At 43.8% G+C, this 109241-nt stretch overlaps 3 protein-coding genes across 4 annotated transcripts; 2 read left to right on the plus strand and 1 right to left on the minus strand.

The window, feature by feature from the left end:
• Window positions 1-9144: 9144 nt before the first annotated feature.
• LOC134489915 (uncharacterized) lies at window positions 9145-17637 on the plus strand. Its single transcript, XM_063292787.1, has 5 exons — window positions 9145-9388; window positions 10067-10378; window positions 14208-14492; window positions 16885-17089; window positions 17610-17637. The coding sequence occupies exons 1-5, from the start codon at window positions 9331-9333 to the stop codon at window positions 17635-17637; spliced, it is 888 nt and encodes a 295-aa protein (XP_063148857.1). The 5' UTR covers window positions 9145-9330.
• A 38847-nt stretch (window positions 17638-56484) lies between these two features.
• LOC134488932 (TNF receptor-associated factor 1-like) lies at window positions 56485-62871 on the plus strand. The gene is made up of 5 exons (XM_063291286.1): window positions 56485-56583; window positions 57414-57692; window positions 58931-59108; window positions 59854-60002; window positions 62257-62871. Exons 2-5 carry the CDS (start codon window positions 57414-57416, stop codon window positions 62473-62475), a joined length of 825 nt encoding a protein of 274 aa, XP_063147356.1. The 5' UTR covers window positions 56485-56583; the 3' UTR covers window positions 62476-62871.
• Window positions 62872-65439: 2568 nt separating this feature from the next.
• On the minus strand, window positions 65440-95508 carry DDAH2 (DDAH family member 2, ADMA-independent). 2 transcript variants are annotated; one of them, XM_063291287.1, is made up of 7 exons: window positions 95197-95508; window positions 81515-81823; window positions 72528-72627; window positions 71180-71253; window positions 70103-70222; window positions 68423-68566; window positions 65440-67201 (listed from the first exon to the last, which is right to left on the minus strand). In XM_063291287.1, the coding sequence occupies exons 2-7, from the start codon at window positions 81818-81820 to the stop codon at window positions 67085-67087; spliced, it is 861 nt and encodes a 286-aa protein (XP_063147357.1). In that variant the 5' UTR covers window positions 81821-81823; window positions 95197-95508; the 3' UTR covers window positions 65440-67084. The 2 variants fall into 2 exon arrangements, with proteins under 2 accessions (XP_063147357.1, XP_063147358.1); XM_063291288.1 differs by lacking the exon at window positions 95197-95508 and adding an exon at window positions 95011-95032.
• Window positions 95509-109241: the final 13733 nt, after the last annotated feature.

Here is a 109241-nt window from a genome sequence, read left to right on the forward strand (position 1 = left end):
ACAGTTGAGGAACAATGCCATGAACTAACAATGGCTCTCCTCTATGACATCTTTGCATAAGTAAAGTGATCCTTCAGGAAGGAATGCATCCATCTTCCTCCTTGACTTGAGGGGCCTGGTCTAGATGTTCTCTGGGGACGTCCTGACATGCTCCATGATGCTCTGGAGGATTTCTTTCTACTCCAGTTCCCACATCTGACAACCCTGCCTTGTATTTATTGCCCCCCCCCATATTTACTTCCTTCATACTGGGTTGTAGTGCTGGCATCTCATCTTTCTTTCCTTCAGCTGTAAAAAGAGTGAGGCCCTTTCAGAGGGCTGTCCTGTCATACCAAAATCTTGTTTCCCCTGAGCACCTTCTCTAGAGGAAGCAAAAGAGATTGCAAACAGAGTTTTGGGGGGGGGGGGGGTTAAGACATGATCTGCAAGGAGTTAGCTGCAGCGCTTTCATTTGTAATGCATGTATCTGTAAATACTTGAATATTTCACATTGCCAGCAAACAGGCTTATTCAAAGGAAATGAAACCTAAAGGTGTTTCTTTTTAAAGGCATTTTTATAACATTTTTCAACTCTTGAGAGGGACCTGCCTAAAACAAGGAAGCCTGAAAATGAGCAAGTAACATAAGTTCAAACATAAAAGCAAGTTGAGTGAAAATCTTCAGCTTCTGTGTTAAGAATCCTTCAAAGAATTTTTCAATGTATTTAACTAAGAAATCTAAACAAGCAAATGAAAACTTGTTTGTAGTCTTAGAATCAAATGAAAGCTATTTTTTCATCCCCACTTCAGGGGATGCAGATCTGGCACACAATTCCTAGTGCAAACACAGATCTTGGCCCTGAGAAATTGCTACCAAGATTTTAACGAAGAGATTGGATTGAGAAGATCCTTGAAGGGAAACAGGTGAAATAGGCAAAATCTTTTAAAAAACTGAACAGATCATTGTTTATAAAATGGTCTGAGACTTTCAGTAAAACAATAATTTAGCACCTTCAGAATGGCATATTTATATAAATACCCGCTGGACTTTAAGATGTCTTTCCTAAGTAGTAAGTAGAAAGCTTCACTGGTTTCTAGCTACCTCCATCTTCTGGTCTTTCTGAGTTCTTGTATCAGGATTTTGCTCTTCTGCTACTCACTGGCCAGGGACATCTTTTGGGAGTGAAGACATTTGGGGACATTGAAGAGGTAGCAGAGAAAATTTGTGGATGGGAAAATGTTGATTCAGGAAAGACCAGGGGAAAATATCAAGTCAAACTGTTCATTTGCACTTATGAATCAAGAAATAGTTTGAGAGGTTTTCTCAACTGGGCACAGGTAGAAGGAAAATGACCAAGCTATTTGGTTATTGTGATACACCAAGACTGGGCAAAATGCAGATTAGAACCTATTGGTAGATCTCTGGAGATTTATACTATTTGAGCAGATTTCTAATTTCTAATTAGCTAACAATACTACTACTTTAGAAATTCCTGCCAACTTATAATCCCCCCACCCCCACAAATGCTGCTGAAAACAATTTGAAGAAAATCAGATGTAAAATTTGAATATTTGTTTTTTTTTCTAGGGAAAACACCTTCCTGGGTTGAACATGTACTAAAATAATGCGATTCATACTTGCTTAATGATCCAAGAAGTCTCACAGGCTACATTTAAAGGCAGTGCCAAGTCAGACTATTACTAGAAGTCAGCATGGATCTATCAAGACTAAAACATGCTAGATTAATCTCATTTCTGATCAGATAACTTCTTTAATAAATTGTGGGTACACTGTAGACATAACATATCTTGATTTCAATAAAGCATTTGACAGAGTACCTCATGGATGCTGATTAGCAAGCTAGTTAATTGTAGATTGGGTAGCGTGACCAATGTAACAGATACATAGCTGAAGAATGTGCTTTTTCTCTTTAAATTAGAAAGCAGTATCAAGTAGGATGTCACAAGGACCAGTCCTGGGTTACCTGTTCTTTAATATCTTCACTAATGATTTTTATCATTGGTGGTAGGAATGCTTTTTAAATTTGCTGATGATAAACATTGCATCAAGCAAGTACCTCAGGAAATGGTAATACAATTCAAAATGATCTTGGTAAGTTAGCAAAATGGGCTAAAAATAACCAAACAGCATTTACCAGAGGCAAGTCTTCACTTAGGAAACAAAAATTAACTGCAAGGGTATAGGATGGGAATGAAACTTGCAAAAAAGATTGTTGATGAATTTTTGTTGTTTATTCATTTAGTCGCTTCCGACTCTTCGTGACTTCATGGACCAGCCCACACCAGAGCTTCCTGTCGGTCGTCAACACCCCCAGCTCCCCCAGGGACGAGTCCATCACCTCTAGAATATCATCCATCCATCTTGCCCTTGGTCGGCCCCTCTTCCTTTTGCCCTCCGCTCTCCCTAGCATCAGCATCTTCTCCAGGGTGTCCTGTCTTCTCATTATGTGGCCAAAGTACTTCGGTTTTGCCTTTAATATCATTCCCTCAAGTGAGCGGTCTGGCTTTATTTCCTGGAGGATGGACTGGTTTGATCTTCTGGCAGTCCAAGGCACTCTCAGAATTTTCCTCCAATACCACAGTTCAAAAGCATCGATCTTCCTTCTCTCAGCCTTCCTTATGGTCCAGCTCTCGCAGCCACATGTTACTACGGGGAACACCATTGCTTTAACTATGCGGACCTTTGTTGTCACTGTGATGTCTCTGCTCTTAACTATTTTATCGAGATTTGTCATTGCTCTTCTCCCAAGGATTAAGCGTCTTCTGATTTCCTGACTGCAGTCAGCATCTGCAGTAATCTTCGCACCTAGAAATACAAAGTCTTTCACTGCTTCTACATTTTCTCCCTCTATTTGCCAGTTATCAATCAAGCTGGTTGCCATAATCTTGGTTTTTTTGAGGTTTAGCTGCAAACCAGCTTTTGCACTTTCTTCTTTCACCTTCATCATCAGGCTCCTCAGTTCCTCCTCGCTTTCAGCCATCGAAGTGGTATCATCTGCATATCTGAGATTGTTAATGTTTCTTCCAGAGATTTTAACTCCAGCCTTGGATTCCTCAAGCCCAGCATGTCGCATGATGTGTTCTGCGTACAAGTTGAATAGGTAGGGTGAGAGTATACAGCCCTGCCGTACTCCTTTCCCAATCTTAAACCAGTCCGTTGTTCCGTGGTCTGTTCTTATTGTTGCTACTTGGTCGTTATACAGATTCCTCAGGAGACAGACAAGATGACTTGGTATCCCCACACCGCTAAGAACTTGCCACAATTTGTTATGGTCCACACAGTCAAAGGCTTTAGAATAGTCAATAAAACAGAAATAGATGTTTTTCTGAAACTCCCTGGCTTTTTCCATTATCCAGCGGATATTGGCAATTTGGTCCCTAGTTCCTCTGCCTTTTCTAAACCCAGCTTGTACATCTGGCAATTCTCGCTCCATGAATTGCTGAAGTCTACCTTGCAGGATCTTGAGCATTACCTTACTGGCATGTGAAATGAGTGCCACTGTTCAATAGTTTGAACATTCTTTAGTGTTTCCCTTTTTTGGTATGGGGATATAAGTTGATTTTTTCCAATCGGATGGCCATTCTTGTGTTTTCCAAATTTGCTGGCATATAGCATGCATTACCTTGACAGCATCATCTTGCAAGATTTTGAACAGTTCAGCTGGGATGCCGTCGTCTCCTGCTGCCTTGTTATTAGCAATGCTTCTTAAGGCCCATTCAACCTCACTCTTCAGGATGTCTGGCTCTAGCTCACTGACCACACCGTCAAAGCTATCCCCGATATTGTTATCCTTCCTATACAGGTCATCCGTATATTCTTGCCACCTTTTCTTGATCTCTTCTTCTTCTGTTAGGTCCTTGCCATCTTTGTTTTTGATCATACCCATTTTTGCCTGGAATTTACCTCCAATGTTTCTAATTTTCTGGAAGAGGTCTCTTGTCCTTCCTATTCTATTGTCTTCTTCCACTTCCATGCATTGCTTGTTTAAAAATAATTCCTTATCTCTTCTGGCTAACCTCTGGAATTTTGCATTTAATTGAGCACCTCAATGATGCCATGAGCTAAACCGTGAAGGGCCACCCAAGACGGGAAGGTCATGACAGAGAGGTCAGACTAAATGCGATCCCTGGGGAAGGTAATGGCAACCCACCCCAGTATTCTTGCCGTGAAAACTAAATGGATCAGTACAACCAGAGATATGTCGGTATACCATCGGAAGGTGAGACCCCCAGGTCGGAAGATGGTCAAAATGCTACTGGGGAGGAACAGAGGATGAGCTCAACTAGCCCCAGACGTGAAGACGCAGCTAGCTCAAAGCCGAAAGGACGGCTAGCGGCCGACGGTGCTGGTGGTGAATGGCGAATCCGATGTTCTAAGGATCAACACACCATTGGAACCTGGAATGTAAGATCTATGAGCCAGGGCAAATTGGATGTGGTTATTGGTGAGATGTCAAGATTAAAGATAGACATTCTGGGCGTCAGTGAACTGAAATGGACTGGAATGGGCCACTTCACATCAAATGACCACCAGATCTACTACTGTGGACAAGAGGACCACAGAAGAAATGGAGTAGCCTTCATAATTAATAGTAAAGTGGCTAAAGCAGTGCTTGGATACAACCCAAAAAACGACAGAATGATCTCAATTCGAATTCAGGGCAAGCCATCTACCATCACAGTGATCCAAATACACGCCCCAACCACAAATGCTGAAGAAGCTGAAGTAGAGCAGTTCTATGAGGATCTGCAGCACCTACTGGACAACACGCCTAAAAGAGATGTTATTTTCATCACAGGAGACTGGAATGCTAAGGTGGGCAGTCAAATGACACCTGGAATTACAGGTAAGTATGGCCTGGGAGAACAAAATGAAGCAGGACATAGGCTGATAGAATTTTGCCAAGACAACTCACTCTGCATAACAAACACTCTCTTCCAACAACCTAAGAGACGGCTTTATACATGGACTTCACCAAATGGACAACACCGAAATCAGATTGATTACATCCTTTGCAGCCAAAGGTGGCAGACATCTGTACAGTCGGTAAAAACAAGGCCTGGAGCTGACTGTAGTTCAGATCATGAACTTCTTCTTGCACAATTTAGGATCAGACTAAAGAGATTAGGGAAGACCCACAGATCAGCTAGATATGAGCTCACTAATATTCCTAAGGAATATGCAGTGGAGGTGAAGAATAGATTTAAGGGACTGGACTTAGTAGATAGGGTCCCGGAAGAACTCTGGACAGAAGTTGGCAGCATTGTTCAGGAGGCAGCAACAAAATACATCCCAAAGAAAGAGAAAACCAAGAAGGCAAAATGGCTGTCTGCTGAGACACTAGAAGTAGCCCAAGAAAGAAGGAAAGCAAAAGGCAACAGTGATAGGGGGAGATATGCCCAATTAAATGCAAAATTCCAGAGGTTAGCCAGAAGAGATAAGGAATTATTTTTAAACAAGCAATGCGCGGAAGTGGAAGAAGACAATAGAATAGGAAGGACAAGAGACCTCTTCCAGAAAATTAGAAACATTGGAGGTAAATTCCAAGCAAAAATGGGTATGATCAAAAACAAAGATGGCAAGGACCTAACAGAAGAAGAAGAGATCAAGAAAAGGTGGCAAGAATATACAGAAGACCTGTATAGGAAGGATAACAATATCGGGGATAGCTTTGACGGTGTGGTCAGTGAGCTAGAGCCAGACATCCTGAAGAGTGAGGTTGAGTGGGCCTTAAGAAGCATTGCTAATAACAAGGCAGCAGGAGACGACGGCATCCCAGCTGAACTGTTCAAAATCTTGCAAGATGATGCTGTCAAGGTAATGCATGCTATATGCCAGCAAATTTGGAAAACACAAGAATGGCCATCAGACTGGAAAAAATCAACTTATATCCCCATACCAAAAAAGGGAAACACTAAAGAATGTTCAAACTATCGAACAGTGGCACTCATTTCACATGCCAGTAAGGTAATGCTCAAGATCCTGCAAGGTAGACTTCAGCAGTTCATGGAGCGAGAATTGCCAGATGTACAAGCTGGGTTTAGAAAAGGCAGAGGAACTAGAGACCAAATTGCCAATATCCGCTGGATAATGGAAAAAGCCAGGGAGTTTCAGAAAAACATCTATTTCTGTTTTATTGACTATTCTAAAGCCTTCGACTGTGTGGACCATAACAAATTGTGGCAAGTTCTTAGTGGTATGGGGATACCAAGTCATCTTGTCTGCCTCCTGAAGAATCTGTATAACGACCAAGTAGCAACAGTAAGAACAGATCACGGAACAACAGACTGGTTTACGATTGGGAAAGGAGTACGGCAGGGCTGTATCCTCTCACCCTACCTATTCAACTTGTATGCAGAACACATCATGCGACAAGCTGGGCTTGAGGAATCCAAGGCTGGAGTTAAAATCTCTGGAAGAAACATTAACAATCTCAGATATGCAGATGATACCACTTTGATGGCTGAAAGCGAAGAGGAACTGAGGAGCCTTATGATGAAGGTGAAAGAAGAAAGTGCAAAAGCTGGTTTGCAGCTAAACCTCAAAAAAACCAAGATTATGGCAACCAGCTTGATTGATAACTGGCAAATAGAGGGAGAAAATGTAGAAGCAGTGAAAGACTTTGTATTCCTAGGTGCGAAGATTACTGCAGATGCTGACTGCAGTCAGGAAATCAGAAGACGCTTAATCCTTGGAAGAAGAGCAATGACAAATCTCGATAAAATAGTTAAGAGCAGAGACATCACACTGACAACAAAGGCCCGCATAGTTAAAGCAATGGTGTTCCCCGTAGTAACATATGGCTGCGAGAGCTGGACCATAAGGAAGGCTGAGCGAAGGGAGATCGATGCTTTTGAACTGTGGTGTTGGAGGAAAATTCTGAGAGTGCCTTGGACTGCCAGAAGATCAAACCAGTCCATCCTCCAGGGAATCAAGCCAGACTGCTCACTTGAGGGAATGATATTAAAGGCAAAACTGAAGTACTTTGGCCACATCATGAGAAGACAGGACACCCTGGAGAAGATGCTGATGCTCGGGAGAGTGGAGGGCAAAAGGAAGAGGGGCCGACCAAGGGCAAGATGGATGGATGATATTCTAGAGGTGACAGACTCGTCCCTGGGGGAGCTGGGGGTGTTGACGACCGACAGGAAGCTCTGGCGTGGGCTGGTCCATGAAGTCACGAAGAGTCGGAAGCGACTAAACGAATAAACAACAACACATGTATTGAGGGACTGTAGAAACAGTGCTATGCAGAGACAGAAGGAGTTGGAATAATTTAGTCATAGAAAAGACAGCTAAATTGGGATATGATAACACTCTTCAAGAACCTGGAAGAACGTTACAGAGAATGTCTGGACTCAGATTTCTCTTATCTGACTTTTGTCTTGGTTGCAGCAGTTCCTCCTGTTCCTCAAGGTTATTCTTACAGCCCATTACATCAAGCAGGAGATTGGATTTGATGGGCTAAAACACAAAATGATGCCTGGCTTCTATGATTCTCTGAAATGTGTTCTTTTTAAAGGATATTCAATTATTAACTTTTTTAAAGGGCACGATTCACCAATTATGTCATATTGAATAAGGGAATATGGGGGAAATAAGGTGGGTACAATCCAATTTTTAACTTATTTTGGGAAAGGGGAAGGAGGAGGAGGAGCAGGAGCAGGAGGGGGAGGAACTAACTTTAAAAGTAAGGGCTATTGATGGAATCTTCTAGCCAGGTCACACAAATTTCTGAAGGCAAGATGATTCTAGAACAGAAGACAGAAGCTAGGGTTAAGGAAACGTATATCTGCATATCCATGCAGTTTTAGAACGAACTGCTAACTGTTGAACAAGAATACAGATGCATCCCACTGCTAAGAATGAGCAGCTAGTGGTGGTGAAGGAGATAATGTCATTGCCAGCATTCATTCCCTTCCTCCCTCATCACCCCCCCTCTTTTTTCCTGATTTGTTGTAGGGGTACTTCAGTGGGATTTCTTTATTAGAGTTTTCACATTTTTCTGGCCTCAAAACGGAGGAAAATGGCTGTCAACTTTAAACTCTGGAGAAGCTGAAGATGCTTGGGGGCTGGAGAAGGCTCCATCAGTGGCCATTGGGTGTCTTGGGCGTGGCATCTGGCGATGCACTCTCAGGTCCCCCACCCTGAGTAAAGTTTCCCTGCCCTCATTTCTTGATCTTTGACTGGGCTTGGAATAGACAGGCCTTCAGATAAAGGCCTATTTCTGATAGGTCAGAATTGTTCTGAATTGAATTGAATTGACTTGACTTGACTTGAATTGAATTGAATTGAATTGAATTGAATTGAATTGAATTGAATTGAATTGAATTGAATTGAATTGAATTGCCTGCCTCCTGGAACGGTGGGTTCTCCATCACTGGAAGTTTTCAGCAAAGGATGGTTTGAGGATTCCTGCCTTGGGCAGAGGGTCAGATTAGAAGACCTCCAAGCTTCCTCCAACTTCATGATTCCATGATTCTAAGTAGCTCTCCACAGGTAGTCCTCACTTAACCATTTCTTTAGTGATGGTTCAGACTTACAATGGTGCTGAAAAAAACGACTTATGGCCAGTCCTCACACTTACAACCCTTGCAGCATCCCCCGCAGTCACGTGATTGCAATTTGGGCACTTGGCAACTGGTTCATATTTATGACCATTGCAACATTATGTGGTCACATGATTGCCATTTTCAACCGCCCCCCCAGCTTCTGGCAAGCAAAATCAATGGGGAACCACACGATTCACTTAACAACCACATGGTTTGCTTAATACCCAGGGTGATTCACTTAATGACCACTGCAAAAAAGTCATAAAAGCGGGTCGGATTCACTTAATGCCCACTTTGCTTAGCAACTGAAATTCCAGTCCCAATTGTGGTTGTTAAGTGATGACTACGTGTAGTGAATTTGCAATCATGTAATGGGTATTGTTAATTCCTGAGCTGATACCTGTTTCTTCAGTTTTTCAGTTTTTTTTTTTTTTAGAAATAGCAGTATTTTAAGGTGATGGATATGTTATGGGTGTCTGGAAAGATTCCTCCTTGGTTTCCATCAGCCTTTGCGTGGGGTGAACGTGAAAAAAAACAATTTGGCTGCCCAAGAGATGGCCTTGCCTTCCCCGCCCAAGGGTGAAACCACACTGGCTGGCTGGAGATGATAAAATTGTGATCCTCCTTTGACTCATAGAGGAAAACCAAACAACCACAAAGAAGTGATAACCTTTTCAGCAGGATAATTTTGGCCTCTCGTTCAAAAACGTTTCCCTCTTGCACAAGTGGAATTAATGATGGTAAAAGTCATTGGAAAACACCCAAACAGGGAGTAAATATGAAGTTTTGTCTCCTGAATGTGTTGGTGGAACTCATCATCCTGAGGAAAGGGCAAGGTAACAAAGCCATGGGGAGCCATCTTGGAGTTGGGAGATGAAGAAGCGGGGTGACTGGGTGAAAGATGAGAGATTTGACTTATTTGCAGCGACCCCTCTTTGGCTGGGGGGTCTAAATGGGAGGACAAATTTTCTTTGTGTGTGTTTAGGATTTCTGTAAGTGAAAGATCAGCCTGTTTGCTCAAGGGCAGGAGAGTCAGGGGCCTCAAAAAAAAAGAGTGAGAATTATAACTCTAAACGTGCCTCCTTAACTCAGCATCTCCTGTATTAGGGAAAAATTGTATTTTGCATGCATGCATGCATACATACCTACCGGTAGTTACCTGCAGGATGGTGTGATGGCACTCCATGCCAAAACAGCACCCTGTCTAAGGACAAAAAAAAAAAGATCTAGTCTTGCTTAGGGAGTTAGGGAGTTAATTTTTGACATTAGCTGACACACTGGGGAAGCCTTTTGAACAAATGTCTCAAAGACAAATGACAATGCCCATTATCCCCAGCTAACACGGGGGTGATGGGAGTTGTGTGGCCCACTACATCTGGACACCATGAGGTTGGGCAAAACCGCTTGAAAGCAGAATCAAGACAATGGTTCACAGCGAGTGGGACTCATAAAGGTAGGACAGGAAGTAATGTTTGGCTGGGAGGCTGTTAACATCCACTTCTCTTCTCGATCAGCCATCGTTGTGGAAAGGCTTGTCCATGAATCTGGGGAGGAGGCCTCCCTTCCCTGCGAAGCTGTGGGCCCACAAACACTTTGGTTCTGGCTCCCTCTGGATCCCAAATGTGCGGGCACCAGCACAGAGAGAGTGGAAATAAACTGGCATCCTACCAGGAATGAAGTAATTCCTTTTCGGTTCAACCAACGCCTGATATACCAGACTCCACAATCACTACTTCTTAAGAACCTCATCATGAGTGATTCAGGGACTTACATCTGTCGCTTATCCAATGGTTCAGAAACTCACACCATCCTGCAGGTAACTACAGGTATGTATGCATGCATGCATGCAAAATATAATTTTTCCCTAATACAGGTAGTCCTCGACTTATGACCACAATTGGGACCAGAATTTCTGTCACTGAGGAGGTTGTTAAGTGAGTTGCGCCTGATTTTACATCCTTTTTCCCACAGCAGTTAAGTGCATCACATGGTCGTTAAGTGAATCTGGCTTCCCCCATTGACTTTGCTTGTTGGAAGCCAACTGGGAAGGTCACAAATGGTGATCACATGACCCTGGGATGCTGCAACTGTTGTAAATTCATGCTGGTTACTGGTCCCTGATTTTTTTTTTTTTTGATTTTTTATCCTGCCTTCATTATTTTTATAAATAACTCAAGGCAGGGAACATACCTAATACTCCTTCCTCCTCCTGTTTTCCCCACAACAACAACCCTGTGAGAGAGAGAGGGACTGGCCCAAGGTGACCCGGCTGGCTTTCATGCCTAAAGCGGGACTAGAACTCACTGTCTCCTGGTTTCTAGCGGTCGTAAGTGCGAGGACCGGTCATAAGTCACTTTTTCCAGCACCAGTGTAACTTGCACTGTCACTAAACAAATGCTCATAAGTTGAGGACTACCTGTAGTCAATATATAATCTTTCAGGCATGCATCCTTATCATTCCATTCCCTGTAGTGAGAAGATAAGATTTAATTGAAGAGGTACTTGTTTATTTGATGGTACTCCATGCTAAAACAGTATCCTGTCTAAGAAGAAAAAAAAGATTTAGTCTTGCTCAGAGAGTTAATTTTTGACATTAAACGGCACACTGGGGAAGCCCTTTGAACAAATGTCTCAAAGTGGTTCAATTTCTGTATAAAGGCTGTGTACTCCACAATGAAGCTTGCTGAAACCTATCCCAGGTTGGGATATCTAGAACCACAGAGTCATAGAATCATAGATTCGTCAAGGTTGGTCTTCCAGTCCAGCTCTCTGTCTAGGACAGGAATCGTCAGTCCATCCCAGGCTAATGGCTCTCCAGCCTTGGTTTGAAAACCTCCAGTAACTGGGCACCTAAATCAGGTATACTTAAAAGAGAATTCTCAGGGTAAAACTACTTATTACATTTAAAGTTTAGGGTGTAACCACATCTTTGGTGCTTCTCTAATTATTATTGTATCAGGAAACAGAGAGAAGATTCATGCCTTCTCTCCCCAGCTGTGATCCAGACCAAAAAACCCTATGTGTTGCTAAGAGGCTTATAAAAAAAGTTTCCCTTGGAGCCAGTGGGAACTTTAAAAAACATGTGCAGCTGGTTTAGGTATTTTTATACAGTTCATGGCTGCAGGAGGAGGCTTTCCAGCACAGTGATCCTGGTAAAATTAAGACATCCTGTTCACAGAGACCTGTAATTAACAAAAGAAGAACTAAAGATATAGCTGCGTTGACTCATTTAACGTCATGGGCAGTGTGTTTTCCAGAGTTTGTCTCCAAACTCTGGAACTCCTTTCTTTGGAGGGATTGAGAATCACTAAGGCTTTTCCAGGTAGACAATCTAATATGTAACGTGGGTAGATTTGTTGTCAAGAGTATTAGACTGCTGCAAATGTGAGGGGAAATAGACCACACAGTTGAATTGATAGGTGCACGTTGCAAGCTATCAGTTATGAGGGAAGACAACCTCACACTTGCCTGAAGGAGGTCCCAGAAATGTTTTCTTTCATTGCCAATTTAAAGCCCACTGCAGCAGTGCCTCATGCCCTCATCACTTCATGACTGGATTACTGTAACCCAATCTACATGGTGTTGCCTTTGAAGATAACTCAGAAGCCTCAGCTGGTCCAAAATGCAGTGGGATAACTGAAGAAGCAGATTATCAAAGTTGAAGCTAGGATGGATGGATGGATGGATGGATGGATGGATGGATGGATGGATTATGGCCATCAAGTCATTTTCGACTCCAAGCAACCACATAGACTTTTTCCATGATGATTGCACCTATGATACAGTCACTGAATTGGCTGCTTCTGGGTCCAAATCTATGCACTGGCAATTACCCTTAAAGTCCTACATAGTTTAGTGCCTACAGTATTTTCTTTCTGGCCAACACTGGCCTGCCTCATGGAATAGTCCCTGATGGGAGATAGGCTGAGCAGTCCACAAAGTGAAGGGGGTAGGAGCCTGACAATGTGTCAACACAGTGACTGTCCAGATTCTTAGAAGCATCTTGCCTCCTGAGATAAGGAGCATCTTCAACCTCAAGGTGGCCCTTAACCCCCAAACACAACCCAAAAGCATTCCCTAGCCTGCCTAAGTTTGCTATCCCTAGGCCATGAGAGGCCACACCCCGTATGTGCTACACACACCCTGCCCTACACTAAAATCAAGGGAAGGATCTGAAGCTGAGCACTGCAGCCCTCTCCTCCTTCTCCTTCTCCTTCTCCTTCTTCTCAAGAAGAGGATTTGGGGTTTAGTTTTGTTTTGTGGTTTGGTCTCCAAAGCTGCAGGGAGGATGGAAATGAGATGGTGACATCACCAGAGGAAGAGGGTTTGGAAGCTGGGGCTATTTTTTAGAGAGAAGTCTTCTTTTATTTTTAGTAAAATAGATTAAATATACCAGAGTTTCAACATAGATATTTTAGTTGTTCGGAAGAGAAGGGAAGAAAAGGGAAGGGAAAAAGAGGGAGGGAGGGAGGATGGATCAGTGATTTGCCCCCAAATTTGGTGGACGCAGGAGGTCACAAGCTCAGTAATCTCCTCTTGTCTTATTTGGACTTCATAGGAGCCATCTTCTACCTCCCCACAACTTCGCTTTTTCATCCAGGAAAATGAATTGTGCGTCCATCAACCAAGTTCTGCCTGGAGATTCTTTGTATTTCTAGCTCAGTCTCACAGTTTCTTTTCCCCAGATGGATCAGCAGCAGCAGCAGCAGAAGGAAGGAAGAGGCTTCAGCAAGGGGGAGAGTGTTAAAAGTCACCGCCTCCACAAATATTTACAGATATGTTTATCTGACAGTTCATTTCTTGAAGACAGGCTGGCAATACACAACACCGTGCATGAGCCCCCTTACAGATAAGATTAGGTCTGCCTTTCCACCACCACCACCCCAGGCTTGAATTAAAAGATCTAAAAATGGTGCAATAAATTACCTCCATTTTTCATCTAATGTGGCTGTCTCAGATCCTTTGATCAAAGATCTAATAGCTTTGAGAAGACGAAAAGATCTGAGAATATATCCACCTTGCTCATACCATGCTGTCCCCAGCTTCAGTAATTTAATCAGTTTCTGTTGTGCGTACTTTGCTACAAAACTTTCTAATTTCATAAAAGGTGCCTATTAACACTCATCCGAGCCCCGCTCCAGGCTCTCTTCCCCATCTAATTCTGTTTAATTAAAAAAAAAATCAAGCTGACATGCCACAAAGCCTTATCCTTTAGGACCACCTTCATTTCCCCTTCAGCCCCAAACCCATTCTTTGAAAATAAAATTGGCCAGGGGGTATGGATTCTAGTCCTTTGCTTGGAAATGTGCTCACCCACTTCTCAAAGGTTAAGTTGGGATGGTAGGAAATAGAAATGTGCAAAACATTCCATTCCGGGTCAAAATTTGGCCACATTCCATCCCTAGGACAGCACATTTTTCATGTAGTAGAAGCATCTGAGAAACTTCTGGTAAAGAAGGGCAACCATTTTGGAACAATGCTTCTAACCGGCTCTCAAAACACCAAACATGCCCAACGGCCCAGAAAGAGGATCTAGTTCCATGTTAGGGAGATTGTGGGAGACAGAAGGCATTCCTGGTTGCCTAGCAACCCTCAGGATTCCTTAAAATCCAGAGTTAATCCTGCTGTTTACCCTACTTCCTTCTCTTTCTACAGGCTGCCACAACAATCTCTTTGTCTCCTTCCGCTGGCTCAGTCTGTCCTCTTTGCAGCTCAACTGCCGGCCCTGTTATACCCAGAAGACCGATGCTTTCCGATGGCTGCTGAATTCAAAGCGACTAGGCAACCCAGGCTGGGCTAAGAAAAGCAACATGGGCTCTTCTGTATTATTACGTCCCATCCAGGATAAGGCCTGGGGACGCTGGGAGTGCCAGTCTATTTCCAATCCTGAGTCAATTTCTGAAATTTGCTTGAGTTCACCCATTGGAGACGAGGATGAAGGTAAATGGGGAATAAATGGTTTGCTTTTACCTGTGGCTTATGTGCATTAAAGTGTTGCACAGAAAGGGGAAAAGTTCAGCAGGCATGGCATTCCTCACATCGGTGACTGAGCTTGATGCCCTAGATGTCCAAAAGTTATCTGATTCTTCATCAGATATTGAAGGAGGCAATCAGCACCTTCAGACTCATTCTAGAGAGCCATCACTGTCCCTTTCTCTATCTGGTTTCTATAGGCAGAACATTGTTTTTGCTTGTTTTGATGCCTTTGAGTCAGTCTTGACTCCTGGTGACTGCCTGGACAAGTGCCTGCAGTTTTCTTGGCGAGATTTTCAGAAGTGGTTTGCCCTTGCCTGCTTCTCCCTAGGGCCAAGAGAGAGGAACTGGCCCAAGGTCACCCAGCTGGCTTTGTGCCCAAGGCAGGACTAGAACTCACCATCTCCTGGTTTCCAGCCTGGTGCCTTAAGCACTACACCAAACTGGTTCTCATAGATTGAAACTACAGTAGAAGCACCATATTAGCACATTTATTTTTTTGTTTATTTATCGTATTTCTTCACTGCCCATCTCATATAGCAACAACTCCTTTGTAGGCATGGAGAACACAAAAGGGCTCCTTCCCAGTCATTCTGTGCCCTTGAGAGAACATTGCTTCATGTTTATTGAGCTCCTTAAATAATATTTTAAAAAGGTTGGACATCAGATTTTTGGGCTAGCAGAGTAAGGAATTTAAAAGAGAGCCAGTCTGGTCTAGTGGTCAAGGTGCTGGGCTAGAAACCAGGAGACTGAGAGTTCTAGTCCCGCCTTAGGCATGAAAGCCAGCTGGGTGACCTTGGGCCAGTCACTCCCTCTCAGCCCAACTCACCACACAGGGTTGTTGCTGTGGGGAAAATACGTAGGAGGAGGAAGGAGTATTAGGTATGTTCCCCACCTTGAGTTAGTTATAAAAATAATAAAGGCAGGATAGAAAATAAATACATACATACATACATAAATAAATAAATAGAGGGCTGCTTGACTCATAATAGTTGGCCATGTCCAGTCATGGCTGCCTTTGGTTTCAACTTAGAATATATGTTTTGTTTTGTTTTTTTAATCAGTTCAATCATGTCTGATTCTCAGAGACAGCCTGGACAAGTCCCTGCAGTTTTCTTGGCAAGGTTTTTCAGAAGTGGTTTGCCATTGCCTCTTTCCTAGGGCTGAGAGAGGGTGGCTGGCCCAAGGTCACCCAGCTGTCTTTGTGCCCAAGGTGGGACTAGAATTCTTGGTCTCCAGTTTCTAGCCTGGCGCCTGAACCACTACAGCAAACTGGTTCTCATATGTTAATATAGTCTTGGGGAAAACATAGTAAAGAGTAGATATGACACTGTGTGATACTCCTATGGAATTTGACATTTGATGAAAAATTCTGCCCATATCAAACCTGGAGCTTAACAAAGAGAATTGTTTTAAGTAGATGAAAAGATATTTATACTCCTGATGTTAAGTGTGTATTATGTTTTTGAGTTTTTGAAATGACTTTATATACTAAATGGGAGAAGATAGATCAATATGTGTCTGTATGGTCTAGGTCTAATAATAAATTTAAGGATTGGATTAATTTTATATTAATATCATATGGATCCTTTTTTCCTTCCTTAGTTTCTTTTCTCCCTTTTTAAGTGCAGTTTATTTTTAATCATTGCAATGCATGTATTTTCTTTATTGTATTGCCACTAATGCATTCTTTTGTTTGCTTTTTAATCTGTTTGTTACACTTAACTAATTTAAAAAATAAAATGTAAAAAGTCAGGCCTTGAGAGGCCTCTAATCCAGTCTCCAGAGCAAAAACAATCGTTTAGCCAAAGGTCTTACTTAACCAAGCTGGATTAACAAAGTTTGATCAATTTTCATCACGTCAGGCACCATGTGGCCTGTTTTTTCTTTTTCTTTCTTTCTTTCTTTCTTTCTTTCTTTCTTTCTTTCTTTCTTTCTTTCTTTCTTTCTTTCTTTCTTTCTTTCTTTCTTTCTTTCTTTCATGGGATACACAGGGATAGCTGCAGCAAAATGGGATGGGGTATGGCAAGCCCCACCCAGCAGTGATGTCACTGCAGAAGCCCCTCCTTTACTTGTTTGTGTCATGATGCTGCTGCAGGGCAGGGCTTGTGTAGTTGCCACAAAAGCGCATCTTCATCCTTGCTTGCTGTCAAAAACCAGACCCACCAGGCCAGCCAACTTGTTTTCTAATAGCAATGGGCAATTAGTAGTTGAAAGCAGACTGGCCTTTCTCTGGCAAGGAATAATTAAAATCTGAAATGCTTTCAGAAGATGGAAATAGGCCACAGTGCTTGAGTGGGGGGGGGGGGGAAATCATCTATTTCTCATCTCATTGTCGGCCTCCTAACCGTTCCTGAAGATATTGACTCTACTCAGACCACCTTGTCAGCGTCATCCCATGGGTCAAGTCCTGCTGTCACTGGGACTTCTGAAGTTACCCAGACATATCGAGACGTGGATGGAATTGCAACCTGGATATGGGTACTGCTGTTAATTGGGCTGGCTCTGGTCACAGCTGCTCTGGGCGTGACCTTGTGTTTTTGGAAAAAGGAGTTTTCCAGCAGGTGAGTCGAGATGCTTCCATAAAGAACCTTGATGGGAGGGAAGCAGGGCCGCAACTAGGGGGGGCAACAGGGGCATGTGCCCCGGGTGCCGCACTGGTGGGGTGCCAAAATGAGCACGGGGGGGTGGTGGTGCCAAAAAGCGCAGGGGGGTGCCAAAATGGGCGCGAAATCCATGTTTGCCCCAGGTGACACAGACCTTAGCTGCGGCCCTGGAGGGAAGTGGGGCTTTTCAACCAGGTATGCCCCCCGCAACTAGTTTGGCTACTGTACCTTCATTTCCTTCCCAGATGCTGCTAAGCCAATTGCCACTGGTCATTAAAACGGGGGCTTAAACTTAGAAAACTGTAGCTCTCCTGGTAGATCATGGGAAGGGTTAAGCCCAAAAGCTATTAGGAGGACATCCCTAAAAAAATTTCTCCCAGGCTACCATCACATTGGGATCCTTATTACTGGCTGCCATTAGTGGGGTTTGGAATGAATGGTTTCATTTGTTACATTCGAATCCCTCCTTTTTTTCCAGGTATCCTGATAACAACACTGCAAGGTGAGCTGAACACAGTGATTGCGTAACATCATGAAATAACCATGGATAAATAGGACTCATTTATACAAAATACAGTAGTTTAGGGCAGCCTTTCTCAACCTTTTGACCCTGGAGGAACCCTTGAAATATTTTTCAGGTCTTGGGAAACCCTACCACATTCAGGCTCAAATACAGGCCAGAAGTTGCAAAATTATTATATGTTTCATGGGTGGGCCTGTCTATATACATCAACAGTGCTCTTAAACTAAAAACAAAGAATGAAACTTACCTCTTTAATGTGAAGCTGCCCAAATTTGAAATAATTTTTTAAATAATCATGATCTCCCAGGGAACCCCTAGCGACCTCTCACGGAACCCGAGGGCGCCACGGAACCCTGGTTGAGAAACTCCAGTTTAGGGAAAGCATGATGGTTATTTACTTGTATCAGAAATAAATATAGATCTATATTTGCATCATATTTGCATTAGATAAATACATAGGGAATTGTAGCTATTGTTGTAACGGTATATTATATTTCATAGTTTTATTTTACTTTTTTATTATACTTTTTCTCACTTTTTAAGCACCTGTTAGGTTTTTTATGATGTATCTTCGTGTGTTTTTTTTCTTTTTCTGTTATTATCTAAAATAGCAATAAAAATTAATTTTTTAAAAAAATATGTATTTATTTATTTATCAAACAGATTTATAATAACCTTCATGTCATATAGGGGATGTTAATGGAGGTCCTGGTCCAATGCTTTAACCATTAAACTATCCTTGGCCTTACACTTATCTTTATTGTAAACCGCCCGGAGTTGCTTTTTGAGGGAGATAGGCGGTGACTATATTTGAAATATAAACAAAGAAGAAAGAAATGAAAAATCTTCAAGGATTCTAGTCATGCAATTACAGTCCAATGGGAATCAGGTTGCAGTCATTCCCGGCATCATCCATCCAGATCTAGAGTAGAGAGTCTGCTGCATGCATTTAAATCCCCTACACTATTTAGAACGCCCTCCCCCCCCCCCGCCTTGATCTAAATTTTATGGGAAACCCACGAACATGTAGAAGTGTCTCTTCTTCATAGTCTTTCCTCCACAAAATGCATGAAATCCCATCCATTATGTAATTGTAAGCATAGAAGAGTTGAACATGCCATTTGCCTACAACCCGTCCCCAAATCAAACCTGTTGTCTTCCGGAAGTTTAAGTCTACTACTCTTTGTAGTCCCTGCCAAGGCAGGAAAGGTTGCCAGATCTGCTCATCAAGAAAGGGGTTTATAAGGAAGAGGATGCTATTTTAGCTGGTCTTGTCATATTGATTATAATTTAGTGATATAATATAGTGTATTGTATATTATAGTGATATAATACATTGTATGATTATAATAGGGTGATACAATATATTGATTATAGTATAGTGCCACTTTTTAAGTTTTTAAAGTTTTTTTTAACTTAAAAGCTTTTTTTAAAATTTCTTTCTAGGGCTTCTGGTGAAAGAATGGTGCAAACAGGTAAGGAGTGGATGAAGAAGTCTTTCTTACCATTCACTGATTCTTTCTGAGCAATATTTCTGGATTAGCCCTCTCTTCCAGAACATTTTTTTTGTTTTTAAATGGGACAGTTTGAGTATTTGCAAACTGACACTACAGTAATGTTTACCTGTTGCTCCTCCCCAGAGTCATAGAGTCATTGGGTGGATAGGGACCTTGGAGGTCTTCTAGTCCAGATCTGCACTGCCATCTTTTCTGTTATTTTATTCTCCTTTCATGTCCATTTCTCACTTCCTTTTTTATATCTTGGACATCATGACATCGCAACCTCAAGGTTTTGCTTCCACAAGAAATCCCATCAGAAAGGAGAAAATAAGCAAACAGGAGAGTTTGGATGAGGTAACTTACAGCTGGATGTTCCTAGGGGCAGAGCCTGGTTAGAAAAAATTTGGGCAGATGGTGAGTCCAAGGTGCTATGCCGTATTTCCAAAAGTGAACTCACAACAAGTATTAACTTTGCAGTACATGTTAATGTGGGGGTTGGGAAGAGATTAACAACAAATAAATGCACACCAAACAAATCCAGTTTTTTTTAAAAGGCAGAGTATTAATTTAACTTAGCAAAAAAAAAAAAAATCTAGGTGGGAGCTGGGTACGTTTCACCATAAGGAAAGAGGACTCTAAAAGGGTGTTCTGAGGAAGCAAACGTTATTGACGGGGCAGGATACAAAATAGAGGTAATGAGTACAGCAAATCAGAGTCCAGTTGCATCTTAGGAATGGCTTCCTATTGGTCAGAGTGGTTGGGAGTTGGAATGGACCCAGGAGAGGGGATGTGCTTCATTCATCCTTCACCTGATGGGCTGAAGGTGAGCCTGAATACAATCCTTAGGGCTGTTTCATTCTTGTCTCTTCACTGAGCACGGGGTTGTGTGGCCTCTTCCAGCACAAACATGGTCACAAGTACAGTGCAAAAATAAGAATAAATTCACCCCAAATCATCAAATAAAACCAACATTCACCAGCCTATACTTCAGCCTGATAAGAAATCATTTTAAAAGCTTGGCTTTAAACGTTGTTCAATGTTTCTCAACCGGCCAGGCTTCTCCAATTTGCTATGGTCTAGAATCGGTCCACCAGACCCATCACCCTGGCAAAAATGTTGGGAATTGTAGTCCAGCCCCTCTCGAAGGAACCTAGTTTGGAACGGTTGGGCTACCTAGGACCCTGCTCTCTTTTTAAGAAGGAAAGGAGAAATGAAATGCTGAAGCACCACAGTCTGAGCAAATCTTATCCCCCCAGCCTCCAAGGATATTCTAACCATTTCTCTAATGCTGGTTTCCTATCCAGAGATCTGGTTACCTGTATTATGCCCAGCTGCAACATCTCCAGGGAAAATCTCCACCTGTTCAGGCTTCAGACAATGCCACGGTATATGCTGTGATTGTTTGATAATCACCTTTCATCTACATGCGCTTGGAGACTCTGCCTCTTTTACCTGACAGTGTGACATGTTGAACTCCACCTTGGCTCTGCTTGTAACGTGCTGTAGCATCCTGTGAGCTCATCAGGCACCTTCAAACCTTCCCAGCTCCAAGTTTTGAATGAGAAAGGAGAGTTTTCCTTGACTTCACATTTCCTTTCAGAAGGGCAGGACAAGATGTAGTAATGTCGTAATGCCCTGGGGAGGGTGGGTGGCAGCAGGCTTGAGAACTACTGTATCTATTTGGGGATGCCTAACAAAATTTGTCCCTGTGCAACAACTCCGAAGTGCAAGGAGAGGATATCACCCCCTTCTCTCTCGGGGCCTCTTAATAATCAAAACCTCCTCATGTATTGGTATCCAAAATGTCTCCAAAATGTCTCTACAGCTAGTACTGGAGATTTCCTTAGACCAGTGTTTCTCAACCTTGGCAACTTGAAGATGTGTGGACTTCAACTCCCAGAATTCCCCAGCCAGCCATGCTGGCTGGGGAATTCTGGGAGTTGAAGTCCACACATCTTCAAGTTGCCAAGATTATAAAACACTGCCTTGGGCAGCAAGGGCATTTTTGCCAAGGGCAAAGCGAGACAGAGAAAAGGTTCAATTCTCTACCACTTGTGTCATCTGTCCAGCTGCAGCCGCTATGTGCATTTAAAGAAACATAGATATTAACTGCCGTACTTGCTGCTGAAGATACTCCCGTCCATCCTTTTGACCTCTATTAACCCTCGGTGCAATAATTGCATTTGTAAATATCTGAACTGTTGCACCACTTTCTCATCCTGGGCTCCCTCCTTTTGCATTCATGGGCTTCTGCTTTCCCCCAACCACATAGATTTCAATGTACCTGGCAGTCCTGTTTTGTATTGCCTTGTAAATTTAATGTATATTTATGGTTGCTGTAGAGAAATGTTAAGTCATTTCTAACACGGTGCGATAAATATAATAAACATTCGGCATTGGTGATGGATTCCCGGCAGCTGAGGTCTTTCCTTCCTTCTGTATATGCTTTTCATTTGCAAAGCATGCCAGAAACAGAAACAGGGAAGTTTGTATCGTAACGGTGTAATACACACTTGTGTTCAGAGAAAAGGGCTGAAGTCCAGCAAGGTACGCGCCTGATTTTGCAACCTCAAACCGCAACCTAAACATCGTCCCTAGAAAGTAAGCTCCCTAGAACAAAATGACTCTTGAGTAAACTGGCACAGGTTTGCAGGGGGACTCATGCAACAGGCCCATGAACATTTATGTAGGCATAAAGCAAAAACTGTCAAAACAAAAACACCGTAAATGTGACAAAAACACATCTTGTATTTTACATTCCAACGGCTGGTCCTCCCTGCCCCCAAGCCTGCTGTTGATTGCCGGCTTTCTCTAATCCCAACGAAGTTTACTGGTATAATGTCATCTTGCTTGTAATCCAATATACAGGTTAATTCCTTTGATCGCTGTAGCATCCGGCTTCTTGCCAACCTCAGCAATGAAAGCACCTGCAGAACCCTTATGCTCACCAGAGGACTGTATTTCAACCTCTGGGGCAGATCAGCTTCTTCAACGATTGCTTGCAGGCATTTCCGCATAGATGACAGCAGGCGTCCCCTTGTCTTTCTGACCCTGGCATTGCTCAAGCTCCTTGAATTGTAATACTGAATATTGGATTTCTCTTGCTCCCTAAAAGACAAAAGTGGGAGAGTTCAAAAGACAAAGGCCTGTGGGGCCAATGTATAGCAAACTCCCTCGACCATCCTCAAAGTTACTGAATATTTGCTTAGGCTAATGGCCAGATGAGAGCCAGCTTGGTGTAGTGGTGAAGGCCTCACGGTAGAAACCAGGAGACTAAGAGTTCTAGTCCTGCCTTGGGCACAAAACCAGCTGGGTGACCTTGGGCCAGTCCCTCTCCTTCTCTGCCCAACCCACCTCAAAGGGTTGTTGTTGTAGGGAAAATAGGAGGAGGAAGGAGTATTCCCTGCCTTGAGTGATATATATAAAAAGGCAGGAGAGAAAAAAGGAAGGAAGGAAGGAAGGAAGGAAGGAAGGAAGGAAGGAAGGAAGGAAGGAAGGAAGGAAGGAAGGAAAAAGACAGACAGATGCTGGGACTGTCTTTGCCAGCACACACCTTCCTTTCTGCTTGTTTCAGTTTGGTCTAGTAGTGGTGAAGGCACCAGGCTAAAAACCAGGAGATTGAGAGTTCTAGTCCCACCTTAGGCACAAAGCCAGCTGGGTGACCTTGGGCCAGTCACTCTCTCTCAGCCTGTGGAAGGAGGCAATGGCAAACCACTTCTGAAAAAACTTGCCAAGAACACTGCAGGGACTTGTCCAGGCAGTCTCCAAGAATCGGAGACAATTTAATGGATAAAAAAAAAAAGGACCAGACATTACTTCTTCCCTGTTCTATCTGCAGAAGCTGAGTGTATTGGCAATCAATAGAATGGGATTTTCCATCATGTCTGACTTATAGGGTGGCCAGACGTCCAGAAATATGCCAGATGGTCCACAAATGATGTTTGCCCTCCATCCTCCTCCACCTTCTGGTAGACTTGTCTTTTATCTGCTTCTGCCCCTTAGTAGAGCTACCATATCTGAGCCATCAAGATCCAGAAGAAGACCACCAGGTGGCAGGAAAAACATATCTCTAACTCACTGTTCCTCAAGCTGAGCAAGCACAAGATAAATAGATTTCAATTCCCAGAATTCCCTAGCCAGAGTAGTCAGTACTGAGGTTCTGGGAACTGAAGCCAAACCCAACTGGAAGTTGCTAGCGTTGGGAATCACTTGCTGCTGTCTCATGGTGGTCACCTGGATCTCTGCAGCCCAAATATACAGGTAGTCCTCATTTATCGACCACAACTAGGATTGGAATTTCAGTTGTTAAGCGAAGCGGTCATTAAGCACTTTCAATTTTATTACCTTTTTTGAGATGGTCATTAAGTGAATCACTGCAGGCATTAAGTGAATCATGTGGTCTTTAAGTGAATCATGTGGTTCCCCATTGATTTTGCTTGCCAGAAGCCAGCTGGGAAAGTCAAAAATGGTGATTAAATGACTGTGGGACCCTGCAACAGTCATAAATGCGAACCAGTTGCCAAGTGCCCAAATTGTGATCATGTGACCGGGGGATGCTGCAACGATCATGTGAGGACCGGTCGTAAGTCGTTTTTTCCAGCACCATCATAAGTCCGAACCATCACTAAATGAATGGTTGTTAAGTGAGGACTACCTGTAGTAGATCTTTGCTCCCAAAATCCTGAGGGACCAGACTTGGAAGTAGTAAGACTGCACAGCTACAGGGGTGGCCTTCAAGTAGTCAGCATGATGGTGAGGCAGAACAGTCTGGCAGGGCAGAAGTGGTGTGGCAAAATAAATGGCTTATGCATTATTCTGGTTTATGCAGGAGAAACAAGCAGCGGAAGGGTGCAATGCAAAAAACCTCTAGTCTCTAAGGAGAGCATTGACTGGCCTAATATGCAAAAGCAGGTACATTAACTTGTAGAATGGGTTCAATTAATAATGGCTCACACTTGAGAAACAGGATGGTTTGTCACACACTCGAATGTGTATCACGTTTATTCCAATCACACTCTTTCTGATATCGGAAAGGGTGTCTTAGTTTTTACAAAAGTTAATGTAACAATCAGGAACAGTAGAAATGACACAGAACTCACCTGATCTATCTCATCTTTCTCCTTCCCTGGTTCCTTTGGAGGTTTTTCTACTCCTAAGATTGAAGGGTGCTATTAAGAAATGCAATAGAACATAGTACAGCACCCCACTTTCACTTGCTAGAGACCTGGTCAGCAGCTATCTTCCCAGGCACCCATTCTGAAAATGTCATAGGTGGACTTCAGTCATCATGCTAAGTCACAATGTACTTTGCTTGGTTTGGGCTTAGCTCAATGGGGGAATCCAGCCACTCACATTTGTAAACCATGGTTTATGGCTTACTTGTGATGTGTGTGGATGCAGAGATTACAGTATATTTATACGGGTGGTCCTTGTTTAATGACCACTCGTTCATCAACTATTCAGACTTACAATGGTGCTGAACGAGTGGTAGTTATGACCAGTCCTCATACTTATGTCGGTTGCAGTATCCCTGTGGTCACGTGATCACCATTTGTGACCTTCTTTGCCAGCTTCCTACAAGCAATGTCAGTTGGAAAGCCAGCAGGAGGTTGTAAATGGGGACCATGCGACATCCTCGCTTAACGGCCTGTGGTGATTTGCTTCACAATGGCAACCAGAAGTGCTGGAATTTCCATCACTAAGTTGTGCAGTTACATGACATCATGCTTTACAACCACGTCACTTTGTGACAGAAATTCCAGTCCCAGTTGCCAAAATTAAGTGCAGACTACCTGTATGTTTTTCTGTCATACATGAATATGCAAAGTGGCTTACAATTTAAAATACTGCCTGAAGAAGGAAAAGGAAAGGAAAATTAAAAATAATATACTAGTTTTTCTTAACCTCAGCAACTTTAAGATGTGTGGACTTCAACAGGCTGGGGAACTCTGGGAGTTGGAGTCCACATTTCTTAAAAAGTTGCTGAGGTTGAGAAACACATCAGGTTAAATAACCCACAGACCAGACCACCTCTTATAGATTAAACCTGAAGCACTGAACAACCCTGTCAGAGCTTCTTATAAATGAACCTCAGCTATGTCGCATGTTAATTAATATACACTTTTCAAAATCTGAGCTGCAAGACTCAAACTCATTGCCCATAAACTAAGCAAGAGATGCCTAGATTAAGATCTGCAGCAAGATCAGATTATAATCAAGAGTAATGGGACTTTGAGAGAGCCAGTCTGGTGTATTGGTGAAGGCACCAGGCTAGAATCCAGGAGACAGAGAGTTCTAGTCCCGCCTTGGGCACAAAGCCAGCTGGGTTACCTTGGGCCAGTCACTCTCTCTCAACCCTAGAAAGGAGGCAATGGCAAACTACTTCCAAAAATATTGCCAAGAAAACTGCAGGGACTTGTCCAGGCAGTCTCTGAGAATCAGACACAATTGAACAAATTAAAAAAGAATGGGACTATACAGCTAAATAAGCATATACATACATACATACATACATACATACATACATACATGCTTATACACACACACACACATAAATACGTACACACACATACACACACATATATATATAGGTGAAAAATTTACACTATCTGAAGAGAAACAACACACACACAGACACACACTCTTGAAAATAAAAGGGGCTATGCCCCTGTAAATAAGCATACATAGACACACACATACACGCTTGCAAATTTGATTAAAGGGTATATATAAAGGCATCCTAATCGGGGTGCACAAACTAGGGTCTCCCTAAAGGTTGTCACTGAATTGTAATTTTTAATGTGACGTAAGTAAAACAAGAATTCCTAAAAATGTGAGAACTAATCAGAGTTACTTAATCGATTTTAATTAACTTCCTATTAAGTCAAATGTAGTTTTTGTCCTGGACCCACCAGCTTTGGAATGCCACCTCCTTAAGGGCCAGTTTTATCTACCAGCCCCAGAGAAGTCTGGTTTTAAGTAGACAAAATCAACAGTTTATTCATCAGGTATATACATTATAATCAGAGCAGAAAAACTGATATATTGTCCTATACAGAGTTGGAAGGCTCTTTGCTGTAGTCAGTAAAATAGAGAAACCATTGTGGACATCATAATATTGACTGTGAACGATGCACTGATTTGGACTGCACTAAGCATTATCAGGAAAATAAAAAATTAAATCACCTTTATTACGGTCATAGACCAGCAAAAAGGGGGGGAAACCCTTTAAACATTGTACTCACCAACCGAATTCTTAATCCCTTGTGATTTTGGCTCCTTTGCAGTCTTACTGGGCCTTAAAAGGGTGACAGAGAAATGCCTCATAAATATCTGCTTTCATTCAAGCAAGAAAAACATGATGTTCTGCTGTATCAGGCATTTAATATGGGTGCTGGAATGTGTAGAATAAGGTATGGCAAAATCGAATAATTTTAGAATCAGAGGGTGCCTTAGAGATCATCTAAACCAGCCCCCTGGTTTGACAAAAAAATCCTCCCTGTACGGGAACTGAGTGAGGTGTTCTTTCAACCCTTCTATCTATAGCTCACCTAGAGGCTTTCATCCCATTCTAATGATCTAACCTCTCTGAAGGTTTTATTCCATTTATCTAAATGGATAACAGCTAGCTTCTAGATCTGAGCTTTATAGCAACCCCAGGAGTTCCAAATTTAGCTGTGGAAGGGATTCTGCTCTCCCACAAGAAACTGGTGTATAATCTGGAAGTGTTTCTGGATTCCCAATTCCTACTAGATCAGCAGGTGGAGACGTGGCCAGGAAGGCCTCTGCCAAGCTCCATCTGCTGGTGACAATCACTCATGCCCTCATGCCCCCATCACCTCAGGACCAGACTACTGTAACTAATGCTACATGGGACTGTCCTTGAAGGTCACCTGGAAACTACAGCTGCTGCAACAGGCCACATCCTGATGGGAGTGACTCGGTACTCTCAAGCCACACCTGTATTTGGGGAGCTTCATTTGTTCCTGGATGCAATTTAAGGTGCTAATAATAACCTATAAAGATGTACACGGCCTGGGACCTGGGTATCTATAAGACCCTTGCTTGCTCCAGGTAGAACCTGCTGAATAGAACTTAGTGTCAGCCCCACTAGGTCGACCAGGCCAGGAAATCAGTTAAACAGGAAGGCTAAAACTCCTTTTATTGAGATTGGCTGTAATAGCAGGATCTTGAAAGTCTGACTGGGCTGCACCTCCTACACCACCTTCGGAATTCGGGGAGTTGAAGTCCACACATCTTCAAGTTGCTGAGGTTGAGAAACACTGCTCTACAAGATTGATTGGAGATGTGGTGTCCTGTATTATGCATTTATGACATTTATAGTTTGTTGGCCATTTAATTATAGTGTAATTGACATTTATGATATTAGTTATACTTTTTCATGCTATATGTCTTGTTATTACTTGTAGGCTACTTAGATTTGCCTGACTAAAGTGGCATAAAAATACTTGTAAATAAAATGGAACATATGCAGCCCATGGGTGTCTAGGTTGCAACTCCTGACTTAGAATATCCATCCTTAATGGACATCCCCAGCAAATCAGCTAACCTTGGGTGATCCAGAGAAATCTAAACAGATTATGGGGAATATAGGAATGGGAGGCTGCCAGGAATTCCCCAGGATCATAGATGTGGCAAAACTAGCTTTATCTGATCAGAAGTTGCCTACATTCTTCTAAGTTTATTTTGGGGTAACTAAAGATAGTTTAAAGTCTTGTTGCCATGATGCCAAAATGCAAGTCTTACGAATTCTTATTACTGAGGTTACATCTTCTTTTTGGTCCCTCTCCTTTAGGAGAGGATCATAAGGGTGGGAGGTATTGCTGTCTATCCCTCAGTTGCTCAGTGAACCAGTTGTTTACAAACAATTACACTTTATTTAACAATAATGCTGTCTAATCAGATTGTATGAATCTGGGTTCCTTCTCTTGAAAGGTAAAGAACTTCATGCTTACGTGCAGAATGATTGCTCACTTCTTCCCAGGCTTATCCACCTTTCCTTTATTTATACTGATGCTATCCTCTAACACTACCTCCTTTTCCTATATTAGCTCTCAGCGATCCAATTCCCAATTGCTAAATTACCATAACTGAATTATTTAATTACAGGAGTGTCTCCTCCCTCCAAGTTCTTTTAGTTCCCTGCCCCCAACCGCTTTATAAGGAGGTGCCCAGTTAACTTCTTACGTGCTTCAGTGGAATACAAGTCATCTCCCACGTCATTTCGCTGGCCAGATTGTAAGGACATCACCTCAGAAGAAGACAACTGCCAGCCACTTCTGCCCAGCCTTACACCACCATGGAAATCAAGGGCGTAACATCCCTGCAACTACCAGGGGTTGAACTGAATTCAAGGGAGACATTCCTTTCCCTTTTTTAAAAACTTTACCTGATTCTCCATGACCGAAACTTCTCCCAGACAGCAAAGATAACTGCCCCTATCCACAGGAGAACGAGAAGTCCTATCACAGAACCGCCAGTCACTCGGATATTAAACATCTTCATTGCGTCTTTGGAAAGACAGAAAACAGAGGAGAAAAGAATAAGGGTGGACATCATATCCTTGAATCTCTGCCAAAGCAGAACCACGGTTGTTCTGAGCTGAGAAAAGGAGCTATTCCAGGGCATCCTCTAGGGAGGGGTCAAAAAAGTCAAGATGGCAGCCTCAATCATGCAATTAAACCCCTACCCCTTTTTAGAACGCACTGCCCATGCAGTGTTCATAATAATAAAGCTCTGGAGCTTCAGTTGCCCGTCAAGGCTGCCCTCTTGATTTTTTGACATACCCACCCCTCTTCCCACTCCCTGAGCCATACAAGCTGGATACTTGATGGAGGGAATAAGGATCCAATTACCTGGCCAATGGAAATCTCAACTTGTTTCCTTTTTTAAAAAAAAAAAATTGATTTGTATGTCGCCCAAGTCCCAACGACTCTGGGCAGTTCACAAGTGAACAACGTTAAAGCCATGTAATGCTATACAAGGAATAAAGGGTGGTGACTTGGACAGGCGCAGAGGGAAACCCACACATTGCCTTCCATCACCCTCCCCAAAGGCCTGGGCCAAGAGATTTCATCCAGATCTCAGGGGGAACTTCAGTGGGATAGCTTGCGCTGAGCCTTTTATGGCGCGGCATTGTCAGGAACATCCCTGTCATGACTGCTTCTATTTCTAAGGGCAAAAATGACACCCCATTTTAATGAACAGAGGAAGATGGCTCCCTGTTCTTGCCTGCCTCTTGTCCTTTAAAAGTACAGCAGTCCTGCTGTTAAACTACTGTGGCTGTTGGTCCTTTGAGGGCAGGCTCAGACACATTCCAGGTCAAATGTGACTAGTTATAAAACTTCAGATCTCATAACCTCTCAACCAGGCTTGGTGATGGAGGCCGTTGTACCAGTTAACGAGTGATGAAGTTGCTAGTTTTCAGGTGATACAGGACATTTCCATACCACCACCATTGCTATGTCCCAGTCCCAACAATGCAATACAAAATCAACGTACAATAATTTTCACTTGTACTGATCTCGAACGTGCCAGGAACACCACAAGGCAACCAAGGTCACCAATAGGAGAGTGTAAAGTATGTCATTCAGTCAGTGCCCCTGCCCTTGAGTCACTGCAGACCCCAGATTAACAAATATTCAACTCTACACACACAAAAATGGAAAGAAATTGAATTCTGGCACCACCCCACCCCAAGTTTTAGCTCATATTCTGATTGGCCACATGCCAAAAATGTCTGAGTGGTTTTAAGATGGAGAGCTGCAAAGCCCCCAAGTCGTCATTCCCTGGCTGCCTTTAACAGTCCTTGTAGGCTGTGGTCATGAAAGGATAACATGTTAGCATTCTTGCAGCCAGTCATTTTTCCCTATAGCTGCAATCTCATTGTTGCCTGTTGCTGTGGGAGGTTTTCGGGAGTGGAGGTTGCCTTGAATCCAGGAATCAAAAGGAAGTATAAGCAAGTTTCTGGGGGAAAAGCTGCCTGCACAGGTTGCAAGGAAAAACTGGCTTTCCTCTTTGTGTGTGTGTGTACCTTTGAGTCATTGTTCACTCCTGGTGACTGCTTGGACTAGTTCCTGCAGTTTTCTTGGCAAGATTTCAGAAGCGGTTTGCCATTGCCTCCTTCGTAGGGCTGAGAGAGAGTGGCTGCCCCAAGATCACCCAGCTGTCTTTGTGCCTCAGGCTGTAATGAATGCCTATTCTAAAACACTCTCAGACTCATGAGCAGGAATTCAAAGATATCTGATTTATTAAAGAATAGTATGCAGGATCACAAAGAAAGCTGAGAATGATAAAAGCGCGCCAAATGCAAACTAAAAACCCTCGGTGCAAATGAGATCCCTCCCCCCGTAGAATCTTCCCAAGTTCACAATCCCAGGTGCTCCTAACGGTCTCTGATGGTCTGCGGGAAAAGTCCTTGAACAGAGAACAGAACCCAAGCACATTCCATTGTAATGAACACAGATACAGAGCTTGGCACAAGGTTTCACAGCAGCTCCCTCCCAAACAGAAACGCGCGTCAGTGCCATGGCATGTGAAACGTTACGATGTATACTATACATTGAAACAGTGAACATGACAAAGGCAGAACTAGAACTCACGGTCTCCCAGTTTCTAGCCTGAAGTCTTTAACCACTACACCAAACTAGCTCAACTAGGTTCCTTTACTGTAGTTTCAAATAAACTGAAAGATGGGGAATCAGCTGTTTAAATCAGCCCCATAATCCCACATATTCAAAACTAGCTTTGTATTGGAAAAAGCGCTTGTGTTGAATGCCTGAAGTGTTATGGGTTTCTCCTACACATATGAACTCAACTGAACCATAACCTATGCAGGTGGTAGCTATGATACAAGCAGGGCATGAATCTTCTACTCACCTGGTGGTGCTGGGATAGACCAGGAAGTTTCCTCATTCTCTGATTTCTCTGAAGTTCTGAATTCATTTTCCAAACAATAGCCATCAAACTGTGTAGGACATGTGGAATCGCTGCATTTCCAGAGACCATAGTTTTGGGGACTTTTTTCAACTACGACTCTATATCTTAGTTTCCTGATAATGTGATCAGAAGCTTCTCTACCGTTTAAGGTCCAGATGACGTTACTTTTTTTATGAGTTTTGACTTCCGACTTGTCCTCACAAGCTTTGCAGATCAGGGTTACCCTCTGTTTCCCTTGGTGGGAGTCCTGGGAAGCTTCAACCTTCATCCCTCTTTGATGATCTGTCAGAAATACCGACATGTTATTTCCTCAAAGATTTTCAAATATGGAGATGTAAGGCCATCTTTTGGGAGACGCTGGAATCTGAATGAAAAGTTTAAGTTATCACTCTCCCTACCTGATAACATACAGAGTTCCCTACTGCATTGGGTGGGATGTTCTCAATAAAGAGAGACATGGTGAATTAATATGAGGAGACTGATGGAAGGACATTTCTCTCCCTTGTAGTATTGCAACTTGGAATCAAGCAAATAAAAATAGTTTAGGAGGAGCAGACAGACAAAGGCAATTTTCCTCATCTAATCATGAAGACATCCATCAGAAGAAATGAGAAACACTAGCAGAGATTCCTTTTTAATAGGCCAGTTAACAGCTAGATCATCAAAGACATCTAAATAGAACCTTCTTGGTTTGGAAAATATACCCTCTGTTAATCAGACCACCATCAGCATGTCCTTGCCCTCCTGTCAAATACCATCTGGAAGGAGTGCTGGAGATCATCTAGACTTGGTTCAATAAAATCTATGCAGGACAATATCCCGAACAGATGGCCACACTGTCTCTGCTTTAAGCCTCCAGTGAATGGGAACCCACCTGTGCTCTTCTGTTGCCAAACAGGAGATTTGGGTTAGTGTATTTCTTTCTTTCTCTACTGTTCCCATTCACTGATCCTATCTGGGTCTTTGGCCAGATTTGGCCTATCTTCTAAGGACAGCCTTTGAGATAGTTGAAGACCTCTACCATGTCTTAATTTATTTAGCCTGCCTTCATTTTTGTTCAGCTCAAGGTGGTGTAGATACATCATGCTCTCAACTCCTGTTTTCCCCATAACAACAACTGTGTGAGGTGTTGGGCTTGGAGAGAGGTCCAGTTCAAAGTCTCCAAGCTGACTTTCATGACCAGGATTCATGGTCTCCCAGCCATTACACCAGACTGGTTCTCCCCTTAGTCATCTCTCTCTCAGCTTTTCCAACTGTCCCTTGTGGGAGTTGGTTTGCCAGATCCTGTTCACCTTTCCTTAGTTAGTTTCTGGTTTGTCCACATCTTAAAATGAGGCCTTCAGAACTGGGCACGCTATCCTTGTCCTGATGAGTGCGGAACAGAATGGGGATTATTTTCCTGAACCTCAGCATTAAATAGTGACTTTCACTTATATTTTAAAGTAGTGATGGCCAACCCATAGTGTACCAACAAATGCCCACATCCAACTTTTCAGCCTCTAGAGCCCCTAAGATTTCAACCAATCACCAATTTTTGATATATGAATTTTAACTTGGGGGTGGGGGGTGGGGACAGATAAACACTGCAAGGCTTAACACATATATTTTGCATGACATCCCCCAAATTTTAAAATAAGTAATTTACATACTCCCTCCACTGACACCACCATATCTGTAGCCAGGATCCCTACTGGAGGCTGAAACAAATTACAGTTAATAAATCAGATTCCCTCTCAACTGTGCTAAGATAATAATCAACACTGCAGGCATATATGAGAACCAGTTTGATGTAGCAGTGAAGATGCTGGACTAGAAACCAGGAGACTGTGAGTTCTAGTCATCCTTAGGGCATGAAAGCCGGCTGGGTGACTTTGGACCAGTCCCTCTCCTTCTCTGCCCAACCCACCTCACAGAGTTGTTGTGGGGAAAATAGGAGGAGGGAGTATGATACGTGCTGCTACAATGGTTTGTGGGAACAACCTTGAGAGGCAGGAGGAAGAGACGCAGTCTAGACAGCCATCATGCAAAAGGTATCTCAGCCCACAGAAGAAAATGGGTGTGGGAAGCATCTCAGAAGGGACCCTCCCTAGTTTTCTGGAGAATAAAAGGAAAGGAGGGGAGAAGTGCTTTCAGACCTGCAAGATTCTGTTACTGTACCCTTATAATAAAAGTAGTGTTGGTGCTCATGGTCTGTGCTCCTTGACTGGACTACTTCGAAGGTCTGACAGCTGCCTTGTGTTGTACAAAACAAAGGTGTGACATGAATCTAGCAATAATAGAGCCTCAGAGAACTTGTGGTCTCAGACACATCACTTCTCTCACACACCACAAAAGTAACACTGAAGTTTTAATAGCTGGAAATGGTCTAGACCAGTGTTCCTCAGACTTGGCAGCTTTAAGATGGGTGGACTTCAACTCCCAGAATTCCCCAGCTAGCATTAGCTGGCTGGGGAATTCTGGGAGTTGAAGTCCACCCACCTTAAAGTTGCCAAGTCTGAGAAACACCAGTCTAGAATTACAAGCTTGGATCATTCAAACCCACAGTGTATATTAAGACTCACAAACCAACATTCATTCCAGCCAACAGCTGGCCTCTCCAAGTTTTAGAAAGGCCACCCAGATGAGGGGCGGTCTTCTGGAAGACGTCAGAGCCATTTTCAAACAGCATACTGCTATTTTCATTCAACACCCAGTGCATGAGGATATTCAATATCTACATCTCCCAAAGCCATAAGAGCACTGCTTTAGATACCCCCCCCTTTTTTTTTACCAGATTTCACAACGACTGAGATTTTTGATGAGTTTTTTTTGCCATTGGAACAATAGAAAGTGCCCGAGTCATTCATGTGTTGGAGCTTGACGGTGAGGTTGAAGCTCCCATTAATTTTCTCTAGCGTCAAGCTTGATGGCTCTAGAAATCTGTCCACCTTTTCATTAATGGGAATTCTGTTAGAAATCATGAAGAAAATCTTCCGGCCCATTTCCGTGCCTGCACAGATGGGGTAGCGAGGAATCCAGTACCATATGAGTTGGGCTCCTTCCAGGCTGCATAGAATTTCAATCTTAGTTCCAGCATCGACCTCTTTCTCTGAAATTATGAGGATAAAACATTGACTAATTATTCGTTGCCCTCCACAATACCAACCAAAAATGCCAAAATCACAACCGTGTGCTATGAACCTGAGACATCTGCAGCAGGGGGTGGGAGTCAAAACAGGCAAGATGGCAGCCTGGACCCCAGGATCAAAGCCCACACCTTTGTTTACACCCTCCACTGTGAACATCTTGACAAACCCCAACTTCTGGACCAGCATCAGAGCCACAGCAACATAAAGCAAAAACGATGCTGTAAATGCAAATGGAAAAATGTGTTTTCTTTGTGTTAGGAATCACACAAGTTGCACAAGATGCCAGTTGCTGCAAGTTCTTCGGCCTGTCTCAGACACAGACCTAAAGCACTTATTTACTGGATTTGCAGGAAATCCTTGGCTTATGTCCATTCATTCAGCGATGGTTCAAACTTGCAACAGCACTGAACGAGGGGGACTTACGACCAGTCCTTGGAGTTCTGGCCGTCACAGTGTCCCTACGGTCACACAATCGCGATTTCTGACATTCCCTGCCATCTTCCCACAAGGAAGGTCAATGGGGAAGCTGGCAGGAAGTCAGAGTCACCTGAGGTCCTTATCTAACGAACTGCGATCCTCACTTAACGACGGCAAGTGGGACTGCCGGAACTGTGGTGCAGTCATGTGATGTCACACTTTACACCCACATCACTTAGCGATGGCAATTCCGGTCCCAGTTGTTGTCATTAACAGACGACTACCTGTATAAGGTTTATGTCCTGCCTTTCCTCCAGGAAAGCAGCAAACGTATTATTTATTCCTTAGATTTCTCCCTCATCTTTCATTCAGGTGCTCAGAGACACCAACAACATCTCCCTGTTCTTATTTCTCCCCCCAGGCTGGGTAGGCTGGGCTGAGAGGGGCTGATCCAAGCTCCCCCAGGGAGTCTCCATGGCTGAGAGGGGACTCGAACTCAGGCCTCCCTGCTCCTAGTCCAACCCCTTCACCAATCACAGTGCCACACTTACTCTCAAAAGTCTTATTTCCCGCCTTCCATTCAAGAGAACAGGGCAGCATATATAAGACTACCTCCACCAGCTTTTTCTCCCAACAACCCTGTGAGGTAGGCTGGGCTAAGGGAGAGGGACTGGCCCTGCAGCAGCTCTGCCTCAAGAGCCAAGGCAGAAAGTTGCACGGAACCCTGTTAAGAAACCAGTTATGCTTCTAACTTGTGAAATCCAAGTTGTGAGTCCAGTAAATAGGATTCAGCAGACAATCAGCTGTTAATTTTGCTCTATCATGTGATGCTAAAGCACAATTACAGCGGTTACCTGGATAATCTTGTTATTTTTATTCTACTGCATTTAATCCCGCCTTTCTTCCTAGGAGGGGGGGGGCCTTTTAAACTAAACAAGTAACTGTCCCTGGGCTTTATGATGGAGCAGAATTTTCCTTTCTACAGTGACCCTACGTCCTTTATTATAAAGGCCAGACCTTTGTTTCAGAAAGCCGTCCTTCATATTGATTTATTTGTCAAAAAACTCACTTTAGTCCTTTATTTTGGTCATTTAATTTTTGCTGTACAAATGGTACATTCATGTGAAAATATGGAAACGGAACTGTCTTTTTAAAACACATATATACTGTCTGATTTTAGATATATTTATTAGAAGATGCATTTTTGTAAAGGTTTTCTTGCTTTTGGTCCTGAATTTTCCTTTGTAAAGCAAAGCTATAAACAATTAATTTTTTTTTTAATCCTTTGGAACCTCTTTCAGATTTCCCCCTTTTTAGGTTTGTCCTTTATTTTTTCCAAGAAGATAGGGTCACCGTATTTTAAATGTCCCCATCTGGGTGCCACCCTCAGCTGGCATGGGCTGAAGAAGGCTTCTCAAGCCATTGGATGGATCTGTCTGCAACATGACTGGCAGCATCTTGCAAAGAAGGCCCAAAAGCTTACCTTGGGGAGTGCCCACAGTTGTCCCTGCCAGGGTGGCAGCAGCCACAGCAGCTGGAATTAAGAAGAGAAAGGACTTCATGGGGGAAAAGGCTGGGATGGAGACAAGGCACAGCTTTGGCCAGTTGTGAAGAGGAACTGGGGCAGCTGCAGAGGAAAAGAAAACCACAGATGTTGACATCAAGCATAAGAAGAAGGGAACTCAAGGGCTGTACCTCTGTGGGCAGGGCCTTCCAGGGCATCTGCCAAGTGGGGGACAGCTCTTTCCTCTCAATTCCATGTTGTTCCTAATTTTTAGAACGTTATTATTCATGCAAGTCAGCTTCTGGGTGCAATTCAAGGTGTGGGTTATCTCCTTTCGAGGCCCACGTGACTCAGGATCCGTCTGCCTTCCCACGTAGACCAGACAGAAACACGACCAGATCAGCTGATTTTACTTTATTGCAAGGTTACATTAACAGAATCTTGCAAGTCTGAAAATACAATTCTTCCCCTGTCTCCTTTACAGCCTGAGAAACTGGGGGGAGGAGGAGGGGGGGTATCCCTTCTGAGCCTCTTGCCCTGCCCACTATGCAGCTGCGGGCTATGCCCTTTCTTATCTGGCCATTCCCTTGGCAGAATCTCTTCGCCCCATCTCCCAAGGTCTTTCCCACATTCCATTACAGGATCAGGATATCTCTGACCTTGCCAAGTTGAACTTCCAGCCTGGAAATCTAGTAGAAGGGGCTCACTGGGGGCCCCAAATCCAAGGGAATGCCATCTTCAGGGACCTTCCACTTGAGCCTTTTCAGTGATGCTCCCCACCTCTGGAACAGCTTACCTTCAGTATTTGGACCACCCCCTCCCTGCTACATTATTTATTTTTCCATTTATTGTAATATTATAATTCTTGATCCATTGCATTATTTCAATGCAGATTTCAGTGCAGTAACATTTATACAATATGATTAAACATTATTAACATTCTATTATTTAAAAAGCTGAAAATATTGAAAATAAAAAGGGAAAAGTACAAATTCTATCAGTATTAATTGCCATTTAGGATGTCAGGGTTACAAGCATAAGATTATTTGACTTTTCATCCAAAGTTGAATATAAGATTTTTTTTAAAAAAGAACCACTGAAATTCATACCAAAGTATTAATTATATAATAATATTTTCAATGTTAAACCAATTACTTAGTATTAAGATCTTCACTGTATTGTTGCTTAGTGTGTATGCTGTGTGTGTGTGTGTGTGTGTTAAAGGAAATAAAAGATAGATGAAGCAAATTTAACAAAAGTTAAAATACCTAAAAAGTAGAGGAAAAAAAGGAAGTACTAATAATAATTTAATTTTTTTTAATTAATTTCTCTTTCCCCCTTTTTTATACATCTGCTAATTTGCAATGTTTGTAAGCATTCAGGCCCCCTTAAAAGCCTCTATTACATTACTGAAGAGTAGAGAAAACCTGAGATTTGGGGATTCCCAAAGATTCTGCTATCCAAAAGGTGATACTTCAGGACCTTCTCTTTGTCACTGTTCCCACCTAGACAATTATTACTGTTGTTGTTGTTATTGTTGTTGTTGTTGTTATCATTATTATTAGCAAGCAGCACTTCAGATTCAATTCCAAAAAGTGTCCTTGAGCATGTGAGAGTGCAAAGGTGGCGCCTGTCTGCAACTCTTTAAAGCAGCTGCATCTTTTCCCAGGATTGTGTGTCTACTGAAAGGAGTTGTAGACAGGCACTCTGTTTGCAATCCTGTGTGCTTTGAGGTATTATTTAGCTTGAAGCTTTGTTTAGGACTGAATCAAAGGCACAGCACAACCTCATCATTTACTGCAGCATCGAAGTGCCTTTCAAAATCAAGTTACTGGGGGAAATACACAAGCTACTGCTATTTCACATCTGTTCTGCTTGGAACTCTCCTAGTTGTTAATATGTTTTCTACTACAGATTAAGGTTACTATGGTAACTAATCATTTTGGCCGGGTGAAGAGGTTGAATTTAATTGTCCTCTTTTCGGGTGTTAATTTTTGCACCTGGGGAGAAGAACTTGCCTGGACTTGTTTTAGTTTCAGTTTCCCTTCTGTGTAGGCATGTAGAGAGTTAAGCAGCTCTCACTGAGAGCCTGTAAATATGTTTGCTTTCTGTAAATAAAATTATTTTTATAGAAATGCCTGGTGTGTGACTTTTCTGATCTCTCCTGGGCCAAAGGCTTTCCTAGCAATCTGCTAACACTAGTGACATCTTGGGTTCCTGGAAGAGCAGGATCATGATCTGATCCTGATTATTTTACATTAGCTTTCCCCAGTCAGGCATCTGCGATATGGGTTGGGGCTTCCAACCCCCTACCCCCAAATTCCCAGGGAATATCTGCTGTCTGAAAGCTCCAGATCAATGTTTCTCAACCTTGGCAATTTTAAGATGTGTGGACTTCAACTCCAAGAATTCCCCCACGGCTGGCTGGGGAATTCTGGGAGTTGAAGTCCACACATCTTAAAGTTGCCAAGGTTGAGAAACCTGGATCTAGATATTATTCTCTCGACACCTCTAGAGAACCCAGCTTGGAAATGGGTGTTTAAAGTGAGAAGAAGATGCTAAGACTCAAAGTGATGTTGCAACTTTCCATGGGCGTGGGGAGAAGGAATATTACGTTTATGAATCTTTCAGGGCTTTACTAATATTATGAAACCATTTTTAAAAGAACATACACAGTGCAAAATTAACTTGAACTACCAGTACTTTCAACGATAGTATGACTGATGTGATTGCAGCTCCCAGCCTCCTGCCTCTCTCTCATCAAGGCATAGTTTGGTTAAGTGAGGTTTTCTGTCCTCATGTATTTTGTAATAAATACCGTTTTTGTTTCAGCCATAATGAAGTCAGTTAGCATTCTCTGGTAACGGAGCCAAGCCTATCTCCACCTCAGTGTTCCTTAAAACCTTTTGTTCTCAGGAGCTCTCCCCACTTTCAAAAACTACGGAGGACCCCAAAAGAGCTTTTGTTTATATGGGTTATAGCTACTAATATTTATCGTATTAAAAATTAAAATGGATGCATTTGTAGAATTGTTTATTGAATTATGTAAAAATAACAGTATTAAACCCGTTAGATATTAACACAAATAAACTATTTTTCGTGAAAAAGCCCCGTAACAAGTAAAAAATAATAAGGAAGAGTGACATTGTTTTAAATTGTTGCGAATATCTTCAATCTCTGGAAAATAATTTTGATTTCACAGACCCCTGAGAGCGCCTTGGGGGACCCCCAGCAGTCCTCAGACCACACTTTAAGAAACACTGGTCTAGATTAAGTAAAGGTAAAGGTAAAGGTTTCCCTCGACGTAAAGTCCAGTCGTGTCCGACTTTAGGGGGCGGTGCTCATCTCCATTTCTAAGCCTTAGAGCCGGCGTTGTCATAGACACTTCCGGGTCATGTGGCCAGCATGACGACTCGGAACGCCGTTACCTTCCTGCCGAAGCGGTACCTATTGATCTACTCACATTTGCATGTTTTCGAACTGCTAGGTGAGCAGGAGCTGGGACGAGCAACGGGAGCTCACCCCGCCGCGCGGTTTCAAACCGCCGACCTTCCGATCGGCAGCTCAGCGGTTTAACCCGCAGCGCCACCGCGTCCCTCTGGTCTAGATTAAAGATGACTAGATTATGAGCATTTTGCTTTTTTTCAGTGGGGCAGTCTGCAATTTTGTTGCTTGGTATTCTCTTAGCCCTCTGCTTATGCTCAGGAGCACATCCACTCACAGAGGCTCCTGCTCAGTTCAAACCTCCAACAGCACCTCTTCTTTCTTGTTTTTAACTGACACCCATCAGTTGAATCAAAGGCAAATTGGCAACTTGAATGGTGGAGCCAGTTATAAGCTGTTTCCCCAGCAAGCTTAGCTTGAGTTGGGGTGGTCCCCACTCTTGAGAGCATCTTCTAATTTGGACATAATTTCAGCAAATCAAAAAGTAAACCTATATGAAGATAGAAAGAAGTTGGCATCATGAAGATACATGATGAAGAACAGAACTGAAATGTTGGTTGCTTTGCTTTGTGGATGATCATAACTGTACTTTCATGCCTGTATCATGTTGCAAAATCTTAATCAGATCCACGAGTTTCACAGATTATATCCGTGAGGGTCTCCATTGATATCCCCCAAACTCTGAGGCCATCACTCTTCCACAGTCGTGATCTTGGAGGACGGACAAATGGACAAATCTGCAGCTGTCTCCCTAATAAAAATATGGCCAGGGAGTGCCAAGAGAATTTTAGCCAAAACACAAGTTTCAATATAGCTGAGTGGGTGATGCCCTAAAATGTGTATTATGTACAGAACATTTGAGAAAATAAATCTTTAAATGCACATACATGGTGCTACTGAGTAAGAGCTCTCTAGGCTGCAGCATTTTGTTGCTGATCCCACTTTTATGACTTCGTAGTACAGGTAGTCCTCACTTAATAACCACAATTGGGACTGGAATTTTGGTTGCTAAGCAAAGCGGCCATTAAGCCAATCTGACCCAATTTTATGACCTTTTTTGTAGCGGTCATTAAGCAAATCACCACAGGTATTAAGCAAACCACATGGTCATTAAGCAAGTCCTGTGGTTCCCCATTGATTTTGCTTGCCAGAAGCTGGCCGGGAAGGTCGAAAATGGCTATCATGTGACCACAGGATGCTGCAACAGTCATAAATGCGAACTGGTTGCCAAGTGCCTAAACTGTGATCACGTGACCATGGGGATGCTGCAACGGTCATAAGTGTGAGGACCGGTTGTAAGTCATTTTTTTCAGCACCATCCTAAGTCCAAACCATCACTAAATGAATAGTTGCTAAGCGAGGACTACCTGTAAGTCATTTTTGCTCTTAGAAAGTATTCCAGATTCAGATGTCCTTGCTGACCTATTTCTGCTTTCCCTACTCTGGATTTTCCCAAGCTGGCTGGAGATGACTGGGGTTGTAATTAATATATCTGGAAGACACTGGATCATGAAAGACTGATCTATTACGTACCACCACCCACCACCCACCTACCAGTTTATTCTGATTTTTATACTTTTTTCCAATGAATAGCTAATGGGTTGTTGCTGTGTGTTTTTTCCAAGTAATAGTGAGTTTCCCTTCAGCTACAGACAGAAAGCAGACAAGTGTGAGCAAGTGTGTGTCTACTTTGTCAGGGCCCGGGAATTTGTAAATGGTGGGGAAATCCATTGGTTGGCAAACAGCTAGCACAACACGGAAGCTGGTGAGACACATCAGACATCAGTGTAGTTTTCTTTACTTGCTTCCTTTTTCTGCTGCTGACCTGGACTAACTCCCTTCCTTCCTTTTGAAACCTTAGACCATTAATTATTGGAGAGTGCAAATGGAGGAGGCACTTAACTGGCTACTGTATGGCAGAAAATGCAGGACCAGATGGGCCCTAGGCCAGCTCCACCAGGGCTTCTGAAGTTCTGGTGATAGGTCCTTAGCGCAGCAGCTTTTGCAAGTCCAGCCACAAAGTAAGTTTAGTACCAACCGTCTTTCCAAAGTTTCTATAGCAGAGCCAATCACCCTTCATTTGGGCTACCGTAATGGGCTTTACAGGGGCCTGCCCTTGAAGATCTCTCAGAAACCACCCCTGGGTCAGAGCACAGCTGCATGAATTTTAACTGGCACAGCCCTTGGGACACCTCCACTTCTCAAGCTGAAGGGGACGGGGGGAACAGCCTTGAGGGACAGGGGGACAAGCCGCTAACAAGGCAACAGTCAGATAAAAGAGGCCCGAATCCAGGGCAAGAATGTAATGTGAGTAAACATCTCAGAGAAGCCCCTCCCTAGTTCTCATGAAGGTAAAGGAAGGCTGAGGGGAAGCACGTTCACACTTGCAAGGTTCTGTCACTATCACTTTACAATACAAGTACTACTGACCTACATGACATTGGTTTCCTAGTCTGATCTATGCTGAGGGGCTGACATGAGCTGCACTGTTCCCAGTTGGTTTCTGGGTGCAATTCAAGGTGATGATGGTCATCTATAAAGCTCTACATGGCTCTGGGTCACTGGCCTCTCCCTGTCCTATAAGATCTGGCAGGGAGAACATATTCCATGCCCCATTAGCTCAACAGTGCCATCTTGTGACAGTTTAGAGATGTGCCTTCTCTATCGCAGCCCCTGCTCTCTGCAATCCTATCCTGCTTCATTGGCCCCAACATAGCTTTTCAGACAGATGCCCATGAATGACTTAGGGACCCTCTTGATTGCTGTTGAGTGATGTGCATTTTCCCCCAACATGCTAGTATTTCTGTATTGAGTTGCATATACTTAGGGTTTTTAAAAACTGTACAGTTCCTTGAGTCTTTTGATTTGTTGGCTCTTAAAGCTAAATAATCTTAATCATAACATTTCAGAATGCCTTACTGTAACAAGAAAATCGCCTCCTTCTTGTTACAGTTTACCTACTTTTCAGTTTTTATCCAGGCCTTTTTGAATGTTGTGTTGCTGTCTAGGTTGTTATCTTGGATTCGATTGGAGGGTTATTTTTTATTACTATGTTTTATAATGATACTTCGTAGGCTCTCCAGAACCATTTAGGACTGGGTGTTATGTCAATTTGTTCAAATAAATAGAATTATATTTCTATCCAGGGTCAATGCTAGCTGGTGGAAGTTCGTAGGGGATTGGTGGGAGGCGAGGGGTGGGGGAAGAAAGAAAAGTTAAACAAGGTTGCCCACTGGCTAGGAAAAAACAATACTTGGACTGCTGTTCTCATGCTTTTGATTGATTATGCGCCATCCAGTCAGTGTCTTCTCTTAGTGACCCCATAGGTTTTCTCCATAATGATCTGTCCCTAACCTGGTCTTCCAACAGTGCATTCATCACCATGGTAACTGAGCCCATCCCTCTTGCTGCTGGTCGCGTTCTTCTTCCCTTTCCTTCCACCTTTCCCAGCATCAGAGCCTTTTCCAGAGAGCCGGGTCTTCACATCATGTGTCCAAAATAGGATAATCTGAGCCTGGTCCTTTGTACCTTGAGTGAGAACTCTGGGTTGATTTGTTTGATGACCCATTGGTTTGTTTTCTTGGCTGTCCACGGTGTTCTCAGCAGTCTTCTCCAACACCAAAATCCAAAGGCTTCAAGATCCTATCCTGCTTCTTCAAAGTCCAACTTCTGCTTCCTTAGAGTGTCACATGGAATACCATGGCTTGTACAGTTCTGATCTTTATAGGTAATATGCAGAAATTAATATGCAGAAATTGGCCAGTGTAGGTTTTCAGGGCTCCGACTTACATATTTAGCAGCTGCTAATGGAGAAAATCTATGTGGTTGCTAAGAATTGACAATGACTTGATGGCACATAATCAATCAAATAATTACTAGGGAGCAAATGGCTATCCAACTTACATAGAGGTCTCCAAAGTTGGTCATTACTGAATGTAGAAAGCAAAACACTTCAATAATCTTAGTTCGCGGGGATAGTCTTTGTTTTACTTCAGGTCAATTTTTTACTTTGAATTTCTAGCTTTCCTTCTTCTGCTCCATATGGAATACTGTATGGGCTTTACAGTAGTCACTGAAGCAGTGTGTGTAATGGCCAGAAGGAATAACCCTGAGAAACAGGAGGAAGAGCCACAACTATTTTATATTTTATATTTATTTTTACTTTTGTATTTATATTTAGTAACTGTAATTGTGTTTTAGACGCTATTTATGATTGTTGTTTTAATGTCTTGGTTTTATTGTAAGCTGCCCAGAGTCCCTCTTTTCGGGGGAGATGGGTGGTAGCAAAAATTTGAGAAATAAATAAACAAACAAAGACAATGGTCAGATAAAAAAAATCTGAATCCAGGCCAGAACTGTAACCTGAGAAAGCATCTCAGATAACACCCTCCCTAGTTCTTATGAAGATAAAGGGAGGGAGGGGGGAAGCATATTCAGACTTGGGTTTCCAAAGTCTGAATATGGTTTACTCGAAACACTGACATCATGGCAGTCTGGTGCCTTGCCAAAATGTAGAACTGCAACTCCCAGCCAATAGTCACCTGCTGAGATGCTGCTTTCAAACCAGAGAGATGCCGGGGGGGGGGGGGGGGGGGAGCGAGGATGCAACTAGAAGGCATCTTATTCATTTAGTTTCCTTTCCTCTTTTTGTGGTCTGAGACAAAGGTGTAAAAATAGAGGCCCTGAGCCTCACACTTGTTTGGACGCTAAACTAATTCAGCTCATGTTCTCCAAATGGATTACTTAGTTATCGCCTGTCCTTGAACAACATATAACCTTGCTGGCTGGGGAATTCTGGGAGTTGAAGTCCACACATCTGAAAGTTGCCAAGGTTGAGAAACACTGCATTTAACTATGGCTGACTGAATTAACTCACTCGCCTGGATGCATAAACACATTGTGTGGTACAGATTATCCACCCAGGCGGAGTTTACTGACAATGCCCTGGGCTAAAAAGTAGTGGCTAGTTCCCATCTCAAGTAAAAAGAAGCCTTTTCTATGTTTAGGACTGCAGAATTGTAATACAGTATTATTTGGTAGATGGAAATCGTATCCTCTAAGCCAGCTTTGCCCAGTTTCATGCTCTGCCAATTATAACAGAGAGCCAGTGAGGTGTAGCAATGAAAGGGTTGGACTAGGACTGGGAAGACCCAGCTTCTAGTTCCCGCTAAACCCAAAAGCTCCCAGGGGGACTTTGGGCCAATCATTTTCTTCCTGCCCAACCTACCTCACAGGGTTGTTGTTGTGGGGAAAAATAGGAGGGCAGAGTGTTACACACCCCTCTTTGAGCTCCAGAATGAAAGATGGGTTACGGATCTAATAAATTAATGAACAAATAAACTTGCCAGCGAACACACCTGGAGAGCAGCGAGTTGGGCAAGGCGATAGCCAGAGCTGGAGGATGCTTTGCAATTCGCCTTTAAAGGCAGGTGTTGTTTTTACCCATTGAAACAGGATGCTTCTTCGAAGGTCAGATGCTGGGTGGGAGGCTCTCTCTCTACATACTCATAACGAAATTGTTTTGCAGATTTCAATCCAGACGTTGCCCAAGGACCAAAAGTCTTTGGGGAACCCCCCCCCCCCACAAGGGGCACAGAAAACATTTTGTGGAAGGGGGGAAATGGGACACCTCTCGATGGCTCACAACTGGCAGGGCAGAGAAGCCTCGTGAATGTGGGCTGGCCTGGAATTTTCCGCATTATACCATGATTTCCTTCCTGAACACCCTTTCCTCTCTCTCACACATGTGGTGAAGTTTTTTTTCGGTGGGGGAGAGGCGAGAAGGAAATTACCTCAAGAAATAATAAGTGACGGCAGATGTGTACCCTTTCTTTTTTATTTATTTATTTTTATTAGAATGTGTGAATACGATAAAAGTATTAAAAAATTAAAGGAAAAATAAGAAAAAGAAAAGATTGAAAATAAGGGAAGGAAGGGAAGGGAAGGGAAGGGAAGGGGAGGGGAGGGGAGGGGAGGGGAGGGGAGGGGAGGGGAGGGGAGGGGAGGGGAGGAAAGGAAAGGAAAGGAAAGGAAAGGAAAGGAAAGGAAAGGAAAGGAAAGGAAAGGAAAGGAAAGATAGAATTGTGACTTCCGCCTATCTTTCTATTGAGTAGTTGCAGTCTTACTCTTTCCCCTCCCTCTTTAACTCTTTTTAACCCCCAAATCCATAAATCATCAACTCAGTCCATATAAGGTTTCCAGTCTTTCAAAAAAGTCTTTATTGTTTTTTCCCTGACTACAGATGTCCATTCTGCTCCACCTTATGGCCAGAAACTGTATCCTATGAATTGCCAAATCATTGCAATGGATTTAATTTGAAATATAAATGTTAAAACCCTAAAGGTGCCGGTGCTTTTACCTAACTAAAAAAAAGACAAGATTCCCTCAGTTACAACTGACAAAGAGAGACAACAATGTTATTTGGGAATCAGGAGCTCTTTCCAGACAGCAGGCTTTAAGATGCATCCCTCCCTTTCCTATAACTGTTTTTTTTTTATTTATTTATTCATTTATTTTATTCTGTTTGTATACTGCCTGACTCCCAAGTGACTCTCTGAAGAAGAGGGGGAAAATAGTGTCTAAATTCATGTATTCATATGCAAGTACGTTAGAATGACAACTTATTTCTTATTTTCCTTTCAAAATTTAACTTCTGGGGCACTACAGCTGGGACAGGAAATTACCTTAATCCTGATATGGGCACACTTTGCATTTAAAAAAAAAAAAAAACCAATCCAAAATAGCAAAGCAAGGATGCTGTTGTTACTAGACAGAGGAGCCCTTAATTCAGGTGCATGCAGGAATCGATATGCTGGCATGGAGAGTTGTGGGTAGTGTCAGAATCCCATATCTACTCCACTACATCATGGTATTTTATATCCTAGAACTCTCTGTATTAACTCCTGAGGAATGGGCAGCCTTATTCCCATGCTCACAATAATCCCCTTGGTGTGATTCTAGATAGAGGAGCAAGCTGCTGATTGTGCCTTGGACAGTTCAGCATCAGAGAGCTACTATAGGTAGTCCTCGCTTAACAACCATTCATTTAGTGATAATTCAGACTTATGACAATGCTGGGAAAAACCAACTTACAACTGGTCCTCGCACTTACGAACATCGCAGTGTCACGTGGTCACGTGATCGCCATTTTCGACCTTCCCGGCTGACTTCCAGCAAGCAAAATCAATGGGGAACTGCATGATTCACTTAATGACCATGTGGTTTGTTTAACATCTGCAGTGATTTGCTTAACTACTGCCTCAAAAAAGGTCATAAAATCAGGTTGGATTCACTTAATGACCACTTCGCTTAGCGATGGCACTGCGGGTTAAACTGCTGAGCTGCTGAGCTTGCCGATCGGAAGGTCGGCGGTTTGAATCCGCATGATGGGGTGAGCTCCCGTTGCTAGTCCCAGCTCCTGCCAACCTAGCAGTTCGAAAGCATGCAAATGTGAGTAGATTAATAGGTACCGCTTCGGCGGGCAGGTAACGGCATTCCGTGTAGTCATGCCGGCCACATGACCACGGAAGTGTCTACGGACAAACGCCGGTTCGGCTTTGAAATGGAGATGAGCACCACCCCCTAGAGTCGGACACGACTGGACTTAATGTCAAGAGAAACCTTTACCTTTACCTTTCTTCACTTAGCAACTGAAATTCTGGTCCCAATTGTGGTTGTTAATTGAGGACTACCTGTAATGGTTTCTGTTCAGTTGGAGTCCTGATCTGATCAAAACTGCCTAAGCCAGCCCTTTTCAATCCGTTACCCTTTAGGAGTACAGACTTAAAATTCTCACTGGGTGCAAGGTACAAACACCCAAACTCAAAATACAAGTAATAAAACAGAAAGAGTAAAAAAAAAAAATTACAAGCCAGGGTCTGCAATGTCAGAATCTATCAGAATATATAGAGAGCCAGTTTGGTCTAGTGGTTAAGGCAACGGGCTAGAAACCAGGAGGCTGTGAGTTCTAGTCCCACCTTAGGCATGAAAGCCGTCTGGGTGACCTTCCACCAGTCACTCACTCTCAGCCCAACTCACCTCACAGGGTTGCTGTTGCTGGGAAAATAGGAGGAGGGAGTATTTGGTATGTTCACCGCCTTGAGTTAATTCATAAAAATAATAAAGTCGGGATAGAAAATAAATAAATAATATCTAATGTTGCAGAACACGAAAGTATCATACATTGCCATATATTAAAATCAAGTAACAAGTCATCCACACATTAATGGTGAATTTCAAATGTATCGGCATATCAAATCATCTCCCCCTCCCCCTCCCCTGCCCCTCCCCCTTCTTCATTATTAGATTTAATATAGCCACCCACTCCAGTGAATATATTAGATCGAATAAAGCAGCATATTTTTTTTCTTTACTGTAGTAATGTGTGTTGATGAATTCCCCAGGCCAACATTCATTTTGTATAATTATTCCACCAGGAAAAAGAAAACCCATTTTATCTTCACAATAACCCTGTGAGGGAGGACCCCCAGATAAGTTTCAGGAGGAATTGAATCTGGATCTCCACAATGTAATCCAACAGTCCATCTGCTAGGCTAGCCCATTCTGTGCATGTGATTGTTAAACTGTTTTTCCTACTTTTCTTTAAGTTTGGGATTTAATCCAAGCCTGATGCTTTCCTTTTTTTTTTTTTTTCATGTCTTGTACACCCCCAAGTGTCATGGGACTGCAGTGGGCTATAAAATGAAGGTGCTTTCCAGCGTTCAAGAGCACACAGATTTCCTGACCTGACGTGTTTACAGTCTAAACTCTGGCAAGGATGAAAACAAGAGAGGAAAGGGAGAGGTGGAAACCATGGGAAATTTGGGGCACCGTTGCATAAGGGCTTTTTGAACTCAAACAGCTGCAGACTGCTGTGATCTCATGATGTTGGCTGTGTTTGGCATTCACTTACTTCCAGGTCAGCTCTGGTGCAACCCAAACCCAGAAGGGGGATGGGGGGAGAGAGAGAGAGAGAGAAAGCAAGGGAGAGAAAGGGAGAGGAAAAGAGAGAGAGAGCTACGTAGCCTGCTGTGTATGCGATCAGTTCGTTTCCCCATTCCCTCAACTTTATTTTGGCTCCTGACATGCTGGTTGGGGAATTCTGGGAGTTGAAGTCCATAGGTCTTTTTGTTGCCAAGCTTGAGAAACACTAATGGAGCACATCCTTTAAAGGGAAAAGGTGGTTTGACCCAGCCCTGGTGAAACTGACAAGAGTTTCCCTTTAGAAAAGGACCCCAAGAGACAGAGCAAAGCAGGAGGTCCCTGGGTTTTTTCAATTTCCTTTCCTTTTCTCTTTATCACGGAGTCCTAACTCCCTCTGGCTGAGAATTGATTGCCACACTTTGCCTTTTCAACAACAAGCCTACAACCATGGTTAGAGGTGTTGGAAAAAGCACGTGGTTACAAAATCAGTGGTATTGTGCCAACCTCATAGCTCTCAAGAGGAGGAGGAGGAGGAGGAGGAACGGAGCAAAATCTATCTATGTGGTCACTAAGAGTAAACAAAGATTTGATGGCACATAATCAATTATTAATATTATTACATTTGTACACTGCCCAACTCTCAGATACTCTGGGCATTTCAAAAGTAAAAAGACAGAAAAATAACAATAAAGCAATATAACAATAAAGACAAAAGAGCAAAAAGATGGCAAAACCAGGTAACAACACAAGCATACACATGCTACTCAGAAGGGGCTTCAACCACCTTAGCCAAAATCTTGGACAAAGACCTAGGTCTTCAAGGCCCTCCAAAATGTCAACAGGGTAGAAGCCACTTGGATCTCAGGGGGAACCTCATTCCAGAAGGCAGGTGCTAGAATGAATGAGTGTGTGTGTGTGTGTGTGTTTGTGTACCAAGTACCAGGGCCTGAAGGAAGAACTAGAGAGGATGTGGAAAGTGAAGGCCAAAGGGGTTCCCGTGGTGGTAGAGGCACTTGGGACAGTGACTCCCAAACTGGGAGAATGGCTCCAACAGATCCCAGGAACAACATCAGAGCTCTCTGTCCAGAGGAGTGCAGTGCTAGGAACAGCTAAGATACTGCGCAGAACCCTCAAACTCCCAGGCCGCTGGTAGAGGACCCGAGGTTGAGGAAGACACACACCACCCATAGGGGTGAGAAGGGAATTTTTTATATATGAATTGCCTGTCTATCTATTTACCTACCTAGGGGGACTTACCTATTTGTTTACCTATCCTAAATCTATCATTTATCTATGTAGACAAACACATTCAACATGTATTGAAAATGTGGACAGAGAAGGGGGCACTAGGCACTTACTTCATTTCCTTTCTGTTTGATGTGGAAGAAAGGGGCTTTTTGCTGCTCCGGGAGTTACAAGAACTTGAATGGAAGTCAACTGCTCTGGACACACTGGGATTTAACTTCTGAGTAAGCATGCAGAGGAGTTTGCTGTCAGAGGTGTTTTCCAGTGATCAGAGCTGAGAACGAGAAGAGACACTGAGCTGCAGGATTTGTGGTTTCATCCCACACTTATATCAGAAGATATCTCTGATCATTCCATAAAGCAGCAATGGAGAACTTATGACCTTCCAGGTCTTACTGACTTAAAACTTCCAATTGCTTCCACCAGTGGGTAGCATTGCAGTCCCCCAACATTGGGGGCCCATTCCTTTGAAAAACTGCACAGGCAGGAGAAAAAAATAGATGTGGTAGATCTTCCTGGCCTTCCTTGGCTCTGACATGATCAGGGAGTCACTCTCAAAATGTGGCATGAATCAGCAGAAGGTCACTTCTATTGGGTGGGAAAGAAGGTCATACATGCCTTCAGATATTATCCTTGCCAAAATTTGTGTCTCCTTATCACGTCCACTACTATGGACAACACCATGGGCAATGGGGTAATAGAGTATCCATGGTATGAGAGCCACTAAAGTAACTGAGATTTAATCTAACTATATCAACGGGTGGTGCCAACCCGATGCAACTAGACGGCGAAGAAACTGAAGTTCTTACAGACTTTCTCTTCCTAGCCTCAAACATGCATAAGGATAGTAACTGTAGCCATGAAATAAAGAGAACATCTGTTGCTAGATGGGAGATGAAGACTGATGTAGACAAAAGATTAAAATGCAGAGACATCACAGTGACAATTAAGGTACTTACTGTCAAGGCCATGGTTCCCCAGTTGCAATATTTGGGCTGCAAAAGACGGACCATCGGAAAGGTTGGACAAAGAAAGCTGATGCCCTTGAATTGTGGTACTGGAGAAAAGGATTGGAGATCTTGGACCAGAAGAAGCTCCAAATCATTGACTTCATAGATGAAGTAAAACTAGACGGTTGACTGGAAGTGTTGCTTACAGCTTAGTTTTTTCAGATGCCTAATACAAGGGCAAATCATTAGAGCAGGCCCTGATGCTTGGAGAAATCAAAGAGAGTCAAAAAAGCATCTGACAGGGTGGTTAGATGCTATCACTGATGGCATAAAGATGGATTTGCAAGGACTTGTGAAAGAAGCAGGTCCTACCAGACAGTCCTGATCAAATGATCTTCATGGGGTCATGAAGAGTTAGAAAGATTTTAAAAAATGGGTGCAGTAAATAGGCTTGTTATATGTCACTGGTATTTCAATCCAGATTAGGAAAGTGTGACCTCCACATGAAAGCTATGTGGTCTGGCAATAGTTGAACAAAAGTTAGCCTGAAATGAGCTTTTATTTTCAGTTTTGAGTTTGAGAATTTTCTTTTGAAAACTGACTTCCTCTGCCCCAGGCCTGGGATTCCCCCACCCATTGCAGCTTCCACTGGTAGGCAGTCTTACCCACACTTTACTCTGACTGCATCTTTTTAAGAGAGGAAAGGAGAGGAGAGGAAAAGGTTAGTCCTGACTTTGCATGGAAACTTATAAAGCTTCAGAAAGAGAGAGATGTTGAGCAATTGAAGGCTTGAGCAGCCAAAAATGAGGTATGTATCTGTGATGTTCAAAATGATTTTTTTTTCCGGGGGGGCTATGAAGTTATAATAAGATTTATGTTAAAGAGAGGGACTGGGTATCAGTAGTTCCAGGATCAGTAATACTGGCTGGGGAATTCTGGGAGTTGAAGTCCACATGGCTTCAAGTTGCCAAGGTTGAGAAACACTGGTCTAAAATTTACCTTGGACGAGGTAAATAAAGAATATCTCTGTGCATCTGCAGAGTTCTTTCCTTCTTTCTCCACCTCCACAATGAACTAATACTCATAAATATGATTTTTGGGCCAGAGAACGTGTTGAATTGGAATGAATTAAAACTGGTGTTGTGTGGCTTCTATGGCATTTTGAGCTGCAGATGTGAAAAATGTGAGCAAATGTAGTTAGGGGTCTCAGCTGCATTATAAGCGTGCCTTTTTACTTCTTAAGATGGAGAGGGGTCAGCAAAAGGCATTGTGGTGCCTTGAAAACTAACACATGGCCCCCAACTTGATTATATTTGGAACTGGATTCCTTAAAGTTTTGAAAAGCAGCTAAAATGCTTCTTTTTTGTTGGCCCCTGTGAAGCTGCTTCAAAATAAAGACATTCTTACCTGTTGTTTTGAATGTACTGGGACTACATTGAGTTTCTCCAATTCGGTGGCCTTCTGAATCTGATAAATTAGTAGTTGTGGTCATGGACCTTTTACTTTAGAGGTGCCCTCTGATTGTAATATGTTGTATCAATGGTTGTTTTAATCTATGTCCTGCATTTAGTTATAAGTGCATAATAACTAACGCTGCTAGGGTAACAACATCCATATATACAGTTTATGTGAGGGACTGTAGTAAACAAGCCAGGAAATGAAATACAAAAGGAACAAGCTGTGAAAATTGCCTGAACAATAATAGCCATTCACAAAAAAGGTTGTCTGTCATGATCCAGATTGGTGAACTGAATGAAACGTGTAGTGGAATAAAAGGCTTTGTTTCCTGTTCAAGCCACCGGAGATGCAAATAGATGCCATTATAATCCCTTCAGGGTGTTTTTGGCTTTCATGCATGTAAATAATTTGAAACTCTTGCCATTTCGTGTGCAAAATCAGTGATCAGAGAATTAGAGGCTTCTGCAAGGTAAGAACTGCCTGGAACGGAACAGGCTGCTATCTGGAACAGTCTCGGTGGATATCTCAGGGGCACAGAAGCATGTTAGTTTGTACATTAATAGAGGGTTGAGGAAATGTTTACTGGAACAAATTCAGCTTGACAAGTCTTGTTCCTTGATGGGTTCCAGGGCCGATAAGTGGTTGAGGGAAGCCATTAGCAGAGTAAGGCAGGCAGAAGGAACAGGCCTGCTTGAATCTGTAACACAGAAAAACAGCTTTTTATGTATTGAGGGACAAGTGTGACAAAATGGAGATGTGCCAAGGGCTGTACTCCAAAAAGGCCAAGCAGCTGATTTGGTTTAATTAAATGTAAGTAACATTAAACCTTGTCAACAGGATTACTATAGGTTTACTTTTCAGCCCCGTATTTAGTAAGTTTGGCTCTTGTCCCATTAATACATGTCAAGTTGTTAACAACTTTTGGAAGTCTTTAGGGTCATGAGGCTTTTTGAGCGACCCATGTGGGCTTCTTGGGACTTCAGAGAGGGCACCTTCAAGATTAGCTCAACTTCTGATGACTTTGTGGCATTGCCACACGTGTGTTGTGTGTGTGTGTGTGTGTGTATTGGCAAGAATACAACAATGGTTTGCCACAGCCTTCTTCCATGCTGGTTTTCTGACTCCCTGGTGTTGTCTCAAGCTCTGGGATTCCCTGGATTCTTCCATCCCAAGGATCAAGTAGACCCAACCCAGCTGTGATTCAACCTTCCCCAAACCCTCCTGATGTCTCAGGACCAGAACTCTCAAAATTCCCTGGCATTTTTCATCAGTTGCCCCCTACCAAGTTGAAGATGCTCAGGCTGGGATTAATGGCAGCCAGCCCTATATTTAACACTCTATAGCACTCCTATAGCAGAACAGAGGACTGGAAGAGGAAGTCAAAAGTGGAGGGGAAAAAGCCCTTTTCTTTCAAACTGAGCCACCCCATGAGTCTCAAAAGTTTAGCATGGTTGTCCTAGGCAGACTTTAGCCCAAATGGAGTGATTCCATGTGGATCAGGGAGATGTTACAACTGCTTCTGAGTGGGTCCCTGCTTGCCTCCTAGAATCTCTAGAAATGATGCTCTTTTGCTCTGACCTCTGAAAAGACCCCTGAGCCACATTGAGCATCAGACCATTCCTTCTTCCCAAATCTTGGGATCACGCTCAACTAGCATCTTTTTAAAAACCCACCACGCATTCTACCCCTGGGGTTTCCCTGGGAAGTCTTGCTCTGACTGCTGAAAAATTCCCCCCCAAAGATGGTGTCATCTGGTGATCTAATGAGTGGAAGAAATGCCTGTCACTTCTGGGGAGCAAGAAGAAAAGGACATATGATTACACAACAGAAATCTGGGGGAAATTCAGGGACTGAATTGGACTATTATCTTAATAATGGACTATTATCTTAATAAATAGAAGAAAATGGACTATTATCTTAATAAATAGATAAATAAATATTGGACTATTATCTTAATAAATAGAAGAAAATGGATCTTACTTAAGGAGGGAGAAAGAGCTGTGCGATACTGCTGAAACCATCATTTTAAAGGTATTAATGCAATTATTATTAAGAGGAGCAAAGAGGCTACAGTGGGTTGTAAGTTATGCATTTCGCGCCACTTCTAAGGTCATGCAGCTCCTCTGGTATCAGTTGTAACCTGTAGTGGTGCCCCTGCATGGTTTAATTCCCTGGCTGGGGAATTCTGGTTGTTGAGGTCCACACATTTTAAAGTGGCCAAGTTTGAAAAACACTGATTTAAAATCTACTCTCCCAAGGTTCCAAATTGCAGGGGCTTCCGGGAGCAGCTTTCCACCTCTGGTGCTCTCCAGATGTGTTGGGATGGCAGCTCCCTGAATTCCATAACAACATGGCCATGCCCACCAGCCATGTGGCAGATACCAGACTGGGGAAGGTTTCAGGGTCCAGCTATCCCACCACACATGAAAAGCCAGATGGACTTTATATGTCTGGGGATACGTGCATGGCTCTACGTGAAAGCCTTCCTTTCAAATAGCATTTCAGGAAAGCCAGTGGACCTTCTGCTTCTTTCAGGCAAGCCTCTGATTTTGCTGACAGAGCAGCAGGGAGTGCATACAACTCTCAGAAAGTGTGCCGCTTAATTTTTGTGAGGGAGAGTCGCCTTGTCAGTTGAACCAGGACAAAACCTTCACCCAGATCTCAGGGCGGGAGTAGCTGGGAGAGGCAGACTGAGGACTTTCAAGTCGTTATCAGAGGCCATAAGATTCAGAGGACCCCCTAATATTCCCACTGCAAAAGAGATTGACCCTGCCAGTGCGAGATTTAGCTGCTTACCCCACCAATCGAATAAGGCATAGGGAAAAGGTTCAGAGGACAATATTCTGCCGAATGCCACTTGTCAAGGAGCGTCATGGCTGTTACAGTCCGACAAGTGAAACCCCAAAGGAAAAGGGGACTTTTAAAAAAAAGAAAAGAAAAAAAAAGGTGTCTTCACTCCTGATTTCAATTTTTGGCTTGATTCATTTGGTTCATTTCTTTTGACTCTCGGGTTTTCAGAAATGTTATTGGTCTAATTGTCTTGAAGTTGCCGGGGGCTTCCAGACAAGAGTTTGTTTTCTTATTTCTCCAACTGCCCTGCCTCATTGACAGTAATGCTTGAGTAATCCTCCTTTGCCAGCCCCTATTTCCGTCTCTTCTCTTACTAGTAAAAAATCCAGTAAGGAAGAAATATATCTGGAGGCAGTGTTCTTGTCTCCTTCTTGTGTATCTCACTGGCTTCTGGAGGAATCCTGTTGCTGTACTAGAATTTGGGAATCAAAAGCCTAGGATCGTGGGACTCTCTTTTGGAGGCTCATGGACCGCCGGAAGAACTTGGCAGATGGGTAGATCAGGCCTGCAAAGTGAGATTTGCTATGCCTGATGGAAGCTGTAAATCCACTGAAAGCTAGTGTTTTTCAGCGGCTTCTATTCTAGAGAGTGTTTGAGATTTATTATGCAGGGTGTTAATCAGCTCCCCATATGGTCCTTGGATTGATATCTAACATTGCTATATTAGCCGACGTTAGGAGAAACATGACCCTTATGGTTGCCATATTCTTTTGCTCAAATAAACAGATTTGTAAGACGGTGTCCCAGAGTTTTGTGTCTTGTGTTCCCTTTTCTTCTCCAGATGCTTTGTGTTTAATTTCAACTTTTATAATAATTGTTGGGTTTCTTACTTTGCTTTGTAATGAGAAAGAAGATATTTTACTTTTGGGAGGCATGTTTGGCTGTATTATAAAGATGAATTGAACTGAAATGTTATGCCTGCCCAAGATTGATTATTATTACTTGCTTTACTTTTATATCATGCTTCCTCTAGAACTGGTTTGGACAAACAAGGGTCTCCTGAATTAATTGAGGATGTGCCACCAAGTTGTTGTCAACTCCTAGTGACCACATAGATAGGTTCTCTCCATGATGATCAGTCCCTAACCTGGTCTGATGGTGCACCCATTGCCATTGTAACTGAGTCCATCCCCCTTGCTGCTGGTCATCCTTTTCTTCTCTTTCCTTCCACCTTTCCCAGCATCAGAGTCTTCTCCAGAGATCTGGGTCTTGGCATTGTGTATCCGAAGTAGGATAATTTGAGCCTGGTCATTTGTGCCTTGAGGGAGAACTCTGGGTTGATTTGTTTGATGACCCATTGGTTTGTTTTCTTGGCTGTCCATGGTGTTCTCAGCAGTCTTCTCCAACACCAAAGTTCAAAGGCTTCAAGACTCTTCCTATCCTGCTTCTTCAAAGTCCAACTTTTGCTTCCTTAGAGTGTCACATGGAATACCATGGCTTGTACAATTCTGTAGGTAACTGACCCCATTTCTTTTGCCTCCCAGCTGCAGAGAAGCATCCTCCTCTGAATGTCTGAAAGAGAAGGAAATTGAGCCACTCATCCATTTTGACAAGGTGGGGTTCATTTTTTATATTTTATTATTATTGTGGTTATTATTACATACATATATATGTATGAGATACGTATATGTTTCTTGTGTGGTGGTTATATTGAAAATATAAAGGAAGAAAAAAATAAGCAATAGAATACAGATGGATAACCAATAACTCTCAGTTAACCAGGAGATAAAAAATATCATATGGCTAATATATTCTAAATCATTTTCAACAACAAAGAATACTATAAGACATTTCAGACCCAATTTCTATTTGAGAGATTTCTATATTGACCTGTAAAAATATTTGGTTAGTACAACTGAAATCAATAAGAGGAAAAAGGAAAGCTGTAAATAATAAGCAGTATATTGAAAGAATACTGTAAATAATATGTAGCATGGCTGGCTGGGGAATTCTGGGAGTTGAAGTCCACACAGCATGAAGTTGCCAAGGTTGAAAAACACTGATGTAGACTGTATGTCAGATTAAAATATAAACTCTAGAATCCAAATTTGGGATGTGGCACAACTCCATGTATAGAATTATAGTATAATAGTTTAGTATAATGCTTTCCAAGTAAGATAGAACTGTAGATCAGATTTACTTGACAAGGTGGGTTTTAGGGGGCCACTTGTATCTCAACTAACCTTGCTTTCCTTGGGAGCACTATGGATATAACGCTGGAACAGGAGAAAGGGAGGAATCACTTTTACCTGGAGGGAGGAAAACTATTTCTCAAACTTGACTCCTCCTTGCTTCCAGTTGTATTAGTACTAGCTGACTTGGGGCATGAACTCTGTGCCAACCCTAGATGACCTGTGCTGTTGGTTGGCCTCCATTATTAACAGATGCCTGGTGGACAAGTGGAAGGAATCATGGCACCGCAGCATCCACTCCTCCTTGACCCCCTGCACCCGTTTGTGGGTCTGGACTTCCCACTGGACCAGCTCTTGGAGCTGCTAAGGCCTGACCTCCCAATCAGGCAGCAGGTGGCTGAGCTGGAAACCCGCCAGAAGACCTTGGAGAACATTGTCTCAGTCCTGAGCCGGGAGCTGGGCAGAAAAGAAGAGGCCCCTGGAGTGAGGCTTGGAGAAGCCCTGGCTAGGATCCTCTATCTGGAGGAGAAAGTAAGAGATGCCCTTTGGAAAGACCAAGTTGATGCTTTTGGAGAAAAAAAATCAGGTGTCTCCAACAACAATAAGCATTTGTAGGACACATTGTGAGAGTGCAGATGGTTTCCCCCAGCATCAGAGGTTTACAGCCTGTGTTCAGAACACCTTCCAAAGTTGCAGCTGTAATGTAATTTACCATGTGAAAGAAGAAGGAAATTAGAACATCCATGGCATGGCAAGTCTCATTTCCTTTAAGGGCTGGCTCCTGAAAGCAGCTGCACATTGTCTTGGCAACAGAACAGAAACAGTTTGCCATTGCCTTCTTGCAGGACGTTCTTGTCAACCTCTCAAGCTACTTCATACGCCTGAGATTTTCTAGTGGTGCCCTATCCAAGTATTAACCAGGTCCAATTCTACTTTGGTGGGGAGTGGTATTTAAATCTCAGCCAAGGCTAACTCAGATGCTGCCACCTCCTGCAGCCGTTCCAGTCCTTACAAGTCTGTGAATTTGTTGGAATTATCTCCACAGTGCAGATCAAAGGCTGAAACTGAGAGATAATATTTTTCATGTCTACTAACAATTAATGCTTTATCAGTTATGTCTCAGAAGCTACGTTTGAAATGACTATCACATTTGGGGAGTGGCTGGCCTAGTCTCTCAACCCACTAAGTTGTGTTGCAAGAGGCAGCATAATAGCAGGAAGGGAAATACACTAACCCAGCTGTAAGCAGAGGTATTTGTTGCTAGCCACCGTATGCACATGATGACATTGCAATGCATACAAACTCTGCTTTTTCATACATGTGTGTCCCAACACTGGATACAAGGTGATGTGGTTTGCATTATGACATCATAATGCACTTTGTCACTTGCCCGCCTCCCAGTAACATCTATGGTTCAAATTACCACCTGCTGCAACTTCTTTTCTTTGTGAGATGTCAGATTAATTTTATGCAAAAGCTCTTGATGAAAATGACTCAATGACATGATGGTTGAGCAGGTTGTGTGAACCCAGCTGCAGAACAGGCGTGGGTCTTGTATTAAGCTTGCAGTTGTAAAGGATAACAGGGCAGTGTGGAAAAATATTAAGCTTCACTCTTTTTCTCTTCCTGGGTTATTGATTATCATTCACTCATCTCCATGAAGTAATACAATGCCAGGTTACTAAGTTTGATTGAACAAATCAGTATTCTGTTCCTTTCGCATACAAGCTTAGCACATCCCCTTCTTTACTTCCGTGTATTCCTTCCAGATAGAACAACAAGACTCACTCTTGGCTCTGAAAGATGTGATGATCAGCAGCTTGGTGTCCCGGATCCAGGCCCTGGAGCAAACCAGCTACGATGGGTGTTTCCTCTGGAAGGTCCCCAAGGTGGGGCTTCGAATGCAGGAAGCGCAAACTGGCAAACGGCCTGCCCTTTATTCCCCCCGTGAGTGACCAAATCCGAAGGTGAAAGGAAAGGGGGAAGTGGTTTTGTAGAGCAAAAGTCCCTGCCTGCTAGCTAACTTTCCAACAGCTGTGTCTACACGCTCGCACTACTGGGGAAACATAGGAAGGTGCAGCGTGTGCACCCTGATTGGAGTTTAAAGCTGCACATTCATGGCCCCATTCAGAAGTAGGCATTGTGGTGTGTTCTGAGACCCTTTGTCGGTGTACCCCAGGCTTGATGCTGGGAGGGAAGGCAGGCAGGCAGGCAGGCAGGCAAAAACACTAGCTCCTGCTATTGAATGTATTTGCAGGGATGCCTTTGGATCCCACAAAGTAGCCACTGGAATAGCAGAGGGCATCCTAGGGGCATTCAGTTTTGTAGATAGCCATGCTCATCCCAGCAGCCATTTTATGGGCAGGCAAATCACCCACAGCAGCCCCTTTGTGAAGGCACCCACCACATTACCCTGAAGCAGTGTTTCTCAACCTTGGGAACTTTAAGATGTGTGGACTTCAACTCCCAGAATTCCCCAGCCAGCGTGCTGGCTGGGGAATTCTGGGAGTTGAAGTCCACACATCTTAAAGTTCCCAAGGTTGGGAAACACTGCTCTGAAGATTCCAGTTTCTTCAACCCAAAAATTTTGTCTGGTCTATCCCGCAATATAGTTGACTTAATTAAAGAGACGAGTATGTATTATTCTTGTCGATCTTAGCATCTCATGTTTTTCTCCTTCATGTCCCCCCAGCATTTTATACCGCCCGTTACGGTTACAAGCTCTGCCTGAAGCTCTTCCTGAATGGAGATGGGACTGGATCCGGCACTCATGTTTCACTCTTCCTGGTTGTGATGAAAGGGGAATACGATTTCCAGCTGAAATGGCCTTTCCGACATAAGGTATGGAGCTTCTGAACTGACCGTAGGGTGATATGGGATAGGAAGCTCCTTCCCCAATTCCTACAAAGAATACTGCACTTGCAACTCTTTATATCATGAAGATATGTTCAATAAAAGGCTCACTTAGAACAAATGGCTGGTCTCTTCGGACAGTCTTCCTCAGCTTAGCATCTTCCAGACCATTTGGGCTGTGATCTGTATAATCTCTGACTCAGTGTTTCTCAACCTTGGCATCTTGAAGATGTGTGGAATGCTGGCTGGGGAATTCTGGGAGTTGAAGTCCACACATCTTCAAGATGCCAAGGCTAAGAAACGCTGCTCCGACTATTCAGTGTGGCTTGCTGGCTCATTGGTTGGTTGGTTGGCTTGGTTAATTTATATGGCTACCCATCTCGACAGAGTGGCACTGGGTGGCTACCAATGCCTAAAAACACCCTGCAAGAACAATTTACCTTTGTTGTAAACCGCCCAGAGTCCCTCTGGTGGGAGGAGATGGGAGGTGACAAATTTGATTAAATAAATAAATAAATAAATAAATAGCCTAAATATCTATAATGAATAAAACATATTATTTATTTATTTATTTATTTATTTATTTATTTATTTATTTATTTTCTGTCCCGACTTTATTATTTTTATAAATAACTCAAGGCGGCGAACATACCAAATACCCCTTCCTCCTCCTCTTTTCCCCACAACAACCCTGTGAGGTGAGTTGGGCTGAGAGAGAGCGACTGGCCCCAGGTCACCCAACCGGCTTTCAGGCCTAAGGCCGGACTAGAACTCTCCTACCACACCTGATTAGCTCTTGGGCTGAGAGAGAGGGACTGGCCCAAGGTCACCCAGCCAGCTTTCAGGCCTAAAGCGGGACTAGAACTCTCCTACCACACCTGATTGGCTCTTGGGCTGAGGGAGAGGGACTGGCCTAAGGTCACCCAGCTGGCTGTCGTGCCTAAGGCGGGGCTAGAACTCACAGCCTCCTGGTTTCTAGCCCATTGCCTTAACCACTAGGCCAAAGTGGCCTTTAAACAAACATAATACAATGCAACCGAGGACCCTAATAAGCCATCTAAAACAAAAGTAACCAATCTTACACATTGGGCTCAACTAACATCCTGGCCCTGTGCCTGAGGGTCTTCAAGGCCCTATGGAAGGCTAACAATGTTAGGGACATCTTACTCTTGGGCTGGGCAGGTGCTGTGGCCAAAAAGGCACATCTCCTGGGCTCTGCTAAATGAAATTGTTTCTTAGAAGGGACCTAGAGCATATATGCCCTGCTGGGTCTGGTGGGACAGGCAGAAATAATTGGAGACAAGCTGTCCTGCCAATAACCTGACTCTGTGCCACATAGGGCTTTATAATAACCAGCACCTTGAATTGCACCTAGTGGGTACTGGGAACCAGTGCAACTCACAAACGGTGGGCATATCATGGTGTGCCCAAAACTGCATCCACTGCTGCAATCTGGACCAGCTGCAGCTTTCAAATGTTCTTTAAGGGCAGCTCCATATAGAGGTCATTGCTGTAATCCAAGTGGAGGTAACTAAGCTGTGAGTAACCATGAGCAGAGCTTCCCAGTCCAGAGGCTGGTGGCATTGGTGCACCAGCTGGATTCATGCAAGGATTCTCCTGACGGTGGCTGCCACCTGCTCACCAAACAGGAGCTGTAAGTCCAAGAGAATTCTCAAATGGATACCAACTCTCTCTGGGGGAGTGCCACCCCATGCAGAGTCAAAGACAGAACAAAAGATGGGGGGCTAAAATCCACAGCCACTCTGTCTTGCTAGAGCTACATCCACATCCAGACCTCCACAGCCTCTAAGCATCGGGAAAGAATCTTGATGGCATCACTTGAGGGAGCCCGGGGCAGAGATGTACAACTGTCATCAGCATACGGATTATGCTTAATCCCATGCTGATGGGTGACTTCAACCAGTGGTTTCATGTAGATGTTAAATAGGAGTGGGAAGAGAGTTGAGCCCTGAAGCACCCTGTAATGCAGGGATCTAGAGCTGGACCTCCCCCCTGTGCCAACCAGCTTCAGAGGAAGGGGGGAAACCACCATAAAACCATGCCCCACATTCCCAACCCCCTAAGCTAGCCCAGAAGGATACAATTCATGGTCTTGAAAGCCACTAAGAACATATCCAGCATACAGACAAGCAGATACCTGGCCTCAGACCAAAGCTTTCTCACTTAGTGCACGTCAACTAGTTTCAGTGCTTATAATGTGTCCCTTTTTTTTAACATTCAGGTCACCTTCACCTTGTTGGATCAAGTCAACAATCGTCACATTTCTACCTCCTTCCGTTCCTTGGAATCCTCATCTTCATTCCAGCGTCCCATCAATGAAACCAACGTGGCCAGTGGCCTCCCCGAGTTCTACCCATTGAACTTACTCCACGACCCAGGGACTGGCTACATCTATAATGATACATTAGCCATTCAAGCTGTGATTGACACAAAGGCGTAGACTAAATGGGCAACCTTCATCTCAAATGTGGAGATTGAACCACCAACCACCGTTGTTCTGACAAGATAGAAGCCACCAGACTACGTTGTTGCATTTTCCCCAGTCTCTACTCAATACAGCTACAACTGAGGAAACTCTGTGGGACTTACTCAGCCCCTTCCCCTCACCTCCACAACAGCCCAGAGGCTGAAGGACTCCCTACAGTCTATGCTCCTAATGCAAGTTTGAATCCATTAATTTATTCTAAGATCTGCATACCACAAGGGGGTTGGTCTGCAGAATCCAAAACATTCTGTCAAGTATGAAAAGGAGATACGAACCTAGGTTTTCTGCTGCAGTCCTGTTTCTCGTGTTTTAAGAGATAAAACCATTCTCTCCTCACATCCTTGCCAGAAGAGGTGTCTTGTTGACTATTAAATATATTTGTCTTATTTCTTACTATGTATTTGTCTTGTTTTCATTATTTATTTGTTATTATTTATTAGATTATTTATTGTCTTATTACTGTGGGGTCCTTGGTGCTCTCTGAGCCTGGCTGTTTTCTTGCAGACGTTTCATTGCCCAACTAGGCAACATCTTCAGTGCGAGGGTAAGATGTTGCCTAGCCTGGCAATGAAACGTCTGCAAGAAAACAACCAGGCTCAGAGAGCACCAAGGACTCCACAGTTCAACCCTGAGCTACAGATATTCTCAATTGGATTGTCTTATTATTTTCTTATTGCTTTCTTAATCTGCCAACCAGCAGAATCTTGATGCAACCATCAACAATTAAAAGCTTGCCTAAGGCTCTTTAAACCCAGCAATGTCAGATCCTTCTCTTCAACGGAAACCACATTCTGAAGACCTACGGTGGCTTCGGAGACACAGACTTAACTCACACTGCTGTGAGACAAATCTGTGCCAAAGGGACTGGTAAGGGGATCTCAAAGACCCAGACACAAGCTGTAGTGCTTTAAAGATTAAAAACCTGTTTGCTTTATTACACTTGGAAATGAACTGGCAGTTGGTGTCATGAGATCTCTTCCCTTTCTAGAAGAAGATGGCTGTAGAATTCTGCAGCAACAGAGATGTTCCACTCTTATAGTACTGAGTCCCTGACTGCCCTCCAGAGATCCTGTAGATCAGCCTTTCTGGGGGAACCCTTGAAATATGTTTCAGGCCTCGGGGAACCCCTGCACATTCAGGCTCAAATATAGGCCAGAAGTTACAAAATTATTGTATTTGTTTCATGGGTAGGCCTCTATATGTGCAATAACACTGTTCTTAAACTGAAAATAAAGAATGAAGCTTACCTCTTTAATGTGAAGTTGCCCGAATTTGAATTTTTTAAAAAATAAATCGTGATCTCCCAGGGAACCCCTAGTGACCTCTCAGGGAACCTGAGGGTGCCATGGAACCCTGGTTGAGAAACCCTGCAAAAGATGGAACTTTTGATTTCTTTACCCACTTAAAAAATTTTTTTTTTCTAAGGTAGAGAGAGCTTTGTTCTTCCTCCCCACTCCCCACCTCTAGCTAGAGTAAAAAGGGCAGAAGCACACAAAAAGCCTTGGCAATAAATATTTGATACCATATTTACCTGAAAGGAAGATGATCCTGAATTATAAAATAACCCTCCACTGAAAAGGAAACCTTACAAGAAGGAATCCCCCACATGTCTATTTCTGTTTCCATTTTACTTACTTTCAAATGGATTCAGTACTTCCTTATTATGCCTAGTTCATGCATACATCCTCTAAATTCCAATCATTGGCTCTTTTCATACACGTGCAACCCTGGAAATTCTCTATTATATACTTTTTCAAACCGCAAATGGCTCCCAAAGCCATTTTCCAGCTAGTGTTTTGAGGAAGACCCTCGCAAGCGTTCAAAATGGAGATGAGGGAATTATAACAATTGGATTACTGCAATGCACTCTACATGGGGCTGCTCTTGAGGACCATCCAGTAGCTTTAGCTGATCTAGGATCCAGCAGGACGGACAGTTATAGGTGCAGCTTGCTATGTCCACGTGACACTACTCCTTGAGCTGCACTGGCTCTTAATAGGCTCCCAGGTACAATTCAAGGTGCTGGCTATCACCTTTGAAGTCCTACATGGCACAGGACTTGGGCCTGTCTGCTCCAGAGAACATCTGCCAGCCCCGCTCCAGGTCATCTCATTTAAGTCATGTCACCAAACGGGACCTAGGAAGCATGCCTTTTCAGTGGCTGCCCCTGCTCTCTGGAATGATCACCTCCAGACATAGGATGGGCCCTGACGCTGCTGGCCTTTAGACTGGTGGTTGAGATGTGGCTGTTTCCCCAGGCATTTGGGGCTGGGTGAATCGTCCCCTATTGGTTGTTTTAATCTATTCCATTCAGTTTGCCATTTTGCACATTTGGGGCTTTCTTTTAAAGATGTGTAGTAGATTTGAGGGGGGGCTGTCTGTATGTTTATTTTTGGTTGCATGCTGCCCAGAATCGCACCGGTTGAGTTTGAAATGAATCAATAGACACAGGGTGGGCCTCTAGAGACTGTAACTCACAAAACCGAGCAGGAACCACCAGCTACGTATTGTGGCCTGCTAAGGAGTCAATGCATCTCCTGATTTTATTTTGCTTTTCTTGCTTGCCTGGGACTGCAAGAACGAAGAAAAGTCAAGCATCTAGCAAGGCACAAGCACATTTAGATACATCATGTTCCCCTTGATGTGAAAGCTTCACGCAGGCAGACGCATTTTGGAAATGACCTTTGAAGAACCATCCCTTCTCAACTCTATTCCATTACTGCTCACACATCCCAAATACACATCTTTTATTTCGCACTTTGAATTGCTGGCGGCACCATCATATTGGACGGAAATATAGCAATTCTTAATGAATTATAAAAAGAGAATGCCATTAAAATGGAAGCTCTTCAGCTTTGAGGGTGGTCATGGGAGCCGAAATTCAGGAATGAAACCAAAAAAGAAAGACTCATCAAGAAATGGAATTGTTGCAGTCTTTTATTTATTACTGTTTTTTAATTGATTCCACAGGGGGTTAAAAGAGGCAGTGAGTGAATCATCTACAGTCCTATAACTGGTCATCAGCAGAACTGTTCTCAAGACCATTGCTTTGACTGCCCCTTAACTACATTACACAAATACATAACATGGTGCTGCTGGAAGGAAAGCAGTGATCCTCCTTGGTGGTGACTTCAGTTTTGTGAGTATGCAGAGAGGTGGCAATAAGGAAACTGTTGTGAGCAAGGAAAATAGTACAGGTAGTCCTTGCTTAGTGACCATTTGTTTAGCAACAGTTCGAACTTATGACGGTGCTGAAAAAACTGACTTATGGCCAGTCCTTGAACTTTTGGCCATTGCAGTGTCCCCATGGTCACATGATTGCAATTCGGGCGCTTGGCAACCAGTTCACATTTACAACCATCACAGTGTCCCACGGTCACGTGATCGCCATTTTTTACCTTCCCAGCCAGCTTCTGGCAAGCAAAATCAATGGGAAACCGCATAATTTGCTTAACATCCACGTGGTTTGCTTAATGACCATGTGATTCACTTAACGGCTGCCACAAAAAAGGACGTAAAATTGGGTCAGATTTGCTTACCGGCCGCATCGCTTACTGACCAAAATTCTGATCCCAATTGTGGTTGTTAAGCGAGGACTACTTGTAGAGAGTAACTCTATACTTTCAGGACCCAAACTACAGCACCACAGTATATAGTATACTAAGCAGACATGTAAGATAGCATTTATAAAGTTCTCTGAGAACCTTGTTTCAAGGGGAATGAAGGTCATGTGAACCATCACCACCACTGAAACGGCTGTACTTCCCCCATGAAATATGAAGTGTTGGGTTCCCACCATTACAATTAGGGATGCCTCCTAATCCCTAACACCAATGGTAATAGAATTATGCAGTTCTCTAATAAGGGAAGATGGCCTCTCTGCCAAGCCAATCTGAGACTATTTGCAATAGCAGTCACAAGCAGGCCTCTGCTGCAAGGATACCATTGCTCTCCAAAGCTAATATAGTGATATAGAAAGAGAGGGAAAAACAAAGGACCTATTTTGGCCACCACTGTGGATGCAGACTTCACAATGGATGCTCCTATGGGTCTTCCAAAAAGGCTGTCAACAAATATATCTCAGTATCTACTGCGATCATCTTGTCCCACAAAATCCTGTCATTGACCGAAAAAAAGAGGGAAAAAAAATCAACACTGTTCCTTAAGTATCCCAGTGGGTTGAAAACGTGAGAACCTTATTAAAACAGGAGTTGCTGATGGAAAAGCTGAAAGGCCAGGTTTCCTGCTGTGGCTTTTCTTCAAGTTTGGGAGCAACAGATGAACACCTATCTATGCTGGAGTAAAAGTCTTTCTAAAGGGTAACACAAGGAAAGGTAAAGCGAGGAAGTAAAGAGAGGTAGGACTTGGTGGAAGTGAAGGGCCAATGTAAATAAAAAGAGAAGCAGGCACCAAATTTAAATTTGACCTAATTAGCAGGTATGGGAATCAGGGTGGCACTCTGCTTCATTAGTGGAGAAAAAGAGCTACATTGCTTTGCACAAAGGAAACAAGGAAAGGGCTCCAGGGACTGGGGAACCTGTATTTTTGTGTGGATCCATAGGCACTAGATCTCCAGCTTCTTGTTGATGAGAAGGGAGCAGGAACTGAGAGTCCCACCAAGTTTGGCTACCTCCGTGCATGCCGCAGGGATCAGGGTATAGTCTGGAAGCTTCTGAAAAGGCTAAGAGAAGAAGCGAACAGAAACATATTACAATAGAGGAGAATATCTGTAGGTCAGGGTTGAACTGTGGAGTCCTTGGTGCTCTCTGAGCCTTGTTGTTTTCTTGCAGATGTTTCATTGCCAGACTAGGCAACATCTTCAGGGCATTGATGAAGTTGCCTAGAAGATGTTGCCTAGTCGGGCAATGAAACGTCTGCAAGAAAACAACAAGGCTCAGAGAGCACCAAGGACTCCACAGATGTTATTTATCCCCACATGGAGGTCACCAGAACACTGCTGTTCCTTCATAGCAGTAGCATACCATGCAATGGGGCATAGCCTTAAGCGCACTGGGACTGGTATGCAAGACCCGGAGGTCATAACGGAGCCATCTCTGGTTCCATGCAAGCATGCACAGCAAGCCCAGCTGGACCTCTTCCTGCACATGAGGACTATCGCACAATAGCCCCTGCCCTTTCTCAGACAGAGCAAGACTTGGTTTCTGTAATCTTCCCAAGCACATCATCTTGTTGCATTTTCTTTTCTGCCATTAGAGGTAACTCTGACAAAGTGCACACAGGCTAATTGATTCTCCTAAAACGTTTCAAAGGATTTCATTTAGAAATGGTGGAATTCTTCCAAAAGGTTAGCCAAATGTGAGAAGCAGTTGGACAACTGGAAAATGCTGAGCCAATAAATTCTTCTTTGTGCACTTGGAGATAGCATCTGCTCCTTTTTCCTGTTTTTCCTTCCCTATCACTTAAGTATAAACTGCCACCTCTCTATACAGATGTAACAGCAGAGATGTTGTGTGCAGAATTCTACAGTGCTTGAGTTTTTAGTGCATGCTGGGAAAAAACCAGGAGTGCTTGCAAAGGATGTGCCGAAAGTCAGCATCTCTACCTGATCCCTTTGAACTGGCCCATATCATCTCAAGTAGTGCGTCAGAAAAAGTACAGCTTTCCTTGAGAAGCTGATAATGCTGGGAAAAGTGAAGGAAAGAGGATGACCAGCAGTGGCGATGGGTGCACCTTGGGAAGACCCTGAAGGTCCAAGTAATCCTGGAGAAGGTCCACCACTGTGGTCATTAAGATTCCACACAAGTCCATGGCACATAATCAACCGATCAGCCAAATGCTTCAGATAGAACCTATGCGTGTTCCAAAAAACCACTCACCCCAATCCCTCCCAACTCAACATGCTTCACCCTCCCACGAGACTCAAGCCTCCCCTCTGTCTTACTTGCACACTGTTTGGATACTCTTCTGCGCTGCGGTGCAAGAGGATGCTGCTCTTCTGGCCGAGACGAGCATAGATGCAATTAGCAGCTGGGTCATCAGGTACTGTCAGCGTTTCATAGTGGTGATCAGTTAACTGCTCCATGGTCTTCAGAAAAAGAGGAGGAGGTAGAGGAACTGAACATTTGCAGCTGTAGTCCAGACTGTGTCAAAAACATAATTTTCATTTTGGCCCCCTACCAATCCCCATTCCACCTTTTCCTGAACTGGTTCGTTTTGGGCTTTCCTTTTACTACACGACTTGAATTCTGAAGCCAGCTGAAAAAACTGCCTTGCTGGACCAGATATGTGAAAGAACTGGATGAGCGGTAGATTCAGGACTGGAAGAGCAAGCCGAATCTCCACCGAAGCAGGATTATCTGGCAGAATGTACCCCAGCAAGACTTTTAAAAACTATTATTGATCAAAGCTTTGACCTGTTTTTCATTGTTCTAAAACAACAAAGCTCACACCAGCTGCAAATAGGAAGAGATTCGTGGGGAACAGGTCTGTGAATATTAACTAGTTGTGAAAATAAATGAACTCTTCAGGACCAAAGGCAGTATATCTCTGAATAATAGGTGCTGGAGATGATTACCACCAACAGGCCCTGCTTGAGAAACTAGAACAGCTATTCTAGGAAAGTCCTGCTGGTCTAGGCAGGCTGCAACCCACACTTATCTCTACTTAGCCAACATTCCAGTGTCCAAGAAACAAGGCAAAGCAGCGAGTCTGCTCTGTGTTTGAAAATACATCCATAACCTTGAAAATACACCCCTAAAAGTTAATAGCCTTCCAAAGAACATTATTTTCCTAGCCTGGCAGAGGTGGGACAGAACTTTATGTAGAAGCTTACTGCATTTCTTTGCTGGGCATGAAATAGAGCCACTTCCTCCTCCTGCCAGCCTGCTTTGTTTCGTTTCTGGACAAGGCAACTTGTCTACAAGAAATTCCTTGTCCTCTACAGTTGTTGTTTATTCATTCAGTCGCTTCCGACTCTTCGTGACTTCATGGACCAACCCACACCAGAGCTTCCTGTCGGTCGTCAACACCCCCAGCTCCCCCAGGGACGAGTTCGTCACCTCTAGAATATCATCCATCCACCTTGCCCTTGGTCGGCCCCTCTTCCTTTTGCCCTCCACTCTCCCTAGCATCAGCATCTTCTCCAGGGTGTCCTGTCTTCTCATTATGTGGCCAAAGGATTTCAGTTTTGCCTTTAATATCATTCCCTCAAGTGAGCAGTCTGGCTTGATTTCCTGGAGGATGGACTGGTTTGATCTTCTGGCAGTCCAAGGCACTCTCAGAATTTTCCTCCAACACCACAGTTCAAAAGCATCGATCTTCCTTCTCTCAGCCTTCCTTATGGTCCAGCTCTCACAGCCATATGTTACTATAGGGAACACCATTGCTTTAACTATGCGGACCTTTGTTGTCAGTGTGATGTCTCTGCTCTTAACTATTTTATCGAGATTTGTCATTGCTCTTCTCCCAAGGCCTCTACAGTTACTGGCATTAATGCAAGACTATTTGGCAAAGGTATTCTGGGGACAGGGATGAACGGATGAAGGGTTCTTTCCTAGGAGATGGTCAACTCAAGAACCTGAAGGCTCTTTCAGGAAGAGACCCTGGTGATTCTAGGGATTACCTTCATGGCTTTCTTGGCCACTTCACTGCTGCCAATGACCACTGTGTCAGGTCCAGCCATGCTGCAGAAGCTGCGGAGATGCAACGTGCCTGAGACAGGAACGGTAGACACAGCAAAATCCTGCATGAAGACAACATTGCTTGAACTTCTGCAGATGCCCCTGAGCTGTACTAAGAACATCTCTTCTCCTTCCTACCTCCTATCTAGTACATGACTTTGCCAATAACCTCGCTCAAGCAGTCTATCTAAATCACTCATCCCAATTTGGGGCCCACTTGGACTATTGGGTTTCACCGCCCATCATTGCCATCCCCAAGTTGTCTGGGAATGACGAGAACTCCTGGTGGATTCAGGTAGACACCTGAAGTAAGAATTAGACATGTGCAAAAATGTCCTGAGTCCAGAAGGAGCCACTTCAAGCTTGGATCACTTTGGGTAAGGTTAGAGCAATTCCTGGGAACTCTGGACCGACAGTGCCTGTTTCAGACCAGAGATCCTTCACAAGTGAAGCATACAGCACACCTCTGATGGGAATAAAGATCTAGAGGGCAAATTGGGAGCCCCCCTCTTTGGGGGAATGGAAGCACAGAGGGGGACGGACCTCATCGCTGACTAGCTGTATGCGGTGGGACACATTCCTGGACTACTCCATTCCAAAGTGCTTCGCAGTCCCTGTGCAGTGTTGTTGCTACCTGCCACACATTTTTGCCTATCTGCTATATTTTGGACTAGCATCCCTATTATCCTCAATTAGCTTTGTTGGGTTGAAGAGCACTGCACTCCACAACTGTTGAGAAAGACTGCCTAAAACATGTCTCAGAATCCTCTGCCATGGGCTTCTTCATAGGAGCTCTTGGGTGGATGTGCTAAAGTGAAAAAAATTCCCAGACAATTTGGAAAAATATTTTTTTTATTGTTGTTATTGCCTCTGCATTATGCTATTCTTTTAAAGAGAGGCCCATTTCAGTATACAGTAGATATACAGGAGAAGAAAAAACAAGAACAGTATCCAGCACATACACGTGTAAATGTATGTTTGGGGTATGTGCGTGACCCACTCTAAGAAATTCAACTCACCCTAAAAGCATCAGCTACCATCTCTGCTCCTCTGTGATTAGTCCACTTGGAAATACCCACAAAGAACTCTCTACCTGTAAAAGACAACTGTCATGTTCACTGAGTCAATGTAGTTTATACATCGTAACGTTTCACATGCCATGGCGCTGACACGCGTTTCTGTTTGAGAGGGAGCTGCTGTGAGACCTTGTACCAAGCTCTGTATGAGGAATCAGTACAATGGAATGTGTTTGGGTTATGTTCTCTGTTCAAGGCCTTTTCCCGCAGACCATCAGAAACCGTTAGGAGCACCTGGGATTGTGGACTTGAGAAGACTCTGCGGGGGAGGGATTTCATTTGCACCGAGGGTTTTTAGTTTGCATTTGGCGCGCTTTCATCATTCTCAGCTTTCTTTGTGATCCTGCATGCTATTCTTTAATAAATCAGGTATCTTTGAATTCCTGCTCATGAGTCTGATGGTGTTTTAGAATAGGCAATCATTACACAACAGAAAGGTGGAAAACAGGATCATCAGCCTCCCCAGACTGAAGAAGTGTAAAGGAGAAATTGGCTGGAGTCATTATTGTAGCTCAGATCTGACCAAAACTAAGCATCATGTTTCACTGGAAGAAAAGTCTTAAAGCGGGGGTTGGGGATATATAAGAAAGAGGGCTTCATTGGCACAAGCATTCACCCCTAAAACATGCTGTTAATATTAGGGAGAGTTGTTTTGCTGGTTGCAGAAGGTTTCCAACCCTCTTTTTCATGGCCTCCGAAATGCTTTCTTATGCTATCAAAATTCAACAGTGTTGATTCCCATCCTTTTTAGGAAGGTAACACCGAAAAACTAACGCAACCTCTGAAATAGGCTTAATATTTTTAGGAGCTCCCTGCCCACCTTGAAAAAAAAAAACCTGAACAAGCCAGACCCTGCCCATGCGCACGACTCAATTTCAATAGTGGAGAACATATGCAGCTCAGGGTTGAACTGTTGGGTTGTGTTCTCTGAGCTTGGTTGTTTTCCTGCAGATGCTTCATCAGCATTGCACTGATGATGTTGCCTAGCCTGGTAATGAAACATCTGCAAGAAAGCAACCAAGCTCAGAGAACACCAAGAAGCCCCAGAAGTTACCAGATCTGAATGAACCACCACAGCCTATGAACTTGAATATAGTTCATAATTGAATGAATGAATGAATGAATGAACTTCCCCCCCAAACAAAGGGAAGCTTCTGAACACCAAACAGCTGCCCATTCCTGCTTTAAAACACTTGGGTTTTGCAGCATCAGCTCTTTCCTCACTGGCTGTCTTCTAGGATAAGGGCTGCCATTCTCAGAGCACACGCATGGTGACCGAGAGCCAACTCACCTGTAAAAAGTACATCACTTCCATCCAGGGTAGCTCCCTCATCTGTAACTTCCACCACACGAAGTTTTAGCTCCTCCAAGACCTTTTTGACACAGCTGATCTGTAACGATGGCAGTGAAAGTGAGACACCTGTTATGGGTGGAGCTCTTACCTCGACTCTCCTCAGGTACTCTTATTCTTAATACCTCTTCAGGTAAGAGGCTTCCATCAGATGGTTTCCCCAACCACCACCCCAGTTTTCTATCATCATCATCATCATCATCATCATCATCATCATCATCATCATCATCATCTACTATTAGTCAGACTTCCTCTGAGGTCTATATTAGGGAGCAATGCCCCAAATAGCCACCACATTGAAGAAACTGGCCTCAAGGAGCCTCAAGTATCCATGATCTTTTTTATACATTGAGTAGCTCATAACATGAACTCTGCCACGTGGAGACACTTAGCAGGTATTTCAGCTCCAGTTTAATTTGAATTAGTTGGGCCATAGCCAAACAGGCCAGTCCTCATAACTCACATCTCTTAGTAGACTCTAAGAAGTCAGCAATCATTACTATGTTTATACCAGTGTTTCTCAACTGTGGCAACTTTAAGATGTGTGGACTTCAACTCCAGAATTCCTGGCTAGGGTGGAGAATTCTGGGAGTTGAAGTCCACAAAACTTAAAGTTGCCAAGGTTGAGAAACACTGGTTTATACTGTAGCAAGAAGATAAGTATACATGGTTCTTGACAAAGCAATACAAGCAAAGAATGAGGAATCACCACCCCAAAGATGCTGCATTTTAACATTTCCACAAAGTGTGCATCACGTATAGAATACCTTGAAGAGCAATGGGGAAATAATCTTCTTTATCTATATCAGTTACTGATATTGTAATTTATATTTTTAGGGTTTTAATTGCTGGTTATATTGTGAACCGCCCAGAGTCCCCCTTTTGGGGGGAGATGGGCAGTGATATAAATTTGAACAATATATAAATAAATATAAATAAATAAATAAGGGACACAAGAGAGAATGGATGGGAATTAATGCAGTTGTATATTCTTTATGTCCTTCTGGAGGGGTAAAGAAGAGTAAAGGGTTAGGGCAGAAACGGGCAACTTGCAGCCCTCTGGATATGGCTGGACTACAGCTCCCATTATTCCTTGCCACTAGCCATGCTGACTAGGGCTCATAGGAATTACCGCTGAGCAACATCTGGAAGGCCATGGGTTCCCCAGTTGTGGACTCCACCTGTTGGAGAAATGGTACCATCCATGGTGAGAGTTTCCATGTTGGGGAAAACATACAACTTCCGTCTACAGGCCCAACCAAATTTGCTGGAAGGGGTAGGAGGGTGGAAGTTCTCTCGTAACACATCCCTAAATGAGAGTGAGCTGGGAGCTTCAGAGTTGCAGAGTTGCAGAACTGAACAAGGAGAGAAGGAGGAGACCTCAAACAGTCCACCTATCCCCACCTCCTATTAATCCCAGTGGTTGCTGCTCCTTCATAAAAGTGCAATTGTCAGTCAGTCTGCTATAGCATCAGTTAGAGCACTGAAGGGAAAAGCAAATGCCCCTTTAGGACCCTAAGTTCTTGGGGAAGTTGAGATGGCCTGGGCAGAGGGGAGGAATGGACAACGTTGTTTCTCTTGTTCTCTCCTGAGAAACTTCAGTCCATGTTCCTCAACAGCCTACTGATGATGCAGATAATTGATGGAGAAGAAGCTTTTCCCCCTCCCAAACACTATCCCATTCCAGACCAAGTCTCATCCCTGCGTAAGGCAAGAATGCCGGAACCTAAAGTGTGATTTTGTGCGTTGTTTTTTCTAAGCCCTTCTTTTTATACACATACATAAACTTGGAGGTTCCAAACCACCTCCGAGGGAAAAAAAAATTAATCACATGGATGACCTTTAACTTGATCTATTAATGTTTTGTTTCATCTTCATGCCACAGAGATGCCTGGGCTGTTCTAATTTTATCAATGACTCATCTCTTTCTCCCCCACATATGCACTTTTAAATTTAATTTTCATGGATCTGGTAAGCTTCTGCTTTCGACAGCATCAATGGCTTTCCCTTGCTGCAAACCTAGCCTTCTTTTCGCTTCTCCAACTTGTTATCCTCACAGTCCGGGAGGCTTCGTTTTTCAAGGAATATTTTAAAATGAGTGTTTGCCTTAAAACACACACACACACACCTTTCCAGAGCTGCAAAGGATACAGGTTGGACCCCACAGTTCTGGATCTACAGACCCTCCATAACTCCTATAGTGAATTGTGACATTTAGGCTGAATGATCTGGAGTTTGGTTTTATGATTTACCCAATGTGGGATTTGTTTCTGTTTTCTCTCTTACTGTGGTTGATGTATCTGTTATCTTTATCTTCGTCTTTATTGAGACTGATTACTGTAAACCAGTGTTTCTCAACCTTGGCCACTTGAAGATGTATGGACTTCAACTCCCAGAATTCCCCAGACTGCCATGTGATGTTGTTTGTTTGTTGTTTATTCGTTTAGTCGCTTCCGACTCTTCATGACTTCATGGACCAGCCCACGCCAGAGCTTCCTGTCGGTCGTCAACACCCCCAGCTCCCCCAGGGATGGTTCAGTCACCTCTAGAATATCATCCATCCACCTTGCCCTTGGTTGGCCCCTCTTCCTTTTGCCTTCCACTCTCCCTAGCATCAACATCTTCTCCAGGGTGTCCTGTCTTCTCATTATGTGGCCAAAGTATTTCAGTTTTGCCTTTAATACCATTCCCTCAAGTGAGCAGTCTGGCTTTATTTCCTGGAGGATGGACTGGTTGGATCTTCTTGCAGTCCAAGGCACTCTCAGAATTTTCCTCCAACACCACAGTTCAAAAGCATCGATCTTCCTTCTCTCAGCCTTCCTTATGGTCCAGCTCTCACAGCCATATGTTACTACGGGGAACACCATTGCTTTAACTATGCAGACCTTTGTTGTCAGTGTGATGTCTCTGCTCTTAACTATTTTATCAAGATTTGTCATTGCTCTTCTCCCAAGGATTAAGCGTCTTCTGATTTCCTGACTGCAGTCAGCATCTGCAGTAATCTTTGCACCTAGGAATACAAAGTCTTTCACTGCTTCTACATTTTCTCCCTCTATTTGCCAGTTATCAATCAAGCTGGTTGCCATAATCTTGGTTGCCATGTGATAAACTTTGCTATAAACCATTGAGAGCAACAGCCCTCAGGAGAAAGGAGTCAAAAAATTCAAGATGGCGTCCACAACTGTGTGATCAAAGCCCAGCCCCCTTTTGTGCATGCATCAATGTTGTGTGCATATGCAAAGGGGCAGGGTTTTGATCATGCAGTTGCAGGCATCTGGGCATTTCTGATCCCCAATGTAGACCCGCTTAACTGACAATCTATTGATCACGGCAGGTAGAAAGGCAAGAAAACAATAATAGAGCTAAAGGCACCCCAGAAAAGAATAAGCTGGCTGGGTGACCTTGGGCCAGTCGCTCTCTCTCAGCCCAACCCATCTCACAGGGTTGTTGTTGTGGGGAAAATAGGAGGAGGAAGGAGTATCAGGTATGTTCGCCACTTGAGTAGTTTATAAAAATAATAAAGGCAGGGTAGAAAATAATTAAATAAATAAATAAAATAAATAAATCAACACTGCCCCTCTCAAGCCTGGGACCTACTGCCTAGAAATAGAATAGAATAGAACAGAACAGAACAGAACAGAACAGAATTCTGTGTGTGTGTCCAATATATGCCCAGCCATGTCACATGCATTCTTTAAGCAACCCTACATGTGCAATCTGGGAAACCAGGTTTGTGAATCTGGGATGGAGGGAAAGAGCCTTCACAGATGCAACTGCAGCACACTTCGCCCCATTTCCCTTCCTTGTGTGGAGGGGTATGGCCTCCTAGGTGGTGCTTATGGGCATCGATCCAGCTGTGGGTATCCTTCTTGGCATATCGGGGCCCCTGCCCATGCTGCTTTTAAGCTTATGTAAAGATAGATTGGATTTTAAACCAAAATATAAAAGGAAGGCTGCATGCACGAAGCAAAACACTACCCCCAAGCACCATTTTTCTTTCCAGAAATGCCACAAGGCTGGCATGGGCCACATAAGCAGTTTTAGAAAATAAAAACCAGGGAGGGCTGCAGCCCAGCATGTCATGGAAGCCCAGGAGAAAAAAAGAAAGAAGCTGGGGTGAGGGTTGGGGAAAATTCCCCACATAGCTCTTTTCCTCCAGCCATGGGAAATGGGCAAGTTTCTCCTGATAGTTATTTTGTGGGACTACTCAGGAGAAGCTTCCATGATACTACTCTCCTTAGAGGACTGGAAACTCTTCGGGTAGGAACAACAAGATAACTAACCATGCACCCACACCATAGGAACTCCAAAGCATTCTGGATGTACCGAACAGGGCCGCAACTGGGGGGGCAAGCGGGGCATGTCCCCCAGGCGCGCACTGGGGAGGCACCAAAATGAGTGCTGGGGGGCTGCCAAAATGGGCGCGGAATCCATGTTTGCCCCGGGTGACACAGACCCTAGTTGCAGGCCTGGTACCAAAGATGAAATATGCTCATCCTCTCACTGGCCATGACTGTGTATGCACCACGTTGCCAAATCAGGCAGGATTTCATCCTTTTGGCAAGCTCACCCAAATGGAAGTTGGTAGGATGGATGTGGGGGCGGGAGATATCTGGATGAGTGGACAGACAGATGGATGGATAGATGGCCAAATAGAGGAATAGATTGATCAACAGGAAAATGGATTGATGGACGAATAAATGACTATAATTATTCTAAAGTGTGTCTATAGGGCCATTTTGAGAGTGTTTCAATGCACTTGGTCCTGCCACGGGATTCAGCCTAAGTACAGAAGCATTGTTAAGAAGTAATTCTTGCTAACATAAAAGGCGTATTATTCTGTGCGTGTGTAGGGCTGTTCAAACCGAAAAGCCATTTGGAGAACAAAAGGAAGCAGAATGTTTACAAGCACAACACTTCCCCTGTGAACTGATACCTGCTTTAGAGCTCTTCATGCAGGGTTTCTACTAAAGCAGAAGATAGTATTAAGGTTTTACACGATATATCTACAGGTGTGAAACATTTCCTTTTTCTTTCAGACCAAGTTCACTCCTCTCTAGCACCCAGCTTTAGGAGATAAGGATGATTCAGAACTTGTGAAGTGTGTCTTGGTGGGTTGTGCATTAGCACACACCTGTAAGTGACACTGGAGGAGGAGGATCGGCCAGGAAGGGAGGGCGAGACAGGACGCTAATTGCCAAGGCAACCAGACTGCACTGCAGAAACACAAGGTGCGATTAATCCCAGGGCCTCCTACAGAAGGACAGATGGGACCTTCATCTGACACCGTCAGCTAGATCAACCTTCTCCAGTGTGGCTCTCCACAGATTTCTAGCCTACGTCTCTCCAAGGCCGAACCAGTAGGCAAAATGATCAGTGGTTACGAGAGCTGTACCTTGGCTGACCTCTCAAAGCTAAGCAGGGGTCGACCTGAAATTTCATGGGAGACAAAGAATTCCAGGGCTGTAGACCAAATGGGGAAGAAGGCAATGGCAAGCCACTTCCTTGTTGATGCCAAGTGAGCCAGATGGGGTTCACTTGGCAACCAGGAGCTGAGCCTGATTTGAAGGAGATTTTATCTTGTCTGAAACATTTGGAGGGCACCCAGTTGAGAAACTCCACTCTAGACATTGTCTTCCTGTGGAAACAGAAACCTACGAAGATAAGGTGTCAGTGGAGCTAGGGAATTTGTGGTCCACATGGAGCCACATCACTGCTCTATCACAGTTGCTACTGAATATCCTAGTTTACTGCCAAAATTTGGTAGCAGTGCGCCTTTTTTTTCTCTCCAAGATCTTGTGCTGCATCAACAGAGGTAGGGTGTCAAGGTCATGAAGAGTGATAGTCCCCTTCTATGCTGCCCTGGTCAGACTGCCTCCGGAAAATGCTGGTCACCGCAATTCAGGACAAACACAAGGGAACTGGAAAGAGCACACAGAAAAGCAACAAAGATGGTGACCGGAATTATTTAAATTCTATAAATAATGGTTAAAGGAACTGGTTATATTTAGCCTTAAGGAGAATGGTCTGAGAAGAGACGTTAACAGTCTTCCAATACTTGAAGGGCTGTCAGTAGGAAGCGGGGTGGGGGTGGGGCGGGGGAGTTATTCTCCCTAGTATCTGATGGTAGATTTATTTATTTATTCATTCATTCATCGATCCAACCAATTTGTCCCCGCCCATCTCCTCCCTTCGTGGGACTCTGGGTGGTTTACAGTGATCAGTTAAAACAACAATCATACAATGAATAAAATATACAATATAAAATTACAGTAATATACAATATAAATAAGAGTAAAAAATAAAAAAGTCCAAGTGGCAAAAGTATCTAAAGCAGCCCAAGTGTGGGAGGAGTGGTCCATAGCAGCCATCCCCATGTAGGTCTATTCCCCTCTCCGCCCCAGGCGAGGCGGCAGAGCCAGGTCTTCAGACTCCGCCGGAAGGCCAGGAGCGATGATGGGGCCAGTCTCACCTCCGGGGGCAGCACGTTCCACAGGGCGGGCACCACTGCAGAGAAGGCCCGCTTCCTGGACCCCGCCAAAGGAAGTTGTCTTAGAGACGGGGTCCGCGGCATGCCCTCTCTGCATGATCGGATAAGAACCAACAGGTGGAAGCTTTATGGAAGGAAATCCAAACAAAAAAGGAGGAATTTCCTGACCACAAGAGACTTTTGAGCAATGGAACAGCTTGCCTCCTGAGCTGTTGGGGTTCCATCCTTGGAGGTGTCCAAGCCAAGGCTGGGCAGCCATTTGCTGGGGTGATCTGAGCGTTCCCACCAAGGTAGGGGGTTGGGTTAGAAGTCCACCAAGGTCCCTCCCAATCCTTTGATTCTACCAAGTGTTAAGTTTCAATTTAATCGTGTTTATATTGGCTTTAACTTGTTTTAGATGTAATCATTTCTGTCCCACTCCTCCTCCTGTAACTGTCCCTGTCCGTTTTGGGCCATGCCCCAGCCCAATGGTGGTACAACCCCCTAGCTACTTTTATGAAGTAACCCACAGCATGCCAAATGATGACAAAACACAGTCCCCAGCACTTGGACGGTTTCCCACTTCCACAAGGTGCACGTCTGCTCAGAAGTAAGCTGCAGCACATCTGCTGGGCCTCATTCCCTTTTCCGTGTCCGTAAACTGACACCACAACAGACTTGAACTCCTCCCCTGCTGTAATCCAGAGTCCTCTTCTACCTCAATAGAGCTTACTAGCAAAACGAATCCTAATAGGCTGGATCAGGTGTTACTACTATAGTATCACAATTCTCACCATACATGAGCTGACCATATGCAAATCTGAGGACCAGCAGGAAATTGTCTGTATACAAACTTGTCTTATGTGTCCCCCTAAATATGAGTCAAGGAAAACCCATGAGAGATGATTTATCACATAAAAGTGACTTATGACTGGTCCTTGCACATACGACCATTGCAGCGCCCCTGCGGTCACATGATCAAAATTCAGGTGCTTGGCGACCAGCTCACACTTACAACAGATGCAGCATTCCGGGGTCATATGATCGCCCTTTGCAACCTTCCCAGCCAGCTTCTGACAAGCAAAGTCAATGGGGGAAGCCAGATTCGCTTAACAACTGCGGTGATTCACTTGAAGGTCGTAAAATCAGGCGTGACTCACTTAACAACTGCCTCACCTAGCAACAGAAGTTTCTGTCCCAATTGTGTACTCACAATGGAGGCTGACTGAGAAAAAATGAGATCAGAGGTACCTATCTCTATCTCTCCTGAGATGAAGAATCACAAATTTCAACTCATGGATGCGTGAGTGATAGTAATTTCCTAGGGGAAATATTAAAAGGGCAACATCAGTATAGGTAATATTCCAAAATGTGCACTGTGTTATCTTTACTATCGTTTGTTTACTCTGTTTTTTTGTTTTCAAAAAAACTTTACTACAGATTAAAAAAAATATTTGGTGGAGATTAATAGGTTAAATCAGGTCTGAGTTTCACATGGACACATTTTTCCCCACAGGTTCTTAAGTTTAGCCACCACGAATTATCCAACTGTGAAGATTTCCAAGAATGAAACCTTGCAGGTTCCTACAATAATATTTGAATGAACTGAAGGTTAAGACTATTAGAAGTAAAAGGAAGGAATATAAAGTTCATTTACTTGATCAAGGTTAAAATAAGACTTTTTTTTTTTTGCAAAATTCTCGCAGTCCTTTACAGACTTTTTGCTGACACCAGGACTGAAAAGTTGATGTTTTATAGATTTGCTTATAGATAACGGATGGGATATGGGATGAAGCAGTATCTGTTTGTAACCTTACAAGAAAAGTTACTAAATTTGTCTATACTTGTTGTAATGATTGCTGGAAGTCACTTCTTTATTTATTTATTTATTTATTTATTTATTTATTTATTTATTTATTTTATTTTTCTTTATTATATTCTTTCTTTTCTTATTCTTTCTTTTTCTTTTCTCTTCCATTTTTCTTTTTTCTTTCTATTCTCTTTCTTTAAGTTTAGTTTGCATTAGTGTTTACTATTGTAATCAAAATCCTTAATAAAAATTTTATACAGAAGGAAAAAAAAAGAATGAAGCCTTGCAGGTGACAAGAGGCTACAGAATGCACATTTCGTAAACCTAAATGAAGAATTATACTCCAACCAGGTTTGTAAGAGTTCTTTTCCGATCACTAGTGACGCTTCATAATGGCCTCCAGGCAACCACACAAATGCATCCTCGAAGAGAAACATCTCAGCAATATATTTACAAGAAAGAGAACCAACATCCTTTACAGCAGTGTTCTCAACCTTGGCAACTTTAAAATATGTGGACTTCAACTCCCAGAATTCCCTGATGGCTGGGGAATTCTGGGAGTTGAAGTCCACACATCTTAAAGTTGCCAAGGTTGAGAAACACTGCTTTACAGATTTAAATTTGGCATGAGCCACATGTACAGGTTACCTCGTCTCGCCGTGTGGGCATCCATGGCCGCGTGAGGAGCACAGTATCTCCCTGGATCACTGCCAGATCCCCCACCAGCGTGGCACAGGGGAGGCCCTCATCTGCTGCCAGTTCAATGACTTGCAGCCCTAGCTTCTGGCGCAGGATGCCCGTATAGACGCCATACTGTCGGTGAGCCTTGGCTAGATCCACTGGATCAGGCCCACCATTAGATCCATCCGCTGTGGTCTCCGCAGTGGCAAAGGAGGAAGGAATGCAGCGGACAATGGCGTGAGTGTACTTGCCGAAGGAGGAGACACTGGCCATGTTCTGCAGGGAGACAGAAGAGGTACAACCATGAGGATCAAATGGTCCACCATTTTCAGTCAACTGTGAGTTCCACATCAACAGATCTTCTGCAGTGACCAGCAACAACCAATCCTGCACCTAAAACAGTAGGCAGCTCCATTTCTGGCCACAAAGAATTTAATTACAACAGCTGTAAGTGTGAGAACCGGTCATAAGTCAGTTTTTTCAGCACCGTCATAAGTCCAAACCATCACTAAACAAATGGTTGTTAAGCCAGGCGTACCTGTATGGTAAAGCACACACATCCACACCTGCGGTGGACAGCAAATTTGCGTAGCTCAAGGCTGGCAAATGCATTTCTGCATTTCTTGCATTTCCAAATTTGGATTTTGGATTGCAGACGTTTCATTACCTGACTAGGTGATATCATCAGCGCAGGGGTTGGGGAGAAACTGGGAGAACATCAAGAGTGTAACATTTCAAGCCTACCTCTCGGTGGAAGCTGATTCTGCTCTCCTTCTGTTATTATGGAGGAGAAGACTCTAGATGCAAGGGATCAGCACAAACACCCAGCCAACCCCCCACCCCCACCCCACCCCACCCCCCAGGAAAAGAAAGCCTCACCTGACAAGGACTTAATTGGCTCATCCAAGATGAGCTTTCCATGGCAACTGCCCACTCAAGTGCACTAACAAGATTAATCACAAGCAACCAATCAACCAGGATGTCCCAGCAATGTATTCATAGAAGACCCACACACACACACAGAAAAAAACCCTGACTGCACTACTTTCTTCTCCAAAGTTCCTCATCACAAAATACCCATTTTGCAAAAGACAGCCTGGTGAGCATTGTTCATTCCTGTGGTGTGCATTCATTCATTCATTCAATCATTCTTCCATTCTCTCCACTTCTGGAGAACAGCCCAACATGCTGTTCAACAATGTTATTTTACATCTACCCGGGTTCTATAGCCATTCCAGCATACATCAAGCCCATATCGTAATTGTTTCTTCAAGGAATGAGAAGGGATGACTGTGTTTAATCACACTGCTGTATTTACACAAATCCCACCCCTTTCCTGCTCCTCCTGCAATTATACGTTCTGCCCAGTCTCTCTAACCAAAGGAAATTCATTTGAACACTAAGCAAAAAAAATTACCCAGTTTACTCTGTGTTCCCCCGTATTTCTGAATTAGTTTATTCCTGAGAGCGTTTTCTGCTCAGCAAATTTTCTCAGGCAACTCCAAAAGGATCAAGTTCATCCACTGAAGACACACCTCAAATTGGTTAATTCCTTCCTAGTTTCGCTGAGTTAATCAATGGATTTAGTTAATTGCTTCTCTGTGTCAACCATTCCATTAACGAATGACTTTCCCCACACAGTCTTTTAATTCTTGCATTCCCCAACAGTCTGAAAGCTAAGGAAAATTAATTTTTAAACAAGATATGGAATGAAAGGGCTCATTGCATTGATAGAGAGATCCTTGAATTTAGTTGGATTAAAATTTCAGTGTTCTATTTTGCTTGAATTGCTTTTGAACTGTGGTGTTGGAGGAAAATTCTGAGAGTGCCTTGGACTGCAAGAAGATCCAACCAGTCCATCCTCCAGGAAATCAAGCCAGACTGCTCACTTGAGGGAATGATATTAAAGGCAAAACTGAACTACTTTGGCCACATAATGAGAAGACAGGACACCCTGGAGAAGATGCTGATGCTGGGGAGAGTGGAGGGCAAAAGGAAGAGGGGCCGACCAAGGGCAAGGTGGATGGATGATATTCTAGAGGTGACGGACTCGTCCCTGGGGGAGCTGGGGGTGTTGACGACCGACAGGAAGCTCTGGTGTGGGTTGGTCCATGAAGTCACGAAGAGTCGGAAGCGACTAAACGAATAAACAACAAAATTTTGCTTGAATAGGAAAAAGGGACCGACCGTCTATTAGCACTCAACATTTTCCAACCAGAAATTCATCTGATGCAGAACCTGTTTTTTTTACTTTCTCCTTGCAGTTAAATTTACATGCAATACTACAACATAGTTTGTAGCTTACGTGTCCCTCCTTTTCTTTTATTCAGCCGACCAAGAAAACACTGGAAACTTTTGATTCCATCTGCAACTCGCGCCAGGCACAGTTCTTTGTGATTGGGAATCTATGCAACTCTTACTATGAGCTAAGAATAAAGCACAAAAGCCAGCCTGTGAGGAAGGGGGCAAGAGGTGAGCCCTCAACCCCCAAACCCTTCCACCGCCAGAGAGTTTCCATTATAAGGCACTTGCTGTCACAGAAATCGGGGGGGGGGGGCGCACGGAGGGGAGACGTGGGACCAGAACAAGCATCTTAGAACAGACAGTTCCTACTGGTCTATAGCAAAGGAACTCCAAAGAATTTCAGCCCCGCTTGGATTACTGCATCCAAAAACATTCAAAACAGCTTTAATCAATGTCAGGTACATTTTATTACTGGCATCAGAATCATTTTACATCAGAATCAAAGAATCAGGGAAGTGGAAATGCTGGTAGTGTGGATGTATCTTGTGCAAGGCGAGTTGAAGTCACAGCTCCCGGGCATTCCTCCTTTGACTTGCTGGGTGTGAAAGGCAACAGATGAGCAAATTTCCAGGAGGTGCAACTTTAAAAGTATTGGCAAATCTTGCTGCAGAGTTCCCTGTTTGCAAGCTACGGTTCTCCTGGCTTGATTATCATTACTGTTAAAGATACATCTTTCTCATCAAATAAAGCAGTTTACGATAAAAGTGTAAAAGTAAAAATCATAAAAACATGCATAAAAGATGGCATAAAATATAAAAATAAGCAATAAAATGACAAAACAAGAGAAAAAGCAGCAATGAAAAGTTTAAAATATTTGGAGCAGCCTTATGAAAACGCGGGAGGGAATAAAAAATGTCTTTGCCCGACATTGGTAAGACAGTAGTGATGGCACCAGACATACCTCTTTGGGGTGGTCAAGGGTCCACTCCTGAAAAAGGCCCATTTTCTCATTGGGAAAGACAAAAAAAAAAAGAAAGAAATGCTACTTCCAAGCAAGCGTGCTGAAGGGGTGGCTTTCATGAACAGCTTGGGTTCAGGGTATCTGTCGGGGGGGAGGCAAAAAAGTCAAGGTGGTGGCCATGACTGAATGACAGAAGCCCCACCCATTTATTTATTTGTTTGTTTATTTAAATTTACTTGCCATCCAACTCCAGTGGACTCTGGGCAGCGCACAAAACTAAAAAAGACATAAAAACAGCTAACAATATTAAAACAACGGGCAGCCTGGATTAAAATGCTCTAATAACAAAACCGTTTACATGAGTTGTGGTACCCATAAAAAGGAGCAGGGCTTTGATCATGCAGTCATGGCGGCCATCCTGACTTTCGGAGCATCCCACCCCATCTCATTGACGCCCCTACCTCAGCTGCTAAGAAGTTTTGCAGAAGGCAAAACCTGGTTCTCCACCCCTAGTTTAGACTGCAGTTAACACGGTCTGCCATTCTTGGTTGATATACAATAGTTAGCCATGGTTAGTTACAATCAGACCCACTTTCTTCTTGAATGCTCCTTCATGGAGATGACAGAAAGAGGGCACCAGCCAGAATTGTTATGGGCTAAATATGGTTTGCTCAACAAACCGTGTTTAACATCCTGACTTGGTACAATGTGCCTTCCGCCTCCCATTTCCCTCTCCATTGCCCATCCTTTTGTCCTTCTTTGGCAGCAAGGAAGACAGAGAACGGCAATCATGCTCAGGCCCACAACCCAAGAGTGGGAGCCAATATCACAGCTTTTCCCAACCCTGACAACTTTCAGATGTGTGGACTTCAACTCCCAGAATTCTCCAGCCAGCCTATTCCCCACCCAGAATTCTGAGGTTGAGAAGCTGAGGTTGCTGAGGTTGAGAAGCACTGCAACGCGGGCAGTCACAATCACAATTGGGATCAGAATTTCCATTGTAAGTTGTGGTTATAAGTCGAATCACCACATCACCGGACCCCTTTTTACAATCACTTTTACAGCAGTCATTAAGTGAATCACAGGTCATTAAGTGAATCGTTGTGGTTGTTAAGCAAATCCTGCTTCCCCAACAGGCGTTTTCTACTGAAAAATGGCAAAAAACGTTGCCAAATGCAATCATGTGACCACGGGATGCTGCGACTGGTCATAAATGTGAGCCAGTTACCAAGCGCCCAAAATGCAATCATGTGAGTACAGGGGGGTGCGACTTTTACAACGCTTGGAAGTGCTTTACAGGCCATAAAGCACCCATTCCAAGGCCGTTGTAACTTTGGACTGTCATTAAATGAACAGGCATAAGTTGAGGACTACCTGTATCATGTTGGCATTTAGTTCAAAACGTTCTGGAAGGTCATTACGAAAGTTGTCCCTCTTTGCATTCTTCCGATGGCCTGCCTGAATTCCCTCATCCCAAACCCCCTTCCTCCAACCTGCAGGCGACAGGTCAGAGGCCTCCCTTACAAGGACTTGTCAAAAAGGTCCGAACCACTTGGAAAGGCTACGTATGAAACGGCTGCACCTAGTTCTTCTCAGTTCTAACATTCAAAGCACCAGCAGATTTGACACCCACTGCCTATTCGGCCAAGGGAAAAGACAAGGATCAGCCATAAATTCTCCTATTTGCTGCATCAGGGTTAGGTCAGAAGAAAATGTTTGCCAGTATTAATGCTACTGAGAGTTGCAAGAGGGAACAGTTTCCCCGCCTATATTAGGACAAGCTTTCTTTTGTTCAACCACTCAGAAACCAGAACGCTTTGTTAGCAGGCAAAATATGTGGTGGTTCCTGAAAGGCGTGGTGTCTGCCCACACAGACACACACACACACACACACACACACACACACACACACACACACAGAGGGAAAGCTGTTAAAATTATCCCTCAAACGCAGCGTTTCATGTAGAGTGCTACGGTTGCAAAATGCTTTTACGGGGGTTGAAATGTTTCCGTGAGTCAAATCCAGACAATCCTCCAGGCATTTAAAAAAAACAAAAAACAACCTTTTAACCAATTTAAAAGATACTCATTAAAAAGGGGCACCTGATTTTTCCCCCCCTAAAAATAAAATCACCAGAAGCATGTCTGTTTTAAAAGATGACATGTCTTGTGGTAGAAAAAACTTGCCTGCAAGGGAGACAGTCAAGCCCTTTCTTAGGCGGTGTCAATTGCCTCTTCCAAAAAACAAAGAATGCTTTATCCATATGAACTTTTTTGCAGTGAGATTAATTGAATGATTAACACCTAGTTTAAACAAGGGTTTTTTTTCTGTTTCCAATTAAGCAACAGCCCTGGCTTTTATTCATTTGAAAAACAGGACTAATTGGGAGCTGGAACCTCCCTGCACTATTCACCCACTACAGCAAGCCATGGTTTGCATAATCTTTGTTGCAGCAAGCCATGGTTTGCATAATCTTTGTTAGTTAAATGAGCTACGATTGCACTGAGCCGGGTTTAACAAACCGTAATTGCTGTATTCACACAACTCATTTAGAGGTAAGATGGGATCATTTATTTCTAAGGCAGGGATAAAAATGCTGGCTTATGGTGTCTGTAGCCTTCTCGGGTGCTTGGCTCTTCCAGTTATAGAGCATAGCACTGATGCCAGCATGAGCTGCGACCCATGCAGTTGAATCTCTGCATTTTTCTGCTCATCTGCGTCGTTTACATGCTGAGCCCATGGTGGAGGAGCTCCGTACAAAGAAATCAAGTTCACTCAGGAGTTGCACCCATTTTCAGCAAGAGCCGACCACCGCAGAGTGCTTGTAACTCTGCAAGCCAGTGTTTCTCAACCTTGGCAACTTCAAGCTGGGTGGACTTCAACTCCCAGAATTCCCCAGCCAGCACAGCTGGCTGGGGAATTCTGGGAATTGAAAGGAAGGAAGGAAGGAAGGAAGGACGAACAGTAGAATTGAGACTAAGAAACAAGTCTAGAATTAGCCTGCAATGTGCCCAGACAATACAGGCTGAACTCAGATGAACATCTTGACCTAGGTTTCAAACATTTCCTACCTCAGTATCTCAGACAGGAGCTGACGCTAGCAGAATTTAAATTTCCCACCATTCTCCCCAAGGGGCTGGGTTCAGAGGCCACACTAAGCCAGGATCAGTAAATGCCCTTACATAACACCACTCAGCTTGGTTAGTTCTGAACTCGGTTCAGTTGTTTGTGGGTTAACCTGCTGTGCCAATGCAGTCCATTCCAACAGTTTGTGACGCAGCATGTTGCGATCACCCAAGCAATGTAGTCAGTTCAGGACCCTCATTGTGTGGGGGCAATCTCCACCACAGTGTCGGTCTGGGGCACCGGGGTAGAGTTAAACAGCAGCTCCAGAAGTCCCCAGAGGCCTCTAGTGCTGCTGGAAAGATGTGACTGCTCCCTGCTCTCTTCTGGGCCAGTGGAACCATTGCGTGGAGACTGAGTGCTAGAAGCAAACCATTTTTACAAAAGATGGACAATCTGCAGCGCAAACTGCACTGCCCCCACCCAGCACGCTTTTGGGTGCAGTGCAGGGTGCCAGTCGTCCCTTCTAAATCCATTCATGACGTTGGGCCAGGTTATTTGTGGGATCACTCTTCTCCGTTTCCACCCACCCCATTAGATCCAACAGCAGAGGCATGGTCCAGGTCCTGTTCATCAGGGAATGTCATCCAGTAGGACCTGGCACATGGGCCTTCTTGTCTAAGAAAGCCGTCCCTTCTAAATCCATTCATGACGTTGGGCCAGGTTATTTGTGGGATCACTCTTCTCCGTTTCCACCCACCCCATTAGATCCAACAGCAGAGGCATGGTCCAGGTCCTGTTCATCAGGGAATGTCATCCGGTAGGACCTGGCACATGGGCCTTCTTGTCTAAGAAAGCCGTCCCTTCTAAATCCATTCATGACGTTGGGCCAGGTTATTTGTGGGAGCACAACTGCACTCTGGGCACCGCATCTCCTGGCATCCAGTTGGCCTCAACTCTCCTGGCATTTCATGAAGTCTTCAAAATGTGGCTGTTTTCCCGGGCATGGGGGTCAGGAAGCTAATGGGGCTTGCAAGACGGATGGGTTATTTATGGTGACCATTGCTGACCTGGGCTACCATGATGTATACTTAGTGCTGTTCAGTTGCGTTTGACTTTTTAACCCTATGTTAGCCACCCAGAGTCACTGTCGCAATGAGGGCAGCCATACAAATTCATATAAAGAAATAAGGAAATAAATCAGGAACGACAGCTTAGCTGCAGAATAAGGCAAAAAGGACGAATGCGGCGCTGTGCGGGTTAAAGTTAAAAAGTAATTTGATTCTTCCCCAAATTCATTGATATACAGATATGATTAAAAAGTGTGTTTTCAGTTAATCTTAGAGACTGGAGGAGGAAGCAGCCGCAGAAATGGCCCCCTAAGGCAACAGGGCCCTTATCTCTGTTTTCCACTTTTTTATTATCCACTGAGTTTATCCAACAGATGAGCTTGTTCCAGACAAAATACAGTAATGAAGGGTGCTTGCTTTGCAACTGGGTTGTTTTGGCAAAGAACCTATTCATAGCAAAGGGGGAAAAAAACCTTTCAGTCCAGGAATCTTGACATATACACGAGCAGGCACACCACCCACACTTGCACGCACACATCTTCCTCTTGTGGGCTAAACTATGGAAGTCATCAACCGAGGTCAGTGTGGGTCACTTTTGGTGGCCATTCTGCAGCTGGCCTGTTTAGAAAAGGAAACTGGGCCCCTGTGGAAGAAGGAATCCTAGCGAAAGGGAACAGCCAGGATGTACTAATGCAGAAAAAATGCAATACAGATTTCTCTTTAAAATTTATGTTGGAGGAAAGTCCCAGAAGGGAAGGGAAGGGAAGGAAGGCAAAGGGGTGAGTAAATTCAGACAGAACCACCATTCCATGACAGCCTCTGTAGAATATAACACAAACAATGATGTTGGTGAACACAGGCCAAAAGAACAGCCCCAAATCTCTTAAAGTATCTAAGGCAGTGTTTCTCAACCTTGGCAACTTTAAGATGTGTGGACTTCAACTCTCAGAAGTTGAGAGTTGAAGTCTGGGAGTTGAAGTCTGCACATCTGAAAGTTGCCAAGGTTGAGAAACACTGATCTAAGGTGTGAAAGTCTGTGACCTGGGAATGCAAGGCTAGCGCTGATGGGGATTTACAAAGGATGCAGAGGGGAGAAGGAGAAACTTCCTTCCACTTAGTTTATCCAGCGCTACACATCCAACAAAGATTGGGGGGAAAGAAAGCCATAACTCAGGGATGTGCAGATGACCAAGTTCCAAGTTTAACCCCCAGTGGGAAGAAAGAACATCCCCAGTCAGTATTTTCAAGGTTAGTCATCTTGGTGCCAGGAGAACCCTGGACCCAACTCTCCTCAGGTCTGCTTTTCTCTCCTTTATGTGATTCCTCTTTCCAAGTTTTATCCTCAACACAGAAACAGAAAAACACCCCCTGTGACAAGAACTGCCTTTTTCCAGACCATCTTGTCTGGTGGACATGAGAAACCAACTCCAAGGCTCCTTCTCAAGGGCCAGCAATTAAGATGGTACCATTGGAACAGACTTATGCCAGGGTCTTCTCAGTGGTGGCCCCATGTCTTTGCAATTCTAAGCTTAAGGAGGTCCTTAAACACTCTCCCTTTCAATGTTGCCTTCAACTGATTTTACTTTCAGCAGAATTGTTTCTTAAGTTATTTCCAGGCATTTGTTCTGATATGATCCCCTGTAATTAGTATACTGTTTGTCACTTCTTCCCTATTTCCTTTGGGAAAACACAGCCCCCCCCCCAAACAATACAAAATATTTAAAACCAAGGATTTTAACCCTTGTACTTCTCATTCACATTTATTTCCAGTACAGCATAGATCTTAAGTCTTTTGCTTAGATCTGGTTTCTCTGAAGCTGGATTGTTCAAAACAGAAAAATACTCTACCACTCTAGTACAGGAGACCTGTAGGATGGATTTGGACAACCATACAATTCTGTATCCAAAATTGCATTTAAGAACTATTCTTTATTAACTTACATACTTACTATTCCTTCCTTCCTTCCTTCCTTCCTTCCTTCCTTCCTTCCTTCCTTCCTTCCTTCCTTCCTTCCTTCCTTCTTTCTCTCTCTCTCTCTCTCTCTTTCTCTCTCTCTCTCTCTCTCTCTCTCTCTCTCTTTCTTTCTTTCTTTCTTTCTTTCTTTCTTTCTTTCTTTCTTTCTTTCTTTCTTTCTTTCCCAAAAGACGCAGCAGGCAATAGCCTACGAAAGCCTTCTGAGTTATCTGGGTAACAGCTGTGATGGTCACATTCATTGTTTCAATGTCACACAGGTACAATGGCTAGGTTAATACATTTCATTAACCTATGGGTTACTTAGATTATGGTTTGCTGAACAAGCCAGTCTCCTGATTCACACATAATGCTAAACCCTAACCCATGACTTACTTATTACAGTGACCAGTTCCTACATCATTCTAGGCCAAAAAAAATAAGGAGTTGATACTATACCTTAGCACAATATTGTAAGACAATTCAGAGGGGACTGGGCCATAACTGAGTGGTAGAACACCTGTTTTGCATGCAGAATATCCCAAATAATGACCAGCACCTCCAGATAACACTGGGAAAGATTCCTGTCTCAAAACCCAGCCAAATACTTAATGCAGACTGAATCAAATACTCACATGCATGTATGTTGGTGCTTTATTTTCTCCAGGCTGAATATACCCCAATACAGAAAATCCTCCTTGGTTTCTAGGCCCTTCTCCATCTTTGCAGCCTTCTTCCAGATACATTCCAGCTTATCAAGGGGCACATACTCCCAACCACTTATGGATAATGATTGGAGCTCAAATCTGAATGCTAATGCTCTTGAGAAGCTCAACAACTAAACCATCTTCTCCAAATCTCTTACATGGGGGCACAGGCATAGAAGAATATAAGTGCAAGCCCAAAGGACTCTCTGGGAGATAGACTCTTGGTCTCCTCTCCTATCTCTCTTGATAAGGAACATAAGATGGCAAGTTAGTGACCCCAGCAAGAGCATATGAGCTTCGTCTTATAAGCCTATTTTAGCCCAAACCACTCGGAGTGGGAAAAAGCACAGAGCTTATTCACACTTCCCATGTAAATCACCCATTTAACCTTCATGCTCCAGAAACACCAATAGGCTGGTTAGCATTATTTACTGCTGATGTTACAATTAGACTCTTTGTCACCGAATGTGAACAGTCAGGTAAGTTTATCAAGAAGCAGTTTTGCTAATCAACCACGAGGTGACTCCAAGCCAACCATGCTGGACATACAAATGAACATTCACTTACCCCAACAGGAATCGTAAAACACAGAAGCAATCAAGCGGAGCAAAAGGCTACAGAGCTGAAATGAGAAAAAGTTCTCTAGGCAGAACGCAAACCTTGTCAAGGAACAAAATATATATTGCTTCTTTCATTTACTGCAGCGGCTCCCTCCCCACCTTGGTTCTTCTCTGGACCAGTTACTTTTCCATTTTCTTTTCAATCTGCTGCCTAATTTCTTCCTCTCTCCAAAGAAAAGGCAATGAAATTCATAGCTAGTGAATTCTTTCCTTACCTCTGGTCTGGTTTGGCCATGGACAGGGAAGCAAATTGGCCATGTGGGATCAGAAATAAGAAACTTTGGACACTGCAGTTTAACATCTTAAACTTTTATACACTGACAACTCTCCCCCCCCCAAATAAAGTTGCATCCATGGCCCAAGACAAATGTAAAACCTTTCGGCATCTATTTCTCCATTCTAATCCAACAGTCAGAACTTAGTCTGAACCCAGACTTCATTCTAGAAGCCAATTTCAAAGGTTCGGCTGAGCCCAGACCAAGGCACTGATTTATGGTATATTTATTCTTCTTTGTCTTCAAGAAGGTCATGGGTTTTACCACCCCACATTCTAACCTCACGATGAATGTATGAGATACAGTGAAGTAAGACAGGGAGATCACCCCAAAGCCCATCCAGTGAGCTTCATGGCTGAGTGGGGGATAAAATCTGGATCTGTCCATGGCCCCTTTTATCTCCAGCCAATAGGATTACCAATCTGCTGACTCAGATGGTCAGAATTACAGTCCGATGCTACTAGACTGGCACCAGGTTGGGAAAAAAAGAAAAGAAAACAAGCAGCTTTCCCAGCGATAGTTCATTTTGCACAGGACTGCTCAGGTTCGTCTTAATATTCGCGTCCCACTTTCTCTCCCAACTCCAAGCACCAAAGCAACGAATGCAGTCATACCAAAATAACAGCGGCAGCAATATTAATGTCCGAAAATCAAATTCCACAGCAACCTATTAAAGTAAAATTTCAAAGGCCTCTTTATTACAATTAAATGCCCCACTCCCAGCACCCAAAAATCCTTCTGTAAGTAGGATGTGTCTTACATTATAGAAACCCAACCACAGGGCAAAAGGCACTGAAATTAAAATCAAATTCATATCATTCCACTATTTCAGTAAAAAGAACTGAAACAAAAGATGTGGCACATACTATAATCAAGAACAGACGGCCTTAATGCTTTCCGCTCCAGAAAGCAGCCTCTATGGCTAAGATGACAGGACACATACACCCTTGGACTGAAAAAGTCCACCCGGCAGCCAAGAAAAGAAACTGGAAACGGAAATCGGCATTAGACAGGCTGGGTTTACCCTTTACACCAGTGTTTCTCAACCTTGGCCACTTTAAGATGTGTGCACTTCGACTCCCAGAATTCCGCAGCCAGCCATGCTGGCTGGGGAATTCTGGGAATCGTCCACACATCTTAAAGTGGCCAAGGTTGAGAAACACTGCTTTACACTGACAATCTCTGGTTTGTCCAGGTTCATCTTCGCAAATGTGTGAACCTGGCCATGGACTTCCCCTGCTCTTTCTGGTGATGACAGAGATCAAATCTGGGACCTTTTGCAGAGCATCAACACTCTTACGAAGTCACACTCCCAGCCCTCAGGTTAGTTTTGGATCTTCTCACCAAGCATGTTTCCTCCTTTCACCAGCTGAAAGGTGGTCTGCTCCACCCTACTACCGTCTTCAGGGGTCAAGTCTAAACCACAATCTACCACCCATCTCAGCCACAGTCTCCTCCCTTCTTCCTCTCCTAGGCTGGAAACTCAACAGCACCATCACAGGTCTGGGAGGTCCTCAGTCTCAGACAGAAGTCTCTCCAATCTCAGTTCTTCCTAAAAGAAACCCAGCACGTCTGTCCTAACAGCCAGGAACCACGCTGAGACAAGGAACAGGTCTCTAGTGTTTTATTACTGCTACATAACAGAAATCCTAACAAACTGAAGAAGCGTGGGAAAAACCCAAACATATAAACCCCAAAGGTTAAGGCGGTCCCGATCTGTGTCTCTTGGAATGGCTGCCCAATTCCTCAGTGCTACGCATGCACTTAACAGCCTGGATGGGAGCCCCCTGCTCGCCATCCTTACTCATGACAACGTCCTACCCCAAACCATAACACTGGCTTTGCGCTTGGACAATTTCAGAGACCTAATGGATTGAGGGTTAGAAGGTCAACAGCTGGAAGAACTCTCCCTTAGATGACATACTTCGTTGCTACTGGAGCACAATTTTCATCATCCCCAACCTGGGCTGGGCAGATGACAGCTGACATCCAAGGTCTCAGGAGGGCAGTGGTGGGGAAGGCCTAGTTAGAGGAGAAGAGAAAGGTGGAAAGCCAACTCCCCAAACCGCGGTCCTATCTTACCTCTGAACTTCCTTCGGCTTCCTTCTGATGCACCCCTGATTAAAAAGACAAGCCAAGAGTCTTCTGCTCTAGCAGTCCTCTCCTGCCCCATCTCCACCACTTCGCCCAATCTCCCCTCTCCTGCCCCACCAGGAAAGGCACTTTTCTCCAGGAAGCAGAACAAATAAGACCTTCGGGACTCAAGAGCCCAAAGCAGCTTCAGGGCAACCTGCAACCTCCATCCCGCCCCGATCTCCACCTGCTCCCTTCTCTAAAGACCACCCCCCCACAGGTTGCCCCCCACCCCCCACAGAGATGCGCGACATCCCGGCTTCCTTGCTCTGCCCGTTCCTCCCTCCCCGACGGGACTCCAGGTGGGAGCAGCCCTCTCTGTGCCACTACAAGACTCGCCCAGCTGCGCATCTCCCAGTCCCCCGAAGTCTCCCTCGGGGGACCCTGCAAGATGACACTCCCCCCGCCCCCGGGGGACGCAGCCTCCTCCGCGCTGACCTGTTCGCCTAGGAAAAAAGAGCAGCGGAGTCGGGGATCCCTGCCCCACCCACGAGCCGACGGTCCCGAGGCACTCCCACTCCCACTCTCCCACTCCCACTCCCTACGTCGTCCCTCCCCTCCCCTCCCCTCCCTTCCCCTCCCCTCCCGCAGGACCCCGGCCAGCGCCGCCACTCCCCCTCTTACCGCTCCCTCGGCGAGTCCATTCACTGGAAAGTCCCGTCACCCCCTCTCTTCTCCTCCCCCGAGACTCCGGAGACAGGGACGGAGGGAAGGCGGGGTTCCCCGCGAGGACCCCCCTCTTTGGCGCTTCTCCTCTTCTGCCCGGACGGGAGCGCCCCTCTGCCCGCGCCGCCCGTCCCACGCGTTTCCCCCAGCAGCCTGTCGGACGCGGGCCGGCGGGGGCGGGATCGACCCAGACGCTCACCCCCCGAAGCAGCCGCTCGTGGGCGGGGGCGCGCCGCCTTCGCCTTGGCAGGCTCGGCGCGGGCTGGTTGGGAGAGCATTGTCTCGAGGCTGGGGCTGGGAGGGGGCGGGGCTCCGACAAGCCCCTCCCCTCCCCACAGGGATCGTTCAAAGCGAACGCCCGCCCTGCCCCCATCCCAGGCGGTGCTCCAAGGACCGGCGCCTCTCGCGACGTGGGAAAGAGAGAAAGGCGTTTTAGTTCTCGGCGGAAGAGAGATCTTCGGGATCGGATCCAAGAAAATGAAGTCTGTTTTGCGCCTGGGGGAGGGAGACCGTCCTTGGAAGCGAGTTTGCAATGCTCGGGATCTCATACGCGTACGCCGGGAGGAGCGGACCCAGGGACACGGTTCTTAAAAGTTTTTGTCCTGCATTTGGTCTAGAAAGGCCAGTAGGACGAATCGGTATAATCGGATGGGAGCTCTTTAGAAAGACCTCTTGAGAAACGGAGAAACAGCAAGTTAGCGTTGGAGTTTCACAAAAGCCGACCTTAAGGTTGGAGTTCAGACGAAAGGGGAAGATTATGACGTCCGGAGAATGGAAAGATACTGAAGATAAAAGACTATACAGGGACTCCGCGGTTTAGCGTACCTCAGCATACACATTTCATTCCCTTCCTTCCTTAGGGCCCGAATTTAACAGAGGAAGGCCATTGTATCCGAAATAGCCCAGACAATTTACATTATTCCCAATCATCTCTGGCGTTTGTGTGCTGATGGAACAGTCCAAGTGCCACAAGTTAACGTTTCAGCCATGTACATCACTGGTACAAATTAAATGCTACGTTTTTGACGGGCATTAGGAGTAATCAACATCAGCTCCCCAAGACGGTCTGCTACACCTGGAGTCTCTGTAATATAATTTATTTGTAGGCTACAGTCACTCATACATATTACTTGGCTGCCCAGGCTCTATTTGCATGAAAGCAGCAGTGCTCGGCTGCTCAGGGGCGTCCACCTGTAAAAAAGGGGTGTGGCTTCCATCACAACCACCATCTGGATTTTTCACCTCTACCCATCCTTGTCCTTGACCAGCATCTGTTTGAGAGCAGTTTATATCACATGTTCTGGTGTGAGCGTGTTGGAACGAGGGCAGTGCTGAATTCTGTGGCAGGATTCACACAATATGCTAAGGCTTAATGTGATTTGTTGGGTTTTGGCTGAATGCAATGTGCAATTCAGGCTTTGAAGTTGGTCATTCATATTTTATGGCTTAGAATTATGCATCAACCAGACCAGAATGCCTTGTTCAGTAAACTATGGTTTAGCACTATCTTAACTGTGGTCTCCTTTGGATGAGATTTCTGGGTCATATTTGAGGTTTGGGACATGTGTATCTGACTTAATGCCGGATAAAGAAATACACGTGCATTGGGGTTGGGTGGCTAATAAATTTAAATGAATAAACAGTCATAATTAGACTTTCCATAGTTTTTGGCTATAACAGGACTTTAGCGGAGAAGAGGTTGTGGGATGGTTCTTGCTACAAGATGCTACGTACAGCTGAGCATTTCCTCCTGGGCTGAACAATTCTGATTGCTGACATGTGGGGAACACCCATACGGTGGTTCAGACAAGGCACAGCGTTCACATCAGCAGAAGGGAACGGGGAGGGGGAGGGATCAGAGCTGGTCACACCACTGAAGCTTAAGTGTTCGCCCTGATCTTTGATCCTTTGTTCTACCCTACTGCCTGGACTCTTGGAGTGAAGCTTAATTTTGGATAGTTGTATTTGGAGACCTGGGCATGAAGTTTTGGAAACCCTTTTAATAACAGTGTGGAATGTTTGCTGCTTAGAGGTTGGTGAGCTACAGGTCTCGGCATCGCTTATCTCTGGCCGCGCTGCCTTGGACTGCGGAGACATAACCTGCAGAAACATTGGGAGAGTTAATTCAGTAGGAAATACCATACGGGGTGTTTCCTGGTTCATTTCCACCATAACATTTTGTTTGCTCCACTAAAAGATCCATATCTGCACATCTTTAGCACTGGCATAACTGCCTTGGAATGTGTATTATTATTATTAATAGTATTAGAATAATTAGCCTCATCTTCATCCTCACTTCATACAGTCAGAGCATCTGTGATACCAAGTTCTCTGCTCTGCTAAAGGAAGACCCGATTTGAATGTGATGATTGCCAAGATTCCTACGGAAAGAGCTGCGCCACAGTAGCAGAGCAACCCAAGATCAGGTGCACCCAGGGCCCGAATCATGAGAGATCCTGGGATAGAGGCTATGTAGGAGAAAGCTAGCAGGAAATACATCTTTTTCCACTCAGACTTGGCTTGTGTGCAGTACTGACATCATAAAACTTGAGTGCGAGGGCCAAAGTCCATAGTCTACCACAGCTATAGGAATGTTTACTACAGTATCTGCACCAATGTAAACAGTGGTGGTGCAGAAGGCAGAGAACAGGAAAATCAGGACTTGGTCTAAAAAAAACATTACTAGAGAATATGAGATCCCACCAAAGTCATCCAAGTTGGTTGTTGGCATAACAGGTTCCCAGGGTCATTTTTCCCACATAGAGCTTTTTGGGTTGGGTTTTCCTGGCTCCAACCTGGTGAAACCAGACACATCCAGAACTTTCTCCTATAAAGTTGTCAGCAAGCAAAATAGTTCTTGCATCCTGTATGCCAACCCCTGATGTGCAGCCATTGCATCCTTCCATCCTTAATAGATTTCTTCTTTCTTGGCACCATTCTTTGCTGGAAGAGAAGGAACTCAAAGCACTGGAAAACTGGGTGTTTGCAAATAGATGATGGTACCGGATCCCTCTATAAAATTCAGTGGCTGTGAAAGTCAGTAAAAGAGTTCAATGAAGGTCTGGACTGGAAGCAACTTAGAGTCTTCTGCTGGCATTTGCATGCAACAAATCTAGGGCTAAACTGGAGATGGGATTTATAAGAGCACTACGCTTCCATCATCCCCACGGGCTGTGCTGCTTCACAGATCTCTGGGCTTATGAAGTGCTCCACATTCAGGAAACCTGCTTTTTTTAATTTTCCAAACCACAGAGGGCTTTTGTCATGAATGGGGCTCAGGCAGTGAAAGAGGAAAGACCTAGCTTGTCAATAAAACTGGATCTGTCAACCCAGGTAAACAGGCAGGGACATCTGAACCCCTGGGAAATCAAATCCGGAAGACCCAGTTGAGAGGGGGAAGATTTCCTTCTTTGGTGGGCTTGAAAACAAGGAGGGAGCCCATCCCATTTTGCTTTTTGTCTTTGTTCCCATGGTTGGCTGAAAGCCAGGCAACGAAGAGAATCCCTAAGCTATGAAATCTGAAGTGGGAATTATATAGCAAACTAGGGACCAATGGAGCTAGATGTGGTATAGATTTTGATTTATTTTATAGACTATGATCTGAGCTGTTGGGAGTTTTTTGTTGGTCTGGATGCATGCCTGCATCTTCTGAGAATGCCTTACTAAAGTCAGCCTCTTCAGAAATAACAGTTCCATTCTTTCTTTCTCTTTTCTCCTTTTTCGACTGTCTTTTAGTTCTTTGACCTTGATATACATAATAAAGTTTGGAATTCTTAATGAATCAGTGACACTCACTCTGGGGGAAGGGAAAGAACTTTATCAAAAGTCCCCTTGGGCCATCAGCTACTGAAAAAAAGGCAGAAGGATTTGCGTCCTCCTGAGTAAACTATGGCAGAGAAGGATTTCTGTCCTGACAGCCAGGAAACACACTGAGACAGGGAACTGGTCTCTAATGTTTATTGCTAATACATAACAGTAATCCTAACAAACTGAAGAAGCGTGGGAAAAACCCAGACATATAAACCCCAAAGGTTAAGACGGTCCCGATCTGTGTCTCTTTGAATGGCTGACCAATTCCTCAGTGCTACGCATGCGCTTAACAGTCTGGATGGGAGCCCCCTGCTCGCCATCCTTACTCATGACAATTTCTCTGGAACAGCCTTTCTCAGCCTTTTGATCCTGGAGGAACCCTTGAAATATTTTTCAAGCCTCAGGGAACCCCTGCACATTCAGGCTCAAGTACAGGCCAGAAGTTGCAAAATTATTACATTTGTTTCATGGGGAATGTAACGTCTGTATATATGCATTAACAGGGTTCTTAAACTAAAAATAAAGAATGAAGCTTACCTCTTTAATGGGAAGTTGCCCGAATTTGAAATAATTTTTAAAAATAAATCGTGATCTCCCAGGGAACCCCTAGTAACCTCTCTCAGAGCCTTAGGGTGCCACAGAATAAAGTGGCTGATGGTGGCGCTATCAAATAGGTGTTCCCAAGAATTGTGGATCAATATAATAGGGTTACAGGTGGAGGTTTAGAGATGTTTAGAGATCTCATGGGAAACAGAGGACCCAATCCACCATCCCTTTGGCAGGTGAGCCTGTGCACCTCTCATTTATAAAAGATCGTCCCACCAAGCAAATATCTTTAAGGCAGCTAAATACATGCGAAGCAGTAGAGGTGAGATTTGCATGTGCACCCAGCCCAGCTCCTCAGGTTTTGTCTTCACATGTGCATGGCAGAAGCCTTCACAGTCCTTATGTCAATTTGTTTTCACTGAAATCAAGAGGATTTAAGGACTATCAGGTTGGGCATGACACCTTCTGATTGCATGGACAAATGTGCCCATCTCAACAGGGTTCTGTTCAGCTTGTAATGATTCCAGTCTGATCCTGTCAATCCACTTTAACGTCAGCTTAGGAAGTTTAATCTATCTCAGGAGCTTTTGGTACAGTTCTACAGAGGAATTATTGAATCTGTTATCCGTTCTTCTATAACTGTCTGGTTTGGTTCCGCAACCAAGCAGGACAGATATAGACTTCAACGGATAGTTAAGTCTGCAGAAAGAATCACTGCAATCCGCCTGCCTTCCGTAGAAGACCTGCATATTGCAAGGGTCAAAAGGAGGGTGGAGAAGTTATGGACACAAACTGTTTCAACTTCTACCATCAGGACGGCGCTACGGAGTACCGTCTGTCAAAACATCTAGACATCGAAACAGTTTTTTCCCTCGTGCCATTGCTCTGTTGAACTCCTAATTAATGTAGCCTGATATAATGATTGGCAATGTATGGTAAGACATGACTGCTGCGATGTGACCGGTAATGCTCTGTTAAATGTGAACATATGTTGGACAACAGATGCAGGATGCTGTCCCTAAATTCTCCCTTTAAATATGAGTGTGTGTTGGTTGATAGCTGTAGTGTTGTTTCCTTCATTTTTTTTTCTTTCTTGATTGTATGGTTTTAGTAAATAGCACTGTTGCTTTACTATTGTTTATTTTTGATGTTGTGTAGATATGTTGAGAGGTCTTCCACCAAAGTCAAATTCCTTGTATGTCTGATCATACTTGGCCAATAAAGTTTTCTATCTATCTATCTATCTATCTATCTATCTATCTATCTATCTATCTATCTATCTATCTATCTATCTATCTATCTTTATCTGTTGTCTTCTCATCCCTCCACTTGCCCAGGATAATCATGTTTTAAAGTTCATCATTTTGCCCCTCAAAAAAGGTACTTTATAGTACCTTTTAAGGCATACACCTTCTTGAGCTGCAGTTCACTTCATCAGGTGCATAGAGAGCTTGGCTGAGCCACTGCATACATCCTACGGAGTGAGATGCAGCTCCCTCCTACAGAGCCCAAATTATGGGAGCTTCGGCTTGCTGATCATCACAGCAAGGAATTCTAGCCTTTATCTGGGCCAGGGTTGACTGGTTCTTCCAGTCACGAAACCTTTAATCACCACCTCCAGATCCATAATTTAAAGCATCTATCTTCTTTCTCAGCTCTGCATCCATGTCCAACTTCACAGGTGTACGTGCTCATGAGAACACTATTGCTTTATCTGTTCCTATCTTTATTGTCATAAAAATGCCTTTATACTTCCTGATCCTATCTAAGGTTGACAGTGCCTTCCTCTCTAGGATTAATCTCCTGCTTGTTTCTTCAGCACACTGTCCATCTTTATTTTCTGAGCTCCAGGAAACAAGATTATTTACCGTCTTCACTTGTTCATTGACAACCTCCTGCTTTGATTTCAGCAGCCATCTCTTCCAATCCTGTCATTCCTCTGACATACTGCGTAAGGTCATCAGGTTTGGGGGCATTATGCATCCTCATCTCATCCTCTTTCCTACTCCGAGCTACTTCGTTTCTCCCAACTCAGTCCTTGCAGTAGCCTTCGTGTTCATGGTGCAGACCCTTCAAACACCCATTAGCCCTAATATAATATACTGTATTCCTCCCTTTGGAACTTCATTCCCCCAGATGTAAGATTGGCCCCCTCCTTGCCCCTGTTCCAGAAGGCCCTGAAGATGTGGTTCTGTCAACAGGCCTGGGGACCCCAAGATGCTTCCGAGCCAATCAAGAGGCTGGTATGAATGTGTTTGCTGCCCCCGGGGGCTGTTTATTGTGTTTGTATGGTTTTTAATTCTGTAAGCCACCCAGGGTCATGGTGTAATGGTTGCCTAATCCCAAATACTCAGTCTCACAAGCTCGGGCTTAAAGATAACTGATTTATTAAAGGAATAGTATGCAAATACAGAGAAAGCTGAGAATGAGCAATAGCGCACCAAATACAAACTTAAAAAGCCTTGCCTTCAATCCAGTCCCGCCCCAAGCACCCGTCAGCACACACCCCCTCCCAGGTGCTAGGAACCGTTACACGCACCTGGGAAAGTAACCTTGAACAGGAGTGCAAACCCAAACATACATTCCAAAGTTTCAAAACAAGGCAGAGCGCAGGAATGGAAAAACCCAGCCATGAGCAAGACGGGCATACATGGAAAACGGTTTGACATGTGAAACGTTACGATGTTAACAGAACATTGAAATGGGGAACATGACACATGGTGTGTGAGTTGGGCGGCCTTATACCTCTGTTTAATAGATAAACAAAATAAATAAATACTCCAGACTCTTGACGTGATCTCTACAATCAGTGGCTTTGCCGTAAACAAAAAAGCAACAACAAACTTTCTTGGGTTCTTCTTCTCTCTCCACCAGCCACTATACGCAGATACTTGGTCTTGTGTCCTTCTGCCTTGTCTGAACCCCATCTATTGACTTGCTGTTTCTTTCTCCATATATGGCTTTATTCTTTAATAAAGCAAAACTTTTCTTGCAAGAAGAATTAGTTCAATAGCTTGCACATTTTCTTTATCAATGTTCTTCACAATAGGTATAAACTAGGGCTACGTAGCAGACCAAACGTGGATCTTTTCCTGGCCCAACGCAGTAGCAGAAAAATACTTTAAAATTTTAAGTAAAAAAATACATATTTTACTTAAGGAGGTGCTATCAGGTGCAATGTACGCCATGCCTGCTCCAAATCACCTTTTTCCCTTTGGATCACAATTGCTACGCAGACCTTTTCCAATCCCTGGGCCACACAGTCTTGTTCCATATTTGTTGAGGTAGGACTATCAGCACTTTAATTGCCTCTTCTGCTGCAGTTTTAAACTGATGCATATTTCATCTGCCCCAGTGCTTCCTTATTTCCTGATTATTCTTTTCTCTCTACAAATGTTTCTGTCATTTTATAACTCCATCTTTCTTTAACCTCATATGCCTCTATTAGGGCTCTTCTTTTATTACTCTGGCAAATTCGTCCCCAGATTGTAAATTTTCCTGTGGTTTCTATTTAAAACAGCTCTCATTTTTCCTTTTCTTGTCATTGTCTTCTGTTTCTGACATGCTGACTTGGATCTTTCCTCCTCCTTTCTTGCTTGATATTGAAAGTCTGTATTCAGTCACTGAACATTCTTTTGGCTGCTTGAGACTTTCATTCTCCATCTTCCTTTGTCTGTCAAAACAGCATCTGAAAGCCCCTTGATCTTTTCCCCTTTGAAATTTTGGGACTATTTCTTCTACTTTAGGTTTCATGGTGTCTCTCAGCTCTTTCCCTAGTCCTTGCATAAATTAAGGGTAATTATCTGTTCCTAACATTGATTTGTATGCTGACAGTATGTCCTTTAAGTCAGATCTCCCTGGCATATCTAGTCCCTTTTATTTTCTAAATTTAATCCATATATTTGATACTAAGAATTTGTGCTGTGTTCCACAATCTTCACCTGGAAGTCTCATCACTGATTGGATCACACTTCTTCATCTTCTGTGCCTCATTACTTCGTCAATTTGCTTCCAATGTTGTCCATTCTGTGATATCCATGTGTAGAGTCTTCCTTTAAGTTGTCTGGAGATGAGTCAGTAAGCAAAGAATTCTCTTTGCAAACTCGGTTAACCTGTCTCCTGAATTATTGCAACTGAATTTATCCAATTCAAATTTTCCGTTTCCACATTCCTCCATTTGTCCAACGTATGCATTCTGATCACCCATTAGTTCTACTACATACTTACTTGATGTTGCATTTCGTACCTGTTTCAATTTGCCACAGAATTCTTCATTACATCTATAGTTGACTCACAGCGAACTCTTAATTTTATGAACCTCAGTTCAGTGGATTTTGGAAATAATAGACAAATCTTAATTTCAAGCAATAACAGACTTCATCCCAAGGACCAGACAAATCAATCCTGACAATGTTCATCCATTTTATATACATTACTGTGTGTACATGCATAAAATTGCATTCTCATTTAATAGAAACTCAGCTTGAATAGCTACCCTTTCTTTTATCTCTTAAATCAAAGTTTAACTGTTTAACATTGATATTTACTGTATCCTCTAATTCTAATAGATATGATCCTGTCATTTATTGGGCTATAGCCAAGCTTAGCAACGTTCTTTTTCGGTATCATGGTCTCTTCATTCCTTCATGTGCTGTCATGGCCTGGAATGTCATGTAATCATTTGATTTAAAGTGGCCCTTTCAGTTCACCTAAGTTCACTTATTCCTAAAACATCCAACTTAGTACACACCATTTCTGCTTTGACAATTTCAAGTTTTCTTTGGATCATGCTTCTCATGCTCCATGCTACAGTTGTCTGTGTTCCTTTTAAAATGAGGGGTTCCTTTTTCAATATTGGCATCAATGAACTTCCTTGCTTTGATGTTGACGTGTCATCTTCTCCAGAGCTACTCATGAAAATTTAACCTTCTTCCCAATAACTAGAGAAGTGTTTTCTTACCTGGGGGTCTCATCATCTGGTATGCAAACTCATCTAAATGTTTCAAACTCATCTAAATGTCCATTTCATTTTCTTGGCAACAGCGCAGAAGCGGTTTGCCATTGCCATCTTCTGGATTTCACTCTGAAGTTCCTGCTCCTTGGTGGGTTGGCTTTTCTCATGCCCACAGGGCTAAACTGCCCTCATCGCAGGGTGGATTCCTTTAGCTTCCCTCCATCTTGACCTTAAAGGCTACACTGCAAAGGGCTTACACTCTGGCCTGCAGGACTCAGGGTCACTGAATCTACTGAGACCTTTCACCACATAAAGGTGATAATCCCCTGGAAGAGTAGGACTTCAGTTGTACCTAAGGTACCTGCCACCTTCAAGTTACAGGTATGGCAGTCTTTGCAAGTGATCCCTCCCAGATAGGCTTGCCAAGAAGTTTAAACTATCGCTCATGTAGGGCTCCAATTTGGAAGAAGCTTGAATGATCAAAAATAAACCATATTGATTCAGTGGGATTCTTCTAAATAAATACATATAAGATGTGATGGAATGCGAGGGTGATCTTGGAAGATGGGGGGAAGAGGTGCCACCTAGGGGATGTTCAGATAAAAGAGAAAGGGGCCCATAACAGAATAATGGCCAGAGAAAGTTAGGAAGGGCCCGCCCTGATTACTCAGGCGGTAACTAGGGAGGGCGGGAGATTTGTCCTTTCAGACTTGCAAGATTCTTTCAATGTAGCCTTACGATAAAGTAGAATTAGCTCATCTCATCATGTTTCCTATCTGGTTTACCTGGGAGGGCTGACATAGGCTTGCATCCTCAATCTAGATTCACTTCACTGTATATATATATGTGTGTGTAGTGCAATATTTTAACTGTCTCTATGGAACTCTTCCATTTTTCTATCTCTGTTGTTGGAAGAGCACAACATTCCAATAAAGTATCATAATCTTACCTACTTTGTCAAGTGAGTCTCTGTGGAAACCAGAGCACAGACTTAACAATTATCGGCATTCTTGGTTGGCTTCTAGAGTTCTGTGGATCGGAACGTGTGTGGGCTCCAAGGACAGAGGGAACATACTTACCAGTCAGCTTGTGTTTTCATGCTTATATTGACTAAGTATTTGCTCAAGCCATCTGCGTGTGTCTTTGTTTCTCATCACTCCTTCCCCTTTCTGTAGGTGTGATGTGACTTCTTCAACCCTATTTGTTGTCTCTAGGTTCCATGCTCTTCTAAAACATGGGCTGATATCTCTTGCCTGGTGCAACCAATCCCTAGTTGTCTATTTGTACTTTGTGTTCGTAATTGCCATGTGGTGTGTCAAGGTGGGTGAGGGGATGTGGTGTAGGGTGTTATGCAGAATTATTGTGCTCAGTCTGATTTGTTTGTTTGAAGTTTGGCACTTCCAGCGTTGACTCGGTTAATTGCTTGCCCACAAATCAGCAACTGGAATCTCAAACGTGGAAAGAACTGGGCATCCTAATGCATAATATTAACACCAAATGATTTAACATTGCCAGTGAAGCAAGCTGCTGCTGAGCTTGAAACAGGCTTGCCATTTCAGATATCGAGAGCCGGTTTGGTCTAGTGGTGAAGGCATCAGGCTAGAAACCAGGAGACTGTGAGTTCTAGTCCTGCCTTGGGGATGAAGCCAGCTGGGTGACCTTGGGCTAGTCACTTTCTCTCAGCCCTAGGAAGGAGGCAATGGCAAACCACTTCTGAAATCTTGCCAAGAAAATTGCAGGGACTAGTCCAGGCAGTCACCAGGAGTTAACACTGACTTGAAGGCTATATATATTTACATACATACATACATACATACATACATTTTTTTTTCAGATATAGGAACCACCACTCCAGTAGCCACAAGATTTTGTCTCAGAGCATGAAGGAGGGGAAATACATGCCTACGTGTTTGCTTGCTTCTTGCTTTTTTTCCTTCCTTCCCTGCCTCTATTTTTTCTAGGTCTTTGGGCACCACCATACATAGAAGATTTATTTGTTACAGTTTTCTAAGTTGTACTTTAACTTAGGTCAACATGGCAAATGCCGGGGATTTGCAGTGGGCAGCACACGAGCGGTGGTGCCCATAGATTATGAATGCACAACTCATTGGACTCCAAAGCCAAAAAGAAGGGATTGGGGGTCACAAGTGGGTAGGGGAATGAGAAAGCAAAATGTGGGGTTGTCCAGGGAAAGAAATGGGCCTTTCCATGTGCCTGGCTCTGGGCCAGGGTATCTCCAAGGTTGCCTGCTCCAGAATGAATCTGTCCATCCTGTAAGATGTGGGAGAGAGTCCCTGCTAAGGGTCCTGCCCTTAAGACATTTTTTTTTTCAACTTCCCAGTCTAAACTTCAGTCTCAGGATTTCCTGGTAGCATCCCATCTAAGAAATTCCCCGGTCTTCCCCCAGCTCCATAGTCTATGAAAAGCACTCAAGACCTCTCTCCCTTCTTTGCTGAGCACAGGCAAATCTAATAGCAGAAACAAATTCTGTTGAAAGAAAATTTCCTGGATGTGAATTCATGGCTATGTTTTTACAACACACCCATGACTAAGTTGACTGACTGACTGACTGGTTGATTACGTGCCATCAAGTCATTTTCGATTCCTACAGACCACATAGATAGATTTTCTCCACGACAATTTGTCCCCAACTTGGTCTTTTAGGTCTCCCCACAGCGCACTCATTGCCACTGTAACTGGATCTATCCACTTCCTTACTGGTCGTCCTCTTCTTCTTCTAGTGAGATCTCTGGGTTGATTTGTTCAGTGACCCATTGGTTTGCTTTCTTGGCTGCCAAGGGCATTAAATACCCCCCAACTGATTTCTGTTCTCCATCAGTTTTGTAGGGAGAGCGTTAGGGCCACGTTATTTCCTGCCAACACCAGACTCAGCTCCTGCCTCATCGAAAATGACAGAACCAGAAGGATGATCCCAGGCCATCCTGTTCAGCTCTCAAACAGCCTTGTAGAACAAGGAGGGTGCTCAGTTTCTCCATCCCACACGCTGGTTTTTGACGTGCTGTTTTTCTGAGGGAGAGGATACCAGCACAACGATGGCCCCGGGCGGCAGCAATGCAACCGCGGTGTTTTCATTTGGTCCCACTCGCTGCATAAAATGGCTTTCGCTGATCGTTCGCCCCTCATGGCTGGAGGCAGCGAGCAATTCATACCTGGGTCATATTCGGAGTGACCCTGCAGAGGCTGCGCTCTCTGTCCCCCGAGGGGACCCATCCACTTGAATTATTCAGAGCCATGCACTCAGAGCGCCCTTTCCACCAGCACATGTTCCTTTTCTTTTCCTTTCCCTTCCGCCTTTTCTTTGCCTCTTATCTCTCTCCCTCTCTCTTCTCCCCCTCCTTTCCTTCTTCCTTTCTCTTTCCTTCCTTTCTTCCTTTGTCCCTCTTTCTCTCATTCTCTATCTTCCCCCCCTCCCTCCCTTTTCTTTTTTCTTTCCTTCCTTTCTCTCTTTCATTCTGTCTCTTTCTCCCTTCCTTTTTTTCTTCCTTTCTCTCTCTTTCTTCCTCCCTCCCTCCCTCTCCTTCCTTCCTTCCTTCCTTCCCCCTTCCCCTTCCTTCCTTCTTCCCTCCCTCCCATCCTTCTTTTCTTCCTTTCTCTCTCTCTTCCTTCCTTCTTTCCTCCCTCCCTCCCTCTCTTTTCTCTTTTCTTTTTTCTTTCCTTTCTCTCTTCCTCCCTCCCCTCCCCTCCCTTCTGTCCCTTCCCTTCCCCTTCCTCCCTCCCTCCCTTTCTTTTCTTTTCTTCCTTTCTTCCTCCTTCCCCTCCCCTCCCCTCCCCTCACTTCTTTCCTTCCTTCCTCCCTCCCTGACCTTCAAGTGTTGGTTCCCCAACCTGTTCACGGTTAGTAGTTATAAGAGGCACTACAATAACATTTTATTTATTTCAAAGCAACAAGTTAAAACCTACACGCTATTTTAGAACTGGAGTGGAGCAGTCCAGACACAGCAATTGTTGAATGACGGCCCTGGGAGACCAAAAAGGGTTGTGTCAGAAGAGATGGAAATGAGGATGGGCCAGTTTTATGGCACCCCACTTTTCCAATGCTCTGATAACACAGAATGGAGCCTCCTCACTGTTGTTACTTTCTCTTGGGCGCTGGGTAAAGAGAGATTTATTTGCCAAAGGCTCCGCAGCCTGGCTTAATTTGTGCTTCGTCTGTCTTTCATTTTTAGTGCTGCTTGTAATTAGCTGTTCGATTTTATTGTCCAAGGGGTGCAGAAGATACTTGGATGTAGAGAAGTAAATGGCACCTCAGACATGCATAAGGATACCCACAACCAGTTTGCTTGTTGTTGCTTTGATTGATTGAGAGGACATAATTTAAGCTTCCCATTACCAATTTGTGACTCTAAAACTCCCACAAGCTTCTTTCCTCCAGCTTGGAAGTAGACACATAACAATAGCAACCACAAGCCATTTTATATCCCATATCAACTGCCTGAGTTAACCACTTCACATTGCCTAATCTAATATTAGGGACTGATCTTGGTTCGGCTACTCCTGTGGTACGAAAATACCACAGGAAGCCACTCCCAGTCAGCTTCAATAATCTGCAGTGTAATTCTAACCAGCCTTCTACGCTTCCTTGGGTGAGGAAGCGAGGGCCCTCCAGAAACTGCTGAAATGCCCCAGCCAACATGGCCAGTATTGAGGGATGCTGGGATTTGTAGTTCAGCAA

This window comes from Candoia aspera, chromosome 2 (genome assembly GCF_035149785.1).
Source record: "Candoia aspera isolate rCanAsp1 chromosome 2, rCanAsp1.hap2, whole genome shotgun sequence".
Lineage (NCBI taxonomy): Eukaryota > Metazoa > Chordata > Lepidosauria > Squamata > Boidae > Candoia > Candoia aspera.

Coding starts and splice junctions, on each gene's coding strand:
- LOC134488932 (XM_063291286.1), top strand. CDS start 57,414: ATGCCTGGTGGACAAGTGGAAGGAATCATGGCACCGCAGCATCCACTC. Junction 57,693..58,930: donor TCCTCTATCTGGAGGAGAAA/GTAAGAGATGCC, acceptor TATTCCTTCCAG/ATAGAACAACAAGACTCACT. Junction 59,109..59,853: donor GCCTGCCCTTTATTCCCCCC/GTGAGTGACCAA, acceptor ATGTCCCCCCAG/CATTTTATACCGCCCGTTAC.
- DDAH2 (XM_063291287.1), bottom strand. CDS start 81,820: ATGGCCAGTGTCTCCTCCTTCGGCAAGTACACTCACGCCATTGTCCGC. Junction 70,223..71,179: donor TGGTAGCTGATGCTTTTAGG/GTGAGTTGAATT, acceptor GTCTTCATGCAG/GATTTTGCTGTGTCTACCGT. Junction 68,567..70,102: donor TGGCCAAGAAAGCCATGAAG/GTAATCCCTAGA, acceptor CTTTTTCTGAAG/ACCATGGAGCAGTTAACTGA.
- LOC134489915 (XM_063292787.1), top strand. CDS start 9,331: ATGAAGTTTTGTCTCCTGAATGTGTTGGTGGAACTCATCATCCTGAGG. Junction 9,389..10,066: donor CATCCTGAGGAAAGGGCAAG/GTAACAAAGCCA, acceptor CTTCTCGATCAG/CCATCGTTGTGGAAAGGCTT. Junction 17,090..17,609: donor AAAAAGGAGTTTTCCAGCAG/GTGAGTCGAGAT, acceptor CTTTTTTTCCAG/GTATCCTGATAACAACACTG.